We start from the raw sequence: 121,896 nt of genomic DNA, 5'->3' as shown, positions 1-121,896 counted from the left end.
CACCCAGCCTGGGGAAAGGGAAGTGAGAAATCAGCCAAAATCTTTCCCTGTCCTGACCTTGCAGATTTTTCTATTTTATTTTAAACCATTTTGAGAAGAAACAGTGCCAAAAGCCATTAAGAAAATGCAAGAACATTAGGACAAGCCTTTGAAAGCACTGAAGCTGAGAGAGGGAAATACATCCTGTGCAGTGCTGACAATAAAATCAGCAGCTGATAAAAGTGTTTGAACATGTAGCAGTACATCTCCAACCTACACACCAAGCTATAGCTCAATCCCAGTTGTGACTCCATGGTCACAACGAGTCAAGAAAAAAATTTACATAAATTAAAGGGTAGACTGTTCAGAATTTTTTTAATAGGCATAAGCATGCTGTGAGTGCAGTTCCTTAAGTGCAAAACTGTATTTCACCTGCACTGCAGAAACATCAGAAGATTGGATACAACACTTGAGATTTCCAACTTAAATGTTTCCAGGACAGAAAGCAAAGCAGGCATTCAACGTTTAGTTTGCAACTGAGCTCCTCTGCTTTTTGTGGTTCTCTCTGGATATGCCTTAAGGCTTTTTGTTAATAAGAAATGATGCAAATTTCTTCTCAGTTACACTGTGGTGTTAAGACAGGTGGCTGAAGCAGATCCGGGTTTTTCTTGGTGAAAGACTTCAGTTTCAGTGGACTTAAAAGTAAGTCCTGAATGGAATTTTCAGCATAGTTTTGCAGTTCTGCTATTCCAACTGTTTTAAAGGTCTCAAAACAGAAGCAGCAATATTAACAAACCATTAAGAAAAAACATTAATGGGCAAACGGGGAAAAAAAGCTGTAGAGCACTTACAGGTAAACAAAGGCAGTTGCAATATTTTTCTCAGAAGTTAAAAAACCCACCAAAGTACATGCTACTGTGTTCAGAAGTTAAACTTCAGACTAAGTGTTTAAAGTAGAATTTTACACCCCTGAAAATAGGGGGTTGTTCTGAAACACTTTCATTTCCTGACTGTAGTAACTATCCATTTTATAACACATTCCTTAATCACATTCTAAAATAGATTTCCTTAACATATGATACACAGCAAAAGGACAACCCTTTTTCCAACCAATATTGCTTGTAAATAGTTATTGATGAACTCTACCAGTTTCAGAATAGCAAACATCCAATTATTTAACAATATAAATATTGGTTACTAAAGTTTTATTCATAAGTATAAAATCTCTATGTAAAACCACATGCTACAGCCTATCTGTACAAAGGCCAGGAAAAAGGCTATCTTTTTTCATATAACAAAGTGCTACTGCAGAATTGACTGATTTGTTGTGGACATTTCTGAACAAATACAGATTGTTTGGCTCAGATCATTTCCCTCCAAGGACTCTAAATTCTTCTCAGAAGATTACAAAGCAGTTAGTTTCAGGCTGCTCAGTGAAACAAAAAGAAATCTCTCGAATTATGGCTGTGCAACCAAACAAGGAGGCAAATTTTAAATTTTCTCTAAACTCTTTCCCAGTTTTCACTATTTCTTCAAAAGTTTCCACCTCCATCTCATTTACACAGAGCAGCACCAGACAGGACCTGTGTTACAGCTGCAGTAGTTTAAGAAGCTGATGCTCTCCCTGTGGTACCTTCCCATTGGGACATTCCTGGTCCATGAGGCTTTAACTCATCTGACTTTTTCGTGTGGATCAGGAATGAAAGGCAAGGTCTCTTCTCAGCTGAGAACCCCAACAACTTCTTAAATGACTGCAGCTGTAAAGCAGCACTTGCCTGTGACCCCCCTGGGAAGCCCCATTTTAAACACAGTAATCCTGGACTCTTATCCCTCCATCAGAGGCGTGGGACGGAGTGAAAGGGGGGAAAACCTCTAAGGCAAGAGTCCAAAAAGAGGTGCTCAACTCACACCTGAGCTTCAAAATACCCCTTTCTCTACGTACTAAGGCTACCACATCAGATTTTCCCAGACATCCTTTTTTTTCCACACCCAGACACTTTCAAGTAGAAAGAAGAGAACTTGTCCATTTAGTTGGGATTTCCAGGAATCAGGTAGCCCAGAGCAAGAGCAGCATCCGACAGGCTGACACACCTGGAAGGCCAGAAGGAGCACTCAGCCCACTGCATGTTCAGTGTGTCCCTGTGCAGAGATGAACACACCCAAACTGTGCTGGTTTGACAGCTGCAGCCGTGTTCCAGAGCCCAGGAAGACAAGCCAGAGCTGTCCAGCCTCTGGAATGTGCAGGACAAACAGCCACTGCCATCATGTCTGGCACAGCCTGGACACAGAGGCCCCTGCTGTTGTATGTACACTCATGTCATGGCATGGAACACAGGAGCCATATGTACACAGTTAGAATTGGGGAAGGATAATGACACCAGGAATGTTCCCAAAAATGTCTCCATGTTCCCAGTCAAGCTCCAATATTCTGCATTGTATCATGGTAACTATGACATTCACTCCTATACCTTGAATTTTTCCTTATAAAATACCAGGTGTACCTCTCTGTATGGCAGAGACAGCCTTTCTGAACTGGTCCATAACACTCCAGTGCATCAGGATCAGATTCTGAGCAGTTGCTCAGCAGCTGCTAAATGAAAAAGGAAGTTTTCTGTAGCTGGTGGAAACCGCTTTTGTTTCAGGGCCTCTGAGTTAAGGGTTGGTTTTTCACTGCCATCAGAAGCTTCAGTAAGGGAGGCTAAAATAGCCAGGATTTCTTTTGTCTTCAGAGAAATGTCCTTGAGGAACAGAGAAAGAAGCAACTGTGAACACAGTATTAGGTATGATAATGTTTTCACATATGCCTATTAAAAAATTAATCAATACAGGAAAAAAAAGGAAATAATGATAAATAAATAGCTCATTTAAAATAAAGCTCCCATTTACTCTGAGGCAAATGTGCACCAGTTGTTCAGCCTGCTCTTGTGCAATGCTGGATAAAGGGAGCACAGCCACTCCACAGGCTCCTCTTCTGGCCTTACTGAGCTCTGTGATTAAGTCACTCAGCTGTGAAATGTCTAATAATGTAGGGGAAGAAGTGAAAAAAGCCATCATGACGAAAATCAGGCTTTACAGTTGAGAAGCCTTATCTCAGCAGGACTTTTTCAAGGTATTGACAATACTATTGACAAAGAAGTGAGCAAAATTCATGCCTTGTGGAAGAAAACTGGGAAACCAGTCTAAAAATCAATAGACTTTTTGAAGTTTCTTCAGCAATGCAGTTACCCAACAGATAATGCAAACTAAGTAAGTTATCCTTAAAAGATCTGTATGATGAATAAAAATGCTCATTTGTAAAAAGGCAGAGGGTAGAAGAGGCTGACTGATTCTCAGGGACAATCTTCCTCCTACGCCCTCCTTCCACCCAGATTTAGCAATAGAAATAAGCTAACTAGATTTAAAAATAAAATATTAACCTTAATGACTTGGCTGTCTGATTTATCTGGATCTTCTGCAGATTGAACAATCAGCTGTCCGATTTCTTTGTGAAGCTTTCCCATTGTCATTGCCTCTGTGTAAGAAAGAAAACACCACCACACATTCACATAAAATCACCTTTTCCGGGATATCTAGAAAAGCATATGAATAATAAGCTGAATTGAGGAGTCTTTTCATGACTACTATTTAAAATCTACTGGTAAAGGCAGTAACCTGGCATATCAACAGCTTTGCCAACACCCCTGAAGTGGCCCTAAGCAGATGATAAGGAGTAGAGAGATGACCAGAAGCTTTTCTTTCAAATAGTCCCCAATCTCCAAGTATTTATTGCAGTGTTTTCCTAAAGACTCAAGTGACATATCTGCACCCAGCTGGAAGCCTCTTCCACATAACTGTCTAACGTGGATGTTATGAAATCTCAACTGTGCATTTGCTGGAAGCAAAGTACGTCTTTTCAACTTCCAACTTCCACCAGTGTTGCAATAAGACTAAAAGACAGAAGCTTACACACTGGACTTTTCAGAACCTGGATGGAAGAAGGATCAAGATGGCCTGATCTACAGCCAGGCTCAGCAGTTACTACAAACTTGGGGATAAATGGCCTCTAAATCCCACATACAAACAGCAACCAACCTTTTACTACAGGGGAAACAGTAATCTCACTGTCTGCCAAATTCACATACACATCATACAGGTCTGGTCTGCTGGTCACTTCAGAATCTGTAAATCCAGCAATGTAACCTAGAGAGCAGAATTTAGCAAGATTAGGATCTTCATAAACGAAACCATGCCAAAACCAAGATAAAATCACAGTCCTACAGTCTGTTCTAGGAGTTTCTGACACAGTAGTCACTGGACACAGGAGGCTGCACTCTTGACAGTATCAGTCATTCAACAAGTATGTTCAGCAGATGCTTCATTTCCAAGGAGCTTCAAAATCAGCTTCTAAAATTGCCTTGAACAGGAATGAACCACTAACACTACAAGCAATATCATAAGGTTATCAGTGTGGAATTTTAAACTCTCTTCCTACCTTGCTACTAAAATTACTCTTTTGCAAATGAAGAGGCCACTGAACTTTCTCATTAAAAAAATCACCAGTCTGGAGCCCTTTTTCATGAAGTCAGGATTAGATTGGAACAGAGGAATAAACCCAGCAGACTTCCTTATTTATAGCAAACCAGGTGAGCAACTAAGAGAGCTTTTTCTCCGTGGAAGGTGTTTAGAGAGCTGAAAAAAGCACACAGCAGAAATGCTGAAGATGAGTAGTCTTCTTGCTCATTATTCCTGCATAGAGAAGCCTCTTAATGGGACACATAAAGAGTCATGTTAAACTTTGCATAAGCCAAGGGCCTGTTCCTGGGTGATGCACTAAGCCCTGCACACACAGAGCTATGTGTCACACAGACCAAACTCCTACATAGCCAGTAAAGTCTGCCTGTGCTTAGGAGCCAGAGACCTCATTGGCATCAACATAAAAATCTGGCACTTCAGAGCTAGGAACTCAAAAAAGAAAAAAGAAAGATTTGGTTACAAGTGATGTGTAGAAGCTGGGAAAAAAAAAATGCAGTTTATCTAAAGTGAGCTGCTTTTGTACAACAGGAAAACTTTCAGTCCCTCAGATCACAACATCAAAAAGTCTCAAGGCTGCTTTGCATCTGTGACTGGGGATAGACTGATGTGGATCCACCCAAACCCACCAGATGAACTAGTTATCTTCCCATACACTTGTTTAGTTGTTTTGCCTTTTCTAAAGCAAATTATGCTGTTTAACTTTGAACAATAGCATTAATAGCAAAATAACCTTTTTCCTCCGAAGTGCACTGGTACAAGACCTTGCAGCAAAAGAAAGTAGAATTAAATTTTCTTTATATTTTTGATTAATAAACTATCACTACCTGTGCAGGCTTTTAAGGCTTCCACTTCCTCCTCGTTTAGATGCACATATGAATGAAGAATTGACCAGTCTTGTCGATGCCACACTAAAGCAGGCAAGGTCCTGGGGAAATTTGGCACATAGTATATTTTTATTTATGCTAACTGAAGTTTCACAGGATGAAATGCATGCCATGAGAATAAATGATTATGACTAGGTCTCATTTGAGGTGGATATACAGGAACTATGGAGATTTTTGCCCTCAGTGCAAGCAGAGTTTATTGCTCATTCCACAGTTAAATTTCTCTGAGCTGAGGAACATACAGCTAAAGCCTTAAGAGGGATTTAACAGAATTTCAATAAACAGTTTAAGAAAGGTTTTTTTCCTTAAAATATGGGGTTTTCTCTCAATGAAGGTTCAAAATTTGTTGGATTCTGGGGAGGGGTGTGAAGGAAGGGACAGACAAAGTACCTGGTAAACTCCTGGATAGCTTCTATTCTAGGATGGTACACTACAATTCTCTTCTTTAACATCAGTGCTGTATATAGGATAACTGTTTCCATTCCAAACTGAGACACTATATCTAGAAAAGAGGGGGAAATCATTGTACAGAAGATATGCACGCTGATATTAAACTGTTTTTTGAGGAAGCTAAATAATAATAACAGCACAGGTTAGCATTGTTACTTGAAGCACACAGGAAAACTAGGTGGCATTTTATAGTGTAGGAAAAAAAAAAAAATCAGCATAGAGACTCCTGGCAGCAAATAACCTTTGATGGAACCAGCAAGGTAAGCCTTCCGAGCATCAAAATCCTTGCTGAGGAAAGATCCATTCTCTTCACTTTGGCAGATCCCTTTTGTGAGCACTGCAATGTAACTCTCCATCATTTTAACTGGGCTTCCATGCTTCAGGTAGATCCTGTGTGAGAAGAAGAGAGTCTGGGATTTAAACTGCAAACATATGAATACATGTATACATATGAAAAACAAAAAATTAAAATCAGTATCACAAGTAGCAATATTATTGGCAAGAATTCTTAATTTTGGACACCCAGTTGAGGTTTTAAGTACTAAACTAGAAGCCTTCCAACATGCACACAAACACATGTCTGTCTTTCAGGGTATAAAACTACCTTGTATTCTCATTTCAGCTTCCTATTTTATGAAAGAACCAACACTGACTAAGATAGAAACACACCCCAAAGGTGTAGGCGTGTTCCAGACTAAGGATTCTTTGCAGACTTGAAAGGTACCTGCCTTATGAAAAAGAAACTACGATGGTAACTCCTCCTATTACATGTAGACCATTTGACTAGTTTGTTTTCCATTTTTTATCCCAGTATCATTTGACATTCTTCTGTACTCTTTGTTAAATGATGAAAGAAAAATACAAATATGTCCTTGATACTCATTAAAAACCCCAAACAACACAAAAGAACCAACACACCAACAGAGCCCATCCAATTTTAGCTGTCTTCCACTGTAACCTGTTTTACAGGTTAAGGTATTTCAGGAACAGCACTGAAGCTGCCAGCTCCCCATTTTCCATGTCACCTATAGCACAAAGCTACATCACACTTGAAACTCAATTATTAGCATGTTTAGAAGAACCCATTCTGGATTTGAAAGGAAGTGTTAGCTGATAAATCAGCATTAAAGCAAAACACAGCGAATCTAAATATTTCATGTATCACCAAAAAAGAACAACCTCAGTTTTTCAGTGCCCTGCAGAACTGGTAAAGCCTGAAGGCATCCCCAAGTCTACACTATATACAGTAGGTGCTCAGTATACAATAAGCTCACAATTGCATCCAATTAGCTGCAAAATCTCAGGGAATACCCTTGGAATCAAGAAGTGGGACTGGACCAATACGGAAACTCAAGGAAAAGCAAAGAAAGAAGCAGAGAGAGATCACGAGAATGTGGACGTGGAGGAAAGTGAGTGGACAGAACAAGGAAGGAGAAGGTGGCAGACTGGTTGGAAGAGGGACAAGGCAAAGGGCTCTCGTTTCCCTGGAGGGAAAGCAAAACCATCCCCAGGGGCTGTGCTTAGCTCAGAGGAGCTGCAAGAAGCATCTACAGCAGAGCTGTTGTGGAGGGATGCAAGTTGTTCACCACACACACGGTGACCTTTGAGTCCAGCACTGACCTCTTCCCAAATATTTACATTTTTAAAAAGTAAGTTCTCAGAGAAAATGAGTGTGTGGGTGGTGGTGCCTGGAGAAGACATGCATTAAAACCTAATGGACATCTGACACTCACCCAACACTTACTGCATGAACTCAAGACAAACTTAAACCAAGGATTTATTTAATCTGATTCTGTTTGTAGGACTGAGTTTCCAGCAGGTTGTTAGAACAAAGGCAACACAATGAAATTTAACCTCTTGCTTTGACAAGTTCTAAGCCTGCCCACAGCGGCACCTCAAAGCAGCTGTACAGACCTGCAGAGTATCCTCGTGAAGGCAGCGTATTTCTCTGGGTTGAAGTCTTTGGCCGTCAGGACAATGGAAAAGTGGGTCACCTGTGCATGACAGAAACACAGACAGCTTAGATCATGACCCACCACGAGCAGCCTTTGTCACATTACTGAACTTCCTGCAGTACTGACAAGGCATTTCAGTTAAAAAATCACAAAAAAGTGAGCAGCAGCAGCAGCTCTAAGTTGCTAAGTGCAGGGATGGCTGGGTAACAGGTTTCTGATGTGCCTCAGCTCTAGTACAGACTGTCTTTTGCTTAACCTACCCCACAAGAGTTTCTTTCCTCTAGTTTCATGGGATTATTAAAATAACAGAAAGGCATTATTTTTCCCCCACAGCAGGTAGGGAAGTTCCATAATTTGTTGCTATGGAGGCAGACAGCATCAACACATTTAGAAAGAGACTGGAAAAAACCACACAGATAGCAGGGCCAAAACCAGAACTACTCTTCAAACTTCCTTAATCCAGTGACTGTGGGCTGGGACAGCATGAGACTGAAAGCCTGCAGACAATGACCAGGCTCACATGCCCTCCTCAAACAGCATCTCCCACTGCCGCTGTCAGAGACAGTGCTGGGACATTTTATTTTATTTTATATCTTTTACACCTTTAAGGTTCATAGGAGATGAAAGCTTGGAGTGAAGAAAGGCAAGAAATATTCTGTTGTGGGCATGTAAAATTGCCCCATTATCTTTCTGCTTAACAGTAAAGCATGAAATATGAAAACTGAATAATTGAATAAACTTGACAGTTTAATGATTTTCATAACAGGGAGAAGATAGAAGATACAAGCATATTTGGTGACTTCCAATTATGAATGCAATGAAAAATAAAGTACCTATGTAACTTGACCCTTTGGAAAAAAAAGCATCAAGTTCTATACCAACAAGATTTTGAACACAATGAAACAAACTTTGTAGAGAGAAACAAATTGCTGACAATGAAATACAAATTAACTAGAAATAATGACATGGGAAAGCATTACCATGTTAACACAAAGAATCTAAATTGGGCAATGAGTGTCTCAGTCATTCTGCAATTCCATCCAATACATGTCTTGGTAAAAAATGAAACGTGGACTGGTTGGACACCTGGATAAAAGCTGCATCTGTGAGCACACAACAGCTTGAACCCCTTCTCTTCCTCATGTTTCCCTCAATGGGAAACACTGCTTAACCTGCAGACATCTTCCCTGCATTCTACTGAAAAACCCCGCCAAGTCCTACCTTTTTCAAGGCTGGAGAATCCTGAACTTCCACAGTCGTGATGTAGAACCAAGACCTTTTGTACTGGCCGAATACAAATGTATGGAGCAACTTGTTTTCATCCGTGAGGCAGCACTTTCGCAGCAACAGAGTCCTCAGCTCAGCTGTTACGGACGGATAACACCAAACCCACAAAGCATCTCCGTTGGTGTCTTTTTCTATGGTGGAAAGATGTTCACTGTGAGAATGCCAAACAGCAGCAAGGGAGTAAATCGATGGGTTAATCAGGTTTGTTTCCTAGAACCAGATTAAAATTCCACCTTACCCTGACCCTAGACATCCAGTTCTGCCTCTGCGGTTTGAGCCCCAGGGCAGCACTTCTGCTGCGGGCTTTATCATCGAAACGCCAATAAATATCCGCTCTTGACCCGCCTTACGAGGTCAGAGAAGCGCCGGGAGTTTGAATACACATCCAGCGTGAGCGAGGTACGGAGGAACAAGCTTATTTATGGTTTTTCCCTATTTCTGATGTCGCAACACAGAGATGGGAAGCCGCGAATTTCAGGCACCCCGGCCGAGCTCAGCGCGGCAACAGGCGGGGCCGGCACCGCCCGCCCGGGCCGGGCCCGCAGCTCGGCGGGCCCCGATACCGCCCCGGGCCCCACACGGGTCCCCCCGGCCCGCGGGCCCTCACCGATGAGCCCCACGGCCCGCAGCAACTGCGCCTCCGGCTCTGCCATCTTCGCCCCGCCGCCTTCCGCCCGCCCGGCCCGGCCCGCTCCACCCCCGGCCCTCCCGCCCCGCTCCGCCCCACGGCCCGGCCCTGCCCGCCCCGCTCCGCCCGCCGCTCTACAGGGCCCGCCCGCCCCGCTCCGCTCCTCCCCAGGGCCTGCCCGGCCCGCCCGGCTCCCGGCGTGGGGAACGGGGCTGGGATCGGGAACACACAGGCTAGGCTGCAGGGGAGCGCTGCAGCTCCTCCGGGCCGACCTCCCTGCTCCTCCAGCAGGGTCCCCTCCTGTCGCTCAGGGGTGTGTCCTTATCTCCAGTGAGGGAGACTCCACACCTGCTCTGGGCAGTCTGTGCCAGTGCTCGCTAACCTGCACAGTAAGGAAGTTCTTCCTCGTATTCCCGTGTTCCAGCCTGGGCTCGTTGCTTCTTGTCCCATTGCTGGGCACCACCGAGCATAGCCTGGCTCCATCCTCCCTTCAGACATGGACAGACACTGATGAGATTCCCACTCTCCAGGGTGAACAGGCCCAGCTCCCACGGCCTTTCCCCAGAAGTGAGGTGCTCCAGTCCCCTCATCATCTCCATAACCCCCTCTTCTGCTACCTCACACTGTAAGTCACGGGGCACAGCTCATGGGAAACGTTACACAAAAGGAGGTGGCCCTGCTGGCAGCTGCATCCTGAAGTCCTGGACAGGAGCTGTATCCCTAAGCATCCCAAAACACAGGCCTCCCTGTGCTTCTACAGAGCGTGGATGAAGGCCGACTCGTGTCCAAGAGGCAGCTGAGTGAGGTGAGGAATGCTCATGGAAGCAGAACAGCCATTCCTGAGTAACTCCATGCATCAGCAAGTTTATTTGAGGATGAAAAGATCTCATTTTAAAGTTTGAAAGAACAGTGGTACCTGAATGTTGGACTCCATGTCCTTAAGGGTCTTTTTTAACCTAAATGATTCTAGGAATACCATGGCACAGAGCAGCCACTGATTAGGAGAAACTTCCAAAATACCTGGGATAACTAGAGGTCATCAGAAGCTGCTGAAGAAAACATGGGAAAGAGGCCAGGCCTGCTCCTTGCCTGGCTGAGGAATACACTAAAGGGCAGCTTGCCATATGATTTTCATAAAGTCATGAAGTTAAAACACACATATTTAATATACTCTGCTACCATGTAGGAAGGGACATGAGGATTCAGATCATAAAAGCTGCTTCCACACAAAATTGTCTTGATCCCAGCCTGGAAGGCTTTCAGGAGCTTCAGAGATGTACAAAAAGGTGGAGTGGGCTCCCCAATGGCAAATGCTCCTCTAGCCCAGCAATAAATACCAGGCAGCACACCCATCAGAGCAAAGGTGCCCCCCAGAGAGGGCTACAAGGACTCAGGACAGGGACTGGCTCTGGCCACGCCGGCACAGGCAGCCTGCGGGTGCTGGGAAAGCTGCCACCCGGACCTGGGGTTGTCTCTGGCCTGACAGACATTCAGGTCAATTTTATGAAGACAAGAAAAGCACTATTCAGTTCATTAATTTTACGAAGACAGTTCAGCACTATAAATAGCTCAGTGATGACTCTACCTTAAAGCAGCCCATACTGAAATACTGTCATGTAAACCAATAGCGTGACCTGACGGAGAACACTGTGTACAACACTGAACACCAGATCTTTAAGGACACCAGGACACAGAGAAAATTCCAAGTGAAGAGAGCCTGAAAAAGCAAAGCTGGGTTTTTTTCTTCCATTTTTTTTTGACTCTAGAATGGAGGCTCATGCACTAGAATTCTCCCTGAAACTGGTGCCCACCTTCTAGTTCACGTGAGTCTCTGCTTAGCTCATCATGGCATGTTGTGCAGGGATTGAGATACAGGTCCATACAGGGGGAGAGAGACTTTCTTCATATTGCCAGAGTTGGGCAACCACTGTTGGCTCTCCTTTTTTCCATGACATTGCTGCCAATGAGCTGGCATCCCACAATGGCATGGTCCGTAGAAACTTCCACCACGTCGTTTTTGTACACTGGACTTCATCTTGATCTACACAGAACTGCTCATTCCTTAAATATTTACAGAGTACCTCCAGCACAGCTGATTTTCTCAGGTACTGCATACCTTGCTCCATGGTGATCCACTTGCACGGGTTCACTTCTAGATCAGCTGGTACCCTGAAAGGGTACCTTTCCCACATGCTTGACAGAAGTAGCCTCCAGAGGCTGAGGATTCCTCTCATTTTCCCAATCCCCAGCTGCTTGGCTACACCACTGTCTTGCATCTGATTGTGGGCCGAGCTATCCCAGCACTGGAGCAGGCAGGTCACAAAGTGCTCACCCGACAGGCAGCTGAAACATTTCTGTGTACCTGGCAGCTCACAGAGGGATAGGGGTTGGGTGATTATCTCTGATGCTGCCTCTTCCTCCTGTTCTGAGGGCCCTACTTCTTCTCCATCCCTCACTAAGTGAGCTGATTTTGTCTTGGATTTCTTCTTCTCTATAGGGGCAACTGCTATGGAACGGGTTGTTCCTCTGGTTCAGCTGTAGTTGGAGTGGCCACAGTGCCTGTTGTTCTGCTCTCCTCCTTATCCCTGTGAGGGTGCTGTCTAATGACCAGCAGTGACTGATAAACAGTAGCCAGGGCCCAGCATAACTTTGTGCCTCTTGGGATCTGCCACAGCATTTTTCCTTCACGTAATTTATCACTTTACAAGGGTCTTCTATGGTTCAGGGATAAACCTCCAAACCACTGGAGGAGAAAAGTCCTTCAAAACCTGACCCATTTTCTCCCACCTTCCGTGCCAGTCATGACTATCCACCCTTGGGGCAGACCTCTGAATGACCTTCCTAAAAATCTCTTTCAAAACTAACTCTAAACATAGTGTAGACCGCACTGAGGAGACCTGGCAGACTTAATAACAAGAGCACGCTTTCCTTAACTTCCAAAGGAAATTCAAAAGTCTCAGCTGTTTGTACCAAGCCTGGATGAGAAACAGGGGGTGAAAAGCTGGGGAAAATCATCCTTCCCTGTTCTCCCCACAGGTTGGGTAGGATTGTTAATGAATTCCCACAGATAGCACTGGAGGTCAGCAGGAGAACAACACTGCATACACTGATCTGTGGTTACCTCAAGCCTTCGTGCTCCTTGCTGGGTGCCAATGGGGCTGCTGTGGTTTAGGAATGGTATTCCCCCATTTAATGTTCCCACTGAAACACTCCAAACCGTGTGCCGCTCACTCGCTCCCCTCTCCCCACTCCCCTCTCCTGTGCTGGGATGGAGAACTGGAGGCACAGAAAGGTGAAGGTCACGGGTTGAGACAAGAACAATTTACTGGAAAGAGAAATGAAATAAGAAACGAAGAGTAACAGCAATGCCAACAGCAGTGCACAAGGCAGGAGAACGATTCACCCGGGATCGCTCACCACAGAACCCGGCGCTACCCGGCCCACACGGGCACAGCCCTGCCCCGCACCCCGGTACTGCCTGAGGCTCGCTCAGAACGGGCTTTGTGGAGCTTGCAGTGGGATCCCCCCACGATCCCGATCCCCAACCCCTCCTAGTTCTCACCCCCTGCCCAGTCCCAATCCCCCTGATGATCTCTTCTCATCCTGATCTCTATCCTCTCCAGGTCCCAATCCCCCTCCTGATCCCCCCATGGTCCTGATCCCCCTCCTGATCCCCTCTCAACCCGATCCCCTCACAGTCTCGATCCTGATTGCCTCATGGTCCCAAACCCCCTCCCATCCCGATCCTGATCCTCCTATGGTCCTGATCCCCTCCCGATCGCCTCAGGTCCCAATCTCTCTCCCGATCCCCTCCTATCCCGATCCCGATCTTCCCACAGCCCTGACATCCTCCCAATTCCCCTATCCTGATGCCCCTCCCGATCCTCTCCCATCCCGATCCCCTCACGACCATGATCCCATCCCGATCCCAATCCCCCTCCCGATCCCCTCACGGTCTCAATCCCCCTCCCATCCCGATCCCGATCCTCCCATGGTCCTGATCCCCTTCCAATCGCCCCATGGTCCTGACCCCCCTCCCGATCCTCTCCCATCCCGATCCCGATCCCCTGACGACTACGATCCCAATCCCCCCATGGTCCTGATCCCCCTCCCGTTCCCGATCGCCTCACGGTCTCAATCCCCCTCCCATCCCGATCCCGATCCTCCTCCCATGGTTCTGATCCTCCTCCGATCGCCACATGGTCCTGACCCCTCTCCCGATCCTCTCCCATCCCGATCCCGATCCCCTCACGGTCCCGATGCCCTCCTCACCGCGATCCCGATCCCCTCACGGTCCCGATCCTCTCCCATCCCGATCCCGATCCCCTCCCGATCCCGATGCCCTCCCATCTCGATCCCGATCCCCTCACGGTCCCGATGCCCTCCTCACCCCGATCCCGATCCCCTCACGGTCCCGAAGCTCTCCCCACCCCGATCCCGATCCCCTCACGGTCCCGATGCCCTCCTCACCCCGATCCCGATCCCCTCACGGTCCCGATCCCCCCCCCCTCCCGACCCCATCCCCGTCCCGATCCCCATCCCCACCCCGCTCCCCCTCACGTTCCCGCCCGGCTCTTCGCGCGCTTCGCGGAGCGCCCCTTTCCCCCTTCCGCCGCCGTCACGTCCCTTTCCCCTCCTCACCCTCCTTCCCCTTCCCTTTCCGTCCTTTTCCCCTTTCCCCTCCCCTTCCTCTCCCCCTCCCCGGGCGCTCCCTCCCTTTCCGGCCGCGCGCGCCGCCTGGCTGGAGCTCAGGAGCCGCCGCCGCCGCCGCCCCCGTCCCCGTGAGGAGCCGCCGCCGCCGCCGCCGCCATCATGCCGGTGTACTTCCAGCGGCCCGAGAACGCTCTGAAGCGGGCGAACGGTCAGTTTGCGCCCTCACAAAACCCGCAGCCCGCCACGGCGAGCTTACCCGCGCGGGGCAGGGCAGGGCCGGGCCGGGCCGCATGGCGGGGGTTGAGGGTGGCGGTGAAGGGAGAGGGAGGCCCGGCCCCGCCTCACGGACACCGCGGGGCTGGCACGGCCTCACCGCGGCCCCGAGCCCGCCCGTCCGGGCGGGCTCGGGGCCGCGGTGAGGCCGTGCCAGCCCCGTGTGGGCTCGGCGCGTAATGGCCCCCGTCCTTCATGTGACTGCGGTGAGGATGCGAATGGCCAGGCGCCTTCGCTTGCCCCTGGAAGACAGGCCGGCAATCCCGACTGGCACACAACCAGCCCGGTTTTATATTTGTCAGCTGGCTTCTGTTTTCTTTTTTTATTAATAGTATCTTTTTTTTTTTTTTTTAAATAATATTCTATTTTGAGGCCGTGTAGACCCTTCGCTGTCGCAGGGATGGCGCTTAAAGGCGTCCACAAATTGCCGGTCTTGAAGCGGCAGCTTGGGGAGGCCGTGGGGGTCTGTGCGTGATTCCAGTGCTTAGTATTTGAACAAACTTACATCTTTTGCCGTGTTTTAACTTCGCCTTTGAGATTCCAGAACCGGGAAGCTCCGCCTGATGTCTGAGCGCCTTGAGCAGGCCCCTGCTTTAATCGTTTCTGCCATTATTTCTTAGGAATGTGGCGCTTTCCAAATAAAAGTAGCGCACGTCCCCAAAGTTACTAACCTAAAATTCGCCGGAAAATCTTTCCCGCAGAGGTAAAAGACGAAAGATAAAATCGGCTTCTAATTGAGATGAGAGATAAAATCAGTCAGCTTTCCAGGGTGAAGCTGTGTTGCATCAGTCCTGTTACTGGAAAAGATGCATGTACAGTAGTATATAAACACCAGTTAAACTTCAGAATTCTTGGGTAGAGTAAATTGTACTTGGTGCACAAGTCACATTTCTGGTTACTTTGACCTTAAACTGTTCAAATGTTGATGCATTCCTGGTATTTATTTAAATTCACATTTCTTGTGCTGCTGCAAGTGTAAATAATTCTGATGAACTGAAGGACTCTGGTTGAACTGAAGGGTGGGAACTGAAGGGAGTGTTCTCCAGACAAACGCTGGCACAGCCCTGAATTTCAGTGGGCTGAACACAAAGCATGACAAGCAGTGTCAAGTCTTGCAGGGGCTCAATCTTATCATGGCCGAGCATAACAAAGGGTGGAAAGTGGTACCTGAGGGAGGTTTTGTGTTGTGGGAAGCAGCTTAACGTTAAACTGACATTTCAAATTGGAACATTCAGTGTGGTTTCCAGAGTGGATTTTATATGTAAGGGTCAGGTGAGCATTAGGGTCATTTAATGCTCCATGTTCTCAGTGACTTCACCATACAAAGGTGATGTTCAGAAATATGAAGAGCTTGAATGATTTTATGTACAGATATGTAAGAATGGCCGTTTTTTCCTAATAAATGGTAAATGTAGGTCAAGGTCAACCCTCAGTGTTTGTTAACATCTGGCATTGCTTTGTAGTCAAGGATGGAATCACCTTTGGGGAGTGTTTTATTGTGGCAGATACTGAGCTTGCTCACTCTTAGAGATACTGCAAAGCACGTGACATCTTTGTCACCTCCTGTAATGACATGTCACCTCCTGTAATGACATACATTTTCTCACGTTGAAAACTGAGCTTAATTCAGGATTTTGGGTTAGCAGTAGGTCAGTTGTTGATGTGTATCAGCTACTTCTTGGCCACTCAGAGCTTCAGTTGCTCTTTTGGCTACCTTTTAGCATTTTAAGTGGTATAAAAGAAAAAAAAAATGGAAAAAATGTAACTGGCAGCTGTTTATGGGCTGAGCTTTGCAATTTGTGTGTTACAGATCTGAGTGTCCATAACTTACAGTTCCTTCTGCAAGGCATGGTGGTGTGTGCTGTATTGGGCTCTTCAGGTTCACTTTGTGCTTTTACTGAAGTGTCTTTTAAATTAACCTTAATTATTTGACTTACTGGTAAGAACCTGCTTGGCCAGAGTTAATTAAAAGTTTCAAAACAATATGAATTAGTTTTGTGCTTTGTCCAGTTGGTTATTGACCACTGAGAGCTGTGGTTGGAATGCCCTGGCGTTGTTGCAGGATTAAACTTGCCTTTCAAGTGTGTTTTCTTAAATAAAATGTAGAGCTGAGCAGTAATTGTCTGAAAAGCAGCATTGAGATAGAATAGCAGTGTAAATTATGGGTTGGAGGACAGCTTTATTAAAATTCCCTTGGTGAGTAAAAGTACTGCTGGATACTGCCACACTGTAGCCTTAATTATCTTCAACTGTATCAGGGTGCTTTTTCTAGAAAGGAACTTGTTCATCTTATGCAAGCTCATTTTTTTACATAAACCGAGCCCTGAATACGTGCTATGGTGGTTTTTAGATTAAAATCACACTGCTGCTTTCAAACTACATCTTTTGCTATGTTTTAGCTTCACTTTTGAGATTCCAAAACTGGGAAGCTCTGTCTGATGTCTGAGCACCTTGGGCAGGCCCCTACTTTAGTTGTTTCTGCCATTATTTCTTAGCAATGTAGTGCTTTCTGAAGTACTTCATGGGAAGTACTGGCTCCACCCCTCAGCCTTTAAGAATAAACACGTTTCCCACTGGCTGTACTTCACTTCCCCTTATCTTTTAAACCTGTTTGCTTCCCATTCTCAGTGTTCATTTCTCCTGCTTTGCTGCAGTGAGGAGCACATTTAGTGTGGGGTCTGTGTGTGTGGGTTGCTGCCTTGGTGTTTGCTTGTGGGCGGTTTGCTGGGTTTTGTGCTGAGCAGAATGTGTGGGATGTCAGGGGTGGGAGTTGCTGTGGTGCTGAGAGCTCCTGTTAGTAAGAACAGCTGCTTAGGGATGAATAAATGGACCACTAGTTCCAGCAGCAAGGCTGGTTTAAAAAGTGTTTGACCCTTCAGCTGAACTGCAGCAGCTTTTGGTGTAACTTACTTAAACTGAAGTGCGAGACCACTCTGAGTTAAAAAAAAACAACAAACCCATAAACACTAAAACTTTCCCGAGTGAAGGTATTTTCCTCCCTCCTTCCCTCCATTCCTTCCTCCTTCCCTCCCTTCCTTGTTCCTTTTGCTCCCTGACTCCCCTCCCTCTTTCCTCCCTGCCTCTGAAACCAGCTTAACAAGTGGATGTGTGTATTTTACTACTGTGTTTGAAGTGCTCAGTCATGCCGGGATGGATGGAGAGACCTCTCCCCTATCCTGAGGTTTCCATGTAAATGGAGAGGTTTGTTTGCTACTTATGTCATTGAACGACTGGCACTAAAACAAACCATCAATGAGCTTTGGGTACAGTTAATTAAATTCTGAAAGTTTCTTGTGTTAAGCATAAAAAAAATGCATCTTCTGGTGTGCAAGTCTTTTGCTGACTGGGATTTTACTTTCAGAATTCCTTGAGGTTGGCAAAAAGCAGCCTGCCCTCGATGTTCTCTATGATGTTATGAAAAGTAAGAAACACCGAACATGGCAGAAAATCCACGAGCCGATTATGCTGAAGTACCTGGAGCTCTGTGTGGATCTCCGCAAGAGTCATCTGGCAAAGGAAGGACTGTACCAGTACAAGAATATTTGCCAGCAGGTACAGTTTCTGATTTTTTGTTTTATTTGTTTATAGCAAGCATGGTATCTGTCAGCCGATACAATCTAAAAGTAACTGAATCGTCTTGAGTTAGAATTAATCCGCCTTTTAGATGCTCTTGGGTTTGTAGCGTTTACATTTTAAATATTTGCTGCCTGTTGTGGGTGGAAACATCTTCCCATTTTTTTGCCTTTGGTGTAGGTTAACATCAAGTCTTTGGAGGATGTTGTTCGAGCCTATTTAAAATTAGCTGAAGAAAAAACAGAAGCAGCTAAGGAGGAATCCCAGCAGATGGTGCTGGACATAGAAGACTTGGATAACATTCAAACTCCAGAAAGGTGGGCAGTCTGTCTTTAAAATGTAGCAATTCACAGAAAGTATGCTTATTTTCATTCACAAAGCTGAGATATAAATGTGGTGGATTTGAAATGGAATACTAGTGATGGGTTAGAGGTTTTCAAAGTAGGGGGAAAGTAGGAATTTTGCATTGAACAAAATCCTGAGTCAGAGTAAAGAAAAGTAAAGAAAGTAAGTAGTAAAGAATAGAAAATTTGTGGGAATGGTTCTGTGAGTTGGGTCACTGCTTTCTAGTGTCTGCTCTGATTTGCATCTGTAGTGGTATTGGAGAGTTTATTATGGAAAGCTTCTCATTACCAGTTGATGTATAAACGCTGTTAATGATGTTAGACCAATGTAATTCCTGTATCTGATAACCTCCGGTTTTTCTGACCACATTGTGCATGTACAAACCAAAGCAAATGTGACTTTATAATTGCTTGGGTAACTGATGAAATAATAGAAGAAAGGGCATAAAAAGTACATTCAGAGTTAGAATTAATTGGATGGATAATGATAACAGAGAGGAATGGAAAAAAGGATCAGTAAATGCATCTGCTTTAGGCTGTGTGTGTAGATCTTCCCTGGCAAGTAGTGCCGGGTCAGGGTGAAACAAGTCTCCAGCTCTGAGAAGTCGTTGTGTAGTCAGAGTGTTTTGTGGGAGAACTTCCTATTCTGCTTCAGGCAAAGTGATGTTAGCTCCTAGAGCCTGGTGATGTAGGGAATGCTCACGTTAACTCAGAGGACAGAGATGTGTGGGTGACATCTGTGGAAAAGGGGTAACAAGGCAGGGGTGAAGAAATGTCTTAAAGCATTCCAGCTGAGTTTGGAAGGGGCCAGACTTCTAATCTGGGGAAAAGTGAAGCTATTGATCCCTACCAGAAGAGATGTTTGCAGCTGAATTGGAAGGGGACTAAGACATTGCCCAGTGAAAGACTGATGACATGTACTGACAAAAGGAGACAGGAAGCAAGAATGAAGTTAGTGGGAATTCTTTCAGTTAAAATCTTTGCACAGGAACTAAAAAAGTAAAAGTTTTATCTTCTGATGATAGAAAATGGGAAGAAATTATTGAAGCAGAGGTTATTTGTCCTGTGTAGGAATAGAGTTATAGTAGTCAAGTAATACTCATAAAGACCTGGAGTAGAAGGCTGTGGATTTATATGTTGACAGCAGAGCTCTCTGGGAGAAGTTGGTTGCAAAAAAAAAAAAGGTTCCAGACCTGTCTTCAGTAGTTGTTCCAGGATGGCAGTGCCATTCATGTTTTTTCCAGAGCCTGAAATTCTTACAGAGGAATCCCACTAATAGTTAAACAGTGAAGATGGACTGCCTGCTCTTTTTCTTGTTCTCCTTTCCTTAACTGAGGACTAGAGAATGTGTGTTTTCAATGACAGTTCTTTATCTGAACAAGCACAGTTTCTTTGTTGTTCTCTAGGTCCTGTTTTCTAATCTTCTCATGCTTTTCTGCTGGATTCACCACTCGATCTGTTGGAGAAACCACTGATGGTGTGTTTAATATTACACATAGTACTGGTGCTCAAGGAAGCAAATTAGAACTGGAAATGGTGTAGTAGAAAAGAGCTACCAGAGTTGAGAGTTTATATTAGAAGCATAGTTCAAAAAGAATTTTAAAAATGAAGGCTTAGGGAAGGTGATTCTTTGTCAGTTTGTCATGGTGGGTGGACTGTTCAGCATAAAGGGACCATGTGAGACATAGCACTGAGTTGGTCTCAGTGTCTCAGGAATCCTTTCACCAATCTTGTATTTCTCTGATGAGGGACAGAAGTTATGGCCACTAAATACAAGATTAACACATCTTGCTTTTGACATTTATTTAAGCATCTTTTTCTTATCAAAATTTTTAAAGGATTTGATATTTTAAGTGTTCTGGTTTTCGATGTCTGTAGATTGTAAGGCACACAGTGCCTCTGTGTCACATGTCAACAAGAAGTGAACTCTGGCAGTGTTGCTGGTGGCTAAAAAGGAGCTCTGAGCAAGTATGAAAGTGTCTGTATTGACAGTGATATCTGACTCTAGCAGAGGTCCAGTGCACAGCTCCCTAGTAGAAAAGGGAAGGTGAAAATCCTGGGGTTCATTTCCTTTGGCTTACTTCAGAAGTTTCTGAAGTCTGTTAGCTCTGGAGCTTGGACGTGTCAGTTGTATATGCAGGGGCTAGATTTTGAAACTTAAAAGCAAGGACATTATCTCTGTCCTTTAAAGGGAAAGGGAGCCATCTGAGGGACCAGTTTGAAAATAAGCAACAGACTGTTCAGCAGCAATTTTCTGTTCAGATTTGTCCAGAAAAATTGATGAGAATTGTAGGGAGTAACCCACTTTTGTTTTTTTTTTGTTTTTCCTTACCCCCTGCCCTGACTATAGTGTTCTTCTGAGTGCTGTAAGTGGAGAAGACACTCAGGATCGTACTGACCGACTGCTTTTGACACCCTGGGTTAAATTTCTATGGGAATCCTACAGACAGTGTTTGGATCTTCTCCGAAATAATTCTCGAGTGGAACGCCTGTACCATGACATTGCACAGCAAGGTAGGTCCAAAAGATGGAAACTTTAAGTATAGTGATGTGGTGTCCCACCCTTAGGGGAAAGGGAGCATCCAAGGTTCACAGATGCTCGTGGTTGAAAGGAACAACAAAAGTCAGAGGGTCCCCAAAAGCTCATGAAGTTTTATTAGTAAATTACACACTTGGCGTGGAAATTGGCATGTTAGTCCCTGAGCTCCCAGGGTAAGCACACAGCTGTGCACTTCAGATAAAGGGATAGGGTGAAAGAGAAGAGAGAGAGAGAGGAGTTGAAAAGGGGAGAGAGAGGAATAAAGGGATAAACAGAGAGATCCTGGCTCCCATGTCAACCCAGCTGATGGGGTGCCCAGGGTTCTGGGGTGCATGTGGGAGGGAACCTTTTTACAGATAAGTTTTCCCCACCCTGGAGATCAATTTCTCACTTTCTGTGTAAATCAGTTATCGTGCACAGTCCATTCTTCTGGGCCTTTCTGGAAATGGGTCAGAGGACCTCAGGAGTCTTGGATGGTCTTGGTCCCCCCCTACAGTCCATCCCTGCTTCTCAGCCTCATTCCTGTGCCTGCACTCTACTGTGCTTATCTCCAGGAGCCAGAACAAGGACCTTTGTCCTAGAAAAGTGCTGCCCTACCCCTGTATGGCCCCTTTTCCAGCCACATCCTGTTCTTTCTCACAGTGTGTTACTACCAACACTCCTTGGTTGTTTTTTCCAACAATCCTGGGTTGTCTCCACGGCTATCCAGCTGTCCATGTTTGAGACATGCATTAGCTCAGTTGTCTTCTAGGCTTCTACATCACCCTGTGGCTCAAACACCAGTGTGGACTTGGTGATCCATTGAAAAGGGAAGAGAAGAGAACAGAGAGAGGGAAAGGGAGAGAGGGTTTGTCTGGACAAGTTACCCCTTAGTGGCTCACGTTGTTTAACAGCTCAGACTGATGACAAAAGTCCATTTTCCCATTCAGAACATCTCTGTCTTGTCTCTTTAAATGCAGTCAGGCTGAATAACAAAGATCTCTTTAGTCCATCTGGTCCAGTTTGGCCTTGGCATTCCTCAAGTGGAATCTCTACTTCTGCTTTATGAAGTACTTGCTGCACTGCTGTTGCTATTCCTCCACCTTTTTGGGGGGGATTGTGATTAGAGTATTACATAATTTCATGTCTGGAGGGAGTGGAACTACCTGTAAAAGTTTGGCAAGCACAGCATGTGCAATCATGGGTGAATGTTTATAGCCCTGTGTGGGTCTGCTGAAGGTGTATTGCCCTCCCTTACAGGTAGTGGCCAGTTGAGCCTTGTCATATTCCCAGCATGGAATCATAAACCCCACTTCTTTTACATCTGGAGTTGCCATCCATGAGTGGGACACTCCGAGTTTTAGTTACCAGTTCTGCAAAATTTAGCTGCTTGTAGGGTTTGCAGTACTGGGTACCACAGCTCTTAGTGGGGCCAAATCAACTAGAACTTCAGAAATTCCATCTCACATCACAGCCAAAACCCAGCACTGTGACACACCAGCAATCCTTGAATCAGGGAGTGCAGGTGTCGCATGGAGTGAGGGCACTGCCAAGAGAAGAAGCCACAGACTTTTCCTCGAGAGGTACTCTAACTGATAATTTAGGGGAGAAAATAAGGGAACGTGGCAAAAGTTCAAAAGGGTGTCATACAATCCAGGCAAAACATTGCACCAGAGTACTGACCCAGCACATACTTACTAATGCACAACACTTAGTCAAAATCCAATCCCTCCAGCTTCGAGCTGCCCAAAACATCAAGAAAGGAGCAAAGAAAGAGAAGAAGAGGGAGCAAGAAGAGAGAAGTGTTCTCATTGTCCTTGCCAATCTGAGGCTGGGTTAGGGGCTCCAGGAGTGTGGTGTGTTGAAGTTTTCCTGGCTGCTTTTAACTGGCAGCTGCTCCAGGGCTTTCTCCTGTGAGCTCCAGTGGCTGCCATGAGAGATAAGTACCTCCCTGAGTTCGACCCATCCCTTCCCCCCTCCACACACACACACACCGCCCCAAGGTGGTTCCAACCCAACTATTACTGATACAGTGTCTCACACCATATTTATTAATTGCTGGTGAGAACCAACTGGAATCTGAATGTCTGGGCCATTATTTCGTGTGTATTATAGGATTCCACTTGCTGGATTTCAGTCTCCCCTGGATTGTGGCCGTAATACTCTTGCAAATCAGCGACCTAGATTGGATCAGATGAGATCATTTTTTGTGTGTGATTTCCCACTCCACCCCGAGGTCCAGTAGACTCAAATGGGGTTGCAGGAGATAAAGAGTCATCTTTCCCTGGTTCTCCATTGTCAGGATCACGCCAAATGTTTTTATCCTGTGCACAGCTGCTGTACTTATTCTGGAACTTTGATATCTTGGTCACTGAATATGGCACCATTTTAGTAGCAGTTTGCTAATGCTGACCATCGTCTGTGGTTTCAGTTTTAATTAGGGGTCAGAAATGTTACTTCCTCGTCATCAGATGACTCTTTATCAGAATAATAGATCCATTCACTGTCTTCCAACTCCTTCATTGGATTCAGAAAGTCAGAGTTACGAGACTGTGGTTCTGCAAATGTTTGTATGTATCACTTAGGACTTGGTATTTCTGAAAAAAGTCTGTTAGATTTGCAACTCTGGGTCCAAATTGTGCAAGTACCTCAGGAAAGATGACTGTCAGGTGAGTTCTAGGTGCTTCGGTGTATTTAAGCCTTTGTGCAACAGTGTCAAGGCTTCCTTTTGCGTCTGTTTTTAGTAGAGACATTCTAGAATTTCCAGACTGACAGTGGCAGAGCAAAACTGATTTTTGAGAGGAACTATGGGATCAAAGACAATTTTTTTTTCTGTGTCATTTCCAGTCATTTGAAAGCTTTATTTAACTTTACCATATTTAGATGACTTGAGAATTTTACATTTTACAAAGCCAAAATTTGAATTTGTGCCATACACAGGATTTTATTTACTCTTAGTTCAAAATAAAAGCTAGAATCAGTGCATAAATTACAACATTTTTAAGGAGACTCTTAAGTGTTCTCTATGCTCATTAGGCTTAATTGTGTAGAAACATCTTCATTTTTTGAGGTCAAGATGGAAGTTCTCTGCACTGTCACTTATTCATTATGTGTGACAGATTATATCATGTTTGACATATCTTTTGACTGCAAATGAAGGTTCTTTAAATGTACTGATTTACATATTTGAATCCTGTTTAGAACTACCATGAAGTCCCCATTAGTGCACGTCCTTAATTTGTGTTGTTCATTGCTGCAGCTTTCAAGTTCTGCCTGCAGTACACGCGCAAAGCCGAGTTCCGTAAGCTCTGCGACAACCTGCGCATGCACCTGGGGCAGATCCAGCGCCACCACAACCAAAGCACAGCCATCAACCTCAACAATCCCGACAGCCAGTCCATGCACCTGGAGACCAGGCTTGTGCAGCTCGACAGTGCCATCAGCATGGAGCTGTGGCAGGTATGCACGGGACTCTCCCTGTCACACTGTGCCCTCCAGCCTTGCCAGAACCTGCTCCGTGCAGTTCACGTTCCATGGTGCATGTAGCAAGGTGGAGAAAGGATGATAGCTAAAGAATGAAGTTTTAATGTCTAGAACATGGTGCTACTTGCACGTTGAATGCTTCATCTGGTGGTCCTGCCTTTCAAACCAAGCTTTGCTGGGAGCAGTAAATGGTAGAGTAGCTGAAGTCACTTGGAGTTGTGACAGTGAGGAGCCTGGAGAAGAGGAGGCTCAGGGGAGACCTCCTCACTCTCTACAACTCCCTGACAGGAGGGGGGAGCCAGGGGGGGGTTGGTCTCTTTTCCCAGGCAACCATCAGCAAGACAAGAGGGCTCGGTCTTCAGCTGTGCCAGGGGAGGGTTAGGTTGGATATTAGGAAGAATTTCTTTGCAGAGAGGGTGCTCAGCCATTGGAATGGGCTGCCCAGGGAAGTGGTGGATTCTCCATCCCTGGAGGTTTTTAGGATGAGACTGGATGTGGCATCAGTGCCATGGGCTGGGAACCACAGCAGGGTTGGATCAAGGGTTGGACTGGATGATCTCAGAGGTCCCTTCCAACCCAGTTGATTCTGTGATTCTATGATTCTGTGATGACAGCTTCACCTCTGCCAACATTTCTAACATCGAATTCCTTAAAAAACCAATTCCTTAAAAGCCAAGGCTGTAGTTTTTTGGGTTTGTGAATTTGGAGAATGTTCTCTGTTGTGCTGTTTCCATTTTAGGGGTTTAGATAATTACATCAAAGGCATTTCCAAGTTTTCCTGTGTTTTAGGGAAACTATACCCTTTTTTGATCATCACAAAAACTATTTTTATGAAAAATGCTAAAGCCAATAAATAGTACAATTGTTATAGTAGTAAAACAGTAGAACTTTTGTTGTTTCATTTTTGTTTTTTTTTTTATTTCTCTGTTTGGTTTGTAGCTTGAAAATCTGAAAGAAACAAGTTTTTGAAAAATTACACAAACTAATCATTAAATTCCAAGCATATAGTTAATGGAGTTGCAATATGTCCAAATGATTTCTTTATTAGGAAAGGAGTATTTAATTTCAGGTAGCTGACAAAACTGAAGTCTTATAACCTTTAATGAATTAATATTTTTCTTTTTTTTTTGAGGGTGTTGCGAAAAACTTCCTAAAAGTGTATTTGTTTTTTTTTTCTCTTTAGGAAGCTTTCAAAGCAGTGGAAGATATTCATGGACTATTTGCACTGTCTAAGAAACCACCCAAGCCACAGCTGATGGCAAATTACTATCACAAAGTTTCAACTGTCTTCTGGAAATCAGGAAATGCTCTCTTTCATGCATCCACCCTTCACCGACTTTATCACTTATCAAGAGAAATGCGAAAGAATCTCACACAAGAGGAGATGCAGAGGTGGGGAAGGATATATAGTGTGATCTTAGGTTCTAATTTTAACCCCCTAGGTTCAAAAATAAACTAAAATGTACCCCAAAAGAAGCAGATGACAGGCATGACCTATGAGCAGCTCTGCCTAAATTGGCCACTACTAATTGCCTCAAAAGAAATCTAGAGCAAGAAGGATGTTTTACAGAGCTACAGTGTAAGTATTGTGAACACCAGGATCACCTTAGTGAAGCTTCTTTCTCTTACTGCCTTGGAAGCTAAGCAAGTCAATGAGTATCTGGGTTTTTTGTTTCCTTTTTCCTCTTCTGAGTGGTGACATTTATTTCACAAGATTTCATGGTAGCTAATGTAAACTTCTGAATGTATAAAAATCTGCATGGGCAAAGGGCCTTTAATTTTTTGGTAATAGGGATGAACTGGCAAGGCTTTTGAGGTGTGCAGAATCATTGACTGCTTTAACCTCTGAAGTTCATCTACAGGCCTTTATAGAAGCAAAACCTGGTCGTAATAATACTTGATGGAAATTCTTACATTCCTGTTCACTTGGGTACTAAGACCAGAATTTAAGTATTTAATGCCACTTGTTTTGTTACATCAGAAAGTACATCTGTCTTACACTGTAAATTTTAAAGATAAATTCATTCAAAATGACTGGGATGAATTTGCATCTAAAAGAAGTTTTTAAAGGTGCTGCTTTGTGCCTTTTTCATTACTTTATAGTGTTTCGGGATTTACAGAGGCAGCTTAAATTTCTTTATAATTTCTTTGTGTATATGCATATAAAAGTTACAAAACTCTTTCCTCTTGTTCCTGAGGAACACTGCATTCTGTCCTCTCATGGTGCAGGTGGCATCTTGGTTATTGCTGGTATTTTTACACAGTTTTGCATCATAAATGCTACTTGTTCCTCTCTTGAATTAGCACATACATGAACAGGAATTATTAAGTGTTCTCTTGCAGTTCATCTCTTGTGCTTCTACTCTGTCAACAGGATGTCTACTCGAGTCCTTTTGGCCACTCTGTCAATCCCTATAACTCCTGAGAGGACGGATATCGCTCGCCTCCTGGACATGGATGGCATCATCGTGGAGAAACAGCGGCGCCTGGCAACCCTGCTGGGGCTGCAGGCCCCACCCACACGTGCCAGTCTCATCAATGATATGGTAGGTGCTGCTGGCCAGGGGAGCAGCCTGTTTTCCTTCTGAATCCTGTTTTCCTTCTGGAGCACTGTGCCTGGTTGGGGGAGAGCAGTTTGGTTCGTTGTGTGACTTAGGGTGCAGCGTTAAACTTGCAGATTCACAGGGACTGTTTGGGAATGGCAGTGACAGTGAATTCTTGTGTGCACTGAAGAGTCAGATTCCATATTGTCCTTTATGTCACCCAAGCAACAAATGTCGTTTTGAAATTCTGAGGGGTCTGAAATGAGTTGTGAACTAGAATTTTGGTTTTTTGTTTCCTACTCTAAGGTGTGTAATTAACTGAACCAAATGTTTCTTTATTAAATGTATTTTGGATAACACAGGTGATATATCAAATGGCAGACCATGCAAATCTAAGTGATTATGAAAACTTTCTTGTGTTTAATTTGAAGGGAGGCTGGATTGATCTATGCTCAGACCCCCCCAGATACTCGTAAACAAATCAGACATCATCATAGCTATTTTCAGAGAATGGTTGAATTTTTCTCAGTCCTTCACATGCATGTCTAAAACATACATTCAAAGCTCATTTTGCAATGTAAGTTAATTCTTCTTCCAGTACCTCTCCAGTTTGCCTTGAAACCACAACTTAAGGCTTCAGAAATTTAATCATGAATAGAGATGTGTGATTTTAGTTTGGGCTAGGATTTTAGGTTGTGGGCCTACAGGTGTGTTAGGCCTTGTGTCTTGGAAATGACTAAGTTGAGGATGGTGCTCTAGTTTGTTTACCTTGTTTATATGTTTTATGTCTCCTTTTCCATTTTTAAATACATTTAAGCGATGTAGTGTAGAGTTACTGTCACTGCAGTTAAGAATGTTGTAATGAGAAGTAATCTGTATTAAAATGTACATGTGGTGCCTGTTTAACTTCTTGAATATGGAAGTCTTGAAGCATAACTGTTGGTTAATATTGCATTTATTTTGAGATCTTTGGATTTTTTTTGTTGACTGTAGGTCAGATTCAACGTAGTGCAATATGTTGTCCCAGAAGTGAAAGAACTTTACAATTGGCTTGAAGTAGACTTTCACCCGCTCAAGTTAAGTGCCCGTGTCAGCAAGGTAGGTTTTGCAGCTCTGTGTGGTAACTGGTCTTGACTAATAGTCTGTTATTTGAATATTGATTTGTGGTAAATATCAACTAGCATCTTCTGTTGCCAGATTTTTCAAAAGTAGGCTTGATTTGATCGGGTTCCGTTGTGATGATGTGATACACGAGTTGCACCATGTTATTGAAACAGAATGAAAATTCACTCAGGTCTCTAGGGTGCTCTTCAGAGGGTCCCATAAAGATGCAGAGTTTTGGGAATGTATCAGAAGTATTTTTTGGTGGAGGTGATAGTTAATTCTGTTTAAATATGGAAAGTGAGAAAACTATGTGCACGCACGTGCAGGCGAGTGGGTTGTGTGCAAAGTGGAAAGATTTACCAATGACTTTTCACTGTAAAAATGCAGAGGCTTGGGAGGTAGAATAACGTGAGAGCTGTTGATTAGGTTAGTGCAAATTTTGCAATTGATGAAGCACATCATGTTCTTTTTCTTCAATAGTGGGAACAAAGATAATTGAGGTGCTAAAAAGAACTTGAAGGTAAATTAGCAGTGTGGTAAACGTTGCCAGTACTGTCAGTCGCCTTCATACAAAACCTGTTAGCTGTCCATTATGAATGAGTGTTTTATCAGAAGATGCTCTTCAGTAAAACACTGCAGTCTCTGGGCAGAAGTGCTGCTGTTTCATAGGGTGTAAACCAGAAATATTTATGAGCCATGCTTTGTACTTTAATGGTGAAGTTTGTACGGGTCAATGCAGATGGAGTAACTTTTCAGACTTTTGATAGGTTCTCAACTGGGTGAAAGACCAAGCTGAAAAGGAACCTGAACTGCAGCTCTATGTTCCTCACCTGCAAAACAATACCATTCTTCGCCTTCTGCAGCAGGTACGAGTAAACAAAATATATGTTCCCAAGTATACATAAGTTAGTAAATGCTTTGGAAGGAGAGGAAGTTGGAAACTTTCATGCTGAAGTAATTTTTTTTCATAATAGAAGACCATTATGATTTTGAGGTGTTTTTTTTTTCCCCAGTATATAACCTGTATCTTTGGTTTGTATGTTGTTTAGGTACAGCCATAGTAGCTGTTCTTGGTAGTGGGGTACAGTGGTGTAATCCCTTGCCTATTTTTTCTTCGTTGCTTACCTAGTTTCTTAAAACTTTGCTTTGGAGTAAGGTCTTTTGCTTTGGTTTTTGGTTTATTTTGATTTTTTTTGTATCTAAGTGTTTTACAGGATGCACATTTCATTGACCTGCTTTCGTGACAAGTGAGAGCAGTGTTATTTCTGGTGTGCTAAAGAAACAGTTGAAGGCTAATTAGCAGCATAGCTGTGTGTAGTTACTGCTGCCAGTCTCCTTCAGACAAAGCAGCCATGCAGGAATGGCATTTAATCTTGAATACAGTACAGAAATAAAATCCTGAAAGAGCATTTGCAATCGTATTATTATGTATACATTCATTTGTTGACAGTTTGGTAAATTAACTCTAAGGCCTGTACAACAACTTATGTTTCTGATTTCTTTTTGTTGAGAAAAAATGCCTGATGGTTCTGTTCCCACTCAGGTGGCCCAGATTTATCAAAGCATTGAGTTTGCTCGCCTGTGTACCCTGGTTCCTTTCGTGGATGCTTTCACGCTGGAGCGTTGTATCGTGGATGCTGCCAGGCACTGTGACCTACAAGTAGGTGCTGTAAAAAGGCTCATGAGAAGTTATGAATGGGCTCACATTAATTACATGGGATGCAAATGAGCTGGCTGACGTGTAACCCAAGGAAAAGAATTGATTCTGATAGATGGGGATAAGCTAGAGTAAAAGATGCATGTGACAATATATTAAGAACTGAAGATTATTTGCATTCTGGTGTGTATTTTTTATTTAGGCCAACAGCCGTTAATATAAGTCCAGTAGAACTAGAAGTTGAAAATAAAATTTGTGGAAATTTGCCCTGTGAGCCCCAGTCATTTAGTCCAGCATATCCTGAAGCAGGTTTAACAAACAGGGATGGAATTGCTGCCTGTGCTGCATTAGTTGTGCAAGACTGAAAAGCCAGCACTTGCTGACATTGGTTTGTGTCTCACCAAGGGACTGAAGTGAAGCACCAGTGTCTGAGGTGTGCACTGATGTGTGAAGATTGCATTGTTGGTAGTGTCCATGTTGAGAGAACAACAACGAGGTGCAGGTAGTTTTTAGTTGAGGTTGCTTAGTAATTATCCATTTAGGTTTTTAGATGAAGCTGAATTAATTCACTTAGGTTAACACACAACTTGAATTTATTTTTTAGATATGTCACAGTTGCCTGCACTAAAGTTAGGGTTCTTGTTTTGTGTATTGCTGATGTGGAGGAAGAGGCAAGAGTGGTTTGTCTTGAAGTGCTCATTTCATAGAATCATTGGAATTTCAGCCTTTTCCAGGAAGAAGGATTTTTTTTTTTTATTCATGGTGCTATATTTCTCCTACTAATTTGGCATTTCTCATAGAACGGTGTAGCTAATTTTTTTTTAGAGTAATTTCTGCTTATAGCTTCTGTTGACTCATATTGGTCATAGGCAGAGCAACAGAGAAATTGTTCAATAATTAATACAATCATTTCCTTCCCTTTTTTTTTTTGCGAAGGTTCGCCTTGATCACACCACCCGGACACTGAGTTTTGGTTCAGACTTGAATTACTGTACTAGAGAAGATGCCCCACTAGGCCCTCAGCTCCAAAGCATGCCTTCTGAGCAGATTAGAAACCAGTTGACTGCTATGTCCTCAGCTCTGGCTAAGGCTCTTGCAGTCATTAAGCCTCCTCACTTAATGGTAAGTTGTTTAAAGTGTTATGAAAATGTTGACAAAGTCTGACATTTTCCCTGTGTGCACTGTGTGATGTTCATCTGCTGCCTTTATCCATCCTTTTGTTAAATTTTTACTTGTCTGATCAACTATTCCTTCCAGTAGTCTGTTCTCAGTGCAGTGGTAAACAGTGTTGTTCTGCTGTCCCATCCCTACAGAACAAACAGTTGATCCTTGAGGTGTTCATACATACACATGTATTGTCGCATTCATGAATTTATTAGTCATAAAGTATCCTTCTGCATCTGCTACATGCTCACCTGTTCTAGCAGAGCTCTAACAGCTTCTCTGGTTTAGCAAGGCAAGCTTGTCTTGAAGTTGTGAGATCATACTTGAAGGAGTTCCTTGCTTTATCTTTCCTTGGCACAGGAATGGCAGTGAGCTCTCTAAACAATTAAGTTAATGTGACATTGCGAGGATTTGAGGAGGTGCTCTTGTACATTTGTTTCATTTTCAGAAGTGTATTGCTCTGTTTTTCAGAGCACTGTGGTAGCGATCTCTGTTCTAATTTGACAGTAATGATGAGCTACATTTGGCTGTTTGTGGATTAAATAGAAACATAAGCTAATAACTCAAACTTTATGCCAAAGCTTATATTTTAATGAATGTGTTTTCTCAGATTAGATGTTCATTTTACTTTCATTTTTTTCAGCCTAGTGGTAGTCAGTTATTGGTGCTTGTAACAAAATCATTCTTAAAAAAACTCATTAGTTAGTGTTTGGTTATAATTAAAATCATGAGTTGCCAGTCTTGCATGTATCAGGCAAGATATACCAAATGATAACTTTCCCATAGGTGAGCCTATGGGATTTGTTGAAAATGTTGCATGCATATGTGAAAATCCAAGAGCCTGCTTCCTTTATTCCTCCTGGAGAAACTGCTGTTTTGAAGAACCTGGAATGTAACTTTTAGAGTGGAATCTGAAAACACGAACAAAAGATCCCCCAGCACAAGAACTGCCCTGTCCTTGTCACTGCCTGTTCTCCTCCCTGGGGCTCTTGGCTTCAAGGTTGGACTCACATTTCAGGTTCTCCAGAGCCCTGTAGCAGCAAGGTGTAAATCAGCCTCGGATTTCCAGCATGCTTTGCTCGTGGCAAGTTAAACCTTCACTTCTCTTACAAGAGCAGTGGTAATTTTTTCTTTTGCTTTGTGTTTATGAAAGATTTCGTAGCAAACATATCTAATATTTTTTTCCGTATGGGGAAAAAAAGGCTGATTGCAAGATGTCCATGTTAGATTCTTTATACAGGTTGAAATACTTCTTAAAATATAAACACACAAAGTAGAACTGTATCGTGACACCTACTGCTGACTTACTTGTGTTAGTTTGAACACGTATTACCTGTTTTATAGTGTTTAAGATAAAAAATACTTCCATGTAGGTTTTCTCCTAAAAAGATTTAATTAGTGATTGGTATTAGTCAGATGGTCATTTTGAAAGAAAAAACCATGCTTTTATCTGTACATTCATGGACAGAAACGACAATCTCACACTTGATATGTTGGTACAGGAAGCTGAATAACATAAATGACATAAGTGCTGGTCATTATGCCTGTAAAATTGGGGAACAGTATCAAGTTTAATATCAATCTGTTCGGTTAGAGAAGCTACAGAACAAGTTGATATCCTTTTTTCCTTCATCATTCAGGTCAAAACTTTTCAGTCTTTTCAAGTGCTTAAGAACTTTTAATTTGTCACATTTGTTATAACTCACAAAATCGTTAAATTCATCTAAAGCTTTTCACTTTCCCGTTTCTGGCACCTGCATTTATCTTTAAATGTCTGCAGATCTGCCACAAAGCATGGATGTTTGAGTGTGTTTTTGTTGAATGCCCTAGAAGTGACAGATTACTAAAAATACCTCTGAAGGAGCTCACGTTTCACGACTGCATTTCATGATCAGCATGACTGGGGGAGTGTAGAGAGCTGATTGGGCTGCAGTGTTTTGCTGCTTGATGGAGCTGGCACAATTACACCTCCTCATGTGTACAGCATGAATCTCCACACAGAACTGTGTGGGTACTCTGGAGAAGGCTGCTGAAAGAATAGTCTACATGCTAATATCTAGAAGCCTAGTGCTTTTTATAAGGTCATTACAATGGGTTTATATACAATGTTTATACCTAAATTGGTGACTCATTCTTTTTATCATCTCACAGACAGTGCTTCGTGTCAGTTAGGATATTTTTCTCTTATATTAGTGTGTCTGGAAAATAACAAAACTCTAAAAACAAAGGAGCTTTGGTGAAATACAGTCCATGTGGTGGTATGCTTGCTGCAAACACGTGCAGAGTCAATCAGGATTGACCCCCATGCCCCTTCCAGTTAGGAATTTCACTATCAGTAACATCTGGGTGTGCAATATTTTTGGGTGGAAAAATGTAAACCGTTACACCTAAACCGTTTTGTAGAATATTGTCTCTTACAGACAACAGGGTTCCAGTCAGTTGATACTACCTTGGATGCCACTTGGATGAGGGATTAGATTTGCCATCACACTTGTATTTCCGTGCAGTTGGCAAGTTTGGAGAATACAATGAACTTTGAGTTTTCTTTGAGGAGCATTTGCTGTCTTTTGTGCCTTTTTAAAGAGGTGCAGCATACATCATTGTCTTCTTCTTAATTTAAATTCAGCAAGAGAAGGAGGAACAACATCAGCTGGCAGTCACCGCCTTCTTGAAAAACTCGAGGAAGGAGCATCAGCGCATTCTGGCGCGTCGTCAGACCATAGAGGAGAGAAAGGAGCGCCTGGAGAGTCTGAACATCCAGCGGGAGAAGGAAGAGCTGGAACAACGGGAGGCAGAGCTGCAGAAAGTGCGGAAAGCTGAAGAGGAGAGGCTGCGCCAGGAGGCCAAGGAGAGGGAGAAGGAGCGGATCCTGCAGGAGCATGAGCAGATCAAAAAGAAGACTGTTCGGGAGCGCCTGGAGCAGATCAAGAAAACTGAACTGGGAGCCAAAGCCTTTAAAGATATTGATATTGAGGTAAGTGACTTCGAGTTATTTTCTTACCCTTTTGGTGTTACATTGCTGGGCTGCCTGAATTTCATGGGGTTTGCTGGGTTTATACTGTAACTGGTCTTAAAAACAGCCTCTCTTAAAAGTGAGACGGTGTAAGTAAACCTGAATTCTGGGTTTGGATGGCACCTTTTTTACCTGCAGGAGTAAAATCCAGCTTGGTTGATTGGTTTAGGTTTTGTTGTCCCTTTTATTTTTTTTTGTTTGGGGGGTTTTATATTGTGGTTTTTTTGGTTTTTTTTCCCTCTCCCCTATTGCTTAAATGGTATCTGAAATACAAAATAGACCTCCACATCCAATTTTGTAGTATCTGGACTGTGTCTCAATTAAAAATCAACATCAAATGCTTTATAGAGCTTCTTAAAAATAAAATACAAGTTGCCCAGAAGAGAAGAAAAGAAACAGAATGTTCCTGAAGCAAATTATTTTAAAAGTTAAAGGGGAAAACTGCAGAGAAGCTTAAATAAATAAGTAAACAAACAAATCACGTTTGCAACAGAAAAAATGTTTACTTTGTTTTGTATTGATAACTTTACTTGACTGTAGGATCTTGAAGAATTGGATCCTGACTTCATTATGGCTAAACAAGTTGAACAGCTGGAAAAAGAAAAGAAGGAACTTCAGGAACGTCTGAAGAATCAGGAGAAAAAGGTACAAAGTAGGAAGGGTACAAACCCACGTCCATTCACAGTTCAGTGAATGTGAACTCCTGTGTTGCTATACACATGTGCATACATATAAATATATATATGAAATACTGATGTTGGAAATATTATTGTTTGAAACTAAAAAAGGATAAATGTATTATAAACCCTCTGAGCCTCCAGTTTCAGTGCAAAAGTCTGTTCTAATTAATGGAGTTGATTTGAAACAGGACCCTTAAGCTGTATGTGAACCAAGTCTTAGGTGGGAAGACTTGTAATTGGAAAATGTTCAGGGAAGATTAAATGTTTGGAGGAGGAGAGGTCATTGTGGAGAAACTAAATTCATTAACTGTGTTAGTCCTCACTGAAACAGAAGGAATTCCACTGCTAGAGCCCTTCTAGATGGCAGAAAAAGATCTGTCTGAAATGTGGATGGCTATAAAGGTGTGAGAAATGTGTCATAGGAAATAGAAACACATGACCTGGGCAAGGTGAGACTCAACCCAGGACTTCCTGCTGTATTCAAGGATGAAACAGAGGTTATGTGATACATTTGGTGACTTGGGTCACTTAAAACTGGCTCGATACCAGAAAGTGGCAGGTTAGTTAGAAGGGTTCCATTGAGGATCTTTTACACTGCAGGCCTGTAAACCTGTTGCTCATACTGGGTAAAATAGCAGGAAATACATGAAACAGTACAGTTAGTGGTCACCTGTGTAAATATGATCTACCTCTGTCTGGAAAGGCACACAGCTTCTGTAAAAGAATTGTAAGCCAGGACTTCCTCTTGGAGTTCTCTGAAGCTGTCAAAACAAACATGAGTTAGGGTGATCTGATGGGTGTAACTAAACTGGATTTCCAAAAAGCTTTTCGCAGAGTTCTTCACCAAAAAAACATTTATCAGCTATGGTACAAAAGGAAATGCACTTGAAGATGTTCTGGTTTGATAGATATAAAACTTTATGTAGGGAAAGGAGGAAAAGAAAAATCCCCGAGTCATTAGCTTGGCATGTTAGATGATGGGCTCCAAACTTAACATTCTTAGCCAGCAGTAAGGACTTGGTTCTTCTGCATTTGGAGCACTGTCTGCAGCTCTGGTCTCTGTCTCTAAAAACATGCAGTTCGACTGGAAATTAGACAGGAGGCCAACAAGAATTATCCATGGTGTGGATTGGCTTCTGTGGGAGAAATGTCCATGTAAAATGGTACCTCTCTGTCTGAAACATTTCTCAGGAGAGGATGTGGTGTCAGTCTGCAAGAGTGTCCCTGTTGTAAGAGCTGATGGTGGGAGCAGTTGTTCTTGCACTGACTACAAGGTGTGGTGGAGTAGGAAGCATCAAAGGAAGCAGCAGGAGTCATGTTCAGAGCTGTTTGTAGTAGGGGGTGGATCTTCATGCTGTGAGCCACAGACACACAGGAGTCCTTTCCAAAGGACATTGTTGTATATGAAAAGCTTCTTTGAGTTCAGAAGGACAGGAGGAGAAATCCACTGATGCTTAAAATACAAAAAAGCTTCCAACACAGGAAATGCTGGGAGCTGATGCTGAGAGAGTATTGTAAATGTGCCTGTCTCTACTCCTGCATCCTTGCCTAGGGGAGCACTTAGTTGCTGGTGCTAGAGGCAGGTGTTCGGTTAAGTGGGCCTTTGATGTGGTCCAGCATGGTTGTAATGTAGCCATAATATATCAGATATATTGGAAAAGCCTCCAGATAGTAGGGTTTTCTTTGAGGGATGCTGAAGATGGAGTCTTCCAGATTTGGGCTTTGTATTATGACGTGCTAAAGGTGTGTTATCTTTGTTTAGATTGACTATTTTGAAAGAGCGAAGCGCTTAGAAGAAATTCCTTTGATAAAGACTGCATATGAGGAACAAAGAGTGCATGATATGGAGCTGTGGGAGCAACAGGAAGAAGAAAGGGTAAGAATTTTTTGTTCAGATTTTTAGCAATGAATGAAAAATAGTGGGGTTTGCACTGTCTTTTTTTTCCCCAGCTCATTCCAAGAGAAGAAAGAATGAAGTGTTGGCTTCGCAGTTGGATTGTGCTGGGACAGCAATGTCTTCTGTCTTGGCTCTGAAAGAGGAAAAGATAATTTCTCTTTCTAGTGGCTGAGGTAGATTGCAGCCAAATGCACAGTAAAGTTATACTTTCTGTATTTTCTGTTTTTAGATCACCACCCTGCAGTTGGAGCGTGAGAAAGCCCTTGAGCACAAGAGCAGACTCTCCAGGATGTTGGAGGATAGAGATTTATTTGAAGCCAGGCTCAAAGCATCCCGAAGAACAGTTTATGAGGTACATTAGATATGGCACTGTGACAAAGTATTCCCCTAAAGTGAGGAACTAACACTGTGACCAAGTGATTCTTCATGAAACTAGAAAGAAATTAGTATCTAAAATGGCTCAGAACTGTGGAATTGTTTATTTTCTGCTTTGATTGTTTAAAAAAAAAGGAAATTCCGTGCACCCATTCCTAGACATTATCATTTACGGGTTTTGACAATTTCTGAAATAGCTTATATGGAAAAGAAAAGATGGTAAATCGTTCATTTCAATACAGCTATTTGTAATTGATCATTAGTGACATAAAGACAGCCAGCTGTATCTGCACAAGTACTTGGACTGATAGCATAGTAGTGACAATAACACTGAAGCTGTGAAACAGGTGGAAATTCTCCCCTACATTTTTTAATTTGTGTGTTTGAATCTGGAAATTATTTTGACAGTTCAAGTATTTTTTTGTTCAAACTATGTTTATTTTGTGATTGCAAAATTTAAAAACGAACGAGACCACAAGGTCAGGGAAAGAGCTGTTCCTCTGTTTCTTGCTCTACATTTTAAAATTTCACATTTGCTGAGACTGTTTATAGCTTTGAATATTTGACTGTGTTGCTGTAAGAATTGGCTTTACCACAAAGAAGCAGAAAAGCTGTTTTGTTAAAATAAATTAGTAACTGTGTATGATTCTAAGTAAAATATTCTAGATACAGGTAGAATATTATTTAGGCAATTCCTGTTCAGAAAAAGCAGATAAAGGACTAAAATTGTGTATGATGATTTGATTGTCTTCTAAGTTGGGGTATATTTTCTTAAAATGAGTTGCAGAAGAGGTTGAAATGGCAAACAGGTAGTTGTTTTTCAGTGGAGCAACGTTAATATATTGCAGCTGGTTTGTGTTTCTCTGTAGCTTTATTTAGCATTTTGTGTAGCTCTCCAGCTGCTGTCCTGTTCCTTTCTTAGACAAGGCAGTGCTGGTGTTCTCAGGTGTGGTGTTGGTGTTTCAGGATAAGCTCAAGCAGTTCCAGGAGCGGTTGGCAGAAGAGAGGCGGAATCGCCTGGAGGAGCGCAAGAAACAGCGCAAAGAGGAGAGACGGATCACCTACTACAGAGAGAAGGAGGAGGAGGAGCAAAGGTTACGAGAAGAGCAGCTGCTTAAAGGTGTGACTGAGAACATTATTATTTTATCCTTTGCACCCCTGACCCGTTCCATTTGTGTAACACAGCTAGTGTCTGCTGTCCCTGTTTCACAGTTTGGAGGAAATCTTTTCAGCTTCCAGTCAGTGGAGCAGACTCTTCATTGCTGTTAGATACTGTGCCTTTACATGTTACCTAACACACCTCCTGAATGCTTACCTGTGCAGCACAGAAGTGAAGGTAAAGTCTGGTAGCAGGGGGGGAAAATGAAAGCATATCAATGCTTTCTACCCTGCCCTTCTCCCAGACACGAGGTGATAAAGTAAGGGAGGCTAGTGAAAAATTGAGTCTTTGATTTTAGCCTTTAGTTTGAGTTCTGCCCACTTGTCTGTGCACATCTTAAAGAGAAAAGAAAGGGAATGTTGGTGTCATATCAAGAGCTCCAGAGCTGTAAGCAACTTGCACACCTTTCTTTGTGAAATGCTTTGTCTGATAGCCCATTTCAGGGCTTTAGATGAGAAGAGGTGAATTTCTGTCCTATTTATCACTTGGAGGATTAAGATTTTATCTATCAAAGTTCATAATCATGTGGTATTTAAATAACAAACGAAACCCAAAGCAGTCATGAGTATCAAATTTGACATTGGTAGCTGGTTTTTTTGTTTGACCTTACCTAAGGAAGGGATCCTCCACCATGGCTGTATAGTTACTTCTGTTGTAGCTGGCACATTTGTGGTCTCTACATGGAATTAACATAAGGGTACTGGAACTTCTTCTTCCTTTGTAGCTGTTCAAGGTGTCTCATTAATGGATGTATCAGGGCTCCTTTTCCTATCGCTTTGGAGTTAAGATACTTTCAGAGAACAGGTTCTATGGTTCGTTAAACTCATCCTGTGAAATGCTTGGATTTATTCTTTTATAAGGAGTCAAACTGTATTTTGTAGCTGTTCTGTGGGTACAGCACAGTACTGGAGTTTGTCTTGGTGAGCTTTAGCTGTGTTTCCCACCGGGCAGAGCGCGAGGAGAAGGAGCGCATCGAGCGCGAGAAGCGCGAGCAGGAGCAGCGGGAATACCAGGAGAGGGTCAAGAAACTGGAGGAACTGGAGAAGAAAAAACGTCAGAGGGAAATGGAGATAGAGGAAAGGGAACGACGTCGGGAAGAGGAAAGGAGAGGCCTGGATGACCCATTTTCAAGGAAGGTGGGTAATACCTGCAGGTTTGTTTTCTCTCTGTCTGCCCCTTCTCTAGGTTATTTGGAGGATGATGTTAGCATTGCACAACTGTAGGGGTTTTTGGCTTTTAGGTTGTGTGAGGGGCTAATTCAATAGTTAAATTATTGTCACTCGCTATCAGGATCTGGAACCTGGAGCTTAGTATTAGAGTAAAATAAAGAAACTACTAAGAACTCCAAGCTGTTTAAAAACTAAACAATTAAAGGCTAAAACGAGTATTGGATAACATTTTCTTTAAGACAAGAGAAGAAAAACTATATTGGAAGCAAGTGCAGTAACTCATGACAAAGTCAGGAATTAAAGTAGATATTGAAGGAAAATTCCAGACTAAACATAAACTCGTAGTTTTATATTTTAAAAGAAAAGAAATACACAATAACATAAAACAATGTGTGGAACTTTCTGTTTACAAGTGTAAGTTGGATTGGGAGAAATGTTATCCCAATCCAACAGGAAACAAAGCAAAAGTTAATTGGAAATGAATGTTTAATGATTTAAAAGAATATAGCTAAGTACCATAAGCCTTCTACACTCCACTTTTTCAGAACTTATCATTCAAGAGAACTAGTTTTAAATTTCATCCACCATAGCCTTTCTCTTTGTTTAATACATACTTCACTAACACCACAAAGATAAGTTATCAGAGCTTGTGTAACTAGTTTTGATAGTCTGTCAAGTAAATAATCATTAGGGGCATTTTTCACATAAGAGGTCTCCTAGCCATGGGCACTTGATTGTATGGAAAAGCTGGCTCAGGTTTCAAGAGAAATATCTGTACCACTTCAGAAATTCCATTTGGAGTTCTGGGATTCTTTGCTCACTGTTGTTGGGTGGGATCACTTCAGAAGCATTTAAGGAGACAACCACAGAGAGTGGATCTGCAAGATCTTGGGTAACCTGTGTATTTCCCCATATTGGCAATAAAAATATTTTCCAAAGAAGGATTGAAAACTATGAAGAGGTTGTGTGATTATGTGAAACCAGATATTTTAGGTGGTTCACCTAATTAGTTTATTGTGTGGAATTAAGGAATAAACAGCTGTGTTAGAAATAGTTTAAGTGGTTTGTCTTTATCCAGCAATGGAGAGAGTAATTTTAACTTCATTTTAAAAAAATACAGATTAATTATTGCCCTGCCCAGTGAGAATCACTAGTACCTCACCTGTTCTGTGCATACTGGGAACAGAATGGTCCCTGTCATAGAGAGCTCTCATTGTATTTAGTTATGTTTCCTGATCAGATTAGAAAGCACAAAACCAAATCATTCCTTGAATTCATTCCTACTGTGATGAAGCTCCAGGAAAAGTGAAAGTGTTAGAACTTCTCTTTTGAGTCACCAGGTGGTAGCTATGGCTGACTGTAGCTATTGTTCATACACTTGTTCATAAACTTGTTAGTATATTTGCATATATCCTACCCTACTGGTGAGGAATGTGGCACAGAGGGAACCACATTATTGGTTAAACTGCACCAGAAACAATCAAGTCAGTCAGTTAAGACCGTACTTTAGTTCTTCAGTCTCCTGATAGTACAGTATTCTCTACTGTGTGACTAGTGAGGTTTTAATGCTCTGGAAGTAAATTATATGTTGAAAATCTTCATTTTTAAAGTACTCAGAGAGAATGTTCCTAATTTCTTCTGGCACACAGGAGTCTCGTTGGGGTGACAGGGAGTCTGAAAGCTCCTGGAGGAGAGGAGGGGAGCCAGAATCCGAATGGCGCCGAGCACCAGTGGAAAGGTAACCAGGGGGTTACTAAGCACCAGTTGTGTTGGGCTCAAAGTATGTAGGCTCCCATGGTGTTGCCACTGCTAAAACTGCAATAACTGAGTACTATCTCTTGCCTTTACGTCTCTGAAAGTTACCTTGTATTAAAAAGTTGGTTTATAAGGATCTCGAAAAGAGAGAGAGGTTTTATCGTGGAACTGCATTCAGATAACATTCCTGGTTTATTTAGCTGAGATATATGAAGCTACCAGACACCTTCTGTGTGTGATAACTTGCTTACTTGGTTTCCTTTTTAAATTAAAAATTCCTCCCCCACTCAAACATTGATGTCAGTTGTATAAATACAGAATGGGGAAGGATGACAAGCAGATGCAGGGCTCCCAGATGATGAAACTCTTTGAGATTTTCCATTTAGAAAACTGACAGTAATGTATAAGAACAGTAAAGTAAAAATTCAGAGTTAACCTGTGCAAGTCCCAGAGTGAGTCACAGGGCAGAAAATACATGCCATAAATTAAACAAAGTTCTGAAGGACCGTATTGAACAGAGAAGAGCAAATTTCTGGAGGTACCTTGCACTTTAAAAAAAAAGAAATCCTTGCTTGTTTACATCTGTGTATTTTGGGGGTTTTGAATATGTTCACTAATAGTGAAAACTGTTTATACGGTTGCAGAAAATAAGATTTTTAACATATGTCCATTTCTCTGCTCCACATCAGGATGAGCTGTAGCTAAACATTTTTCTGGTGGTGCACATCTAGTTGTCCTTAAAAGCCTGTGCTGGTGGAGATAGCACTGCTGGTTCTCATTGGCAGTATGTTTTATGGCTTCATTAGCCTTCCAAGTAGATAGATTTTTATAAATGTCTTACCCTAATTTCCAGTGCAGCAATTTAAATCCATTAGTGCTTCCTCTGACTCCAGTGGAAGCAAATTAATTTACTCCTACTCTCTAGTAATTTTTTTTAATGAGCTGGAAAAGTATGATCTCTCAATAAACAATAGCATTCTGTCTTTCCTTAAAAGCTGTGTTGCCATTTCTGGTAAGGATCCACTTCCTCTTGATCTGCAAAATGTAAAAATTGGATGAAACTCTTGGGTGAAGCCTTTAACTACTCACATACTGTGTAAGTTGTGGCTGCCCCATCCCTGGAAGTGTCCAAGGCCAGGTTGGACGGGGCTCTGAGCAACCTGGGCTAGTGGAAGGTGTCCCTGCCTGTGGCAGGGGGTTGGAATGAAATGATCTTTAGGTCTTTTCTGACCCAGACCAGCCTGTGATTCTGTGAAGTGTTTAATGCATCTGTTTATATGCCTCAATGCAATTTTTTTTCACATAGAGTGATACAGGTTGTCTTAGTCATTTCTCATTTAACTTCTGTAGAAAGGCAGCCAAGTGATTGCCAAGGAGTTAAAATTAGGAATATTTTGCATTATTATCTACCAAGTTTGGTAAAACTTTCTTCCTTCCTTTTACTAAAATGAATATACTGAGGAGTAGTGAAAGGATATATTGATAAAAGTAAAAATCCATATCTCTACATAATTTTAAGTAAAGGAATGTTTCTCAATTATTTTCTATTTGCTGAATTTAGGAAATATCAAAGTAAAAGTGGTGATACTCAGACATAATTGCAGCAGAAAGGTGCACTCTTTAGTAGTGCCTAGTCTGCCTTCAGTTGGATTTTAACCCTAAAGGGAAAATGTGTTGGATACAAAGACAGCACTGCAAACCTAACTGAGTAAAGTAATGCCAGCATGAATTTCTGGATCAAGTGATAAAGGCAGTAACACAGATGACAGAGCATCAGATTTAATTTGCAGCATGTATCTAGCTGTAAGTGCAGCTGTTGGATAGATATTCCTTAAAAAGTCCTTATGGATGCTGATGCAAGGAGAAAAGCTCTAAAATTTGTGTGACAGGCAATTTGTGATGGAAATGGCACAGTCCTGGTCCGATGTGCCATATTGGCACACACATCCTTACAGTCACAGAGCAAGCAACTGTACTACAGCACAGCCCCCAGAGTGCTGAATTCCAGGTGATCAGCATGGTCCAATGTTCTCAGTCTTTTCCAGGCGTGGTTCCAGGTGCAAGAAGAAACAAATTACAGTCAGAAGAGTCCAGCAAGGGCTGTCTGTCCCTTGGACAGGGAGCAGCTTTATTCACAGTTATGATTAGGCTGCCAGTATTTGTTCCTCCACTGTGCAGGAAAGGTAGCTTAGTTATAAAAACTACAAGAGGAAAACAAAACTAACGATGTAGTAAAACTTTATACAGAAGAGAAGAAAGGTTAACGTGGAAGTGCTGTGTAGGAGTTAAACTAAAAGCCAGCTGATTTAGTGGAAAAAGTCATTTTATGGTGGTACCTCTTGTTCTTTCTCTAGTTGACAGAAAATCCGTAAAATACCCTCAGGAAGTAGACCCATTGAAACAATGAAATGGCAGCTGATACAGACTCACTAAAAGGTGCAGGGCATCCTTGGCACAGCTCATCAGTTATTGTGCCACAGATTGCAGTCCCAGAGGATCAACAAATACTCACATGCTTGTAGTCAAGAAATACTAGAAAGAAAAAATACACAGAAAAGGGGAGTTGCCCTCTGTTTGCTGTTTGCCTGAATTTGAGCAAAACAAAATTACAAACCTGTGACAGTGGTAGACACTGTAGTGTGAACTTTGCCAGCAGGTTTCTGCTTTATTGGGTAAAGCTGTCTGCATGCTTCAGCTCTTGTAGATCTGTGTGTGGGGTTTTTAGAGGTTATTTAAAAATGGGTTATATAAGAGAGACTGGCTTGATTTATAAGAGGGAAAGAAGGGCAAAAGCTGAAACGAACACTGAAGTTGTTAAATGAGAAAAAAAACAGTAAAAACAACAGAGACATAATTTCACCTGCAAGTAATAGTTTAAAAATTAGAGTAGCAGTAGCGATTTAAAAATCCTAAAACCTTGAAACAATACCTGAATTAATTACATACTTGTTCATTTGATGAAACTGATAACTCCGTATGTCTTTTATGGCAAAATAATAAGATTTTTCAAAGGAGAAGATTATCCAATTTGAGTCTAAATGGAAATTAACAATTTCCATGGCTTGGCTTTTATCTCACAGATCAATGGTAATTGCATTCTCCCTTATTCTTCCGAAACTAGGAGATGCACTGCTTGCTATTGCTCAAAATTCTTGAGAGGCAGAGTTGTCACAAACTGTTGCCTCTTTGTTCTCACCTCTTCGAGTCCTACATCTGTTGTTTTGTAGCAAGTCATTGCTGTTCTTTTGTTTACATTTTAGTAGCATAGTGAATTTCTAAACATGGGGGTGTTTTTTCCTTGTGTTTTGGGTCTGATTTTATTTTTTTTAAATCCATGAGGTTCAACTCCAGTGCAGCTTCTCCTGCCAAGAAAAACCTAGCAGTACGTTTCTGTGATGTACTATTCCTTGTTTCTTTGAGGGAGGTTAATTTCCAGAAATAAATTAATCTGGTGACAAAACCAAGGATAAATGTATGTGTAAAATCCTGTAGACAGTAAACTAAGTGGTGTGTCCAGGGAAGTGACAAGAGTGAAAGGTTCTAACTGTTCAGCTGTATCTGATCTTTTCAGTGTTACAAATCCAAACGTATTTCAAAGATGAACTGATGGCTCCAAAGCCCAGGGAAAATGGTCACCGATTCTGTACTTCCCACGTACATCCCAGTAAGGAGAGCCCCTGGAAGCACTGCCAGCCTGCCAGGGCCTGGGGCACCCTGCTTGCCATCAGGCAGGAGTTCATTGCGTCATCCTGCCTAGTTGTGGAGCCTTGTCAGTGAAAGTATTGCCAATCCGTTGGGCTGGAACTGTGCCCAAGCATGGGAAAACGGGGATTGGACTGTAGGGTTGGTATGTCATGAAGGAGGAGAAAACTTAATTGATGGTTGTGGGGTTTTTAATGCTGATTCTCTGAGACTTAGCTTGAGTTTGTCAGATTAGGCTCGGTGTTGCAGCAAATAACCAAGAGGGGACTGCAGTTATCCCCTTCAAACTGTAGTTTTGAAGGAGATAGTAAACTGCTCAGTATTTACAGGAGGGGTGGTGACCTGCTGCCTTCCCATAACAGTGAAGGCAATTACAGAGTGCACTCGGAAACTGCACACTCTGTAGATGTGTTTGCAGCCGCTCATCAAGCGCATGCAGTCAGGAATGGCTTTGAGGGGGTTGATACTGTTGATGTAAAGCTTTCCTGGATGTCAGCTTCTACTTTTTCCTTGTTCTCTGGTTTTATAGAGATTGGCGTCGAGGAGAGCCGAGGGATGATGAAAGACCTTTCCGGCGAGGGGATGATCTGCCTCGACGGGGGGATGACCTGCCCCGACGTGGTCCTGCGGAGGAAAAGGAACGTCCTTCCACCGAATCAGCGGAGGACAGGCCACCGAGGCGAGAAGGGGACGAGGACAGGCCTCCTAGGCGGGAAGGGGAAGAGGACAGGCCGCCCAGACGAGGATTGGATGATGACAGGCCGCCCAGGCGTGCCTTGGATGATGACAGAGGGAGCTGGCGAGCTGCGGATGACGACAGGGGTCCCAGGCGCGGAATGGATGACGACAGGCCGCCCAGACGTGCTATGGATGATGACAGGGGTCCCAGGCGTGGGATGGACGACGACAGGCCGCCCAGACGTGCTTTGGATGACGACAGGGGTCCGCGGCGCGGGCTGGACGACGACAGGCCACCCCGGCGCGGCTTGGACGATGACAGAGGGAGCTGGCGAGCCGCGGACGACGACAGAGGGCCCCGGCGTGGAATGGATGATGACAGGCCACCCAGACGGGCTCTGGATGATGACAGGCCACCCAGGCGTGGGCTGGATGATGACAGGGGCAGCTGGAGAGCTGCGGATGACGACAGGGGTCCCCGGCGCGGGCTGGATGACGACAGAGGGCCTCGGCGCGGGCTGGATGATGACAGGGGTCCCCGGAGAGGGCTGGATGATGACAGAGGGCCCAGGCGAGGGCTGGATGATGACAGGGGTCCCCGGCGAGGGCTGGATGACGACAGGGGTCCTCGGCGTGGGCTGGATGATGACAGAGGGCCCCGGCGCGGGCTGGATGACGACAGGGGGCCGTGGCGTAACGCTGACGATGACAGGCTCTCCAGGAGAGACGATGACAGGGGTCCATGGCGTGGTGGTGATGATTCAAGGCCAGGTCCTTGGAGGCCATTTGGTAAACCAGGTAAAATACAGCAATATAGTAACCTTCCCTCTGAAGTACCTGTTAGCCTGGTAGATAATGGATGTAATGTGCTTGGTGCAGAAATGGGAGAATCAGCTCTGAAAACGTCTGGATTAATTTGGCTAAAGGGGATACTCCTTTACTTAGTATAATTAAACCTTTTAATTTGGTTGAATTGAAAAAATCGAAACAAATAGCAGTGTCTGTTGCTTGCCTGGAAGATACCTAAAGGTCCTAGAGTAATGCTGATCACTTCCCTGTGTGCAAAACCAAAATAATTTGAATGGTCTGATGGGAGACAAACATTCTCACTAGATTAGCACATGTTGGACTCTTACCCTACCCCTTCTATGTGTCTGAAATGAACCTCCTTCAAAGGAGGATTTTGGTACCTCATTCAAGTGGGTCTGGTTTTAATAATCCCTCTTTATGTGTACAGAGATATTCCTGGTTTTAACATTCCTTTTTTGGTTTTGTGTTGACCCTTCTTTAAAGTCCTGCTTGGAGTGGAGTTTTGACTAGAAGACTGTCTGAGGTCCCTTAAAGTCTGAATTATCCTATTCTTAGATCATTTATTTCTAGCCTTAAGTCTTGTTGATGGTGACTAGAAAAACTGTTTCTGATTTTTTTCAGAACTGGCAATTACATTTAAATGTTCGATATGATTTGGATTTCCTGGTTCTCTTTATTTATGTGTTCGCAGGCACCACATCAACTTTTATAGACACTACTTCTGTAATCCAAACCTGTAGAAAAGTTATAAACATCAAAACTTGTACTCCATTTTTTCCTATTTAAAGCCAAAGCAGGCTGCACAATAAAGAACTCCCATTCCTAAATAACTGAGTGATATTGCAGAGTGCGCTGTGTTAAAGAGATGGTAACAACAGTCATATTCTAAAGTAGTGCTTTAAAAAGCAGTAAGTTCTTTAAAAATAATATCTCACTTGTGGATTTTCACAAAGGAACTCACTGTCTAAACTGCTCCCTTTACTTCTTCTTGCACTTGTTTTGCACAAGATCCTTGTGGAGTTCATAGTTTCTGACTGAGAACGGCAGGGTGTGATCAGCGCTGCTGAGCTGTTACAGGCAGGCCTGACACCAGGTGTGGATTGCTGGCTTTACATTAAGCAGTTTGTACAGTGTTCTGTCTGTGGCTCCCTCTCAATGTGCACACTTTTTACAAGCATCTTGAGTTGGATCCTCAGGGGTCAAAACTTGAAGAACCAGTTTCCGTGAGGGAAGTAAAGGATTCTTTGTCTACAGAGAGATCAGAGGTCAGTCACAAATTCCTTTGACTGTGTTTCTTTCTTACAGGGGGATGGAGAGAAAGAGAGAAGGCCCGTGAGGACAGCTGGGGCCCTCCACGAGACTCCAGACCTTCAGGAGACCGTGAGTGGGACAGGGACAAAGATCGGGATGAAAGCGAGAAGGACCGGGAATTCGACAGAGAGAGAGATTTCGATCGAGACGATCGTTTCAGGCGCCCCAGGTTTGCCTTCTCTGTTTAAATACTTGTAGAATGTTTCTGTCAAAGGAAAAGCAGACGTGCCCTGCTGATAAAGAAATAATGTGGAATTACCAAGTGAAAGGAACAGGGGTTGGTTTGGGTGAAATTAAGCACTTCAGGCAGCAAATGGATAGTGGCGTTTTGGGGCCCTGTTGGCTTGTTATTTTTAAGATGATGTTATTTGTTGACAGAAGGAATCTCAAAATGCTTTACTGCTTATAGTTATTATTTTTTTTAACCCATTTTTAAGAGAATCCCATCTTAGGCTCCAGAAAAACAAATACAGTTTTGGAAGTATGTCAGTATGTTAAGTTCTATTTCACCACCACCGGGTGTGAAAATATCTGTGCTGTGCTTTATTATCACTTCATCCATAGCAAAGGTAAAATATTAACATTTAGCCTTCTGTTTTGAATGGCCAAAGGGATGATGCTGGTTGGAGAAGAGGCCCAGCTGAGGAAACTTCTAGCTGGAGAGATTCAGGTCGCCGTGAGGAATGGGACAGAGGTGGCCGTGACATGAGGGATCGGCGCAGCGATGACAGAGAGCCACCCCTCAGGAGAGGCCCCCCCCTCAGATCAGACCGGGAAGAACGTAGGTTTATTTTACTGTTCCTGAAGTGCTACATTCATTGCAGAGCCTTCCTCTTACTGACACTGCTAGCGTGGGGTCAAAGGGGAATAAGTTATATTTTCGGCCATTTAAACTCCCTTTGTATAAACAAAGTGCTAAAAAGCAGCTTTGGTGTAATTGAGGATTCTTCAGAGAATCTTAACTATTTGTAGTTTTATTCTTTTCTCTCATAGTAGCATTTCACATCTACAGTAGAGGATTAACATTTCAAGTATGCACTTTTCATAGCAGGATTGTGTTCTGGGTGAATGAATTCTTTGTACTGAGATTATCGAGACAGACATCCCAGGAAGTAATTTCTGTCCCTTTTCTTAAAACCATTAAAATGTGAGGGTAGTATTTCCAGATGAGGCCTTATGGGTTTCACACTATTAATGGTAGTAATTTTGATGACTAACCTATTTTAATTACAGACGTTACCCTGTTTTAATTTTGTATATTTATTAATCCTTTGCTGTGTTCTACAAACACAGCAACAGCGGATACATTTAGCCTGGAGACGCCACCACGTCTTCCAATTCTGGCATTCTAATGTGCAGAATCTCTTTGTCTCTGCCCCACATGTGGGTGCTCTGGCACGTGGGATCAGGCTGGAACAGAACGTGGGATCAAACAGGGGACTGCTGCTGGCAGAAAGGCAGAGTGTTCTCAGTGGGGAGATTTTTGGGGTTTTTTTTAATGTATCAAGAAGTTTTGGTGTTTGGCTGTTTGGTGTATGCCCCAGCTGGGGTAGAACATTTAACATCCTTTCGGTGGACATGAACAGTTCTTCTTATAGTAAAGGGTGGTAGATGCCATTACCAGTAATGTAATTCAGTACCTCTTAATTTCTAGTAGGCTGAAGAGTAATTTCCTGTCTTTTAGTGCAGTGAACACCTAAACATTTTCCACAAGTGTTTTTAAGTAAGGATTTTTCTGTTTTCAGGGTTCAGTCATTTCTAAGGAGACACTTTTGTGCTTTTAATTCTGCTAATAATATAAGAATATATTTTTACATCATAAAACCACGTACATCAGTAGAACATTCTTACTGCAGTTGTTGTGTTTTAAAGATGACACTGGGCTTGCTCACCACACCCCGAAACTGAAAAGGGGCTTGAGTGATTCCTGTCATTACTTCCCTGTAAAACTAAAGCATGTATTTGGCCATCCTCATTGTATGACCTCTTGGCAAGGCTGAGAGTCAGTAAATCAGAGTGCCAGGGTCGGCCTGCTCGTTTAGACTCCTGCAGGTGCTGGGGGAGCGTGACAGAGCTGTCGTATTGTCTTTGTTGCAGCGAGCTCCTGGCGCCGCGCTGAGGACAGGAGAGAGGAACGGGGAGAGGAGCGCGAGCCAGTACGGAGATCAGCCCCTGCTCCCGCTGCTCCTCCAGCTTCTGCTCCCCCACCAGCATCCAAAGAGCGGGAAAGAGACGGGGAGAAGGAGAAAGGCTCCTGGAAAACGGAGAAGGAGCGTGAGCCCGTGCGCCGTACTAAAAACGAGACAGATGAGGAAGGGTGGACCACTGTACGACGTTAAGTGGGAATCACAGAGTTTAACCAATGTTTTAGCTTTGATTTGATGGAATCCAGATTATATTTGTGCTTATAAACATTCTCAATTGGAATTCTTTAACCAATGTTTTGAGGTAACATGAAAGCATGAATTACTTACTCATATAGATTGATCATGCACAAAACTCACAGCAGAAGGTTGGAAATGGAAATGCCAGTTTTTGAAATTTCAAATGATGCTTATTTCATGGGTCATTTGTTGCTAAAATAAAAAGAAGCAAGCCCAACAGCTGTCTTCAGTACGGCTTCTATCTCGCACCAGAAGAGGCTGCCCTTTTTATTTTGAGTCTTTCTTAGTTTGGAATGGGGTATTATCGTCACAGAACACGCATTTGAAAACACCTCTGTTCACAGAGTGGAATTATTGAAAAAGCAGAGCTAAATTAATTTGCATAATTAGCCAAAAAAAAATAGGAAAGCCCTCTTTTACATAGGTATCTTGGAGGGCAGGCGGTTTCTGAGACTTATTTTATCACTATCTAAATTCAGTAAGTTGTTTGAATTTGAATTAAATACAATAAACATTATGAGCATTAGCTACACCGGGATATTTTCCGTAGAGTTACTTGAATCCATCACACCTCTGAGGCCATTTTGCAGTCATAGTTCCAGTAATGTATACACTGCTGCAGTGTACAATCCAACTTGCAGCTTTCACCATTTCAGTGTTTTGGTAAGCATATGGCTATGTACTTTCTGTTGCCAACATCACAACTGCTTTTTCCATTACTGGATAATTCATGCCTTTCAAGGATTTTTAAATATTGTCATATTTAAAATGTGTGGTTTTGGAGAAATTGTTCAATTTTCCCCCAATTCTTTGTCTTCAGGGTCAATTCTTTCCCTTTCCAGAAAAGTGATTTGTAGTAATGGCTGTGTTGACTTCACACCTGGGGTGCGGTAACAACGATTAGGGATCTGATCACACTGAAGCCAACACAGAACTTGCTGCTGTGTGTTTCTTCAATGATAAATAAACGACTTAAGGAATTAACTGCTGTGTCTTGACTTTTTAGTAGCTCCCTGCAGTATGTGTTCATGCAGAACAGCTGTTGAACAACCCTTTTCTGTTCTCATACCTGTTCTGTAGCAGCTGAAGGAGAATGTGAGAACACCTGGGATAGTTTCTCCCTGAGAAAGCTGGTGTGTGACCAGAAGTCCGTAATACTCCTCTTGTCCTTTTCCTGCCCTCTTCTGAGTTATCCAGGACCAGCAGGTATCTTGGGAAACAGTTGCTCTCACAGACATCTGAGGGCTTGATTTTTGTGTCTTTGGAGCCTGTCAGGTCATTTCTTGAGTCACAGAACTCCTTCAGAGGAGTAGTGTTTTCTAAGCATAAAAAGACACCATGGTTTTTGGTTATTTTATCCAGGAACAGCACATAGATCTGGAGCAGTGGCTGCTGCTGTTGTTGAGCCACCTGTTGCTGTCCTTGCATTCTGTGTCACAGGATCACAGGGTCAGTCCTGTTGAAAGGGACCCAGGAGCTCTCTTCACTGCTGGCTGCGAAATTGTTGTGTTACTTAGAACTGTGCTTCTCCAGTGTGGTCTTGGGATGTGGAGTGCACAGCTGTTATGGGCAGCCTCTTCCAGTGCTTGACTGGCACCAGACTGAACAATCAGAATCACAGGGTTGAAAGGGACCTTTAAAGGTCATCTAGTCCAACCCTTCTGCAATGAGCACAGACATCTTCAACTAGATCACAGTCAGAGCTTGAATGTTTCCAAGGACGGAGCATCCACCCTCTCTCTGGGCAACCTGTGCCAGTGTTTTCCACCCTCATTGCAAAAAAAAGTTCCTTGTATCTAATCTAAATTGACCATCCTTCAGTTTAAAGCCATTACCACTTGTCCTATTATAACAGGTCCTGCCAAAAAATCTGTCTCCATCCTTCTTATAGGTTCCCTTTAAGTGCTGAAAGGCCACAATAAGGTCTCCTTGGAGCCTTCTGTTCCCCAGGCTGAACAACCCCGGCTCTCTCAGCCTTTCCTCGTAGGGAAAGTGCTCCAGCCTTCTGTTCATTTCTGTGACCCCCAAAAAGCTTAACCCTCTCTCTTTTTGGCTTCTGCCATGTGTCTCCCTGCCTGTGCACTGCTGTGGAAAGCCTGAATTTTCCAGGTACTGGTAGGAAGTGGTAGGACTGCTGTGAGGTCTCCCTGAAACCTTCCTGTCTTCCAGGCTGAACAAGCCCTGTTCCCTCAGCATTTCCTCCCAGGCGTGTGCTCCAGCCCTGACTATCCTCACTCAGATTTGGCAGTGTCCTGCTTGTATGGGGGGAATAGAACCCCAGAGGGCACACAGGGGTCAGGATGGGTCTGCTGAGTGCTGAGATTCTTCCCTTTTACAGGCTGTGGTCCAGTTCAAACAGCCTGGGATCTGCTACCTTGTGCTCCCCTTTTTCCGAGGGGCATTTGAACCTCCCAGCCTGTGACTGCAAGGACTTTTTCCTTGGCTGGGCAGGACCCTGCCCTTCTCGTTGAATTCACCAGGCTCCTGCCCAGCCTGTGGGTCCCTCTGGAGAGCAGCCCTGTCCCAGGTCTGTGGGCTGGTCCTCCCACTCCAGTGGCATCCACAGCTCTGCTGAGGGCACATCCCTCCAGAGCCTGGAGAGGGCTGGTCCCAGGGCAGCCCCCGGATGCCCCTCACCTGCTGCCGCCCAGCCCTCCTTGCTGAGCCCAAACATCCAGCCAGTTTTTGTGCCCACTGTTGTGTGGGCTGCAACATCCTCACCTGGCTGCGAGGATATTGTGTGACAGCACTGACACCCTTGCACTGACACCCTTGCTACAGTTGAAATCAAGAAAATCCACTACTCCTTCCCTTGGCCACAAAGTTGTTCTGTTGTAGAAGGCAGGCTAGCCAGGCATGGTTTGCCCTCAGTAAATGCCTGCTGGCTGTTCCCAATCTTCAACTCCTGCATGTGCCCAAAAACAGGCTCTGAAAGGACTTCCTCTGTGATTTTCCCAGGGACTGAAGCAACACCATCTGGCCTGTAGTTTCTCAGATGGCCCTTTCAGCCTTTTTCAAAGACAGGTACATTTGCCTCTCCCCAGCCATTGTAATATGTAAAAAGTGATTATTATACCTTCAGTTACATACTTTTAATTGTATCCATACAGTTTTACACAGGAGTGGATGTCAGTGATCACTACACCAGCTAAAGCTCTCTTCCCCCATCTGTGTTATTAACTTCCATTATTTGAGATTGTGATAATGTTGCCAACACATGTAAAATTCCCAAGGACTGGGCAGCTTGAGAAAAGATCTGGGAGATGTGAGCTTTGCAGACATGCCAGTGTGTTTATTTTACTGCTTGATGGTTTTAGACACAGTACTAACTACAGTGATCAAAACCCACTACTGACCAGATCCAACAGCTCAAACCTCCATCTACTGCCATCATTAGACATGAGCACAAAGTTTGATTACCTGAGGAAGGCCAATGAGTTCTCTGTCAACCTTTGCTTTGTTTGATTGAATCACATTCAGTTAAACATCTAAAATTTTCAGTGAACCTTAGAAGAATACAAACTGTCACAGGTTGTATTTAGAAGGCAGAGCTTAAGGCTGCTGCTGTTTAAATGGGTTCAAGTGTTGCTCAATTGAAATGAATCTCCAGGAGCAGAGCAAGGCAGGGGTCAGGTATGAGCGGGGCTGTTTGTTTGCTGCTCCCAGAGCAGCCCACAGACTGACCCAGCCCTGGGGCAGGGCTGAGGACCATCAGGGTCCCTGGCAGAAGCAGGGCATAATAGACATTTTAATTAAGTTTTCTCTAGAGTATCTTTTTTATAAAATCAAATAGAAGTTTTTTACAATATCAGTATTTATGAGGACTGGCAGGGCAGGGCAATAAGTGCAGCTCCTGACTGAGCACAGCCCCAGGACATGCCATGACCTTGGTGGCCTCAGTGTGGCCACGGGCAGGACCAGGAGGATGTCAGGGTGGGCTGGTGGGCAGCCAGGAGACACCTCAAACAGCAAGACTACTGGGAGGTTTGCCTTGTTGTGAATGAAACATCTTTGTGATTTGAATGCCCTTGGGCTGCACTCTTTGACAGGAACTGCTACATGTAAGCAGTTTTTCCTCCTTTAACTAAAAGGTACTGCTGAATGGTGGGAGCCTACGAAGGGAAGGTGCTGGGTCAGTGAAATGCAAGACCCAAAATTTCCCTGTGATTCAGGCATTGGTACCCATCCTGTGTGGTTTACTGCAGCACTGCAAGAAGTAGGCACACAAGTGGCTTAACAAAAACACACAATTCTTCCTATTTTGCCATGGCAGGACCAGCTGGAACTGAAATGCTCTACGCTTTCTCTGATCCTCCTCTTAAACAGAATTATTAAGGCATTTAATTATGGTAGGATGGAGATTCTACAAGCTATTCCACTGGGTTTTTGGTAATCAAAGCCTCCCTTGCTGCAATTTAAGCTCTTAGCCCTTTCACTCTTGGGCAGGAGGACAACCTACTGGCTTTGCTACATCTCTTTCTGGATTTAGTATAGCACTTGTGTTTTGCCCAGACAACTGGCATATTAAAATTAATCATCTTCTTCCCCATGAAACTGTTGGCAAACTACCTCCAGTGTGGGTGAAGCTGCCACTCTAGGAGGGAAGGACATTTTATTGCCTTTGTGTTTTTACTCCTGTGGCAGTTACCTGAGAGCAACCTGTCCAGACAAGATTTCCACCAAACATGGGCACAGACTTACCTGACTTCAGCTGGATCGAGTTATCTATACATCTGAAAGTAGTTTTTAATTAGGAGCACTTGCTTTTTGCCAAGACTAGTATCAGCTGAGGATGATTATCCAATATTGTGTTCACTTCTCTTGCCAGAACATTGCTATGGAAAAGATTCCATCACTAACATGCACAGGAATATTTCCCTGTAATAAAGCAATTCTCTGAAGATATAGTATTTGTTTAAACATGTGGCCATAATATTTTGATTTGCAGATGCCTGTAGAAAATTGAAATAATATCTCACTTTTCCTAGACCTCTTCTGCAGAGCATATAACACTCTAAACTGACCTGCTTTCAGATTCAGCTTTTTGTTATTCCTAGGATTTAAATTACTAATGTAAGTGGTTCCCAGTATTTAAGGAATCAAAGTGGCTCTATAAACACTATGAATTGTAGTAAGCTTTTCAGACTGACCAAGAACAAGCATGCTCCTGCTTACTCAGTGCCACAAGGAGTGTGCTGGTGCACCAGAAATCACAGGAGCTTACTTAAAAAAAAAAAAAAAAAAAACCACAAAAAAAGACCAATCATAATATCCTCAAAGGTTTAGTCTTTGTCAGACTCTTACTTGTAAAACTTAGAAGGGGAAATTGTCCTGTTGAATGATCATGTAAAGTAACTGAAGAGCTTTGCTCTCAGGCTGTCTGTTGCCGACGCTGAATCTCATCATCTCCTCTCTGGAACAGTCTGTTGTTTTATTTCTCCCCACCCCCAGCTGGTCTTTTGAAGCTGTTACTCTCCCACTTTACCTGTTAAGACTCTGATCAGATGCCTCACGCCACGTGCCAGGGATGACAGGCAGCTCTTGGCCTTCCCACAGCCAGGCCGTGCACGTGTGGGATGAGAGGGGAACCAGGAGAAACAGAGCCCAGGCCATCAATACAACCCTTTTCCTCTCACACAGGTGCTGCACAAGGCCAGTGCCATCTGAGGCAGGGGATCTGCTGGTATCCTGATGGATTTCCAGGGCTGGTACTGCACAGCAGCTTAATGTAAAGAGCAGAGAGGTGGGGCAGGGACATGGCAAACCCTGCGAGGAGCAACTCCACTCCAGCCCGGCCAGTTAACCCTCAGAAAACACCCGAGACAGATTTACTTAGATCTTTCTTGCTTTTGTGTCCAGTAACAGTCAACTGCATTGAAATGTATATACGGATCTTCAAAACTTCCCACAAGGAAACAAAAATACAGAAGGAAACTCTTCCCACAGCATCACACTTGAGCTTGATTCTAATGTGTGGTGGACACAGATTAAACCTACGTGGACCAGGAATCACAAAACCAAACACATCTAACTTCTAACAGCTTAGAAGAGCCAGTGGTGCACACCCCATGGAGCAGGAGACAATAAGTAATGGTATTTAGCACAAGGAGAGAGGCTGCCACAAGGGTAACTGCAGCCACTGAGTGTTATTTAATGCAAGCCCCACTGCATTTGGTAATTAGAGCTGACACCATCTTTGGAGTCATCTGATGGAGATTTAAAGGAACACTTCCACACAAAATCAGGTTCTCCCTCCTAACTGCTGTGGCTGTGAGCCAACAGCTGCGATGAATAATGAACCCTGGGCCCTCATCCCCAGCCCATCCCACACATGTTTTGACTCCATTCTTGACTGCCCTGCTCTCCCCCTCTTCTCTCGATCCCATTCCCACCCTGCTGAGTAGCTTTCCAAAAGGAAACTGCACAAGTGTGAATCACCCCTCACTTTCCTGGTTCACTTTTTCTGTCAGCACCCATCTCCTTTCTCAGGGTCCTGGTGATGCCCCAGCAGTTTCTCCACAAGGCCCTCTTACCTCCCTGCTTTCATTAGGGCATCCTCCCTGGACAGAGCACCCCTCCACATCCCAGGTGTCACAAAGCCATCTGCAGTGTAACAAACACTCTGCTCTGAAAACTCCTGCACCTGCCTTTTGGCTCTGGAGGAATCCTAAGCAAACTACAAGCCTGCTGCTGCTCCTTCTCCTTCCTCTGAGTCAGAAAATAAGCAATTTCTGGTCTTTTGAGGATTAGAAACAACGTAGCCCTGGCTGATATTCAGTACCAAGGATCTGCCATCACCCAGGGTAGTCCAGATCTTCAGTATAATTCTTATGCTTTGTACAGTCTATGTAGTGTTAAGGATATTTGTTAACCACATGGGTAGATCCCTTCTACTTGCAATGAGTTAAAGCCACATTTTCTCAGCTCTTCAAAATACACAACCTCCCTTTCTTCCGTTATCCTGTGGTCACAGCTTCCTGCTTTGTCCAGGTCTTTTTCCTCCAGGCTTCACATCACCTCCCCCTTCACCACTACAAACACAGCTGCATCAAATCTTGTTCTGTGCCATTGTAACGGCCTTTCTGTCAGCAGAAAGGACTCCGTTTGCACCCTGGCCCAGAGTCATCATGTTTTCAAACATGCACTTCGGTGTTTTCTCCTCTCAGACCTTCCCCAAAGCCGAGCATCCGATGCGGGGACCTGCGAGGCCAGCGCCATCCCTGCTCACGAGTGGAACGGCTCACAAGTGACCGCGGGGCACCGCTCCAGGTAGGATGCTGCGATTTCGGGAAGCAGGAGTGAACTACTGAGGGCAGGTTTGATCGCGGTTTGCACACCGGTTTTAAGACCGGCAAAGGAAACCGATGGGACGTTTGCTTTAAGACCCGAAAGGCGTAGTGTTGTACCCTAATTAAACACCCTGCTATTAAGTGGCAATTAAGAACAGCTCTCCGGCCCGCCCCGCGCGGTGCAGCCCCGCAGGATCCCGGTCTGGGATGCGCTCCGGGCCGGGCGGCAGGAGGCGGCGCTGCCCCTCCTCGGGCGACCTGAGACCCCCGCGACCCTCCCGGCGGCCGCTTCGACCCTCCGAACCCACTCCCCGCAAGTCACATCTCGCCGTCTCCGTAAAAATCACATATAGATATATTTTCTTTCTTACAATAAACAAACACAGCGCATCTCCGCCGCGCAGTCCCCGCCGGGCTCGGCGCGGGCCAGCGCGCACCGGCCGGGGCAGTGTCACCGGGCCGGGGGACGGTCCCGGGGGTCAGCGGCCCTTCCTGCCCAGCGCCGTCCGGGCGTGCCGGAGCTGCCGGGCCGCCGGCACTTTGGAGAGGGGGCAGTACTTGATGGTGTGGGCATTGTCGCCGCTGGCGCCGCAGAGGGGGCAGGTGTAGCGCCGCAGCACCGGGCAGAGGACGCGGCCGTCGGGTCCCTTGAGGATGTGCGTGGTGTAGAGGGCCACCGCCTCTTTGTTGTTCCGGCAGAAGACGCAGACCTGCAGCTCGGGCTTGAGCAGGCGGGAGGCGGCCCGCGGGTGCGCCGGCAGCCGCCCCGCCACCACCACGCCGCCCCAGGCGGAGCCCTCCCGGCCCGGGTGCTCCCCCGAGCAGTCGAACACCACGGCGGCGGGGCCGCCGCGCCCGGGGAACGGGCTGAAGTCGGCGAAGCGCTCCTCCAGCAGCCCCTCGCCGTGGTGGTGGTGATGGTGATGCCCGCACAGGTCCAGGTCGTGCAAGTCCAGCGCGCCCTCGAAGTACGGCCCCGCCGCCTCTTCCTCCTCCTCCTCCTCTTCCTCCTCCTCCTCGGCCGGCGGCACGGCGGCCGCCACCACCACCGAGGGGGGCTCTGCGCCGAAGCCCTTGCCGGGGCGCACGGCCTTGGTGATGAGCGTGGCCAGCCCCAGGTAGTCGTTCCAGGAGTTGAAGACGTTCCCGCAGGCGCTGTGGCTCCGGCCGCCGTAGCGGGCGCCCGGCAGGCACTCCACGGGCGGGAGGTGCCGGTGCTGCTCCAGCTTGGCGCCGGGGAATGCCTCCATGGGAGCGGCCCCTCCCTCGAGCGCGGTGCGGGGCAGCGCCGGGCGCACCGTCCGCTCCCGGGGCCGCTCCCGCTCCGGGTCCCGCTGCCGGTCCCGCTCCCTCCGCCCGCTCCCGCCGCCGCCTCTGCGAGCGCGCGGCCGCGCTCGGCGCCTCAAATAGGGGGCGGGGGCGCGCCCGCCGCGCTCCCATTGGCCACCGGACAGAGCCCCCTCCCGCCCATTGGCTGAGGGGCGGAGGGGGGCGTGGCCAGGCGGCCCTGGGGGCGCGCGTCAGCCCCGCAGGTGCGGCCGCCGAGGGGAGTCGGGACCGGGATCGGGATCGGGATCGGGATCGGGAGCGGGAGCGGGAGCGGGAGCGGGAGCGGGAGCGGGAGCGGGAGCGGGAGCGGGATGGGGAGCGGGATCGGGATGGGGAGCGGGAGCGGGCTGGGGCTGGGGAGCGGGCCCGGGATCGGGTGCCCGGGTCCGGACCACACGGGCCGGTCCCGGATGCTCCCGCGGCGCCGCTCCCGTGCCGGTGCCGTGACACCGCACCCAGCCCGGTACCATCGCACTGACCGCGCACCGCGGTACGAAACCAACCCGCTCCACCCGCAGCAGAGCGATGTGCGGGCACAGAACAAGTTCAGTGCCGCCCAAGTGGGAAGCGGTTCGTGCCTCCTCAGCTGGAGAAGGGCAGCAGGTACCTCCCCGTAGGTGCCCGTGAGCTGCGTGGGGCAGAGGGGATCTCCTCTTCGGACCCCTCTTAGTCAGTGGGTTTGATTGGTTTTACTTAAAGCTAATAAAAGGTTTGGATGGTGTCTCAGGTATGTGCACTCACTGGAGCAGAGGGACATTGAACTCACTGGAGTGCTGCTCAGTGTGGGGAACCAATCTGGAATACTCAGCCCAAAAAAGGACCAGACCTGACCTACGCTGAGGCTGTGAGGGCACAGTGTGCAGCGGGTGGATGTGGAGGGACCCTGGGCAGCAGGATGGGCACCGGTGCCCTGCAGCACCCCCCTGAGCCCGGTGAGTGTGGGTAGCCCAGAGCTCCCCTCGCTGACGGTGCCCGCAAAGCAGCTGCTGTGGTGGGGACAGGCAAGTCCCCCCTTTGCTGACCCAGTCTGGCCACCCAGGAACCAGATCCTCCTCTGGGAAGCATCACACGTGTGCTCTTCCATTTGGGCAAGAGGAGCTGGCAATGCAGCCACGGGTAAAGATCCTATTGATTTCCAGCCCCTGGTAAGAGCTGCTGGGCTGAGCACGGCGGGTGGAGCTTTGTCAGAGGGGAATCTCTCTCCTGTGCACGGCCCTGATTTGTCGGTCTAACAGATACTCCTCTGGCAGGTAAAGCAGCTTCACAGTGTGCTTATGTTTGCACTTGAAATCAGCAGGTTTCATGAGCTCAGATATCAGAAACACCTCTTCAGGGTTTGATATGCTTCTCCAGCCATGTGAAATGCCTGGGAGGTGGGTGTATCAAGGACCAAGGAACAATGCAGATGGCTGCAGGGAGTAGAGCTGGCTGGAGCGTGAATTCTTTGGTTGGAAAATGGGACTCGCTTCAGTACTGAAAACATTTCCAAAGGAAATCCTGTTCCAGATTGTGCTCATGGTGGGACATGGTTCTGCTCCAGGTGACCACAGGGACATTTCACAGTTGTGTGGTGTTAGGCTCAGCCCAGAGCTCAGTCTCTGAGGTGCAGTTATGTGACACACCTCTCCTCTCTTCAGTGGAGCATTTTGTGGCTGGTCCATTGGGGCCATTACCTCTGAATACAATAAAACAGAGGTAACAACTGGATGAAACAGTGTGGGGTGATCGGTCAGAGTGGTGGAGCATCACATCCTGGGGCAATTGTTGTGGCTCATCTTCTTCTGTGGACATTTTAAGAGGCAGTCTTGGAGAGGCAGTAATTTCAAATCACTGCTGTAGCAGTGTAAGTAGCACAGGCAGAGAGGTAAACAGCCCTGTTCCCCTCACTGCTAATGCAGGGAGGGATGAAGAACATGGAGCAACACAAAAAATATCCTCACTAGAAAAACACTGTGAAGGATAGATACTCATCACCAACACTGCAGTAACAGCACCCTCTGACAGCTCTTGACAGAGCTCGTGTGTGTTGCCAATCCAAGTGTACAAGACATGTTACAAAAGTTATTTTGATGTTTTCTCTGTCCAGATTTTTGCCAATGGCCCCTCACATTCCAGGTGTTGAGCAAAGACTCAGCAGCTCAGTCAGACATTAGGTCTCTGCAGAGACCAACCTCTGTTGGGGATCATCAGCCTTGCACCAACCTTGTACCAACTTGTTGGGTGGCACGTTGCAAAAAATCTGGTTTGTTGGGTGCAAGAGTAGGAAATGCCACTATTGACACTGGAACAAATCAATGTCTCAGTGAAGCTCTTCACCAGTTTCAAGCAGCAAACAAAATATGTGGTCAAGAACAGCTAATGGACAAGTGGCTGTTTCTAGGAAGGATACAGTACTGGTGTTTTGGAGTTCTTTGAAATGTTTTTCACTTGTAATGTTTTTCATTGGAAACGTTGAGGACTGCATGAAAAATTACTGCTCTGTCCTCAACTGGAAGTTGGGATTATTTCTGACTCCATCTCAAATTGCCCTTTCAGCAACCTCAGTTAGGACTTGGACAGTGTGAGACCACAGATGTCTTGGTGGTGTCTCATATGAGTTCTTGTGGCAAGGCTAAGCAGCAACCCTGGAAAACTGTCATCTGGAGCAGAAGTGACAAATAGCTGTTGGCACTGTGGATTCAACACCACGGGCCAAACTCTGCCCAGCAAAGGGGAAAGTTTTCTGCTCCCTCAGAGCAGTGAGAAACCGTGTCAGCGATTCAAGTTGATCTGAGCACGGGATCAGCTCCCATCAGAACTGCTGGGAGTGAGCAATCTGCCTCAGGGGACTGGGGCAGGACATCCCACTGGCCAGAGGAGTCTGTAAAGCCCAAGATGGCCCCTGGGAATATATACAACAGCGAGGGAGGGAGGTCTTTGTATGGGGCTGGAGGAAACATTGCTTTCCTCATATTAAAGGAAAAATGATCCAGCAAGTGATTTAACAAGAACTATAGAAGGATTTACGCACAGGGGGGTTTGAGTGCATGCAGGACAGCTGTCAAGTTTAGAGAGGAGATTAGCAGTTGATTTGAGAGATACATTAGGAAAGGGTTTGCTCCAGGGGGCTGTGAGCTCCCTTGAGGCCGGGGAGGATTTAGTGTCTGTAAGTGTTGATGTACTGTGCACGTTATGAAGCTTGCCATCCCAGCAGCTTTGATATGTTCCAGCTTTTCTTTAAAACCCCTGTGGATTTTAAAGCGACTTTCATTTAACGTGGGAGATGTTGACAAGCTCCCCCAGGAGGCTGGTGAGTTCTCGAAAGGGTCTTTTAAAATATTGGCTTCACTGCCACTTCTGCAGGATTCCCCCCCCCCCCCCCCGGAGTATCAAGGAGTGGTTTGTTTCTGACAGCACTAAAAATACATTAGGTGTCTGCTGACACAGGGAAGATATGCCCTGTGCTGGTTGGACTCAGCCTGCTGTTCAGGGATCCTTTCTAAAGCTTTTGGCTTAGCAGATGATGCTTGTGTTTGGAAAGCTGAAGTTTATAGCACAGAGAGATCCTTCTGTTTGGAAGATTGGAAGCAGCTGGCAGGACTAACAGGGGTGAGTTAGGTTTCAGTGGATACAAACACAAGCCATGGAAGCAGAGCTTCAGCCTGGAGTCTGCTCAGAGGCTCCAGCACCCACGTTCACTGTGCCCCTGGGAGAAGTGCTTTCCCTGGCGTTTTCCTTTTGGAAGGGGAGAGGGGCACAAGGCTTGTGCCATAAGTGGATGTGGGGTGGCTGTACTGGTGGGTGGTCTGGGGAGGAAGCCCCTGCTCCAGGCCACTGGTGTGAGGACCCCAGGCACAGTGGCTCCCAGGCTTCAGGAAAGGAGGGCTCGAGCTGGGTGTTGGTAAGAAAGGTAAAGCCCTTTTTACTGGCAAAAACTCACTGGGATGGAGGATTAGGGATGTAAAACCAGCCATGAAAAATGACTTTGGTTTTGGGAATCTTTCACTGAAGATGTACTTTTGCTTTTGTCGTGTGGAAGCAGCCACACAGGAGATGGACTGCAAAGGGGGCAGTGATGGTCTGCCTTCCTGTAATCTGTGCTGAGCACAGTGGGCTATTCTGCATAACTGAACACATTGTTTCTGTACCAGGGCATTAAACTCCTCCATGGTGCAGACCACAGCTTCCATGTTCCTGCTGGAGGCAGGAGAGACTGTCCAGATCAGTCATCCTCAGCCCAAGAGTTACACGACAGTCCTCAGGCAACTGCAGCAAATGTTTACCCAGGCACACAGAGCTGGTGGGGGAAGTTGTGTATTTGTAGCTATCTCTTAATTTGATTGAGCCACTGAAAATGCAGGCCAGCACACAGCAGCAGCCAGCTCTCTAAGAACTGCTGCTCCACCTTGTTGCATGCAGACAACTGGAAAGACGTGAGAGGAGACAATAAAGGTGCTCACAGGAGCACAACCTTGGCATCAAGTAAGTAATGTGCCCACCACAGCAGAAAGTTATATGGGCAACCTAAACACGGCTCTGCTTGACTGTTGAGTGCTTGATTTTCCAAAATGCCATCACTTTCCCTGTTTTGTTTTATCTCCAGCAGTGGCAACTTGAACCCAGAGCAGTTGAACCTGAGCATTCAGCAGAGCCAGAGCTGCCCTCTGGCAGCACCAGCCTGGCTGTGCCTGCAGCCACGGGAGTGCACAGGGGGTGTGTGGGCTGCCAAGGACACAGCTGAGCCCTCTCCAGGGCACAGCAATTAGGGACAGAGTAGACTTCATGCTCTGGGGGCTGACAGTGCAGAGAGAAGAGAAACTGAATTTCCTCTCTTCCAAAATAATTTTTCAGCTGAAGCTGAGCTGGTTATCAGGAGGCAAAGTGCTTTCTGGACACAGACCTTTTTAAATCTTCAAATGCAGAGCACTGCTGAGAGTGTTGGAAATAGCTGTTAAAAAAAAAATCCATTACAAGACCATTTTTACAATCGAAAATGTATCCACTTGAATTATCGTGGCTGATAAACAGTAGACACTATCAGCTCTTCCATCATCTCTTGCAAATGCTTGGAATTTAAAGGAGAATGCAAAGGTCGTAGACAACCAGCCAGGGTTTTGACTTGCCCATCCAAACTACTGCAGAACACAAGTACAAGCCAAGAGCTAAATGTTTATCAGCAGAAGCATATTTTTCCTGAGGATATAGTAACTCATGGAGAGGAATGTCAAAGTGGCATAGAAATTCATACATGCTGTTTATGAAAAAATCAAACAGTTCTTCTGAAAACTGAAAGTTTTTCTTTTTTTGCTTAGGAAGAATTTGTGTTTATGCATTGTATAAATACATCAGGGAAATGTAATAAATGCTATATAACCACTTCAGTTTCTAAATATCAAGTGAGGTTTCCTTCTTACAGCAAATCAGACTCATGCTGAAACTGCAAACCAGGTTCTTCTGCAAAGATCCTGTGAACCTGAAATGTCACAGAAATTGTGCTGGCTTTACAGTTTTGTACTGAATCAAATCAACCCTGTATCATTGAACTTTATTGTTACTGAATATCTCTGGATATCTCTGGAAGTCTCCAAGGCCAGGCTGGATGAGGCTCTGAGCGACTTGGTCTAGTGCAGGGTCATGCAAGTGGAAGGCCAAGACAAAGCATTTGGGAAAAATCAGAGGCTTTCTGTTTTGGGCAAATCTTTGGGTTCATTGAAAAGAGTTTTCAAAGGAAATTTTGGCTAGACACTCTACATTCCTTTATGTATTTCTCCTCTCCAAAAATGACTGCTGCAGGATATACTTGAGAGAGCTTGATACTTGCATGAGGATTTGTTGCTTTTAGTTTCTGAATCAGTTCTGAACCTGAATTAGCAAATGCTAGTGCATATTTCTAATAGCAACAAGAATTCCAGCAGAATTTCTGAGGTCTGCCTGGCTGATTAAATCCAGTAAAGTCTCCCACTAAGCTCCTAGGCAGAGCCAGCCGTATTAAGGACTTTAAGACAACCACAAATTCAGTTCTGAAGATTTTTTTATTGTGTGAAATTTTACCAAGCAGAAGATACATATATTAGTTGATCCATATAAATGTCATACACACACGCAAGACAGTAGATAAGTTCCTGATATATTAGTTTCACACGGTGAGGATAATAGCATTTCTTCTGACAGCTTGATTAAATTTGTAAAAAATTCCTAATGAAAAACAGTCATTGCATTTTTTGTCAAGTTGATAAGTGCAATTTAGCTGAAAGAGAAAAGGAATTGGGCAAAAATCAGGCTTGTACTTAAAAACTACGCGTGAAAATTTGCACTGGTTTTCTGCTTTGTCATTTGATGAAAGGAGCAAACAGAGGGTTCTTCATTGCCCTGCCTGCTTGGTGGTGCTGACTTTCTTAATCTGAAATTGCAGTTGCCTCTATTGGGAAGAACAGTGATGACCAAGAAAATAAAATAGTGAAGAATACTGAAGTCAAGAAAGCAGCAGGAAATAATTTTGAATCAGCCTAACTGTTTTATATTTCTGGTATATTCTGGGATCAAAGTCTTCTCAGAAGCCACAGTTGTTCCTTGGCTGCCCTCCTCCCAGCCCAGCCCGTGCCCACGCTCACAGCTCAGGCTGGGACACAAACACCATCTGCCCCCAAGGCTTTCTGGGCTGTGGGGTCCCTCCTGCACAGAGCTTGGGGTGCATCTGGCTCCTGCCCATCCTCATTCCTTACCCCTGGGAGCCCTGGGAATGGATACCTACGGATGCCACGTGAGATTGGGTGCTCCTGATGTGCAGTGAGTGTATTGCAACCTGCACTCTGGCATTTCACATCCCTGAGGAGCCTGTGCTAAGCTTCTAAATTCTTGCACTCCTGTTTTCTCACAAATCCCATTTGCAGTCTGACCCTGAGAGCATGACTTCATTTGTGTTTGCAGTAAGAACTGTTTTGTTCAAATCTTTGGATGCTTTTGAATTAGGGTTTTTTTTTCCTTTCCTGGAGGGATAAACCACTAATTATACATGAAAATTGTACCTCAAAGATCCGTCTTAATAATATAATTGTAGGAGCAAAGCAACTGGTGTGATTATGTGCATCATTGCACTTTTCAGCCATTAACCAGCTTTTCTTGGTTAATGAAGTTAGTAAAACCTAGAATGTGCTTTGCTGGAATATATCCAGTGCAATCTCATTATCACCTACGAGCCTTTATAATTGGGGCGATAATGTGCAAAATGTTATATTGCTGATGGACGAGATGGGATTAAAAGAGGGCAAAGTCCTGCTCTCAGACACACATGACAGACCCTGGGGTTTTGGTGTGTGTTTGTGGAATGCCTGTAGCCCCATGTGGAGTTTGGGCAGTGGCATTTCAAGCAAGAGGAGGTGCCCTTGGAATGAGTCCAGCAGCAAACTAATGAGAGCTGGGGCCTCCCAGGAAAGGGAGAAGGAATTGGTGCTGTCGAGTCAGGATGAGACTGTAGTGAGGCATGAAAATGGTCTTAAATGCCTTCAAAGGAGGGAATAATCTGTTCTCCGTGATCCTGTTGGATAGGACACAGAGGAATGGGCTTAGAGCACAGCGAGGGTGGTTGACATTGGGTATTAGGGAAACGAGGGTGGGTAACTAAGGACTGGTTGGAATTGCTTGGACCAGAGTGCATCAGAGGAGTCTCTGCTGCTGGCAGGCACCAGCAGGAGGTGGGGGAGGCACTGGTGGAGGTGGACTGTGCAATGCTCCTGGCTTCAGTGGTGAGGAGATGGAGCACCAGCGTCACTGTGGCTCAAGGCACGTGCAGGCGAGAGGCTCTCAGCAGAGAGACAAGAGATCTACTTGGTGCTGGCAAAAAACACAGACCAGATCTGCCAGGAGGATCTGTGCTCAGAACTATACTTACCTGTTACACACTTGGAATTGCTGCCAGGACTGCTGATAGAAGGGAGAGAAGGATGTCAGTGTTAAAAAAAGGGAAGCATTACTGTTTGTTGCCTTGGATTATACAGGTATAAGGCTGCTTCTGTTTGCACTTGTTTGAGTTTCAGCATGTCTCTTTAGGAAAAAAGCATCCAACTGTTATTCAAAAAACCCTGTAATGAAGAGTCATCCTATCTGCTTCAGCTCTGGCTTTGGTAATAAATTCATTATTTGCACTGGTAAACATGTGCCCCATTTTTCCGGTCAGAACTTGTCTGTTTTCAGTGTCAGGGTTTTCCTCTGCTAACTGAGGGCCCTGATCTCAACATTTCATTCTCCCTGTAAACATGATAGTCTTTAACCAAGTCATCCCTTAACCTCCTCTCTTCACAAGTTAAGTAGATCGAGCTCCTGGATCTGTAGCTGTAAAGGCTTTTTTTTCATCCTTCATATTCCTCTCTGAACTCTCTGCAACTTGTCAGCACCCTTTATGAATTGTGGGCTCTAAATGTACTGACCCTTCAGTGGGAATTACACCAGTAGTGCCAGGAGCAGAGAAAGCTTTGCATCCTTTCCTACAGTACTACCCTCAGACATTGTGTACAACTGAACAAGAGCACAAAAATAGTTTCAGACCAAAGGTTGATCTAGCTCAGCATTCTGTTTCTGACAGTAGCTTGTAGTGGGTGGATACTGAAGGGTGGTATTTCCCTGCATAGCTTCCCCTTATCTTTTAAAAATAAAGATACAATGTGAAATTCCATGCAAAGCCTGTGGTATTTATACATTTTTGGTGCCTAGATGGTCTGTTACGCCTGTAACTTTTCAGCAGTTGTATCAAGTGCTGCTCTAGGAGTTAAACTGCAAACCAGAAGATTTGTGTCTTTGCTGAGAGTCTGGGAAGGGATATTTTTAAATCACAGCAGGGCCCTGAGAAGGCAGGGCGAGCACCATGGTCCAGACAGAAGGACAGCGTGTCCCTGCTCCGTGGGGACAGGAGGACACATCCTGCTGCTCCTCAGCAGGATGGCTGGCCATGACTGACAGCCCTGCTGCACTGCCAGGGGCTGGCACCCCCAAAGTGCAGACCTGGGGCTCTGCATGCACTGCTGAGCTCTGACAGCAGCTGCCTGGGTGCCAGGGAAGCAGCTCCTGCAGTGTCCTTGGTGCTGGGGAGCCCGGCCTCCCCATCTGTCAGCTTTCATTGAACCACTGCCATCCCCAAATCTGTTGGAGCACCTCTGACTCCCAGGACACATCCCTGCCTCCTGTGAGCATGGAGCTGGGGAGCACAGCTCGGCCCCACTGAAGTGTGAGGGACTTCCTTGCCTCCCCTTGGCCAACCCCTTGGCAGTGAAAATCCTCTCCCTCGGCGATTGCTCTGCCGTGTTGTGTCACCTGTAGCCCCACTAGAACATGATTTCATGTTTTCTTCCAGGAAGGATGTCACAGTGCTGAGAACAGATCACCATGGAGCTTCTTGGAAACTCCTGGGTGATGATTCCTTGTTTACAGCTACACTTGGAGCTTTGCCAGCCCCTTTCCAGGTTAGAAGCCATGCACCAGATTGGTTCTGTGCTGTTGCAGTTTCTCAGTCAGTGCAGTCTGTTGGGTTGGGTGTTGTGCAGCACTTTGTGGCATCAGTGTCAGCACACATGTCAACACACTGCACCACCTCACAGCCAGCAGACACCAAACCAGCTCAGGAGAACGTGCTTGCTGTAGACACAGGCCCTGTGTTTCAGTCATAGAATGGTTTGGGTTGGAAGGGACCTTAAAGACCATCTTATTCCAACCACACTGCCACGGGCAGGGACACCTTCCACTAGTCCAGGTTGCTCTGAGCCCTGTCCAGCCTGGCCTTGGACACTTCAACTTTAGGCACTATTGTCTCACTACAGCCCTCAGGCTGCTGGGAGAAGGAAAGGGTGGGCATTTTGAGCCAGTCCGGTAGCAGATTACTTAAAACAAGGTATAATTCAGTGCCATGGAATTTTGTTTATGAAACTTCTGTGGAAAAAGCAAGCTTTCCAAGGAGAGAGCCAGTGCTGGAGGGAGAAATGGATATGTTTGCATTTCAAGCCATTGCTGGCATGCAGATAGTCAAAGACATACTTGCTAGTGGTGGGAAAGACTGGTGGTAATGGAATGTGTTTTACTGCTGGGGAAGGAGATCAGAAAAGCTATTGTTTTAAGGACCTGAAAGTGAGAGCAGAGACAGGTGAGGACACAGAGAACGTAGAGATAAGACACAGAGAAAAAACCCATCTAAAAAACATTTAAATCCCGTTTTCTGAATAGCAAAACAATTGATGCTATAGGCCACTCAGATGTAAATGCACATGCACAATTGTAATTGCAGATTTACAGTATGTCCCCCTGCATCTTGATCCTTTGAAAAGACAAGCTCATGACATTCTGGTCTTGCTGAAATTAATGAGAAGACTCCTGCTACTTTTATCCTTATTTATTCATTTATTGTAATCATATTATCGAGATAATTGAGACACAAAGAGCCACAGTGACAACATATTCCACTTTTCTTGTCTTGTTGCTTGGGCAAAAAGAGCAAAAATCACAGTCATTTCTTCCCACTCCCAGGGGAGGATGAATGACATGCCCCCAAGTCCTGCCTTGTTTCCCTTGGTGTATGAAAGGAAGGTGGGAACCCCCAGGGTGAGGAACCTCCCCTAGGATTCTATTACTTTTGGGGATTGGTTTCTTTTTTTTGGTATAAATATTGTATCCATTTGTAGCCTTTTTTTTTTTTTTCGGATAATTCGCCAATTCTGGGCACTCAGGTTTTTGTTTGAGCAGTTGACAAAAGCAAAAATATCTGTTCACAAGCACGTTCAATTGTGAGATTCTGGAGGGATCATCTTTGATTTTCTCTGCAGTTTTGTCCTGGTATCAAATTATCATTGCTTTCTGGAGGAATATGAATGCTCTCTCCTTTTGGAATAAAGAGAATGCAAATAAACCTCATCATTTCTTAAACTAATAAGCTACTTTTCTCTAAGTTTAACACCCAGATTTTATAAAAATTGAAGATGCATGCTACTGAAAGCCAATATTATCAAACTGATTTTAGGCAAGGTTAAAAAAATAGCAACAGATGGCATCAATAATACAATGATAATAAAAATTAAACAGTGCTATGATTTAGTTGGATTTTTCTTTAAATTTATGATGCTTCTGAGAGCCTAGATATGTATTACATGTGTGTTGGAACCAGAATGTACCCTTTGAAAACTATAAATTTGTTAAGCTTTTACCGAAGTGGAAGTATTTGACACACGTGGAATTCATCAGTATTTGAACAACAGTTTCAAAACCTTATGGTTGGTTCAAAATGCTTCTTAGTGTTGTTTCAGCAACCATAGCTGTCAGAACCCTAGAGCTTGAGTGTCTCGGCCTTGCTGAAATAAAATATCTAAACCTGCTCGTTTTACCATTTCTGATTTTTTCCCAGGAATTTTGAGACATTTTAGAAGTGTCACTGTTTTATTTTGGCACATTCCAAGCTTCACCCATCTCTAGGTATGTTGTGCTGTTGTTCATGAAAACCTCCCAGCATAAATTCACCCGTGCAGGACCCAGATGGTTTCGTTCAGAGGGTTATTTTGGCTGTGGCTGTGGTGGAGGAATGCTGGTGCAATGACAGTGCCTGCAAAAGAGGGACCAGGAATGAGAGAGGGTTTCATTCATCTGCAAATGAAAGCAGAGGTGAAATCCTTCCCAGAACACGGCTATTTCTTATTAGTGGAATTTTATCAAGTACCAGGAGCCCTTCTTTTGAACCATGACCACTTAAAACAGTAGAGCCACTTCATTGTTCATAAAACCTCACTGGAATTCAGAGATGTTCAATGTGCTTTGTAATATAATGACATATGAGGGCCAAAGTAACTATTAAATGAAACAAATAGAAATAAAATTAATGGTTCTTAAATTCTGAAACTCACATGAATGCAGCTGTGGTGTCTTTGACTTACCATGACTCAATGCTAATATTTTAATGTATAAATCCACAGTTGAACTGTCTAATCCATGCAGGACTGTCCAGGTGGTGGTGACTGGTTTTCACTGTGTTTCTTACTGGTTCACTCCATCCCTCCCCTTCTCCCCGTTTCCTTTCAGACTCACGTCAGATAAAACAGAACCACACTTTCAGGATTTCAAGCTCTTTAAAACAGGACAGAGATTTTAAAAAAGTCCATCCCCTCTTTAATCTGCTGTTTGGAGAGATCCCCTTCTGGAAACACTATATGGTGTGGAAAACAGCACCCAAATTTCTGAGGTTTTTATTAAATGTTGCCTGAAATGCTGTTTGAGGGTAAGCCTTATACCCCTTGCTTGCTAGAGGCAGACAGCTGCACCTACTTGAAGGAGCTTGTTTGTTTTGTAAAATATTCTTCATAATGAGAAAAGAGATCGTGGGTTGGATCTTTAAGATGTTTCATGTAGCATTTCATGTATCACTGGTTTCTACGTCTTTGCAAAACAGCAAAAATATTTTCCCATGGAGGCTTCTGTTGTTTTCCTTCCCCGACTGCTAGCAGGTTAGGGAGAGATCAGACATATTTTTGTCTCGTAAAGAGGATACTTCCATGGAAACCACGCTGGATGCTCCAGGGAAAGCCTGTCATATAGTTTAAGGTCAGAAATCAACCTGCATTTTGGGACAAGGAGCAGAGTCGGGAATTCTGGCCACCTGTCCAGTCGTGCTGCTCCCGCCGATCTGGGGCAGGTGTCCCTGTCCCCATTCCAGTGACCATTCCACAACCACCTGTCATCATTCAAGCAATTCCTCTGCAGCCATAACTTCATTAAGTTCCTGTGGCTGCAGCCCCAGAGGTGCCCACGTTGGCAGTGGCTCGAGCGTGGTTCGAGGCACGTCGGCAGCGCCGGCTGTGACCGTGGCCCAACCCTGCCCTCCTCCCTTTCCCGTGGCTCCTGGCCCACAGAAAGCCCTGTTTTTCTATGTAACCATAATATTTTTGTTCTGTGGCTGCAAAAAAAAAAAAAAAAAAAAGAGCCAGGCTAATCCCAGGACAGTGGGAGTCCTGAAGTGGTTCATTTAGGGGAAAAAAAAAAAGTGTGCGAAATATGAAAATCTGGGTTGGCTTCTACTCGCTCTGTGGAAAACCAGGAGATAACGTTCATAAACAAGGAGGAGAGAGATGTAGCAATGAGCCAGAACAAAAAAACCCACCAGTTTGAAGCAATTTAAATCAGATAGGACAATATTTCTGCCTCAGAATGATGGGAGAACAGCAAAAACTTCTGCACAAAAGTTTTGCTTGGTGCACTGTGGCATTTAATGTGGACTAGACAAAGTTGGTTTTATATTGGTTTCACTGAGGTAACACAGTCTGCTCACGGGGTGAGGTTGCAGCAGGGCATCTCCTCCTCAGCCCCTCAGGGCAGCTCCAGCTTTACTGATTTCTAGTTAGTGATTTGCTTACTCTTCTTGTTTGTTTGTGACTTTTTCCTGGCAACACTGAGGGAAAATGTTGTTTCACTGTTTCTTTCAGAAGCAAATTAGATAAAAGTGACACGAACTGTTGGAAGTGTCCAATGGATTGAGTGGTGCCTGACACTTCTCATTGCTGGGATGAAAGGGTTTGGCATTGTCTGCATGAAGGAAATCCCTGCTGCTGCAGGGAATACCTTCAGTCTCGGGGCAATGCAGCACCTTTAGGTCTAGCTACAATGTCTGTTGGCATAAGTATGAAAATACTGAAGAAAAATAGGAAAAAAGACACTTTTCCTGCCCTGTTGATGCCTGAGCATCTCTGCTTCTTCAATTTATTTCCTCCTTGCTTTTTAAGGTGGGAAAGAGATCAGAGATGGACATACAATTCCAAGGCATCCAACCTGCTGGAGTGAAGAATTCCTGATCTGCTTGGCCTGGGGTGGGTCATGGAGCACTGGGACTTCCTGTCTCCTTCCAGGGCTGTAATTTCATTCTCACCATGGTCTTTCAACCTTGCTGGGCATTCATGGAATAAGGGGCAAGTCACCGAGGTTCAGGAGAAAATGGGAGTCACTGAGTGGTTGGAAGGGACCTCTGGATATCCCCCAGCCCTGCCCAGACTGCCCAGCCTGGGCAGGGGGCTCGGGGGCTCGGTGCCCTCTGCCCGTGTGCAGGAGAAGCCACAGCCCAGGCTGTGGTGCCCGAGGGTGGGAGTGAGGGAACAGCTGCCCCTTGGTGCCCTGTGTGGGCATGAAATTCTCACTGACACCCAGCCACACTGTGCCTGTAACAGCTGCTTCACTTGCTGGCTTCTTCTTTCCTGATGTTTCCCAAGCAGACTGCTGTTGGGTGGGATGGCAGGGCACAGGGAAGCACTGAAGCCTCATTTGCTGCAGGTGCTGCTGAGACCCAGAAGACCACTGTGATCCAGTGATTCCACGCAGGCTTTTAAAGCTAACACTGCAGGGCTTGCTCCAATTTTAGTCTTCACATTTTACAAGTGTTGCTGCGACATTCATCCCGCTAATACCTGAACCTGCTGCATCCTCCTGTGAGAAAGTGAATTTTGATCTCATTTTTATGGTGGGGGACTCCTGAGGTAGAACAGGGTTATAGAATTTGTTCACAGTCACCTACTAGGGCTGTGAAAGAACCAAGAAAGGTTTGTCTCCCCATGGTGGGCCTTAATCACAAAAAAAAAAAAAGAAATCCTTCCACTCCAGTGAAGCAAGTCACGTCCTGTAGCTGCTTTTGCGCTGTGTGCATTAGTCCTGCAGTTCATAGACCTCCCTCATTAAACAGTCACATGCTGCAGACTGAGTGCCAGGCCACTCTTCCAGCCCTGTGTTTGCAGGCTGGAAAGGCGAATGCTGGCATGGACAAACTCAGCTTTCATTAGGCACTGTCTGCAGTCAGCTAATCTCGTTTGAGGGAACATGGAAGCGGCGGGACTGCAAACAGAGGGGTTTGGTGCTCGGGGTGCACCGGGGGATGCGGCCACATCACACGCTGTCCTGGCTCTGCTGAAGCCAGCAGCAGCCTCCCACTGCCTGGGAAACTATTTTAGCAGAGCCAAGAGAGAGCTGAAAGTGTGGAGCACACAGCTGCTGGCAGCCAGTAAATAACAATGCCCTTCGGAAACAGCAAATGAATAGAACACGTTTGACCTTTGGTGTCCTCGGGGAGCTCTGTGGTCCCCAGGTAGCTGGAGTTCAGGAGTCATTGACAAAGTGTTTATAATAAGTGATGAGCTGGTCTTGAAATATTTCTTCTCACATTACTGAACTCCTTTCATTAGCAAGCGAGCAACGTGTTTAGTCCCTCTCTGGTGCCCTTTGCCAGCCCATCTTCCCAGTGGGCCTCACTTTCTTCTGACTCCCTTTTCAAGGCCAGCTGAGAGGACCTGGTTTTCCACTGCTTTGGGAATTGTGCCCACGTTTGTGTCTGTGTTTGTGTGTGCATTTCTTCCTCTGCCTTTCCCCTGGGTTTGTCAGCAGCACTGGGCACAGTGGATCTGTGTCTCTGCTCTGGTGACGGCAACCTGTGCCTCTACAGAGTAGCTATGAACTGGTCCCATCAGTCCAGGAGGTCTTCACAGCCCTGGGGCTCACCTGTGGACACAGGACACAGAGGGCCAGAATCATCTCACTGTCTCATGTCTTGCATGTACTACACAGCAGTGATAGCACTGGGAGTCTGATTATGCTTGGGGTGTAGAGGAAAATAACTCAAATGTGAAAGGAACATGTCTTAAAATGAGCATTTTCCTAGATGGATCTGTACCTCTGATTCAGAGCTCCAGTGCAGGCTTTCAGCCCCCCCAGAGCAGCTCCTAGTCCACTCGTTTTTGCTCTATTAATAAACACACACAAGCACTTAAATGGAATAATGTACCTCGTGGAGAGAAAAAAAAAAGAAAGCAACACTACTTGCCATCCCCATGGGAGAAAAAAAAATTGCACAGAGAAAACAGTGCCATTCCATTAGATTTTTGTTTACTGAAATATATTTGTTTCTTGGGGCTGTGAGGGGCAGGGGCAGTTTATATACTCCTCTTGTTTAAGGTACACAGCATCTTTTCCCCCCAGACCTTTCCTTTTCTCTCTATCTTCATTCTTTGTTGTGTTTCACATCTGAGTCAAATCTAGTACTATTTTTCTGAGGTTTTGTTTGAGCTGGGGTTAAATCACTATTTTGAATGGAAGCTGGGTCAGGATCAGAATCCCACAACACTCATTGTGAGCAGTGTGAGATCAAACAGTGTTGGAGCAGATTGTATGTAGTTTGGAGGAAAGCACAGGCTACGTGACATTAGGAAAAAGCTTATTTCTGAGATTTTTGTTCTTTTAACTGGGGTTCCCTCTCCTTGAATTGCTCTAACCTGTGCAGCCACATCACTTGTAGATGTCTTTGGGGGTCACCTTCCCTTTTCTCTTCTCCCCAGGATCCTCCTTGGACGCTGAAGTTTTGCTGGGATTTTTCTTTCACACTGGAAGAAATCCCACAGCAGCTCTGAAATTCCCTTGCCCTGGGGAGTCCTTTCAGGAGGTTTTCACCTGGGCAGACAACAGGTCTCAGGGGACTGATCTCCTCTGAGCTCCTGAGTAGGGTCGTATTTTGTTCTGCTATTGGATTATGGCAATGATGCCATTTTTGAGGAGTTTTACTATTAAAGCTGTGCTTTGTTTCCAGGTGTGGGGGTTTCTGTGTGTGTAGGATAGAGGGATAGCCCTTTCCAGGAGTGGCATTGAAGTCCCTGCTGCCTTGCCAGGCTTCTCCCAGAGGCTGTGAAGGGTGGAGGGAATGTGTGGTTTATCTTCTCTCCCTCGGAGAGCCCAAGCTGTCCCCCACCCTGCAGCCCTCACTGCTGGGGCTCTCTCGTGCCAACAAAGGGCACATCCCTCCTCCTCCTCCCCTGCAGCAGCCAGGGCAGCCTGCAGCTTCTCCACGTTGCTCTGTCCTCTCCCACTACCTTCCCAGGTGGAGTGCAGGAGCTTTTGTCTGTCAGGGTGAGAGGGGCATCCTCAGCACTGCTGGGAGAAGGAGTCTGGCTGTCTCTGGGCTCCCTTTGCGTGGGGGAAAGCAAAGGATCTTGAAATGAGCCCAGTGTATTAATAAGCCAGGCTGCCCCACATAGCAGGAGTGAAAGTGGGACAGTCAGCACACTGCTAATTTTACACTGGCCCAAGGGGATTTTTTTTTTCCAGGGAGTGTGTTATCATTATTTTGTGTCCTAAAGGGCCTAAAATTAGGGCTTGTAGGAAGCAAGCCTCTGTTGGAGGCTTCATCCCAGGCAGTCCAGGTCTCAGCAGAGCTGGGTCTTGTCATGCACATGCTCTGTTCCAGGTACTCCTGAGCCTGGCAAAAAAAAGAGATGGAAACAGAAGTGCAGAGAGGTTCTGGCTGCATGTCCTCATCCCTGTCCTGTGCTTCTCCCAGTCTGGCAGTGAGGGAGGTCCACTGTGCTCTGGTCCCCAGGGAGCAGCTGCAGCAGGGCTCTTTCTCTGCTTTCCCTGGCCCAGGCTGTGGCTGCAGAGGGGGAGCTGTGGCCAATGTTAAATGAGGGGTGTGCTTTTGAGCGTGAAGACTTTCAGTCAGTTAATTACAGTGAACATTTGCAGCCACTCTTTAAATCCCAGCACTGCCTCTTTGCACCCTCTTCCCTGGGCAGACTTGGATGCCATCCAGGAGGGGAACCAGGGACCCACTGGTGGATCCTCAGCTCTGTCAGAGCTCCTGGCTCACCCACCACACTGCACACACGACCTCGGACAGGTCTGGGATTTGAGTCGTGGTCCTCATCCCCAGCCTCTAGTACCTGGGTTAAAGGGTCCCATCCTACCAGGGGCTGAGCATGCCAACCCAAGCAACACAGTGTTCAGTCAATGGGTTTGTTCACATGCTTAAACACTTCGTTAAGTGCTTTTGCTTAATTAGGCCAGACCAGGCTGCTACTCGTGGGACTGAGTGCAAAGGGAGGCACACTGGATTAGAATTAATATTTTTAAGCATAAAGCTAAAAATGAAGCACTTAGCCCCCAGTTCTGCAAATAATTAAGCACATGGGTAATTACTGATTTCATGCCATTCATCAGTTGTGTTGATTTGAGGAGGGCCATGGTGGTTACTGGAGTGTGTCAGCACATGCAAGGTCTGGCCCCAGGTTAAAAGATCGCAGAGACTGGGCAAATAGAGATTTGTGGAGTGTCTAACACATGGGGGCTGCCAGGCCTGTCACCTGTCCCTGGGTACTACCATAAGCATAATAATGCCACATTTAAGAACTAATGATTTTTAAGGATGCTGAGCACTGACCTTACCCACAGAAACGTGTCTTGGGATTATTGTGGGTCTTCTTGTTAACGGGGCAAACAAACCACTGTGTGATCTCTGGACAAGGAAATGTGCAGCCTTGTGTCCACCTAGGCTATTATTTTGGCCAGAGATGTTGAGGATTACCCATCCCTGAATGTGTTGAAGACCAGGCTGGGTGGGTCTCTGAGTAACTTGGTCCAGCAGAAGGTTCTCTGCCCATGGCAGTGGGGTTAAAACTAGATGGTCTTTAAGGCCCCTGCCAACCCAAGCCATTCAATGATTCTTTGATGATTTTCTGAACTGTGAATGTTAAAATAACTGTCTTCATTATTGCAGCCCCTAACCCAAAAGGAACAAAGTGAAATCCAGGCTGCAGTAGGGTTTGACTCAAAAGTCAGAAAGAAAGACTTTTTGCTACTCCTTTATCTGTTTGCTTTGGGTATGTTTTGTTTTGTTTTGATTCCTTTTAAAAACAAATGCAGCTCTTATCTGCGAGGAAAGACTAAATTCTTCATATCTTTTTGTTCCCCTGCAGATGATTTGACAGTGAGGTTTGCAGAACTCATGATTCAGAAAAAAATGAGAGGGGAGGAAAGAATAAGAGGGAAGTGAACTCAGCTGACCCAGGAGAGCCTCCTGCCAGTCCACCAAGCAGCTGTTAACGATGCCTTTGATAAGGTGCCACCGTTACATGATTTCTTTTCTCTATCCAGACGGCCCCGTTTTTAAGCTGATTGTACGTGTGCCCTCGGGGGGGTTACAACACCATGTTTTCAAACAGAGCCACCGTGAAGCACCTTGTGTCACAAACAAGGCTCATTAGCATAGCTCAGCAATTAAACCCCGCTCGGTCTGCTGTCCTGAGATAAAGAACTCCCAATTTATGGCCCGGTTGCCTTTCGCTGGAGATGAATTGTCTGACAGCTTGGAGTGGTGACGTGTTGTCTCATGAGTACAGCTGTTCACGGGGGTGATCTTTCAGAATGTGACTTTTCCACAGACAAGCCAAGGGTATTAGCACTAACTAATTACAAGGAGAAGCCAGGGGCCATGGTTTTCTAGGAGTGGGAACATCACAGGCCCCAAACAGCTGGGTAGTGCTCGTGCTTTTCTCTCCTGGAAAACAACAGCCCTGCTGGAGGAGAGCCCCCCATCTGGCCAGCTCTTCTAATTCGTATAATAAATGCAAATGATGTTTATCTTATTTATTTTTTACTAGACTTTAATGAAGTTCAGAAGGGAATGGACACATGTGGCAAGACAGGCAGCTTCTCAAAGAGGGTCGTAGCATTTGATCAGTGATGCATTGCACGAGCTGTGTCCACATTAGTTTGTTTTCAATTTTACTAGTATTGCTTTTAGGAAAGAAGTTTTTTCATGTTTATGCCTCAGCCCAGTGGTCTTTTGCTGTTTGATTTGAGTTTAGGTAGAAAGACTTTTAGTGGTTTTAGGTATTGGTGTTGCTTAAAATGGTGATTAAAAAACCGTTCATCTTCATACAATATTATGCTTGCTGCTCTTAAAGAGAAAAGTAGCTTGAATCCCAAAGCAACTTTAACCCAGGGATTCTAAATGTAAATCAGGAAATAGAGTATGCTCTCCAGGATCCAGCAGAGAGGGAAATATAAAGGAAGTGTTACTGGTGAAGATTCCAGAAGCTCAAGGAGGAAAATGGCACCTGCTCATGGTCAGATCCTGCCTCAGATGGAATTCTGATTGCAGAGAAGTGATCTCCCAGGGCCCTGCTGTTTAGTCAAATACAGCAGTATTTGAGCTGTAAGCTCGTCATCTTCTGCTTTATAACAGCACATGGACTGCTTAGATCCAGTGCTGTCAAAAGTACAAGAGAACTGCACCTCAGAAGTCTTGGTTTGTTCTGCTAGTGATAAAGATATAGGATTGCCACAGGAGGGGTCTGGGTGACTGTGTAGGTCAAATAACACGAACAAGCTTGGAAGTGTGTAACTAAGCTTGTTCCAGGAGGATGTGGTTGGGATTTGGGGCTTCTAAAATGTTAAATACAAGCCTTTGCTACCTAAGACCCCTTGGGAAGGGGAGGAGTGAGGTGGGATTGTGTTTATAAGACATGTAAATATCTCTATATGTCTCTATATCTATCTCTGTGCTGTGTGCAGGAGAGGGGCTGAGGGCCAAGAAGGTGTCTCTAACTGAGTTCTGCCCATCTTGGAGAATGAACTCTTTGTGCAGTGAATGTCCACATAAACCTCCTTTTTTTTCTTATTAAAAAAAAAAAACTTTTCAGTGAGTATGTGGATCCCCATAGAGCTAATTTAAGTCCATTAACAGCAGACTCAGCTTTCTTAATTACCCTTTTCAGAATCATCTTAGGATTCCCAGGTGTCCTCGGGCCACAGGTTGCAAAGTGCCTATACATTGAAGAATAAGGTGTCTGATGACAGTGGTTAGGAATGTAGGGCACAGTGTCTCAACTAAGGAGGACCTCCTGGTGTTTGTTATGTGGTGATCCCTCTCAGTTAGCCCAGCTTGTAACTCTTTAGGAAACACTGTGTTCTGAGTGAGAACCAATAATGCATCCCCAGAGCAGGTGGCCACAAGTTGTGGGTTTGCTGCAGCTGACACTGGTTGTGAGTCTGGGTCAAGCAGTGAGCCAGCCTGAGGAACTGAGTGGTGAGGAGGGAGAATGTGAGACTCCCATCTCTGTTGCCAAATAAATGGCAGTAGGAGGCCTGGTGCGCCTGGGGATGTGAGATCAGCTTGCGTTGACTCTTTTAGGAGCCAAAAAAAGTGCTGGTTCATCTGAGCATGGCTACTTTGAAATGTCACTGCTTTCTTGGCAGCAGTGGCTCAGAGATCTCAGTGGATACGTGGTGGTGGGGAGGGAATAATCTGTGTACACTGGTGGGTAACTGCTCAGTGTATTCCTTCCCAAGCCAGGAGGATGTATTGTCTCTTTCCATAGCTTGTGGCTCCCTGGCACAGATGCTGGTGAGTGTCTGAAGAGCCCTTAGCTCCATATTCATGCACATATTTCAGGTGCATCCATATGGAGCAGAGACATGGCCAGTGTGAACTCCAAGGGTCAGGACTGCCAGGCGCAATTCAGCATCTCCCTTTGCTGCCATGGAGAAACAGGCATTGGATCCTGGGATTGCTGCTTCATGGTGCAGATTAGGTGTTGCCTGGCAGAAATGTTTCAGGAATTAGCAAAAAGCAAAATTGAGACCAGCAAAGGAAGCTGTCTCAGCAAACTGTCGAATGTATATTTTTCTTCATTATTTTCTCACTGACGCGTGATGATGTCTGATGGAACATTATGGATGGGGAGAAGGAAGGAAGTGTTAGCAAAGCCTGAAAACAAGCCACTGCTCTGGCTAATGAGCTGAAAAGGAAATTCTGGCTGTAGCAGCAATGAAGTCTAACAAGGGAGAATTTGGCTTAAGGTGGAGTGAGGGAGTGGAGCTTGCATGAAGACCCTTACTGGGTCAAACATAAAAACCCTTTCACTTTGCAGTTTCTCCCTGAGTTCTTATCTAGAAAATGAACATTCACATGGGCATACAACTCACACCCACTCACTGCATGGGTGGCTTGCACATTCAGCTGAGGTGATGGTGATTACTATAATCGGTTGTGGTTTTTATCCAAGGATCTTTCTAGTCCTTGGAAGATGAGGAAAACTAGGAACTGACCTTTTACTGCACATCTGGTAAGAGCTGGAGACAGGTTAGTGATCCCACACATCAGATAGAAATACATACCTTTTCACTCAAACCAGTTTTGTGAAGAGATGTCTTGACCTTTCCAGTGTAATTGTGAAATCACAAACCAGCAAATAAAGGCTAAGGTGCTCTGCCCCTCTGGCAGTAATGTCTCAACTGCATTTTGCACATATATGGTCAAATTTTCTTTTGAGTGCCCCAGACTTCACTGTTGGAGAGGATTTCAGCTACGTGGATCTTATGGTGTGAGCTTCCATACAGCCCAGCCCGGGTGCACTCAGCATCAGTTGCAGAAGCTCCTGAGGATGTGTACAATTCCAAAACCGTCCCAGATCCTCTCCAGTGTCTCATAAATCACATATATTCCCAGTGTGTTGACTCTCTGGCTGGTTTAAAACAATGAGTTGGAGATGCACCTGTGCTTGGTGGGCTGTGAGTTTGCAGTGCCTGCTCAGGAGCTGGTCATAGGGGCAGTGAAACAGGATAGATTGTGCCCTACCAGAAAACAGGGAGAGACTTCTGTGTGACTGTGATCACACACTCATCAGCTGAGCATTAATGCTGGTCATTTGTGGGCAAGAGGCAAATGGGCACTCACATCACCAATTGACCATATCAGGTAAAACACGGGAACAAATAAATAGTTTGGGTCCGGCACTGCAGAGTCACCAGGTCTCCCTGTTGGCTCCTGCTGTGGCACTGCAGGGAGAGGGCTGTGCTGCCAGCCTGGAATTCTTCCAGGTGACCAAATTCATTTGTTAAATAGGACAGAGTGGTTTGTGGAGACCTGGGAATGAGCTGGGCAGAGTCTTGCAGGAGTTGAGTGTGTGCAAATGACCCAAGCCCCTCACGGCAGCTCCGTGCTCCCTGGTTTCGGAATTCCACACCAGACCTTGGCTGCAGAGGTAAACACCAGCTGGGTGTCATGTGAAAGGGAGGGAGATTAGTGGAACTTGACAGCTCCTGGACACAACCAGCAGTCTTGAATTTCATATTCCTTTAGAATGAGGAGATCAAAGAGCTGTGATTGGGGAGCAGCAGGCAGCCTGTCACGGTGCATTAGGAGTGAACAACAACCCTGTGTCCAGGTGAAAACGGCTTTGTGTGGCTTGGTATGTGGCTTTAGGATGGGAATCCCAAAATGCCCGAGGATTAGGCATACAATACACAAGTCCTTTGTGAGTTTGACTCAGTGCTCTGCTGCCTGGTGGAATTTGCCACCCTGGGTTGCAACAGAACATGAAGAGAGAGGCACCTGTGGGGGCCAGATGGGGATGGCTGGGGGTGCTGAGCTGTGGTTGGCACCTCTGTCTCAAGGCAGGTGCTTAACCTGGGATCACATGTGCTCTGAATTCACAACTGTGAGCTGTCTGGTGGAGCTGGGAAGGACAAGACTGGCCTGAGAGCACTGTGAGAAGAGGGGGAGGAAGAGGCACAGAGCCACTAGGAACACAGCAGCTGTGTTTGTGCTGTCCTCCACCTGGGATCATGCTGCTCCATTCATGGACTGGGCTCCAGATAAAGATGACACAACTGTTGTACCCATCTCTGCAAGAATTTCTTTCCTGAAGTATCTCCAGACTTCTTTTCCCTGTGTTTATTCAGGCTCCTTTTGAACCCATACACACCCTCGGTGTTCACATCTGCGGGATTATGGGTGGTGAGAGTGGGTTGAAATCTCTTGAAGGGACTAGCCTTGAATGTCAGACTTTCTGGGAGATTTCTGTGCTTGTTACCTCTGACAGGATGCTCTAAAGTGCTTAGTACAAAGTCTGAGCTCTTCTTTTGTTGGAGCTGCAGGTGCTGATATGGCCATTTAACAGGAGTAAAAATAACTTAAGCAAAAGATGTCCTTTTATTAAGCCATCACTGTATCTTAGGTAAAGTGTTCTTATTCAATAAATAGATGTCACTTTGCCCTAGGAACAGCCTGGCATTTTATTAACATTGTGTCTTTACTAAAACCTACCACCTATTCTGTAGTGCTAAACTGGGAAAAGCTCTTAACATTTAGAGCCTATCTCAGTTCTTTGCTTCCAAGTGCCTGTAAGACCATTGTATTTGGTTTAAGATCCAGTTATGACTTTTTTTAATGGACACTTTTTGGTTTTGTTTTGACTTTTTCCCTCCTATTGATTTGCACTGCTCCAGAAAATAACAGCTGAATTACATTTGGCTTCTCCTGCTTCCTTTCTCTTTGAGATGAGGTTACAACGACCTCATCTACCTAAATCAATAATCTGCACCCAAATCTAATAAAGATTTAGCAGGGCCTGTAAAATAGCATGTAGCCCAGATGGAAAGGGAGGCCCTAATGTCCAATCCACTCATTAGCTATTTATCAACCATTAATGATGAGAACAGGAATGGTGTGTGGGGAGAAGGACACAAAAGCAAGACAGTGGAGAACCTTCCTGAATATGAGGTGGAGACAAAGGCTATAAAACATGTGTGTGCAGGCTGACACTGCCTGGGGAGAGAGAGGTACCTAAAAAGTGGAATTTTCACAGGACTTTACTTGCAGAATCCCAGTTTTTTATAGCCATAAACTGTGTGTCTTCCAGGTACTGTGCAAGAGAACATAATGAACAACTGAAATACATTTGGCCCCCATCAGCTGACCCTGCATCTCTTTCCAGATGTGAAAGCATAAAAAGCTGTATTTCCTGAAACTGAATATTATAACCCTTTTTTTCAGTAAAAGAGAATTTGTCTGTGTGATAACGGGCCCATCTCTTACTCAGTGGCAGAGTTAAGAAAAATCTGCAATTTCCCTGTTTTTTGTTTTAATTCCAAGACTTCTTTGGGCTGAAAGAAAGGAACATGTGAGCTGGCCATCGAAGTTGTTTTGTGACCAAATTGCTGGAGTGCAGAATTAGGCAGGAAACAAGTGCAAATAGAGAATTACTATTTTTCATCACTGTTTATTGAATGGAAACTGGACTTGTGACAAAATGGGTGTCCAATACTGTCAAGAACATGTGATTTTGTACTAGAAAACTGAAACCACTTTTTTTTTTTTCTATTAGCTTTAAATGTCTGTGTTTTAGTGGTTAAACATTTTTATATGGGTTTGAAGCTTTAACACTTTTTTGTGGGAGAGGTGTTGATATTTGCTGGAGAGGGGAAATGTGTTTTCCAAAGCTGGAAGAGTAGCACAAAAAGGCATCTCTGGAGTTTGTGGTATGCATAAATACAGTAATGTTCCATGAAACAATATTTCAGATTCCAGCAATGCAGAACATAGTAGCAATGTCAAAGAAAACAGGAAATAGAAGTAATTAGTCAGGCAGGAGGAAGAATCCCAAACATTAGGACACCAAATGCTTTACAAATCAGTAGCCAAACCCCAGTCTTTTAATTTTCTTTGGATATTCTTTCAATCTTGCTCTGCAAATGGAAAGTCAAAACCGGTTACAGTAAATTTGAATTCTTTTTGATGGATGCTGACTTCAAATTTATCTGTTAAATAATTGCAATGAATCTTTTTCTCTTCTGTAGAAGGAATTATTTCTCACTCCAAATATCTCATCTGAACACTGAAGGGAGCACAGCTACAGCCAGGTGCTCTTTGGCAAGGTGGGTGTCCAAGTCAAGTCTTTCTCCATTAGCATCTCCTGTGGCTCAGGCTCTGCTGTGTGGAAGGGAAAGGTGTCAGCAGGGTTCCTTTCAGGCCTGACCCTTGCTATGAATGGAGGCAGCTGTGCAGCATTTTCCAAGATGGACTAAGGAATCCCCTGCATCCTCTGCTAGTTTGCTCTTACTGTTTAAAATCCTTGCTGTATTTTCTATGTAAAGTTGTCTGGCTTTAGCTTTTAGCCATGGGTTCTTGTTAAGATTTTCCCTGCTAGATTAAAGAGCCCTTTATGGCTGGTATTTTCTCTCCAGGGAGGTACTTAATACTCTGTAATCAAGTCACCCTTGGTCTTCCCTTTGATAAGCTAAATAAATCCTGCCCATCAAATTTCTCCCTGGAAGCAGTTCCTCCTCCCCAGCCTTTAAATTATTTTGGTGGCAGATTTCTTCCTACTCTAAAGTTTTGAATTTCTAAGAAGACAGTAGAGATCCCAGAGTTGTCCATGGTCTTTCTGCATTAATCCACCATGGTTTATGGAGGAACACAGCTGCAGCCCCAGGGGTGTGTGCCTGCAGCTGCAGAGGTGCTGGGAGAGGCACTTTGCTCCCATGTGGAATTGAAAGGTTGTTGGCATCACCTGCATTCCTTGTCCCTTGCTGTAGAACTGTAATAAATGCATTTTTATCCAGAAGCCCAGCTTACCAGGTAAGTCATTCAACCCTATGATTACCTGTGCTTCTCCTGGGAAAGCCATGGATTGTCCATAGCTACGAGGACCACTTTTCCAGAGCTGTGGAAACAACATTTTTTTAAGGAGAGACTTAGGAAGGGAGAGATGGCTGGGTATGGTTTGGCAGAGAAAGCTGCTGGAAGTGGAAGGGATGGCTTGGCAGACATCCCATGACACATCAACCTTTCCCTTGTGTTAGTTAAACTGCCTTGGGGTTTTACAGCCAGAGTTTCTCCAGGAGATGCTGGAGGAGGAAGGACATCACAGGCTGCTCTGCCAGTCCTGTTGTTTTGTCAGGGTGAAACACATCCTCTTTTTTGACTCAGTGCAACCAGCTCTGCTGGAGCTGCTCTGCACCTAGCAGGGTTTGCATGCCTCATAACGAGGTTTTGGGTAAAATGTATTCATTTCCTTCTGCAAATATGCTCATGAATGCATGATAAGTTTTCTTCAGCTGCCTTTCCCCATGAGGACTGAAAAGATTTGGGTTTGGGTTTTTTCCCCCCTGGAGCAGTAAATCAACAGGATATGATTAAAGATTTTAAGAAACTCCTTCATTTTCCAGTTCAAAATTTAATGTACTGAAGCATCTCCATCTATCTGGCAGCTGAATCACACATTTTGTATTTCCCTTCTCCTTCGTGGAGTGGGACAGAAGACCACAGACATCACATTCAAAGACTTTTAATGTTGCCGAATGTATATATCAGCCAAAGATGTCTGTGGTTGTTCCCCTTCTCTCTTTCAGAGGAAGGTCTTTTCCATAACATAGCTCTAGACCTGTATTTTTCCATTCACTGGTTGCTACCGTGGTTCTCCTTTTGTTTCCAAAAAGAAAAAAAAAAAAAAAAAAGAAAAAAACCAGATGGCTTTAGTACTGTTTACCCCAGGAAACATTTTGAGCATTCAGTAATAAAACTGGGAGGAAATCCTTCACTTCCTTTATGCCTCCTAGCAAGTAACCACATCAATATGAAGTGAGGATGTTTTTGGGTACTAACCCAATGTCAGCGATCAAAACACAGCCATAAATACTTTCAAGATGCAGTCTTGAGTCAGGCTGGTGGATGAGGAAAAGCCACTTCTGTTTTGGAAAGGAATTCTTTCCTTCTGCAACCACTTTCTAAATTGCACTGACATTTAGCAATTAACATACAAAAGCCTTTGTATCCGCAGGATCATTTTTCATGTCAATAAACACATTCCTTTGCTTTTCGGTGCAATGTTTAATAATTCCCATTTCCTATAGGGGAAGAGCACGCTTGTACTTCATTTGTATTACACAAATTACATGGAAGAAACAAAGCCATATCTGATCACAATTATTAAATTAAGAACATTTGCATAATTTTTTCCCCCTCAATCCAGTTTGCTGTTGGTAAACAGTGTGTTATCTAGGTTTAGCAAAGCATTTGGTTTCTAGCCAGACTTTTGCTTTCCCCTTGTCCTTTTTGAAGTTCTCTTGGCAGGCAAGATCTGCTTCTCCTAAGCTATCTGTCATCACACAAAGTGGATTCCAGGCTCAGACAATAAACGAGTTGCTATTCTGGATTCATGGGCTGAACTGTCATTAAGTCACTGCCTGCCTGCTCTGGGGTTTCAGGATGTGTCTCTGGTCCAGCCTGAGGCTCTGCTCTTGGAACTTCTTTGGGGCTCTTTATAAGCTGCAGCAGGTGAAGTGGGAAGCTCAGTGGTGCTCCCTGTGTGTGTGGGGCAGGGGGTGTGAGGGACAGCTTTGCTGTGTGTGGGGATGGCTGCTTGGCACTGCTGAAAGGGAAAAAGCACTGCCTGGTCTCCATGGGGGCCCCTCGGGTTTCCAAGTCTGACTGACATGATGACAGTTAGGACTGAAGAGAGGAAAGAAAAAAAAATGGAGAATTAATTGATTTTTTTTTTTACCCACCCTGCCTGGAAGGGGGTGTATGTGTTGACAGAAGTGATCCTTCAAGAGTGTGAAGATCTGTTCCTACAGCACAGGAGATATTAGAAATACCTGAAATATCCATGAAGTTTGCATGCCAGGTAAAGTGGAGCCCTGGTCCCTGGTTTGCTCTGGAGGTGCCATGAGGCTCGTGCTGTGTCTCTGCACCCCGTGAGCAGCCAGTGGTGGCACAGTGCAGGTTAATCAGTGAGTGTTGGTGTCTGCTGAACCTCTGAGCTGGAACCTGCAGAGCACAGAGAGTGTTGATGGGCCCCTCCAGTCACCTTTATTTCCTTTCAGGTGGCTTGCTGGGGATGCTGGAGGGGTTGTGGATTTGGTTGACATACAAAGGCTGGGGCCGTGTCAGGCTGCTATTGGTTACTTTCTGGGCAATTACTTTTAAGAGCTTTTGGTGGCTCTGTGGGAAAGGCTGAGCACTTCTTTTCCATCCCCAGTGCCACCTGCTTTGGGGCTGCCTGATTTCATTCCCCAGCAACCATCTTCCCCTTTGGTAAAGTCCTTCTTTCCCCTCCCCAGCTCCACTGTTGGTTATTCATTTTCAGTATTATTTCTTCCTTTACGAGGGAGGGAATTCAATAGCAATGTCTCCCAGTCTTGAGCGACAGAGGTTTTTGTAAGGAATGAAAAGACACTTGGTGCTTTTGACAGTAACATTGATGACCACCCTATAAACAGCAGCACTTCCCTCTGGTGCTCTGGGAAGCCCTGTCAGATCCCAGTCTGGAAACCTTTTCCTTTAAAAGCTGGTTATTAATTGCTGGTGTACTCTCCTAACTGGAAGTTAAGAAGTGTGTGTGAAAGGGGAGGTCCTACATTTGTGGAGTCCAGTTCAACTGCCTTTAAAGGCAGCAGGCTCACATTGGTTTGAGTGGAGTCTGGATTGACCCTGAGTAAACGAGATCATCAAACCCAGCTTTCACCCCCCCCTTTTAATCAAACATGAGGCAAAACTGAAGCCTTTGTTTACTTGCTGGATTGGAGCCTGACTGTTGGTGGGGTCCCAGAGACAAAGAGCCAGGCACTTAACTTGAAAATGACTTTACTGCAATAATGTCATTAAATTTTATTGACCAAGCATTTCCACAAGTGGTGAAAGGGGATTATTGGGAGATTAGGATGAATGTGCATTATGTCACTTTTGAATCATATCCTGTACGTGGGGAAGATGTGAACCCTGACTAAGCAACCCACCAGGCAGAGGGGGTTTGTCTGCAGTAGCTGTGCTACTGCCTGCACGGGAGCCCAGGGCTGCTGGCACGAAAGATTTTAGTGGAAAACTACAAATATTAGGGGAAACTACAATATTTGGGGAAATGCTTTCAATGTATCTAAACCAAGAGCTACGGGGTTTTATTTCTGCCTGTGTTAAACAGCCCTGAGCTCTCTGTGGTCAATGGACAGTCATTAGACAAAGCTGCATTGCTTTGCAATTTACTTATTGCTGTGACGTAACTACCGACAGAATAATATTTTCCCTCATATGTAACTTATAATTTTTTGGATGTGCGCTCTGCTCCTGTCATGGATTAAAGTTCCAGAGAGGTGTTCCACTGCTCTCCAGGCACTTACAGCCTTCACATGGCTGTTGAGCACAGCCAGATGCAAAGTGTTAGCACAGTTGTTCGCAAAAGCCTTTTCTCTTGCTTCAACACTCAGCTTGCAAATGAAATACAAGATCCCCGTGACATCAATAAAACATGCTGTCAGCAAGATGTGTGAGCTACCTGAAGGCTGAATTCCATTCAGGTGGCAGTGGGGTACACTGTCTGCATTTTTTCCCCCAAGAATCAGTTTCTGTGATTGATTGCATTTGTGTTTCATCACGATCCTGTGACTCTGTGTTACATGGATCTCGTTTCCATTTCTGGCATTTTTATAAGGCTTATGAAAGTGAATAATATTAAACTGGGAGGTTTAGGAGAATGGTTTTCAGGCAGAAGTAATAAGACTGTAAAAGATTTCCTGTGTTTCTTAATATTCAGCTGGGCTTGGGTGTTTAGGTCATAATACTCTGCATTGGAGGCTATTCTGGAACATGTTGCTCATAAGAGGCTTTTGGTACATGTCTCTGAATATACCAAAATGTTCCTCATCAAAACCACCTAAATGACTTTTCCCACATTTTTGCGACTTCTGTTGTGCTGAATATGCCCAACTTCAGTGATTCTTACACGCAGGAATTCCTGGTATGATCCTGGTAAGACCTGTGCCCTGATCCTCCAAGACCAGTGAAACGACCAGTGGGAGAATCCAAGGATGAGCTCAGGGGCAGAGCAGAGAGCTGCAGAGGAATAGCCTTGCAGTAGGCAATGCTAGGTTTTTTGTTTCAGCACAATTTCTCATTCAGTGCCAGAAGTGATTCTCTTCAGTGCTGTATTCTCCTCTTCATTTATAGCTGGTAAAGCAGAGGCACGTACCTCACACTGACTTCTTTTGGGAAGAGGAGTACAACTGAAAATCAAGTCCCCTTTATCCAGGTACTTAGAATATGGATTAAATGTTATGCTTCAGGTAGTGCAGATGGAGCTAAGGGTCAGTAAAATGACTGGCTTTCTCCTCTCAGGTCATGATTAATAAATAGCATTGTGTTCCTGTTTCTCCTGCACTAAATCTCCTCCTGAAGACCAGCAGTGATGCTCTCCCCATGCCCACACAAACTGTCCCCAGGCACTGTGGCAGGGGAGGGCTCAGCCCATGTTTCCTACCCAGGTCTTTTGTTCTGTTGTGGCCACTGGGCTTGGGTGAGGGCACTGTTTGTGTTTGGGTCACGAGGGCACCCATTGCCAAGCACTTTGTGCAGCCTAATCCATGTTTGTGGCATGAAGTCACACATCTCCCAAAGTGACATTTCATCTAATCCGTTTCTGGCTTTAAGCAGATTATCAATTTCTGTCACCAATCTCCTGTTTTCAGAGAAATAAAAAAAGAACTGTAGAGGAGTTTGCTGCTAAGATTTGTGTGTGTGCGTAGTGAGGATTTATTTATTAGATTTCTAACCATAAACAGTTTAATGTTTTTGAATTACTGCTCAGTCTCATTTAGTTTGGTTGTGACCTTGAGCCATACATTTCCAGGGCTCTTGCTAATGGACCTTTTAAATGATGACAATGACATACACCAGGCTCTTTGATAGGGGAACCGTTGCTACATTGCATATTACTTTAATGTTATTCTACAAAATAACCATTATAATATTGTTATTATTTTTTAACTCCAGTTTTATTTTGTCACACCAACATTACAACAATCTACATCTAAAATATCTCCTCATTTGTGCAAAGCACATTTCTCTGCCAGGGGTAATGAAATGACCAAGCAGTGACCCTCATTTTTATGTTTCTCCTACTGTGAAGAGGAATTGAAGATGAAATGTAGAAGCTAATAGCTGTGCAGCCCCAGTGAATCTAGCAAATCTAAAGAGCCCAGCCGTGGGATACATTTAAATATTAAAGCAGTTTTTATGTGCTCTAAACAATATTTGATGCAGCTCTCAGTATGCCTTAATCTGGCTAAATGGTTATTGTGTTATGTGTCCTAGCTGTAAAGCTGTCGGGCTCTTTTGTGGTCAGGATACTTCTCCCCACTGCAATTTGGATTGGACGTCGATAAACATAAAGGACCATTCTCCAAAATGTGCCCTGAACAAGTTAATCCTGCGTGGAGCAAGGTGCTTACAAAACATTCACATTTATTTAATGCTTTCTTCCTGATGTGCACTGTGACAATTGCTTATAGGGCGGGGAAGGTGCTGGTTTTTGGAGGGGAAAAAGGAAAAGGAACTCGACACAGTTCAGTCCTGTAGGGAGAGTGGCACCTGGAAAGGTTCTTGGTGCCTTACCTCTGGCTGGCTACAGCTGGAGTTGTGTGTCTGCAGGTTTGAAATATGTCTTAATTACCTCTGTCCACCCTGGCTGGACTGTTTGCTTTGGAAAGGAAAGTGCCTGCTGGAAGTTGGCTGCTTCAGCTGATGGAGCAGCTCCAGGCAAAGGTGTCAGAGCAGAAGAAGTTGTTTGCATGTGTCAGGACTGTGACTGAATTTCCTGCAGGTCTGTGTCTTTCGTGGGGGTTATTCAAGGCTTCAAAAGGCATGGATGGAGTTTTTCTTGGGTTTGCAGTCTTCCTGACTGAGCTCAGGTTTTGTTATTTTCCTGAGGGGCAGTAGAAATTTCTTGCCTCCTTTTTACCTGATGTGTACAAATCCTTTTGCCATTGCTTTGCCTACCAAATGTGGTTGAAACAGGCTAGTGACCTCAAAAGTGAAAAGGATGCATTTAAAGCCTTATTATTTCATATCACTTTGGAAAAACAGGCTAAATGTGGAGAAAATGCACATCCTGCTTTTTTTCCTTCCGATTATTCTAATAGAAACCCCACCACCATTTCACCTACCCTTCCTCCTACCCCTGAAGGGAAAAAATCCAACCCCCAGTGCAGTGTGGTTGTGGCAATAATAAGAGGAGCATTTAGTAACCTCTGGGAACAAGGTTTCTGAATTATCCTGAAGTCTTGAAATTACTTTAGCAATCTCCTTTAAATCCCAAGTGGGCAGTGATCCATATTGTAAACCCTTCACACATAATTTGACACAATTAACAAATTCTGCTTCAGAGACCATCTTGTGACTTGTGCTGACAGTGTTTCCTAGAGAGGAGCTGTGGGCTCTCTGGGTCTGGGAGGAGGTAAATGAATCAGCCCTGGGGGAAAGCTGATACTGTCCAGCTTACCCTGGGCCAGGATGATGTTGATTAAAAAAGTCTAGTTTATCCACCGTCAAAGGAAATGTTTCCCTGTTTATGTTCCAGAAATAAAGCAGAGCATTGCACACAACCCCAGTGCAGGTCTTTTCTGGACTCTGAGTTGCTTCTGGTCTAACCTGTTTTCCTTAAACAAAGTGATTTTCCGATTCCTGTAGCTGACCTTCCCCTGGCCAAGTCGAATGATCTTTGTCAGTCTGACTCTTTTATGATCTTGCTAATGAACTTTCCATTTTATGCTTCTTGTCTGATTAGCAATGCCAGAGATTTAACCAAGCAGAGATAATTCATTAGTCTGAGGCATAGCTCTGAGGGCACGGTGTCAGACCCTCCCTTCCTGCTCCCTGCACTCCATTAGTTTCTCTCTGCTCGGAGATCTCCTCCATTAGTTTCTGAGGGAAAAGGGAGAAGCCTTCTCCTACTGCATATTCTTTATGTATTGGTCATTCTTGACTCATTGACAGTGAAATTCATAGGGTTGTTTTGGAAACTCTTAAGCAGCCATTCGTTGTTAAAATCCATATTAAAGTTCATGCAGATCAGTGGACACAGAAAAAAGCCCGTGTAGATTCTGACCTGCAGTGCATAAAAATAAGCGATTAATTGCAGTTTGTGGATGAAGCTATGTTTATTTATGCTACAGTTCCTTTTTTTTTGATGTTTTAATTTGCTGCCCTTGAAATTCAGAAATGAAGTGTTCAATCTGTTAGTGAGTAAGTGCTGAAATCAGTGTATTGTAAAGAAGGGTAGAGATCTCTGTGAGAGTGACTCTGTGTGTGACTCAAGTGTGTCAGTTTGATCTTGAGATTCTTGTCTGCTGATCCCAGGGGGATTGTTTCCTTTCTAGAGGTGCTTTGTGGGATTGGGAAGTCCATGCTCCATGGAATGATGCACGTGCATGCTGCTGCTACACCTGCACTGGGTTAGTGGGCTGTCAGGACTTTGACAATCACTTGGCCACATTTTTTAGGGGGTTGGACCAATTCCACATTAGAAACCTGGCTCTGACAGATAGGGAAGCTGTTGAGCAGGCAGCAGCTGGTCTGAGGGGGATTCACCTCACAGAAGGATAACTCTCCCTCCCTTCAGGGGTCAGGTGGGTTCTTAGGGTGACACTGGCTCCAGCAGGGAGAAGAGCTGGGGGAAAGGAGGAGGGACTCACTGACAGAACAGCCACGTGCAGGAAGAGTGGGAGCATTGTCAGGGACACACCTTGGAGCAGTGTGGGAAAGACCTGCAGACTACAGTTGTTTGAATGGTGTGGCTCATACCATCTGTATAAACTCACATGGGTCATGTCACCTTGCCAGGCTAAAGCCATGGAAGACCTGTTTCACTCTGCTCAGGAGAAGTGTCCCTGCTACTGCAGTGGTTGGTGCTACTCTGAAAAGATCAGCTCAGGCTTCTGGGAGATGTGGGAAAGAGATTCAGGGCTGGAATTTTCTTCCTTTTGGAAACAGAAGCAGAAGTGGACTTTGTACCAAATCTACCAGATAGGCTGGAATAAGAGCAAGTGAAACCTTTCAGGGAGTAAGGATTCATATGGGCATGGGAGTCCTCTGTGTCAGAACCTGCAACAACAACCAAGTGAGATTTTTTGGCAGAAAAATCTCTAAGATCGTTTGGCTGCTCTGGTACCTTTTTTTTGGACCTTTTTATTTGGTTTTGCCCAATTTCAGAGTCACTGCAAATCGGGTAGATTCACTAGATTCACTCAAGCAGAACCAGATTGTGCCAATGATGTTTTTAAAGTTATTTCCTCATAAGCAGTGGGTGAAAACCTGTATTCCTTGTGTACCCACAACTACCAGAAATAATAGTAATCATTAATCTGTCAGTGACAGATTGGACGAAGAGACTTGGGATATTCTGCACAGAGTACCATGTATTTAGTAGCTCCATGAAAATCATACGTTTTGCAGCATGGACACTATAAAAATTGTCTCTTGGTGCTGGCTTTAGTTCCTGTGTACAACATGCAGGTGCCAGCAGGACGTGCCAGACAGTGCACATTGGGATCTCTGTGATTATTTCCCCACTGCCTAACACGTGCCCTTCTCACTCATACTACTGTTGCCACAGAGGGTAGGCAGGATCTAATTAAAGACAAGGAGGGATGGATCTGCATATGTTGCTTGTGTTTGGGGACTGTCTGGCTCAGAGGAGTAATAATTGGCTGCAGGGCCTTTCACCTCTATGGCATGGCTTTGAATGTAGATCAGCTTAGTGACTTTTAATGCCATTACCATGTGACAGCTGTTTTACGTGTGAAATTAGCTGGTAGTTTGAGTGCTCTTTCTACAGGAAGCCAATATCAATAATTACCACATCAAATGGTGCTATTAGCACCCTTTAAAAATATATATATATTTTGAGGTTTAATGAAGATGCTTCAAATATACATATTGCCATGTGTTGTAGCAACACTGAAATCATAATATATCCACTTATCTCCATAGGTAAGTGTATGTATAAAAATACATCCTGTAGGTAAATACCTGGAATACAGTAAGATTTGGCAGTAGCATCTAATTGGAGGACTCCAAGATCTTTCTGCATCTGTGGTCCCGTTATTACACTGGGCATTTAAGTCCATAATGCATTTAAAGTTATACTGTGTGTAAAAATCACAGTGAAAAAGCAGCATCAACAGAAAAGGTCAAGACAGCTGAGGGAAAAGTCCTTCTTGATAAATGACTCCCATTTCCATGGTGGGAGCTGTAAGGAGAGATATCCCTTACTAGGCCAGCTGATACAGCTGAATGGAGCAGATAAGCTTTTGGATACATGGCCTCTTGTTTTTAACGTGCCAGTCCCAGACTGAAGCAGCAGCCCTGCTCTTGTTAAAAACTTTTGCACTTTGCCAGCTGTAACTGGTTTGTCTGAAGAGGGATGGTACATGTCCTCCTGATTTATACCCTCCCTGCTGGTGGCTGTGCTCTCAGAGGTAGACATTTACAGGATAAAGTTTTACCGCTTGTTCTGTGAGGGAAAAAAACAACCCCATGAGAGACACCAGGGAAATGTGCTGTGGGTGAAGGTTGACCTCAAATTCTTTGTCCTCTGCTGCCTTTTGGACTTCTGTTTTCCATTGCAGCCCCACCAGCAGCAGTAACACAGCTGTGAACTGTTGCCTCATTCCCCCACCTGAGTGGGAAGATAAAGATGCAGCTGGGAACGTTGGCTATAAATGCATTTGTGCTCATGAAAGTTAAAACCTTCTGTGGAAAAGTGTTTTTTTTAAAGAGCACTTTTTGTGGCGTGTTCCTCCTGGATCACAGAGACAAACAGCTCCAGCAGAAGAACCCGTGGTTTTGCAGGTCAGTGGTGGGGTGGAAAGCCTGAGTCTGTGTTACTGCTGTGCCTTGGTGTCACAGTTGTGGGAAGAACAACAGGTCCAACAGAAAAGGCTTGCTGAGAAAGACACTGTCTCACCCCAGTCTGAGGGATGAAAAGGAATATCTGGCAACTTGACATTTTTCATAATAAGGAATTCTTTTCTCCCAGCAGCTCCTTTTCAGGGTGATGAAGGGAAATGTTCTCAGCATGACTGTTCCTTGTTTATGATCTCTAGATTTTCTACTTGGTTGATTCTGTAGGTTTGCATTCAACCCCTTCCTCCTCAAAATCACGTAATACCTTTATACTCATACACTATTATGGTAACTTGTTCTCCTCAGGGTGAAAATTATTAAACCCCCCATAATTCTGCAGTCCCCCATGGTACATGAAGCCCCTCCTATTAGGTAATGAAGCCATTATTCACTAACAGATTAAACATGCAAGTCTGGGAAGGTGCTTTATAGACAGATAAGGTGTTATCTGTTCGGGAAGAGAGCCTGCAGGCTATCACAAAAGAGCACAATTCACATGATGTGAAGGGTGTTCCTGAGATCCTGTGAAGACAGGGTAGCAGAGGATATCTTTCTTTACAATGACATGAAGGGTAGCTTCTCAGCCCAGTTTCTTGGGGGTCATCATAGAGTGTTTTTAGAATAGGTTAGAGACATACCCATGGTGAGTCTCAGAGTTCATGGCTCTTTCTGGATGACTCCTCAAGCCCTGTCCAGACTGCTCTTCTGTGACAGATTCATGCCTGGGCAAGTGCAGGAATGGATCTCTACGAAAGGAAGTGGAAATGTTGCCCAACACAGGATTACACAGCGATACAAAACACTGGGAATCTTTGGTTAGCCCTGTGCACTTCCTGCTGCTCCCAGCCCTGGGCTGTGGTGCACCTGAACCTTTCATCCTTTAAAAGGCTGTTGACAGGGGCCCCAAAAGAGAGGCAGGCAGGGTGTGTAGCAGGCTGAGAAATGCTGAGCTGTAGTACTGATGTGGGCTTCAAAAAGCCTGGTTTTACAGGTGAAGTCCTTGATGTGGGGGTCATAAATAGAATGGTGTTGGTCACTTAGCAACAAGGAGTGGAAGCAATGTCTTGTGCATGGGAAAATTTAGTGACAGGAATGAGGAGAAGGGATGTGTGTTACTTGCACAGATACACCCTGTCTCGGTGGGAAGGAGGACTTTTTCTTTGCTGTGTCACGAAAGCAGCAGCCTGTCCTGCTCCAGATGTGTTTTATACCTTCATCACAGACCTCCTTCTGCGTGAGAAGCAATTCCCTCACAAATGGCCCTTCATTGAGCTGCGGGGTCACGTCAGAAACAATCATCAGTGTACTGCTGATGTGGCCAACACACCTTGTGAACCCTTTGGCCCCAGCAGTCAGCAGGATTTCTTTATGTGAGCACTAATATGAAAAGCATTAGCATTAATAAAAGAGCTCTCGACCTGGTTGGTGTAAGGGGTCAGCAGAAGTTTACAGACACCTTTGCCCAGCATTCCTGTCATGCCTGGCAGTTTGACTCTCACCTTGTTTTTCGTAGGCTCTGATTAATAATATAATTCTCAAATTCTTCTACAATCTATCAATACAGCAGGAATCCAGCAAAACTGGAAGCCACCCTAACTGCACGACATCACCCATCTGGGGAGGGGTGTGTCTGCTCACAGTCACTCAGTTATGGTGTCAAGTCATTACCCTACTGGAAAACAAGAAAGAGGCTAGAGCAGATGAGGATTTCAAGATTTTCTTTCTTTTTTTTTTTTTTTTTGAGAAACCTTACCCTCATGCTTTTCTTGACCTGGTTAAGAATCTCCTCCTTAGATGGGACAGCAGTTTCCCAGCATCTCTTGATCCAATACTCTCATCTCAGAGGATGCAATGATAGATATTGGAGGTCCTGAACAGTCCCTAGTCATTACAAAGAGTATTTAAAGGATGCCAACAAATGGTGGAAGCAGAAGCTCTTGTGAAAGGTAGAAGCCCTTTTTATTAATGACTTTTTCTTTAAAATTATAAGTAGTTTTTAAAAAATATGATTGTAAACATCAACCTGATTTTTCCTTAAATCTAGTTTGCAGCTGGATCAAAGAACAAACAGATATTACATAGAGGTGGACAGTACAGCATCCTGAATTGTATATAGAGCAATAGTGCACATTAACTACAGAACTGGAATTGCAGGATGTTTTATTTCAGAGCCCCAGAAACATTCAGGTGCCACCTGAGTGCCAGAGCTGTTCCCTGTGCTCAGGGGGATTGCAAAGGGGGGTGTCTCACACCCAGGGCTGGGAGCTAAAGGCTGGGTGGTCCCTCAGGCTTCTCTCAGCTTACTGTGCAGGGGAGAGGGCTGGAAATCTTTCCAGGTGACTGGCAAACTGGTTTCAGCTGCAGAATGAGCCACCTGTGACTGTAAAAAAATGTGGGTAAACATAGTTTGGAGTCTTGCACGTGTTTGAGACTCCTGATTCTGGTCTGTACAGCAGCAACTGGGCTGTTGCAGAAACTGTAAGGTTTCTGCCACCAGGCTTATTCCTGCTCCAGCTTTGATTCCCAGCCTTGTGAAGCAGTTGTGAGTGGAAGAGCTCTCTGTAACTGTTTTGTCAGCCTTACAGAAGTGGTGGGATGAATATAGGTGGGAACAATGACTGTGGCAGTCCCAAGACAATAATATCTTTTTGTTTGCAGCCTGGAGCGCTCTCCTAGCTGTCTGGCATCTCACAGAGCTGGTTATGTTTCAGAGAGAAAAAAAAAGAAGAGTAGATGCTTGGCTGAGCTGTGGAGCTAAAAGTTCACTGCAAAACAAATGGTATTTCATGTCTGACTTTTGGTAGGAGATGTTTACTTACTGTGGGAAGGTGATTGTATCAGCCAGAGTGGATTTTCAGTGCTCTGAACAGCATGCCTTACTTGGATGGGAATAATTTATTTCATTAGGTGTCTCGGTTGCTTTTTCTTGCCCAGTTGAACTGTTTCATTCAGCATTTAGGGCAGCCCCATCCCAGCTTGGTTGAAGATACGGGGCAATAGAGAGAGATGGTGGTTCCTGATCACACACCAGCCCTGTGATGGGATCGACGGTGTCTGTGTCTGGCTTGGAGTCCAGACTCACCTGTAGGATGAGTGTGAGACTGGCACATGCACCTTCATCACCTCAAACTCAGCCCACAGAAGCTTCAGCCCCTCCAGGGTCACACAGAGCGGGCTGGAAAGGCTGAGGGTCCAAGGTGGGAGTGCAGCAATGGCAGGGATTGGGGCTCTTTGGTCCTTGTTGCCCACGGCGTCGCCAGATCTCACCTCAGAGGAGGAGAAGAGGCTGTCCAGAGAGAGGTGTGCAATGTTTCACACTCCTTTTTGGGTAAACATTAGCCTCCGTGGGAGTTGCTTTATTTCTGGATTTGTTATGCTTGGTTTGTCTTGCTGGTTTTAAATATTTGTACAAGTGACTAGAGCTATGCAAACTGTGCCTGAAGGAAACGTGAAACAGAGGATAAGAATTAACTGGAGGTACCAAAATTGGTCAGTATCCTACCTAAAAATATCACAAGGGAATTTGAAGAAATGTGGTAGAAGAGCAAGGAGGTATTTCCATTCTTTTGACCTGTGGAAGTGGGTGTCCAGGGAATGTATTTGTCTGACAGAGAGGCTAGTGCTGAGGAGTTCTGTCTAAATAGGTTTATGATTTACAATGCCTTCAAAAATAGTAATTTATTTGTGTTTAGACATACCAGTAGGCAAGGAGACCTCCTGTGAAGTTACTATTCAGACGTGCTGGCTTCTGCTGCAAATTTATTGTCAATACTTACCTTGATTTTTTTTATTTTTTATATTTATAAAACACGTGGCAACACTTGATAGTTGTGCAAATATGTTCAGTATGGCCTCTGTCCCATAACCCACCACGTGAGCAGCACCACGAATGCTCTTTGCCATCACATGAGACAGTGAAGTTTAAAATTGTAGTGGATGAGTTTGGGCAGTGTTGCGGGGTTTAAAAATACCTAAGCTTGGGGCACATCACCTTACCAAACACACAGTTTGCTGTCTTACATATCAAGTGACAGGATTACATTTACAAGTGTGATAACTCCACGTGGAAACAAGTGGATGCCTTTTAAATGAATTGATTCCTTCCTGGCAGCTGCTGTAGTGGAAGACAACGAATATTAAGAAAAATGGAAAACTGCCAAATGGTAAACCCTGAAAACCAGAGATATTTTGATATGTAGAGAATAGTGGTGGTGATGAATATCTGCATAGAACACAAGGTACACTGGGGGCTGCCTGTACTAAAAAAATCCTTTATTATTGCTGCTGCCTTAGCTGTTGGTTAAAAACAACTCAGCTGACAGTATTAATGGCATAAACCCATTAGAGTGAGACAGAAATGAGGGAATAGGTTTCCTCTAATGGCATTGCTCTGTAGACAAGCACCTGAAAATCATTTTTAGCTTGTTTGCTGAATGGGGAGGATGAAGAGACCACTTTGATGTGATGCTAATAAGATCTAGTTGCTGAATATCATCCTCTGGAAGAAAAAGGTTTGATAGCTGAGTGCCTGTGATTCTTCAGTGTTCATGACCAGACCTGGACAATCTAAGACTTTCTATCACACAATGGGTAGCTACTTTTATAATTTTCCTCCATGCTTGTCATTCTCTAGAAAAATAGCAAATGCTGCTTCACATTTTTTCTTTTAAACATAGGAAAGAAAATAACAGTATCTTGACATTACTCTTGGGCACTGCAGAAGTGAAAGTATCTTTGCCTCATTCCCAAGTCCTTAACCCCCCAGTTCTACCAGCTATAACTGTATTTTGATATTAATCAGGGTTTTGTTTGCTTGGTTGTCTCCAGACTGTTCAGTGATTATGTGGAATACAAGTGAGCTGAAATCTCATTTGTAATTGGAAATACGTCCTATTGTTTCATGAAAGTTTAAAGGAAATAAAGTTACAAGAATTCTGCAGAGGGAAGGACAGACTTAAGAGCTTGCTGTCCCCTTAGAGCAGCATGTGACTCTCTCAACTCCAACGGGAGCCTCAACTCATGCACCAAACTCCCCAAAGAATTCACATTTTGTAAACTGCTGCAGACGTTTCTGGGAGCAGCAGCAAACCGTAGCTGGCAAAAATCAAAGCCTGCCAAAACTTGCTGCATATGAAGGCAAGATGTTTTCCATTTCTGCTCTTGCAAAGCAGAATGTCTCCTGCAGCCTCTCTGTCTCTGCAGATGAGTTGAGCTTTATTCACTAACATACATGCAAATTTTCCTCCTAGGAAAACATGCAGGTTTTGGAAGACAGCAGCCGGCAGAAAGGACTCTGTTTTTTTGGCTCTCCTTTCCAAACGAATTTGTAAGCATGAGAAAAAGAATTGCCTTCTGGAGGTTTAAAAATAGTTCTCATAGCTGGAATTTTTTGTGTCATATTGCTACATAAGCTTACCCACTTTTACTCCCCTGTTAAAAACTGCAATGGGAGAGATAGAGCAGAAGCAGCAAGTGTTATCTGATAACTATTTAATGTGATAGCATTACTATCTAACAGGGTTTGAAAATGGTTCCTGGGAAAAATCTTAATTTTTAAAGCTTCGTGTCCTGCAAACAGTTTGCTGGAGATTAGCACTGTAGTTATGATTAGAGTACAATCTGCATTATTCCACAATTTTCCCTTTCATATGGCACATTATGCTAATCACACTGTATTCCATTTTTCAATAAAAGGTCAACAGTGCACTGTTTGTGCAGAATGTGCAATTTAAACTTCATGTCTGTCATTAGAGATAATCTAGGTTTGCTGTATCAAGTGAGGTTGTCATAGAAACTAGACCTGAGATCTCTGTTTACAGCCTTTGGAGAATAAACACTTTGCATTTATTTCACTGAAAAATAGGCGAACAATTAAATAAGGTTTGAAAACAAAATCATAATGGCCCAGAGAGAGATGTCATTCATCAAAAATCAATATATGTTATGCAGCTGGTAAACTCCAGGCATTCAAGCAGTTGACTGACAGCAATAGTGAAATATTTCCCGGGGGTGGGGTAAGGGAGTAACTGATAGTGTATCCTAATGCCTGAAGCAGAATTAATTTAAATTTGCTAATAAATTTTGTCCCAGGAATTACAACACTGAAGAATATTTGTTTAAATTTTCTCTTTATGTCAGGTAAGGCTCTTTTGTGTTGACTCTTTGGACGTTTTTAGTAGCACTGGGAGATGTTTTAGTTTTTGTTTTTCTGTAACATCCTGTGTCTTTCCCATCGTAGTTGAACTTTGTGGATTGTGACAAGGTTTGCAGACATCCTAAAAATATCTCTGGTGTCTGCAGCTTCATTAGTGAGCAAAAGGGCTACAGCTTCAAGCCTAGCAGTGAGGTTTGTCTACCAAGTCCTTAGATACAAAGATGCACCTGGAAGAGGTAGTCTGCTGCCAGCTTTGGAGAAGAAAGTGGCACACAAAATTTGACCAAATCCTGAAATGGAACAGAAACCAGGAAAATTCCCAGCTAAGGCAGGCTGAACGAAAAGATTTTGATATTTGGCTTCTGTGTCAAAGTAAGGATTTTGCTCCCAGCAGACAGGGCAACTGAATTCTTCCAAGCAGGAGGTATCCAAGCTCTGCTTCCCAGGGGGCAAAACAGGACAGCAAAACTTGTTGTTTTCTGCTGGTGGAGGCTGTGCACAGCTCTGTTAGCTACAATGCATTTCTTTCACGTTTTCCAGCAATGAATGTGATCTGTTAGTCCCCAAGGGTTGTCCCTGATATCTCATTTTCCTAGGAAATAATAACTGTCCTAGGGACAGCTCTGCTAAGGGCTGTCTGCATCGTGTCGTGCCACTGGTGAGTTTGGTCTTCCAGGTCTACACGGAGCCCCATTTTCAAACCCTAAAAGAGCAACTACAATACTATGGGCTGATATCCTCATATTTGAAAGCCTTCAAGTCCTTGTTTTTTTGGTGGATGCTTAAACCAATACAAAAAAATGCTTGGGTAGTTCTGTAAATGTGGTTTTTCTACCTTTGCAGAGCAGAAAATCTTCCCATGCCTGATGTGTTTGCTCAGCACCATGCACTTCCCTTCTAATTAACTGCTCTATTTGTAATTCTTGACCTCAACTGCAGCAGTAACATGGCAGGTCTGTGAATCAAGTCCTGGCTTGTTGAACTGCCATTCAGACAATTTTTATGATACGACATAAAGCAATACAGCATTAGCAGGAAGATAGACCTTGAAAAGCACTTTCTGTTCTGCCTGTGCTAATGTTGAGACTCCCAGCCCTGCCTTTGGCTGGTTGGCATTGCACTGGTTGAAATGCTGAGAAACCCATTAACCGTAATAAGTTGTTTATCCTGGTCTTAAGCTTCCCTCAGAACTGTTCCTGCCACTGTGCTGCATTAGCACAGGGGCCCCAGGTCTGCAGACACCTTCAAACAGAGACGCTAAAGCAACGACCAGGGCTCACAGACAGCATCTACACTCGGCTGAGCAGCCTCAAAGGCTTGGGAAAGCCCCGGGGACATCTGCCAACGTGTCTGCAGGCTCGGAGCTCAGGCCGTGTCAGTGAGCAGTGTGTCTGTGTGCCCGGGTGGGAGAGTGATGGGATCTGCCTGCCCTTTGGGCTGTGACAGGTTTTCAGGCTCTGCTTGTAACACTTTAAGTTCAGCTCATCACAAAAGCTTAGGCTGGTGGGCACATCACATATCTGAGCTGGGAAAACGTTTGCCTGAACAGAACTGCCCTGCAGACCCAGAGGAACCATCCTCTGTTTCAGCCTGGCTTCATCCCACACCCCGTTTGCTCCCCTGCTCCCTCCAGGAGCAGTGTCTCATCTCTGGCTTTGGTTTTGGTTGTAAGGGCTGTGTTTCTCTGTGCCAGTGAGTGCAGCCCCATTGGAAGGTGGTGAGGGAGACACGGTTGGGGATGTACCCAGGCTGTCCTTGGTACAGGGAGGGTTGGGCTCAGGAGGAGGGGGATCTTCACACTGTTCCAGGCTTCCCTCCTGGTCTGCACGGAGGAGCAGAGCTGGGCAGCAGCAGGCAGGGCTGGAGGTGCAGGGATCAGGACAGGGATCCCCCTGGAGAACATCTCTGAGTGCAGGAGGCTCAGCAGCACCCGCACAGACATCCATGAGAGTCACGGCTGTGGCTGTGATGGGCTGATGACAAAGCTTAATTACCCTGGGCGCTCAAATCTTCCCAAAAGGCTGTGATGCCTGCGAAGATGGGATGATTATAGCGGCTTCTCTGCCAGGAGCCAAGGTTAATCTGCAGAGATCAGATGCTTGCACGTGGTGATGTGTTATTTGTCACGTTTGTCACGCCCGTTTCCCTGTGACCTCCTCTCCCTTTGTTTGGCTTTGACTCCCCTGTGTGTGCCGGGGAGGGGCAGCTTTCTCCGAGCCCGTGTGGCACCTGCCCCTGCCTCCGCTCCTGGGTGCTACAGGAATGATATTAAAAAAATCCCTCAGTGCCTACTGGCTATTTTCCCCAATTCTTTGGCTTTTCGGTTGCTCACGGATATTAAAAAAAATTAGGTTTGGATCCTGTTTTACAATATTTTTGGGAAGGAACCGACTGCACATGGCACATGCTGAAGCTGATTTTGGAGGGATCTAAAAGAAGAAAGTAAAATGGCAGTTGAAGATTATGACTAGAATTTACTGGGAAAACTTAGTTCAGATTTTTTTTTTTTTCAATGAGAAAAAGTGGTTCTACAAATTCTGTTTTGGAAGGACTGGAGTAAAATGTTACAGCTTACTGCTGCCTGCCTCAAACTCAAAGGTTTTAGTTTTAGTTTCTCATTGTCTCTGTTTTTTTTATTTTCAGTTTTAGATAAATAAAAAAAAAAAAAAATCCACGGGGACAGTTTCAGTCTGTCAGTGGGGTTATTTTCTGAGATGAAATAATTTAGGACAGTCAGTGCTTGGAAAACTGGCACCTATGAACTGAGCAGACAACAGAGAGCTCACATGTGACTCCAGAGCTCAGCAGTTAAATGGTTTCATCCCCAGCTTGGGCCAGCAGATTTTGTATAGCCACTGCAGGGAGAAAGCTGTGGGGGAGGAGAGGGCAGAGGCTGGTGCTAATGTTTTTAATTTCTCATTTACTATCAGGCAGCACCATATGGAGCAGAATGGAGCATATAGAGGAAAGAGGGATGGATGCCATTTTTCCCTTGAGCTTCTTGTCAGGAGACAAGGAAAGTGAATTCTCTGCAGGTAGCTTGAGCCTTGCCAGAAAAGTGGTTTTTATGACTGCTGATGGTGTGAGGACATTTTTTTAATCAAATGTGTGGGCTTTTGGGTTTATTTTTTTTTGTTGTTCTTTGTAGGATTGATTTATGCCTCTCTAATATTTTCATAATGTCAGTGCATTATTTTCTTGCTGCATTCAGAAGCATGCTAGGCACTTGTCACAATCAAATATTATTTATTTGGAGACTCAGTAGGATTCCCAGGCATCTGAATGCCTCTGAAAGAAACACCGCTGCTCTGACTGATTGTGCAGTGGCAGTTCTCCTCCCAGCTGTGCCTCATAATCTCCAACTGCCAGCAGACCTGTGGTGAACAGAGACTTTCCCCTGCTCTACTGCTTCTCCTCTGACATCTCTTCCTCCCTCAGGTTGCATTTGTTTCCACTGACTGCTGAAAGGTAAAAGCTTTGCTCTGGCTCTAAAGCCAAGGGCTTGGGAATGGGGCCAGGGGGAGGGAGAGGAACCTGCCAGAAAAGTGGTGCCCTTGATGATCCTGTGTTGTAACCTGTGTGCAGAGAGAGCCTGTGGGGCTCTGAGCTGCCCTGTAGCACTAAGAAGGCACTGAAGGTGTGGTTATGAGTAAAGGTTTGGGACACACTTTTCAGTAAAGCACCTGCTGAGGGCAGCCCTGGAGCTGTGACATCCTGAACCTGAAGCTGTGCCCGGTCTGTGTGACCCAGGCTGCCTTGTGGCAGCAGGGAGGCTCCCAGCAAAAAGCCCCTCTAATCCCTGGGTGAGGAGACCAAAACCTGTGTGTGTTTGTGTGCAGGTTTGGACACACAGTGCTCATCCAGCTCTCCAGTGTCCTTGCCAGCAGGGCGCCTCTGGAGCCCCAGGGAGCAGATAAATCTCTTGGCACAGCTCCCTCAGCTCTCCTCCAGCCTCCTGCACCCTCAGCTCAGCATGCTGCAAAGTTCAATGATTTAAAAAGCATTATTTGCCAGCTTCCTCCTTTAATAGGGATTAGTGTATCTTCTATCTATTCCTTCAGCTGAGGTCATTGCTTCATAGCTGCAGGGCTACAACCTCATGACTCCATCTCTTAATTGTGTTTTAGGACAGCTTTCCTTGTCCGTAATGGATTTGCAGTGCAGTCAGAAATGAAAAGTGATGTTTATAAAAATATTGGGTTGAGGGCAGCACAAAAAAACCCTCAACCCTCTCTCCTGTATCTGACTTACATCTCCATTGACAAAAGATATGCATGCACATGTCAAAAATATCCTCACCATGGTTTTTGAGAGAGAAAGGCACTTGATGTCCTACTATTGATGTTCCTTTATAAGTTTTACCTTCTATAATTCATTCTCAAAGGCCTCACTCTATTCTTTCCAAAGGTAAATAGACATTTAAGGCAGATTGTGTACTGGGGGTCTTGGTTATCCTGGATATTCAGGTACTTTGAGCAGCAGTAGATATTTGAAAAAGCCTTTTAGTGGAGAGGGTGGTTAAGTGCTTGGTTGGTCTCAAGCTTCTGTTTTCCCCATGAAGCCTCAAAACCCCAAAAGAAATGTTGATAATCCTCAGTGAGACATGGTGGAGGAGTGTCTGGTGCTACTCACAGGTATGGGCTGGGGGAAATTAGTACCAGAAAATCCAGGAAAAAGCCTGGTGTGTGGGTATGGCACCTTCCTGGCTGGTCTTGCAAGACTTCAGGCAACACACAGTTCTTCTCCTCCACTGTGTGATTGGGACTCTCTCCTGCAGGGCCTGGCACCTGCCTTGGTCATGGCATTTGAGACTTTTCTGACTACCTGCTCTGCTTGATTCAGGTTCAGGGAGGGCACAGAGGGCCCATGTTTTGCAGCCCTGGTCATGGCTCACTGTCCTGAAGTGGGCAGTAGATTTTAGGCTTGGATCTTAAACACACAGAAAACTTCTGTCAATCTACATCTGTGCATATTTCTTAGCTCTCCCTGGTGGCTTCACGTTCTCCTCTTCATGTTTATGCATTACATCCTGGAGTGGGTATTAAGGAACTTGTTTTCCTTGCTGAAGAGAATCATGTACAGGAAAACTGTCTCCTGATCAAAGCCAAAGACTCGGATTCAGGGTTTCTGACTTGCCCTTCCCTTTGAGTTGACTATTCAGTACCTCATTTTTTTAATGCTCTCGCTGCAAAATGGTCACAGAACCCGAGTTAAAGCAGCGTGGCAGGCTGTGGCACTTCACAGGGGCAACACATTCAGGTAACACCCACCAGGATACCTGATGTGCATGCTTTGGAAGGTGAGCAGTCCTGAGCTGAATCACTGAATATTTGCCAATGCAAATTCCTTAAATGTGCCGGCGAGCGTTTAGCGTGCACGCTCCAGCTCTCAAACTTCCAAATTTGTGCAGAAGAGAGGCTCGCTTGGACTCATTGCTAATAAGCAAGAGGTGCTTGCCTCCCTTGCCCAGCTGGCACCCTTCCCAGCTGGTGCATCCAAGTCCCCGGGCAGCAGTGTCAGATCATGTCCCCCCAGGGAAGGGACCTGTGCTGCGTACAGTGCTCACAGTGCCAGGGGAGGAGGTGGGAATGAAGCTCTCAAGGAACCAACTGCAGGGAGGTACGTGACCTTGAAATGAAAGGGTCTTTACCCTATTTCTTATCTGAACCTTGCTGGATCAGGACCAGCTGAAAATGATTTTCCTCTGCTGGTTGCTCAATGGCCCGTGTGAAATGGAACCGGCAGATTTGGCTGCAGCGTTGCCAAGTCTTCAGGCTCCCTGTGAGCAACACAGTCCTGGCCCCTGCCGTGCAGAGCCTCTCTTACTACAGCGTGAGGCACTGCTTAGATTCTGTGATATTTTTGGGGGAGGAAGGCACTTTTCTACCCCACACAATGACTCACAGCCGAGAGAAACACAAAGCCACAAGCTCATGCACTAAGTTTAGTCTGCTGTTTAGCTTGCTGTGTGTGTCTCATGAGACCGCTTTCACACGAGCTGCACTCACATTTGTCCTTCATTAAAACAGCACTGGGGGTTTGCACAACGTGAGGGTGTGCCAGCTGACATTAGGAATGGGCTGTAGGAGCTGGAATCATCACACCTAAACACAGGTGCTCACATGAGGTGGGTCTCTGCTTCTTGTCATCATTTGTGCTTTGAATCCTGGTGTGGTGGAAGGTGCCCGTGGCCATGGCACAGGAGGTGGAACTAGATGATCTTTAAGGTCCCTTCCAGCCCAAAACATCCTGTGATTCTATGATGGTGTGATTTGAGAGGGTCTCCTGATTTGGGCCCTGTAGAGGGACATTTGTGTCTCCATTGTCAATGTGGAGAGAGAAGGGTGGTGACCAATGCTCCTGGGGTGCTGATGCTGAAGTTGCACTCAGTGACCTTGAGTTGAGCTCCCTAATTAAAGGGAAGCTGCTCTCTGTCATTTCAGCCATGGGGGCTCAGAGGGGACATCACAGAGGTGGCTGTGCCTCATGTGGTACCAGGGGTTCTACTGCAGAAACCTGTGGCTCTGTTGGTACTTCCAAGGGGATTTGGGCAAGGTGTTGGCTCCCATGCTGGTCTGGGGATAGCCTCTTCAAGATCAGCCAGAATCTCTCAGCCTTTCGCATTCTTGAGACCCATACTCAGTTCCTGGAGATGATTCATATGAGCTTGTTGCTGTGCCTCAGCAGTGGTTAAATCCCAGTCTGCCTCCAGCAGCTGTGAGCAGAGGGGTGGCTGCTGACTCTGGTAGCTCAGCATTTGCTTGGGGTGACTGGCTCACCTAGATTTCTCCAGAAGTGACTTCAATGTAAAGAGCTGGATAATTCTGTGTTTCAGGCTTACAATTTACTGGTGACTTTTCAAGGTATTTTACAAAGAGAATATAAAGGACTGTGGCATCATTAATGGGATACACATGCAGCACCTCATCATGGCAGCATGGAATGGAAAGCCTCAGTTCAGCCACTGGATCCCACCAGAATCCAGACACAGGGAAAGTGTGGTATAAGATAAGAATCTGGATGTTGTGCCAGTGCTGTTTTACTGCAGTGCTTTCCATATTTAATGTGGCTAAATGAGGCTGTTTCTTTAGGAGTGTCTCTGCAGGAAAGATGCTTCCTGTGTGCCTAGCAACTGCCCAGCTCTGCTTGGGTAAGGTCTGAACAGGTAATTCTAAAAAAGAAAGTATTTTTTTGAGGCAGCAGGTGCTTTCTACAAGGTATGAAGAATTCTCTTGGAAATGTGGCTCATCTTGGGCATTGCCAGGGAGCTCTGTAGTATTCAAGTCTGGCTCTCCAGTCTGAGCCTTGGCTGGTTCAGTTATGTCTAGAATTCCCCATTCAGTGGATGTTTACTCTAATATAAAGTGAATTGGCATCTCATTTCCAATTCTCTCTCCAGTGGTGCTGTCTGTCATATTCCCCTGAGACATTTACCTGACTTCTAGACTGATCCAGCATCTTCTTTCAGAGGTGAGCCTTTGCTGCCTTTCACGAGGGATCAAGCAGGGCAGCACTCTTCCAGCATTTATTGCAGCTAAGATGTGATTTGATCAAAGGTTTTATCCCACAGTGTGGAAACAGTGCTTTTCTGCTCCTGCCCCAGGAGCACTGCTTGCTCCCTGCCCTTGGTCTTTCAAAGTGACAGTGGAGATAAAATACCTGCAGGAGGCAAAACCTACTGAAGCAGCAGAGAGAGCAACAGGTAATGAGAGGGGAAGCACATTTGCTTTGCAAGGTCTTGAAGAATCATTGGATGCCTGAAGAGGTGGCTGAGGTGCTGAAAGGTCCAGAAGGGTGAGCAGTGAAGTCCAGCCCCACGGAGGCTCTCAATGAAGCCTTTCATTACCCCTTCTCATTGACACCTTCCTCCTCTTCCTCTGCCCAAGGCAGCTGACACAAAGCAAGCTGAAGGGACAGCGTTTTTCCACACATGCTGCTGTGCTGACTGCTTAATTTAGCAGCTGCTTTGGCAATTCCTCAGTGCCCAAAGCTGTTGAAAGAAACCTCAGTGCCGTGAGGGGGAAAAAATAAACAAGTCAAAGGCTTCATTAGGGAACGAGCCCGTCAGTGGTGGCTGGGATGAAGAGAGATGAAGCCCTTTGCTTTCCTGGGGCTTTGGAGCAAGTTCTCCTGTCTTGTATCCTTTGCATTTGCCTCACCTTGGAGTTGTTGCTGGTGACCCTGATGTGGCTGCCACACAGGCATAAATTGGATGAGAGCTAATTAACTGTCAAAACCCAGGGCAGAAGACAATAAACCCCTGCTTCACCTCCTGGTGGGTTTTAGTCTTTTCTCTTTGATGTGACAGCTTGTCCTCCATTCCTTTTGCAAACAACTCACCATTGCAGAGGAAATGCAATACAGCAAGGCCATCACTTATCACCAGTGACAGCAAATAAACATGAAAAATGGGCTTTGAAATACTAAAGGACAATGATCAGAAAGGTTTCTTTTTTCATCCTAAATCATGATGTTTAGCACTCAGCTGTAGTCTTATAAGTTATTTATAAATGTCCTGGCTTGTTAGGAAATGTATGTTTTTATATAAAGATAAATAATGTTTTTAATCAGATGATAAATGTACATGTTGTGCGTGGGGAGGGGGGAATGTGGAGAAACCAAGGCAGACTCAGTGTAATACCCTCAGCTTAGTGAGGAGGCACCTAACCAGGGAAAATACTGCAAAGTGACATTTTCTTCCAAGCATGTGTAGCACAAACACGTTTGTATTGCAAGAAAGCTCATAGAAATTTCTGGTGGAACAATTTTCTACCAGAAAAAGCAATTTCATCAAAATCAGAATGTCTTACTGAGAGGTGTCAATCACACAGATATTTACAACTGATGAACATTCTTGTTTTGCTTTGGTAGAGGTAAAATCCTTGTTTCTGTGTTTTGTTTGGATTAGTCACATAAGATGTTGATATACTTTAGCAGGATTTAATTTGTTACATTTCTTTGACAGTCTCAAAAAATTTGTTTAAATGTATCAATACAGATGGGTTCAAAACTGGATTTTTTTGGATTGTCACTTCATGAGAGATTTTTAGATCCTTTTTTTTTTTTTCTGGTTCTGATTCAATGTAAAAACATGCCAAAATGTCAGTTTCTCATATGACACAAGTTCTGTTTTTCACTCAACTCCAATTATAGCATTTGAATTTTGAAAGCCAAAGAAGTGGAGAGAAATGGGAGGCAGGAACAAGACGTGTTTAAATCACCTTTTTTTCCCCTCCTCCCACAAACACATGAATCAGCTCTGGCAAACTCAGCATTTTCCAGTGTTGTTATTGGAATTGGAATATTGGTGTATTGTTACTTCCATGCTATTGTAGGCACATTCCTGGGGAGGGGATGTTCTTTGCCTGGGAAAGCTCAGTCCCTATATTTGAAGCAGTCTGTGAACAGTTATAGGTGCATATATCCGAGGTTTGGAAGAGTACCTGACCTGTTTGTAAACACACAGGCAAAAGAGAAGTGCAGAAAAAAACAAGTTGGAAACAAGTTTACAGTGTTGCCCCAGCACCCTCTTGCTGCTGTAAACACTTTTGGGTTATTCCAATTGTTTTGGGGATAAAGCAGCTTAGATCAGAAAATCTCTCAAGGGGGAATATAAGTCATGCTGGAAATGAGTCTTTTAAAAAATAAGTTGAATACAGATTTACTTCATATAGGATGATTTTCATATTTGAAAATAAATTCTGTGTGGCAAAGGCATTCTCCACTTAATTACATGATTTTGTCAGGTTTTACTCCAAGAAGAAAATGTCACCACTTGTCACAAGCCAGACCAAATAGGACCTTGTTTATACACTCCTTTTCCACACTACTTTGAATTTCACTGTAGTAAATGTGGGGCAGCTCTACTTAGTTCACTGGAAAGTGGCATTGGTTTTATACAGCTGGAATTAAAAAGAGATTTGTCCTCTTGCACTTGGATTTGTGGCTGATCTAAGACATCTTTCAGGTCAGCAGGTGTTAATGCTATTTGCTAGTCTGAACTATCAGAAATGGCACCCCACCCTAAGTAATGGCACTGGGGAAGAGAAAGATGCTTCCAGAATAGCTACCAGCATATCCCAGACTTTCCAGTGCCCACATCATCATTGTTAGTGCTGCCTAAAAGTGTGCTGGAGGAGTCATCCAGCCAATGTCCTGGTGGCAGATCTGATGTAAGGTTGGTATGGATGCAGTGCAAATCCCAAACTTCAGTGTGTGGGACTCTTCAGCAATAGGTTTGTTACTCACAAGTAGCAGTGGAGCTGCAGCCCATGATCAGGTCTGTTCCTGACTATGAGGCTTGAGCGTGTTTCACTATAACAAACAAACCCTTAAGAGATGTTTGTATATGGACATAAACCAGGTCACATCCTTCTGTGGCCTTTGGGGCTTATTATAGAAAGCCTTTGGCCACTTGACATCATGGAACCCGTTGCACTGCCCTTTCCCACCTCAGTAAAGGTTCTGAGTTGCTTTTGGTTTCAGGGTTTGTTTTGGTTTTAAGGGAGGGAGGAAGAGCACAGTATTTCACTGTGGTGAAAGAAGGAGGGGGACACTGTGCCTTTACAGGTCTTGGCAGGTGACTTTGTGTGGCTTCTGCGTGGTTTTCAGGTGGATGGGGTAAATGAACTTGGACTGGAAAAGGTTCACAGTGTGATAAACTGCCTTGCTGGGAACTCCTTCTGAAATGAGCCTTCCAAGGTGGAACAGCTTCTTATATGGAGCATGTGTTCCCAAATGGGCAAACAATCCTGCAGCAGCAGAAATCCCTGCAACTTCTGCCCTGCCCTGTGAGGACCTGTCTCGTGGTGGTGCCACGAGGAACGTGGGCAGTGGTGGAGGGAGGTGTGAGGGTCTCTGGGGTGTGCAGGCTGCTTGGCAAACCTGCAAGGATGAAGTCCTGTTTCAGGGAACCTCAGTTCTTAGAAATCAGATTTTTCCAGGTTTTATTGGCTCTGTTGGTTCCTTCAGGGTGACTTTTGGTAGCTCTCAGCTGTTAGATGCAGAGTGGCTACAGAAGAGAGTGAGGAGAATGCATGGTAACAGTCTGTGAGGGCAAGGACGTGCCTGGGTAAGATTCCTTTAGCTGGATTGGAGTTGTGTTAAGTTCTTCCCTGAGGGCAAATACTTGATTTTATTTATGACTCCTGAGTTATAAGAAAGCTTTCATTCTAGAAAGGTTTCAGAATTATTTCTCTTCTCTCCCCCACTTGTTTTATTTAACTAGCTGTGGCACTGACTAATGTTTCACATGATAAAAACACTCTTATAGAAATCAGAAAAGAAACCAATCTCATAATAAACTAAACTAATCCTCCTGTTTCTTGGTTTCCAAATCAGGTTGCTGTGCAAATGCTTGTATCTTGGGCCTTTTAAAATTCCCATCACTCCAGTATTTCCCTCCACACAGACCCTAGGTTAGACTCAAGCCTTTTAAAACACATTTATTTCCTGAAGGTGACCATAGACATTTTTGTGCCCAAACCCCTTATGCTCCGACACTGCTTACAACTTCAGTAATGGGATAACCAGGACAGGTAAAATTCCACAGTAGGACTACTTTTGTGAGAGTCTCTAATCTTAAACAAGAAAGGAAAAATTCTGCTTTTTTCCAGTTAATGCTGACAAATGTTGGGCGTTGTTCTTGGTTGTGTAGGAGCTGGTGTATGGTGCTGGCTGCTGTGGGCTGTGGCACTTCATGCTTTAACATGAGCTGGGAGCAGACATGCTCCTCATCTCCCCATGCCCACAAAATTCTGTACTGGCACTGGGGGGCTGTGTGAGGACTTGACCTTCCTTTTATTAAAATTCAATGTTGACTAGAAGGTGAAGAATACCAAGCCTTACACCCCTTCAACATGGATACCTCGGGCACCAAGGTGATGTTGGGAATCACAAGGGACTGTCCAGAGTGACTCCCACCTGCCATCTAGTTGGAAGGAAAGGGTTATTTGGTTGTTTAGATAACAGAGGCTGTATAAAACACCACAGCTTAGGCTGAGCATGAAGACCAGATGAGATACTGGTGATAAATAACTTAAATAGGAAAACTTGAAGTAACTGTGTGTTGCTGTTAAAATGGTCTGGAAAGGGAGTGGGACTCCTTTGGGACACTTGGATGACCTCATGGTCAAGACCATCTAACAAAACTGGGAATTATCCTCTTCCTCACAGCTCCTGGGGTTTGTGTTGGATCTGCTCTTGCCTTGAGTTCTGCTCAGGTCCCGTGTGCCCCTGCCAGACAGTGCCTGGCTTTGTTCCCCTGGGAAGCACTGGTACTCCTGTGTTATTTCCTGTGCCACCCCACTGTCTTGGCCCCGTGCTCTTGCCCTCAGCTTGGCTGCTATACCCTGGGCAGTGTTTGAGCTGCACACTGATGTTAGTTGGCCAGTGGAAGTGAGTTAAGGTCTGGCCTTCAGTGTCCTGGTGCCCATCAGGGTGGCTGACCCATTTACCTATTTCCAGACCTGCTGAAGTGTAAACCCCTTAAATCTACCCCTTCCTTCCCCTGCCAACTCCCACTTCCCCACTGACCCTGATGTTTCCTACTGAGTGCAAATAAGCAGGATAACCATGTCCTTGGTTAATGATATCTCCCACTACACTGTGCATGAGAGCCATGTCTGTGCTTAGAAATGTGAGCAGAAAGCTTCAAATGGACATAACATAGATTAGGGCAACTCGAGAAACCTTGTTTTACATTCTTCCCTCCCCCCTCACTGACATCAGTAACAGGAGAAGCCCAAGGGACTGAGCAGCCAGGCAGGTTTTGCTCTCCTCCTCTCTCTAGAACACCTTTTAGAGTCCAGGAGGCCATACTTAGGACACTGATTTGTGCTCAGTTTTGCTAGTTCCCTGCAAAGGGCTGCACCAACCTAAGCCTGCTTTGTTCACCTGCTGTGGACACAGCCAGAATCCAGGAGTTCTGGGTCAGCTGCCTGGGCTGTCCTTGGGAGTGTTCCCCTGGCTCAGCACTGACGGAGATCCCTGCAGGGTGAGGCTGGAGGGGGTGATGGTCCAGCACGTTGTGTGCAGGGTCAGCTGGTGGGCACAGCATGGACCAGTGGTTTGGGGTCTGTGCTCTGCCCACAGACCTGTCCTAGAGCAACCAACCAGTGTGATGACCTGGTGACCTCCCTGGTGACCTCAGTCTGAGACTCCTCTCGTGGTTCTCTTTGTCTCTGTTCAAGCTTATCTCTGAACCAGCCTTTGGGGCTGTGGAAGGTTTAGCTTTCTGCACCATTTATTTGTTGTCTGTTCTCACTTACACTGCCAGTCTTGATGCCATATGGCTCACTTAATGGATAAATAAGCCAGTGTATGTGGTGTAAATATTTCCTTCTAAGTTAGATTGCAAATAAGGAAGCTGGTATTTCATGAGAACAAATTGAGTTTTTAAAGTGAGATTAAAAAAAAAAAATCTAGTTGAATGCTGCTCCAAAGGACTTCACCCTGGAGCTTTTGAATGCCTGATACATCCTTCCTTTATTTTTTAAATAATCTGACTAGATTTTTAATTACTTTTTAACCTGCCCTTTGGTAAGACTCTCTGAAATGTATTGGGATGTTATAAATGGCAACAAAACACCCATCTCTATTTTTCAGGCAGTGGATATAGTATAAAAAATGTCAGGTGTAAGATTATTTGATATAAATGCTGTGATGGAAATTACTATTCAACTTGCAGTACATTTACTGCTGTACAACCTAATACCCTCAGTTCAAAGCTTAAAAAAGCTGCAAAGGCTAAAACAACAACAATCCCTCTCTCCCATGAATGTGCTCTGGGAACAGCATGCAGCTTACTAAATTATTACAGGTCCTATAAAAGGATGCATCTCAAAGTTCATCTCTCAGATGTACTCTCCTGTATGTGTACATTGAATTAGTTTGCTGCATATGGGGAGGAGAGGAGGGTTCTGATATTTACTGCCCTTAAAACACTTTGAGGACAATGCAGCCCCATCCATTTCTTGAACACTGCCTTGTTTCACAGGCTGCTTTAACCTGGCTCTGTAAACAGGGGTGAGAACAAAGGTGTTTACCTGGTGCCAAGGAGCCATTGAGGGATGAAAAATCTAAGGAGGGGGTGGATGGATGTGTTACAAACTTGTTGTCTTTACAGAAATCCAGAGTAAGATAAGACCAGTTGTTCAGGATGCACATCAGATATCTGAACATATTTGAAGGTTGCTTTAAAAACAAGCGTTTGATGCTATGCCATCTTCCAGAGCTCAGTGTTAAGTGGGTCTTCTGGAGTTTTTCTTGTTTAAACTAAACAAAGTTCCCAGGTACTCATGACTAAGCATGACTCCAATATGGTCTCATAGCACCAGCAGTGATGGTGAATAGTGGGTACTGTGGCAGTGCCTCCAGAAGGGTGCAGGAAGTAAATATTCACACCAACCAAAGAGAACATCAAAGTTGAGACATGATGTAGCCTTAGGTGAGTTGTTAATATCTCAGTGCTACATGCTTGGAAAAGTTCTGGCTCTATTCTAATGGAATAAATAGTTCCTGGCACTGCCTGTTAATGGTCTTGAGGTGAGAGGATTGCTGAAGCACACAGATATGAGGAGCATCCATTGAGAGTCCGACTCGCGCATTCTGGAGCCCTTGGAATTTAGGCTTCTAGCTCAGCTATTGGCTTCTGAAGATAAACTATCAGGCTGAAGCAGGCAGAGAATATTTCAAGGGAGAAGTGGCTGCCACAGCAGAGCTGCAAGTGATTTCTTTTAATCTGCCTTTGAGAAGCCAAACTGTGGCTGCCTGGGCTGCTGCAAAAACACCTTGGAGTTTGCTCTTGAAAGTCACAGTTTGAGGGAGGTGCAGCCTTGTGCTGCTGGGGAGGACTACTGAGGCACAGGGTTGTCTGGTCGGAGTGGGATATGCAGCTGTTTGGGTTTCCTGGGATTTAGCCACGCCAGATCTTGCCACAGACCACGAGCAGTAAGTACTGTGAAAGGGGGAACTTGGCAGGTGGCTGGGGCTGTGTTTGCAGCCGAGTTCTGACCTGACACTGCCTTTGCCCTGTCTGGTGTGGGACAGGCTGAAATTAGTGCCAGTTGTGTCATCCTTTGTTCCTCTTCCTGGGCACACACAGCTTCCAAGCACTGCTGGTACGAGTGACACCAGGTTTTGAAAGCAGATGTCCCAGAGGCTGAGCTGGCTGGCAGGGAGCCGGATTCCCTGTGGGGCTGGTGAGTCCAGACTGCCCAGCACAGCTCTGCTGGCCCTGCACGGCTCTGCCGTCCCTGCACCAGCTGGGAACGTGCACTCCTGACACTGAATTCCTGGCCCTGGTTCAATGCAGAATTAAAAACCTGACGGGGAGGGAGAGTCCTCTGCTCATCACACCATCGGTGACCAGGGAGAGCCAGGTTCTCAGGAGGGTCCCTGTCACCTGGCAGCAAAGAGAGCCAGAATGTATCCTGACAAAAATTCCCACATTGTGTTTCTTCCAACTGGCTGCCTTTTCCCTTCCCAGATCCTGAAGATGTTTGAGTAATACCCTGCTGTGCCATGTTGACTGCTGTATTTCCCTGTTGCTGTGTAGGTGTGGCATGCAAGGGTGCTCAAATACCTTCTCCCTAAACTTCTGCCTCTGTGAAGTTTTCTCCGTCTCTGCCAACCCGATTTACTTTGTCGCCAAGGGTTTCCTCGTATCATTTTGTAATACTTTTTGACGCTAAAAGTAATGTTGTCAAAATGTCAGGGGCTGCTCCACAGTGTCTCCCACAATTTGGAGTGTTGCTGGAGCTCCCACAGTGGTGTTTGTAACTCGGAGGGTCTCCAGGTTGGATAAAGAGTGTAAAGAAATGAACATTTTTGTGCTCGGTGTCATGTGTGCTTGGAATGATCTGCTGGCAGAAATTTAATTTTGTTTCCAGTAATTTGAGGTTACAGATAGGATTACATCTACCAGTGAGAGAGAGACATTAATCAAGAAATAGACCTCTTAATCCTCCTTTCAATTTTAATGAAACACTGTAAAAATGCCTTTCACCGGGGGATGTCAAGTATCAGTTGTGCTTTGATTAACATGCTTTTGTGACAGGTTTACTGTTGTACCATGTACCAAGTTATTCAGCAACCTAATTTAAGCTGTCTGTCAAGAGAAAACAAGTACAAAGAGAGCATTATTTTCTCATTGGAGTTGCAATAACAGACCTCTGTATCTACAAACATTTTTTTTTTAAACGCTGGTTATTCCACACCCGTTGCGACATTTTTAACCTTCGGAATTAAATGGGTAGAGGTTGGACGTGACACACATCACACTGTCCCCTGAATGGCAATTAGGAAAGAGATAAGAAATCGGAAATGTTTTTGCAGCTGATGTAAGTTAAGCACTTGCCTTTCTCACAGCAAAGCGGGTTTTGGATCAGCTCTGCTGGAGTATAATGGGTGTAAATCTGGGGCAATTGAGAGGAGCATTGGGCCCTGAATCTCTAATCCTCTATTCTTTTTTCCTCTCCCTCTTTCGAAGTCAAAACACATTTTCAATGGAGGCTTTGTGGTTTGAGTTGCATTTGGCTTCTTATCTGCTCAGTTCTTTCTAATGTGGCTTGATTATATTAGATATGAACTTCCTTGTGGCTGGAAGCCAACACTAGACAGACTATTCTCTCTCCCAGTTGCTGAAACCTGACAGGGCAATGCCAAGCCTTTTCACAGGACTTGGTTTATTTTTAGAGAGGATTTTTTTTCATGCCCCTTAAAAAAATTGACCTCTTGAAAAAGAATGACTCCAGATCCTCTCAAACTAGACTGTAGCTGGAGACTGGAGCCTTCCATGCAAATGCAGCCCCTTCCAGCTAATGCTGCATTCACCAACCTGACACCCACCAAGTTCTAACAGCTCAGTTCGCAGAGAGAAATTTTCTGTGTGAGTGGGTGCACTTGCACTCTCAAGCCTTGGAATGTGCATTAAAAGCTTCACAGTCCCCCCTCTTGTATGTCAGCTGCTTTGTGGACAGAAGAAATTAATTACAGGATGGTCTTCCCATTTGAAAAGATTATGAGTGAACTCTCAGTCTCACCCTGATGACTAATTGTTGCCAGGAGCCCGTGGCACCACGTGCCTTGCTTGGCTTGCTGGAGGGAAGGGCTGGTGGAATTGCAGCATCTGGAAGCGACGGGGTTGCAGAGGTGGCCAGTCCTCTCTGAGCAGGGCTGGTTTTTGCTGCTGAGCCACCAGCAAGGGTTTTGCAGGAAGGGAGGCTGTGGCACGTTCTTGCCTGTCGTGTTTCCCGTGGCACTGTGACCTCCTGAGGTCCCCAGCCTCTAACTCCTCCTGCTAATCTGCCAGGGTGCTCTCTGCATCCCGATGACCTGAGAGGATGCTCAGGGACCGTTTGTAACATCTTAATGACCATATTAACACTTCTAATTGTAAATGACGGGGCAATTAGTCTCAGCATAACGGTTTGAGCAATTATGTTTGCCCTACCAAAGTGACAGAATATTCATTAATGTAATGAGAAAAAAAAAAGTGTCTCCTCAGGATTTGTCCCTCTGAGGAGAGTGGCCAGGCTGTTCGTCTGCTTTAAGCCTCTTTAAAAAAATGAAAGTTTGTTTGCAACTCTTGCCAGAAACGCTCAGCTGTCAAACCTGTTTGTTCCATGAAACACACTTAGGACAACTGCGTGTCTACTCTGCCTCTGACTTGATTTGCAGGGAAGAAGTTTAAGAGTGAGAAAGTGACTCAGTCTCTATTTTCTACCAGGCCAAAGAGTCTTGGGACCTCTTAGCTGAGCCCCAAAATAAGATGATGGAAGGAGGGTGCATATATTTAGGGTCAGAATCTGTGGTGGAGGTTGTGCCAGGTCTGAAAGCTTCTTAGTGTTTATGATACTTTTGCGCTTGAGGCCTCACCTAAAAACAGAGTTGTTTTTCTGGAGGAGACTGTGTTTCAGCAGAGCCAGTCCCAGCTGTGAAGACCTTGCTGCCTTCAGCAAGACAGCCAAACCCTGGGGCAGCAGAGGGTATGAGGGGACCTAGACTGATGGTGTGTTACATTTCTGACTCTCTCCAATGGATTTCACTGCCATTAGGCAAGTAAAAGCACATCTGGTTTGATTTTGGCCATGTGACTCTTATTCCCTGCAATGGAAGCTGCAAAATAGTGGGTCAGTCTTCAGTCACTTTGCAAGAATTCTGTTTGAGACCCCAAAAATAGCTTTCTTTAACACATTGGTTTGGTTACCTGCCTACTTTCTGTCTCTTTACCAGTTGACATGGAACAAGCAGTAATTTCTCAGGGGTGTCTCACCTGATATTTCCATCACGGATCTAAGAGATCCCACGGGATCTTCTTGGGCTGGGGGTTTGTTCAAGATATTGCAGTGGGACTTCGGGTGAAGAGCAGCCCTAAAGGCAGACTCCTGTTCCCAGCTACCTTTGTGTGGTATTGCTCTCAAACCACATGCATGATGGAGCTGTGATCTCTTTAAACAAGCTTTGTTTTTAATGTCTTAACCAATGAACATCCTGATACCTTGGATAAGGTGGCACTACTTTTGGGTTTTTTTGGGTTTTTTTGCTAAATCCCTCTTAAATCTGAGCAGTGAGGTTGTCATTGTTTCAAAAACAGCTTCACTGCTAAGAGAAAGCTGTCATTGCAGATGTGTCTTGGCTCAGTGGAAACATCAGGACTGTGTTTGGGACTGCAGGATCGTGACATCTTCTTAAGCACAGTGGGAGACAGATGGGTGAGCTGCCAGCTTGATGTAAAAACAATAAGAACAAATGAGCTTTTTAAAAATAGAACAATTGCATTTGGAAAGAGGATTGGAGGGGGCGGGGGGTGAAGTTAAGAGGGAAATAATTCTCCCATGATTCTATCCTGGCTTTTATATTAAACAAAACATGTTGCAACATTGTCTTCGTTAGCAATGAAGTGACAAACTGGAGCCCTTCCAAAATGGCTGGCTCCAAACTGCCTTCATACTGACCTGAAATGTCAGCTGCTATTATGTTCTGCTGACCACTGATTGCTTCCAGAGTAGCATTTTCTTCTGTGAAATGAAAGAAGTTTCATCTCAGTGATCTCAGTGTCTCCTGGTGTTTGCGAAGTACGATAGTCCTGGGAATTGATAATGCCTTTCTTTCAAAACACTTCTCAGTTCAAGTGAAATGAATTGTTAATATTGAAGTTATTTATACTGTGAGAGTGTGCTTTGTGCAAGAATATTGCTTTTACTCATCTAGAAGATCCTCTACCTTCTTATAGTCACAAACCAAGGTGCTAAGTGCCTCTAATTTATTTCCCTGCCTTCACATGCAGATACACAGAGCTGGGCTTGGACACAGCAGTGCTGATATCCTGCCCTGCAGGCAAACTTTTAAATTCTCCTAGGGAACTATTCAAAAACCAGAATTATGGAGTAATGGTACTTCTGGTAGCAGTAACCAGAGTTCTGTGATCAGGTCTCTAACGATATAATGGAAAGTGTGTTTTGTTTTATTTTTTAATCCTCTTTAAAAGACAAGAGAGTGTTCAGATAATTTTTGTTTCGCATAATGCTCACTTAACATTACTGAAACAGTATAAAAACCTCTTGGTCTTTAAATCTCAGGGAAATGAACCATGTGATCTGCAAGGTCCTTTCAATCTTTCTCTTCCAAAGACCTGTATAACGTAATTTATTCCCATTCCTATACTCTATTTTTCTGTGGTTATCACTTTCAAAGGTGATATCTTCCAAGCAAAAGTGAAGGAAATAGGTCTATTTTTTTTTTGAAAAGATGAACAGGTCTGTTACCTGCAAAAGTTCAGAATGAAATACACTGACCAAATAACCCTGGATTTACTCTCGTAAAGTAACAACAATTAAATGATCTGTAAAATGCAGGAAAAGTGGATGCATCCATGTCAACTGTGGGCTTTCCCAATATTTGATGGTAGTGTAGATGGACTCTAAAGAGTCCACTTTCAGTATCTATTCATGTATCTTCTTCCTCCTCCTTGTTAAGGTCCTACTCAACACTTGTATTTCCTTCCTTTGTGAAAGAACTGGAAACAACGAGTTTCCTAAAAGGAGAAGAGAACCATAAAGGAGCATGGCCATGTTTTTGTAAGAGGCTTTGACTGTCCTCTGTTTTGTGTGTCTTAAGAATGTGTGATTTTGGCTACTGTTTTCCACAGTGAAGTCTCTGGCAGTTTTGTCCATTCAGACCCATTCTCTCTTTCTCTGTTACCTCCCAATTGAAACAAAACTCAGCTTGTGGAAGGACCAACAGCTTTATGAAACTATTGTTTTTTGTTTTTTGTTTTTTTCATGTGTGTGTGGGGGGTTTTTTTGGTTCCTTTTTTTAGAGACCCAGCTCCATTATATCCGATCGATTACTAAGAAGGAAATAAAATCTATAGCATTTCTGTCTGTTCCTAATGGAATGCTGAACTATCCCAAATAAAGACAAAAACAACTCCTTGCTGAAGCAGTAGATGAAGAGTTGAGTATTGACAGGACAAGAAAAAACCGTTGTTTCATACTGATGGGCTTGATATTTCTGAATGCTGATGGGGCTTAGGTAATTAAAAGGAAATCCATTAACACGAAACACAAAAGCAAGTTGTTCTCTGTATGGAGACCATAAACAATGACTCCACTACGAGGAGGCTTCATCAGAAGGACAGACAGTCAAAGGGTTTTGTGACTGGGACACTCAAAGAGCAGCTCGGGCTGTTTGACTTGCACACAGACAAGGAGTGATGGGATTTGATTACTGATACTTTCAATGCCTGGAGCTGTCACCTCTCCCCAGCCCTCACTGACTGTCCCTGAGTGAGGCAGCCGGGACCCGGGACCTGTGCGGGCTTCCAGGAGGGAGCAGTGCCATCTGCACACCCCGGCTGGGCCCTGCCTGCCTTCCCCATCTCACTGCTGTCCACTGCCCAGCCTGAATTCCCTGTTCTGATTAGTG

General features: G+C 44.8%; 3 protein-coding genes and 1 non-coding gene across 11 annotated transcripts; 2 read left to right on the top strand and 2 right to left on the bottom strand.

Moving 5' to 3' along the window:
* Positions 1-327: 327 nt before the first annotated feature.
* DENND10 (DENN domain containing 10) lies at positions 328-14,288 on the bottom strand. Of its 6 annotated transcripts, XM_032695177.1 has the most exons (10): positions 14,241-14,288; positions 12,817-13,020; positions 9,002-9,198; positions 7,740-7,819; positions 6,067-6,215; positions 5,766-5,877; positions 5,316-5,416; positions 4,051-4,158; positions 3,396-3,490; positions 328-2,717 (listed from the first exon to the last, which is right to left on the bottom strand). In XM_032695177.1, exons 5-10 carry the CDS (start codon positions 6,182-6,184, stop codon positions 2,541-2,543), a joined length of 711 nt encoding a protein of 236 aa, XP_032551068.1. In that variant the 5' UTR covers positions 6,185-6,215; positions 7,740-7,819; positions 9,002-9,198; positions 12,817-13,020; positions 14,241-14,288; the 3' UTR covers positions 328-2,540. The 6 variants fall into 6 exon arrangements, with proteins under 6 accessions (XP_032551068.1, XP_032551067.1, XP_032551066.1 ...); XM_032695176.1 differs by lacking the exon at positions 14,241-14,288 and having other exon boundaries at positions 12,817-13,231; XM_032695175.1 differs by lacking the exons at positions 12,817-13,020; positions 14,241-14,288 and adding an exon at positions 9,675-9,756 and having other exon boundaries at positions 9,002-9,218.
* A 126-nt stretch (positions 14,289-14,414) lies between these two features.
* EIF3A (eukaryotic translation initiation factor 3 subunit A) lies at positions 14,415-50,924 on the top strand. Of its 3 annotated transcripts, none has more exons than XM_032694922.1 (23): positions 14,438-14,556; positions 17,983-18,173; positions 18,375-18,511; positions 20,889-21,052; positions 24,316-24,515; positions 25,723-25,931; positions 26,914-27,085; positions 28,076-28,180; positions 28,954-29,052; positions 29,730-29,846; positions 30,780-30,965; positions 33,634-33,981; positions 34,561-34,665; positions 36,463-36,576; positions 36,827-36,949; positions 37,939-38,092; positions 39,083-39,267; positions 40,950-41,038; positions 45,287-46,029; positions 46,090-46,233; positions 47,551-47,725; positions 48,168-48,337; positions 49,654-50,924. In XM_032694922.1, the coding sequence occupies exons 1-23, from the start codon at positions 14,508-14,510 to the stop codon at positions 49,893-49,895; spliced, it is 4,221 nt and encodes a 1,406-aa protein (XP_032550813.1). In that variant the 5' UTR covers positions 14,438-14,507; the 3' UTR covers positions 49,896-50,924. The 3 variants fall into 3 exon arrangements, with proteins under 3 accessions (XP_032550811.1, XP_032550813.1, XP_032550812.1); XM_032694921.1 differs by having other exon boundaries at positions 45,287-46,059; XM_032694920.1 differs by having other exon boundaries at positions 14,415-14,556; positions 45,287-46,233.
* On the top strand, positions 29,402-29,533 carry LOC116790629. The gene has a single exon (XR_004358429.1). It is a non-coding gene; the product is annotated as a small nucleolar RNA SNORA19 (small nucleolar RNA).
* A 2,009-nt stretch (positions 50,925-52,933) lies between the features above and the next one.
* Positions 52,934-58,559, bottom strand: NANOS1 (nanos C2HC-type zinc finger 1). Its single transcript, XM_032695516.1, has one exon. It carries the CDS (start codon positions 58,477-58,479, stop codon positions 57,709-57,711), a length of 771 nt encoding a protein of 256 aa, XP_032551407.1. The 5' UTR covers positions 58,480-58,559; the 3' UTR covers positions 52,934-57,708.
* Positions 58,560-121,896: the final 63,337 nt, after the last annotated feature.

The sequence above is a fragment of the Chiroxiphia lanceolata genome, chromosome 8 (assembly GCF_009829145.1).
Source record: "Chiroxiphia lanceolata isolate bChiLan1 chromosome 8, bChiLan1.pri, whole genome shotgun sequence".
NCBI lineage: Eukaryota > Metazoa > Chordata > Aves > Passeriformes > Pipridae > Chiroxiphia > Chiroxiphia lanceolata.
This window is presented reverse-complemented; position numbering and strand designations above follow the sequence as displayed.

What these genes read in the sequence shown, in the direction of transcription:
- DENND10 (XM_032695172.1), bottom strand. Translation starts at nt 9,379, where the DNA reads ATGATAAAGCCCGCAGCAGAAGTGCTGCCCTGGGGCTCAAACCGCAGA. An exon ending in TTCACGAGGATACTCTGCAG is followed by an intron (nt 6,216 to 7,739) that starts GTCTGTACAGCT and finishes CTTCTCACACAG; the next exon opens with GATCTACCTGAAGCATGGAA. An exon ending in GCTATCCAGGAGTTTACCAG is followed by an intron (nt 5,417 to 5,765) that starts GTACTTTGTCTG and finishes AAATTTCCCCAG; the next exon opens with GACCTTGCCTGCTTTAGTGT.
- EIF3A (XM_032694920.1), top strand. Translation starts at nt 14,508, where the DNA reads ATGCCGGTGTACTTCCAGCGGCCCGAGAACGCTCTGAAGCGGGCGAAC. An exon ending in CCAGTCTCATCAATGATATG is followed by an intron (nt 27,086 to 28,075) that starts GTAGGTGCTGCT and finishes TGTTGACTGTAG; the next exon opens with GTCAGATTCAACGTAGTGCA. An exon ending in CGCCGAGCACCAGTGGAAAG is followed by an intron (nt 41,039 to 45,286) that starts GTAACCAGGGGG and finishes CTGGTTTTATAG; the next exon opens with AGATTGGCGTCGAGGAGAGC.
- NANOS1 (XM_032695516.1), bottom strand. Translation starts at nt 58,479, where the DNA reads ATGGAGGCATTCCCCGGCGCCAAGCTGGAGCAGCACCGGCACCTCCCG.